The 124,021-nt window shown below is 37.1% G+C and overlaps 1 protein-coding gene and 1 long non-coding RNA gene across 2 annotated transcripts; both read right to left on the reverse strand.

The window, feature by feature from the left end:
- Positions 1–41,448: 41,448 nt before the first annotated feature.
- Positions 41,449–42,231, reverse strand: LOC127791643 (uncharacterized). Its single transcript, XR_008020975.1, has 2 exons — positions 41,927–42,231; positions 41,449–41,676 (listed from the first exon to the last, which is right to left on the reverse strand). It is a non-coding gene; the product is annotated as an uncharacterized LOC127791643 (long non-coding RNA).
- A 6,359-nt stretch (positions 42,232–48,590) lies between these two features.
- LOC127799898 (indole-3-acetaldehyde oxidase-like) lies at positions 48,591–107,337 on the reverse strand. Its single transcript, XM_052334163.1, has 10 exons — positions 107,092–107,337; positions 104,640–106,340; positions 103,826–104,085; positions 103,464–103,673; positions 66,844–67,062; positions 64,299–65,264; positions 55,038–55,133; positions 54,710–54,808; positions 54,265–54,454; positions 48,591–48,999 (listed from the first exon to the last, which is right to left on the reverse strand). The coding sequence occupies exons 1-10, from the start codon at positions 107,249–107,251 to the stop codon at positions 48,764–48,766; spliced, it is 4,137 nt and encodes a 1,378-aa protein (XP_052190123.1). The 5' UTR covers positions 107,252–107,337; the 3' UTR covers positions 48,591–48,763.
- Positions 107,338–124,021: the final 16,684 nt, after the last annotated feature.

Raw genomic sequence — 124,021 nt, forward strand, 5'->3', positions numbered from 1 at the left:
ATCTTATACGGAGGTATGGATATTGGGTGTATACCTGGTAATCCTGGTAATTCCTCGGGAAATACCTCAGGATACTCATTCACGACCCTCACTGACTCCAGCTCGAGACTTTTCTTTCCTGGTTCGGGTTTGGCTGACTACAACGTGTGCAAAGTCATGCCATTTTCTCTCTTAATCTTCCTATTTTGGCCTTGGAACACAATCTACTCTCCGTTAAGCTTGGGTAAGCTCACGGTCTTACTCTTACAATCTATTTTAGCCTCATGTAGCGATAGGAAATCCATACCGATAATTATGTCGAAATCTTGAATGTCTAACACCACTAAATCGATCTTGAAACTTTCTCCTCCCATATTAAAAATACACCCACGGCACCCTACCGCAGTTCTTAGAGTTGAACCCATAGGAGTGGCTATTGCCATCTGATAACCCAATTCCCTAGGTTCTAACTTTAAACCTTCTACTGATGTATGCGACACGAATGAATGCGTAGCACCTGGATCTATTAAAGCATGAGCTGGAATATTCGAAAAAAACAGTGTACCTTCAATAACTGCAGGATCGGCCTCAGTGTCCTCACAAGTTAGATTGTACACTCGGCCTGGACGAACATTTTGTGCACTTCCACTCGATGGTTCCATCTTCTGCCTTTTTGAGCAATCGCGCGAGATATGCCCTGGTTGGCCACAATTGTAACACACCACCTTTCCCTGATACCCAACCTGGGGCGTTGCTTTGATCTTTGGGAAGTTTCTCCCGATGTGACCTTCTTCATCGCATCCATAGCACCGCAAGACACATCTCTTCCCAGGGTGTTTTCTCTTACATCGAGGACACTTCCCGTCATCCCTTGGTTGAGTCGTCGGACTGCCTGGTTTACCGCTCTTACTTCCTTCCTCTGTTTTGATGATCTTGGCTCGTGTCAGATTTCTCTCAATGGTCAAAGCTCGGTGCAATGCTTCTTTGTAAGTTTCAATATCCCACCCACTTAAAACTTGCTGGAGATGTCCTTGTAATCCTGAAAGAAACTTTTGTGCCTTCTGACTCTCGTCAGTCTCGTACATGGGCACGTACTTAATCAGTTGAATGAACCGATTATCGTATTGACTCACATACATCTCTCCCGTCTGCTTGAGCCTCATAAACTCCCAAATTCTTTCTTCCTTCCAACTCTTGGAAAAATACTTGGCGTTAAACTCTTCCTTGAATCCCGCCCAAGTATACATTGGTGCATCCTCATTCTCATCTTCACGCTCCTGTTGAGACCTTATTAATGATCGCTCGGTAGACTGCCATCACCGGCCTGCTTCTTCTTCTAGCGTGTAGGTTGCACACCAGCCAATACTGCATTGGAGATGTTGAAGTAGTTTCTCGATCTGCTCCAGCCAATACTCGGCTGAGCTAGGATCATCGCCAGTCCTTCCTTTGAACACAGGGGTCTCAAATGTCGGTATCGCTCCAAAGCCGTGGTCATGTGCCGAGTAGGCTCCTCTCGACTCACGTATGTCAACATATTTTCTAAAAATCTCTCCATTCGCTCAAACCCGTCCTCACTGGAGCTCGATTCCCCGACGTATCTTCTGTTCCCTCCTGAGTGATTCCTGCGATCATCCTGATCTTCGAGATTATTTCCTTCTCTTCTTCCACTTTCGTCATGAGCTGCGTCCCGTAGCCTTCGTGTATTCACCATCTGAAGTGAATCACGAAAATAAATTATACTCAAGACAAGATTGTTTCTATACAAAGGGGACAGTTTTATTTCTTTATAATATCCCACAAAACAGAACAACTTAATACAACCGAAAAGGAGAATAAACATAACATCTTATTTTATTTTATATTTACATATCGCTTCGTCCTACAGCTATCTCTTCGGCCCTGCTCAATAGTTCTTCGGCCTCCAGATCCATGACTCCTTGTGGTCCCCGTCACTGTCGGATGCTACCGGGGGTCCTTCGTCATCATCTTGAACTTCCTGAGATTCCTCATCTGATTCCTCATCAGAGCTAATATCTATGACCTCATTCGCGAGATTTGCAGCAATCTCTGCTATTCCTCCTCATCCATAACGTCCCCGAGTAGATCCTGATGTTCGTTCCGCATTCTTGCGCAGAATTCACATAGAGAGTCGTCTTCCCAGTCCTGCCACAACCATTGCGCAAAAGTCTTCCATTCCCCCTCCAGCTGATCAATAAGAAAACCGATCTGAAACTCTGATAAATCTACCATCTGTCGGTAGCTAGGGGGCACATCATCAATAATTTCCTCCATTGTAAGCAGAAACACATTCATGTCCTCATTTTGCGGGTTTCCTAGAGCTTCGATCCTATTTGTCCAATGTGACAGCAGCACTTGGTCCACCATTGCTTACTAACAACACACATAGATTTTCTTAGAAATCTCGAACAAGTGTCTCCTAAAGTTCTCTTATAATACCTAGAATCGATAACCTTATTCTAAGTTTTCAAGTCTAGCCGTGCTAAATTCAATAACCTAGCCTAACCATCCTAGGGTTTTAACCTAGGGCTCTGATACCAATTGTAACACCCCGCCCTATACAGGCGTGTCACTATAAGGAAATTCCTGGGTTTTTTTTTTTTTTTCCAAGTCTGATACTCGCGACGCCTGTGAGCACAATCTTCACATGCAGATGAAACACTCGTCGTAAAACTACAGCCGGCACCCGCGGTGATCTTAAGAACAATCTCCACATGCAGATATATACCCCGAGAGTTCCAGTCTTACTCGTTTAGTTAACAATAACAAATCTTAACCGAACGAGACAATATAAACACAGCGAAATACTTAATTAATCAAAATGACGTGGTCTATCATGTGTTACACACAAAATGTTCCCATACCGTCATATGAATACAACATCAATACTAATTATTACAACATCGTCAAGCGATTTATAACATCAATGCTTCCAAAATAATACAACAACAACAACTATCAAACATACACCACTGGCTCATCGGTCGTGTCATCGACCTCGCTGCTGTCCCTGACTGGAACGTTGAATGTTCCGGCACACGTTCACCTGGTCCAACGTTAATCCCTCGAGTGCACCGTCGTGACACCCGTTCACCTGGTTTAACATTATTCCCTCGAGTGCCCTAGTGTGACACCCGTTCACCTGGATTAACATTGTTCCAATCTCAAGTAGACCCCATCCCGCCCCATACGGACCCAACGATGCAATTAAACTTGACCCCAAATGATATGAAAATTTACACGCCATGCACCAACATTTTAAAATAAAATAGTTAATGCAATGTAGCAAATATCGACACAATGATCATAAATAAAAGCCTTGTAAAACAATCTATGTCTAGGAGGGTATAACCGCTCACTAGAACCCACCACAAGCACCTAAAAACACTTCCAAGACAAGGAAAATCTGGAATCAAACCACTCACCTCAATTCGGAAAAGTCCGAATTTTACCTCGAAAAACGTGCCACACCTAAAAAATTGTGTAATTCTTCTTCCAATGACCCAATTGATTCCTATTTCACCATTTAAGACCTTTGGAATCAACATTTCTATTTTTTCACATTTTTCTCTATTTTTATTTAATTTTCAAACATTTCTACCTTCAGAAATTCATTAAAAATACCTAACATCAATTTTCACAAAATATTTTTCCATGATAATTCCTAGAATAATTTTACCTAAATTATGAAATTAAAAACACATAAAAATCATACCTCACGCGCCCTCACGCGCCACCCAGAGGTCCCGCGAGTGGGAGCCACGCGCTACCGCACAGTCTTCTTCTCCGGTCGTCTTCCCCGATTCCGGCGACGTCCAATGCCCTAAATTATTATAGGGGCTTGTAGAGCTCTTCAAGGTGACCTCAATAGTGCCCTTGTTCGTCGGAAAAAGTGGCCGGAGGTAGGTTTAAAAGCGAGTTGCAGGTCGCGGCGGCGGCGGTTCGTTTTTCCGGCCAAGCTTCTAAAACCCCTCAATTTCTACACCAAACGCCCCCAAAATTTCCAGAATCGATCCTTAGAACACTAAGAACAAAAGCCCCTTATCCTTGTGCCTCGATTCAAGCCCGAATGCCCTGAATTTCTCTCGATTTTGAAGAAAACCCTCGGCCTCTCGACGTCTATTTATACCCTCTCTCGACCCGATTTTCCACCATAGATCGGTTGCCCTTATCCCCTTAACCCCAGATCTAGCTTCTAAACCAATTAAGAAGCACCAAATCGCGAGCCTAAGCCCTCGAAAGATCCGGCCAAATCGAAAATCTTTTGGCCATGATTTCCGATCAAATCACACCATTTTCCGGCCAATGGAAGCTCCCAACGAGACCATCATCGTCTGGAGGCTAGCCTAGAGCCTTTGGGCGACCTGATCGATGCCCTAGAAGCGATCGCCGGCGGCCGGTCGGTTTCACACCAAGAACTTTGCAAAAATTGCATTTTAGCCCCCAGCCTTCTTTTAATTGAATTTCCTCCCTTTCTTAGATACCCCTGGACTTTCTAACACTTCCACAACGACCCTCAAGTTCTATATTTTCCATTTCCTTTTGGAATTTTTGAAAAATTCATCGATTCGACCTCCCTCTGATATTTTGCAAAATCTGTACTTTTGCCCGAACTCTCCTAATTGCGTGCTTTTGACTTCAAACCTTTGAAAATCCCTGATTTTTATCAAATATCGTCTAATTGTGCCATTTCTCGTCAATTAGCTCATCTTAACTTAGTCATTCCTCTTTCGTTTAAGTTTCGAATATTGTACTTAGGCCCGAAACTTTGCTAAATATCATTTTTGACCCATATCTTTAAAAATTCTCTTATTATTTAATACCGGGTATTACATGTGTTGACTAAAGCCACGCCAAGACCTGGTTTTGAGACCCTTATTAACAAGCTAGTAATGAGAGATATATATTCCTTAGCTTGAAGGGGGTGTTGGAGAGTCCTAGGATCCGAGGGGACCTCAAAGTAGAAAAGAGTCCAAAGTAAAGAAGAAGTCCGCAGGAGATATGGGCTTGGGTTGTGGGCTGGTGCATCAAGATAAAAGAGAAGAAATAAAAGAGAAAAACAAGATAAGACTCCTAATCGAGAAGGAGAAATTATAGGAATAGATTTGTAAATTATTCTGTAAATATTTTTCAATTATTATATTTATTATCTGCTAGAAGTTAGGAAGTGATAGCATAGAAAGCTGTATATAATTTATCTTTCATGAGAAATCAAGTATGAGTTGATTTCCACCAAATCAATCTCTCGTTTTCAGGTTCCATACCTTAGGAACCAAGTTTGTTCAGAGTCTATAACACCCGGTGTTACAGGTGTTAAAAGAATAAGAAAGAAAATGAGAAAATTCCAAAAATGCCCTTGAGAAGGTGTCGGATCCTTGAGATTGAGGGTGCCCTATGAGAGGGGCATTTTGGTAATTTTGATAGTGAAGTCCAATAAAGGGTAATTTCGTACATTGGAGATAATTCCAAGGTGGAATTAAGTATGGAAGTGAATTAGTTCCCATTTTTCATTATGCGGAGATAAATGGGATTAAAAATTCACGAAGGGTATTTTAGTAATTTTGGAGTAAATTTCATAAAGAAATTAAATTATGGAAAAAGGGGAAAATAGAGAATATTCAATTATGAGAGAAAATAATTGATTTTCCCTAAATTGGTAAATTATGTTTATAATTAATGGGTGGGTGAGATGGAAGACTTGGAAGCCAAGTTTGTGTCTTAGAGTGACACTTGGCATGGTCTTATTCAAGCAAAATTAAGGGATTTAAATAAATCAAAAGAATGGAAAAGATGAGCCATTTAGCCCATGTGAGTGTAATGATTATGTTGCATAAAAAAAAGAAATTGCAAATGAAAAGAAAATGGTCAAGCATTAATGGGGGAAAATGGGAGATTAAAATAAATGGGAAAGAAAAGCATTTATGTCTCTCTAAGTTGTCTTTCATTATTGATGTGGTGAAATTAGTCCCAATTAAATAAATGAGAAATGGGATATTTTATGGGATTTGAAAACTTGATCCAATGGTGGAGATTTAGTCTTGAAATTGGAATTTATCCAATGGTAGAGATTTAAGGCTTTATGTTGGCATGGATTGCCAAATGGGATGTAAGGATCCAATAGAAGAATGAAATGGATGGTGGAGATTGGATCTCCAAAGAAGTCCATGGCTAGGATTCATTCTTGGGAAACACATGGATTGTGTTAATTTGGATGGTGGGGATTTAGTCTTCCAAAATGCATCAAGGGTTGAGATTAAAGAAGACTAAGGGCTATGGATTGTGCTTCTTCCAATGGTCAAGATTTATTCTCAAAAAGTAAAGGAGAAATGAAAGGCTAGGATCAAGTCTTGCAATTGGGAATATCAAGGCAAGGAAAATAAATCAAAAAAGAAAAGAGAAATGGAAGTTTTATAAAAAGGGAAGTGGACCTTCAAGCTTAAGTTTTTCCATTTGAAGAGTCTTGAAGAAGAAAAGAAAGGAAGATGGAGGAAGTCTTCCCTTTGGCCATTTGAAGAAATAAAGAGGAATGAAAGAGCAAAGGATTGAAGGCAAAGAAAGTCTTGAAGCTTGTAGATTGTGGAAGCAAAGGGGATTTGAGGCTAGGAGGATTTCTTCAAGTCCAAAGAGCCCCAAAGGTAAGGAAGGTATTATTTTGCTAGCCATTGAAGGCTAGGTTTCCTTTCTTTTTCCTAATTTTATTTCTTCTAAATCCATGGGATTTATTTTTGTTCAAGGTTCTTTCAAGGAGAAGAGTGGGAATGAAGCTAGAATGGGTTCAAGCTTCAAGGAATGGAGTTGAGGTAAGGGGAAAGCCCCAAGTGGATGGTGGCTAGCAAGACTCTTGTATGCATTTTAACATTTTTGTGCTTGCTTTGCATATGCTTGTGTGTATGAGACTCATGGCCATGAAGTTGTGTGTTGGGGTGGGTATGTTGAAGCCTTTAACCTTGAGGGTTGAGGTATTGGAACCCTAGGCACTTGCATATGGCATTGGCATCTATATTGTTAATTTTCATACTTTATGTCATGGCACCCTTACTGAGCTCTTGGAGCTCATGAGGTTTATTTTGACCTCTTGTAGGTATTGAAGCATGTTATGGAAGGGTTTGGCAAGAGAAAGAGGCTTGAGCATGAAGAGATTTGAATATTTTTCCAAATGGTGTAATTTTTTGCCTAATTTGTATATGCCTTGTGTAAGGGTTTCTTTAAGCCCAAGGGGTACATTTTGATGTATATATATGGAAATAAAAAAATCTGGAGAATTTGGGCATTTTTGGGGTGTTGGAAAATTGGAAATTTCAAAAAAAAGGGTTACTGGATTTTTTTTTTTCTGGAGCAGCAGGCCAGGGCAGCAGCAGGGGGCGCGCGCGCGCGCGGCCGCCCGGCCGGCCCGTGTGGCCGCTGCTGGGGCCAGCCCGCGCGGCCGCGGGCTGCGGCCGCCCTAGGCAGCACGCGGCCGGGCCCAGGGAGGGCCTAGCCGGCCGTGGGGCCCGCGCGAAAAAAAAAATTAGGGGAATAAAAGGGGGATTAATAGGGCCCAATTTTGGGAGATTTTGGGTTATAGAAAAATTTATAAAATTCCCCGAAGGAGTCCCCGAGTGATGAAATGTTGGAAAATTGGAGGATTTTCCGAGTATGAGTTTCCCCTTAGTCTAGCCCGGTGTTAAGAAGCATCTTGAGGCCCTTAGGCGGTGTAGCGGGTTATTTCTTCGTTCATAAGAAAATCACGAGGTCCTAGGGTGTTTATGGATCCTGGGTAAGCGAAGGGCCAGACAAAGCCTAGTTCCCACCTAGGACGTTTCGTCATGAAACATAGTCTACCCTTCAAATCCGGGCTTTGGGGCAAGGAATCCAGGAGATTATCGTCGGTAACACCCGCGAGTGGGAACGGGGCGTTACAGAGTCAATCGAGTATTTGCTTATGAATCTTCAATATCTCTCCATGAATCTTCATTTGAGTTTTTAAATCCATGCTCGACTATCCTAATCATCAATCTAGTTAAAATATTCTTCCAATTGAGTAATAGATAAGTTGCATAGTGTTAGGTCTCAGTACATTGTTAGTAATCAACTGAAGTTTATGATCAATTGAATATCATTCTTCCTAGTTGAGTAGGCTTAATGTCATAGTTGAATACTTTGAAAAGAATGGAGAACAAGTCTCCGTGTCTTTCCTTTCAATCGATTATCAGGTATTTAATACTTGAGTAGTAGCATGAATCTATCAAGTACCAAAATTGCTCAATCAAATATTTTCTATGAAGCATATATGATAATCGATTATAAGTATTATTACACAATCTAGTATGTAGTGTGACTGAGTTGAATGAATTAACTTAAACATAGAGTGGGTCTCTGCAGTCTAAAAAACAATCAACTGAGTGTTTTGTGCAATTGAGTGAAGCTTATTCTCAATCGATTACTTATTAAGTCCACTCGAGTATGCTAGATTCAATCAAGTATCATCATTTTTCACTCAAGTATCTATGTGACAAAATTAAAAAATATAGCCATTAACTAGCCATTACACAGAGGAATTAGAGAGGACAATTTCAACCGTTTGAGCTTTTTTCATTATTTTATGTTGTTTGATTGCTTTCTCTTTTAATAGAAAGAAAAATATGCTTACATATGTTGTGCAAAATACCATATCCTTAATATATGGATATTCTATATAACTAATTTGACTGTTATCAATTAAAATCAAAGAAGCTGTTGAGATGTGAGGTAATAGATATTCAAAGAACTTCTATATAAGGCCATGAGTTACATGAGATCAGGTTGTTGATTCCTAGCCAACTTAAGCTGTTGTTACTTCTATGACCACTTGTGTACTATTCCAAAAGCCTACATTTTTGTTCCAACTCAAGTCTTTGTTTGGTTGTGACACATGTTAATTCTTTCAAAACTAGCAAACATCCAGAGAGTGGAGTGATCCAATTCCTATCCTTTACACTCTACTTTTACAAACCCTCGTGAGCCTCGTTTCTTATTTTTTAGGGATATTGTTTGTTGTGAGCTTTATTTCTTATTTCTTCTCAACAAGGGTTCTACCTCATCTCGTGAAAGGTATGTAGGGTTGTTGCTTTCTTTATAAAAGTATAGGTTATTATTGTTCCTTCCGGCCCAACAGGGTTGATCAGAATGGTTGCAATCCGGCGATCTGCACGGTGGGGTGGCCAACCTGCAAGCACTCCGATGCTTATGTCCGTAGGAATTCAGAATGTTAGAGTATAAGGCTTGGAAATAACATACCTTGGCTTATGATCAGGCTGGTTTATATGGAGATGAAGGTACCTTGTGTGTCGTTGGCCATCATGAGAGGATAGAGGGCTGAGATACACGGTAGTGATAGGAATCATCCTCCGGGATCTTGGATTTGATGAAGATTACGAGCTGATGAGGATTAGTGCGTGAGTTGTCCAGGGTTAATGGAATCCATTACTGGTGTAAGAATCTTGGATTAGATGGAAAGATTATCTGAGCTTCTTAGGCTAAGATCTAGACTGGGGGTCGACATAGGTGCCAAGCTATGGGCCCATGGCCTAATGGATTAGTACGGTCCATAGCCCCCTAGGTCGGATGTTCGCAGGGGCGAGCATCCGAGCTCAGAATGCAACCGAGGTGTTGACAACACTCTAGTTTGCCTTAACTTAGTACCGGGCTTGCTGAAATCGATCTTACTAGGGCTAAGCTTGAGAGCAAGACTTAGCAGTTTCTGGGACTGTTTTTCAAGGCACTAACAAGTCGCACATGCGGTCTCAAAATTTGAAGCTTTCGTTCTAGAAGATGTGACGTCGTGGGCAGACAGGGAGCTGTCTTGTCGTTTTAACCCAAGGTGTTTAATGTGCATTAAGAGGTGTGATAAATGGTGCAATTTCTACGGGTGATTAGCGATGCTTGATCTCTGTCCATTGGATGTATCGTGCGATATCTATATAAGGACACCTGTAGGTGGTTTTCTTGCTTATCCCTTTTGCATTTGCTTCCAATTTTTGAACCTTGGTTCTCTAAGAGCTTTTTGTTCTTCTTGCCTTTAATCGTTCACGTGCTTTGGCTTTGGCCAAATTCCCCTTTCACTCTTCTTCTACATATTTCGCTCGCTTCCATAGGTAACTTCACGAAATTGATTCTTTGATTCGCTTTTTTTTTTTTTCTTCCTATTTTCTATTGGTTCATCTAGTGTTAGGGCGAGTTTGGGGAGTGAATCTGGGGAAGGGAGTGATTTCATAATATTCATGGGAGAGTTCCTAGTGAGGAATCTAGAGCCTGGCCGTCGGGCTTTGCTGGTTAAACTTAGGGGAGTGATTTGATGTGTAGATCGGGATAGTTAAAACACATATCGGAGTAGGAACGGGGTACGACTTCTGACATCTATGTTTTCTCTAGTTCCCCTGGGCATAGTGTAGGTGCTTCATCCATGGCTGGGTCACATTCAATCCTATTTTTTGGCGCAAGCGGTGATTATAGCTGGGTAAGTGAAGACGTGTCCAAGGTCACCTCAGTATACAACTCCCTAGACAACATCACCGTGTTGAGGTCGCAGATATTTTTGTCAGCGGCTGTAGATAAGGATTTGTTTGAGGGTCGACCTTATAGAGAAGAGGAGCGGGTCGTCATAGCTGTGGACTTGGGGTTAATTTTTGTGTATAAGACGTTTTTACGTGTCTTTGTCTTCGACTCTTATTCACCGAGTTCTAATGCTCGGTGTTAGCGATGTTGAATGTCGCCTTGACTTAGCTGCACCTAAACAACTAGGCCTTCGCGAGGGGCCTTTGAAGTGTTATCAAGATTTTTAGGTAGGGAAATGAGCACGGGTGTCTTCTTTTCTTTCTTCAAGTCAAAGGACGTCAATAAGGGTAGCTAGGTCTCTTTGAATGGGTTGCCAAGAAGGAAGTTACTGAAGGCCTTTGACAGCTCTTATAAGAATTTCAAGGCCAACTACTTCAAAGTGGCCTCATAATAGGACGTGTTTTTGTTTTTAGGTAGCCAATAGCCAACGTAAAACCTAGTCGGATCCAAAACATAAACTCTAAACAAACTATGAAAAATCGTTGGGGCGTAACCCTTCATAGCGACACGCTACACTGCCCGCATGTAGTGTCAATTGAGCTAGGGTCACTGCATCAGTGCCCAAATGTAGTGACAAATGAGCAAGGGTCCCCACATTTGCTTGGACGGATGTGGGTAAAGAAGCTAGTCCAAAACCAAGGCCAAAACCAAAATCATAGATTAAGGATTGGGTCATGGAACATAGGAACATTCACAGGCAAAGCTATGAAAGTGGTAGATGTGATGATTAGGAGATAGATTAATATTATATGCCTTTAAGAGATGAGATGGGTAGGGAAAAAAATAAAAACTTTATTAGAAATTGGATATAAAATATGGTACACAGGAAATGATAGAGCGAAAAATGGAGTGTGAATTATTATGGATAAAAGCTTAATAGATGAGGTAGTGGATGTAAAGAGAATAGGGGATAGGATTATTATGGTGAAGGTTGGTCTAGGAAGAATGACTATGAATATCTTTAATACATATGCACCACAAGCGGGGTTATGTGGGGAGATAAAAGAAAAATTGGAGGACCTAGAGGGACTCATACAAATGATACCAAGAGGAGAGAAAGTGATTATAGGAGGTGACTTAAATGGTCACGTGGGTAGAGACGAAAACAACTATAGAGAAGTACATGGAGGGTATGGATTCAGGGAAATTAATAATGAGGGTAAGTCTATTCTAGATTTTTCTATGGCATATGGGCTTATCATAACCAATATTAGGTTCAAAAATGTGACGAACACTTAATCATATATAAAAATATCACATTAAGCACCCAAATAGATTACTTCCTCATGAGACAAGAGGATTGGTTATGTTATAAGGATTGTAAGGTGATACTGGGGGAGTGTTTAACTACTCAACATAGACTTTTGGTACATGACGTCCAAGTAAGAAATTGGAAGAGAAAAAAACACAAAACAAAATCCAAGAATTAGGTGGTGGGATTTAAACGGGGAGAAACAATTAAGTTTCAAAGAAAAATTAAGGGGTAGAAGGGAATGGAATGGAGAAGGACAGGAAAATCAAATATGAAAGGAAATGGTTACTGCCCTGAGAAGCACAGTAAAGGTAGTCCTTGGAGAGACAATTGGTAGAGCCCCAAACTTTAAGGAGTCTTGGTGGTCGAATGAAGAGGTATAATTGAAAATTAGAAATAAGAAAACTTGCTATAAGGCTGTATATCAGTGCAATAATGAAGAAAACCTAAAAAATTATAAAGAAGCAAAAAAGGTAGCAAAAAGAGCTGTTAGTAAAGCAAGATCAAAAGCATATGAGAATCTATATAAACTACTTGATACAAAAGATAGAGAAAGGGATATATATAAATTAGCTAAAGCAAGAGAAAGAAAAACAAGAGATCTAAACCAAGTGAAATGCATAAAAGAAGAAAACCAAAATGTATTAGTGAATGAGGGAGCGATTAAGGAGAGATGAAATGAGTATTTCACAAAATTATTCAATGATGGTGGGGACGCAAGAGTTAGGTTGGGACATCTTAGTAACTCTGAAGGGAACATGAGCAATACATTTTATCGACGCATAAGTTAAAATGAAATAAGGTAAGCATTAAAAAAGATGAAAAATCATAAGGCGGTAGGACCACATAATGTACCAATAGAAGCATGAAAATGCATGGGAGAAGAGGATATCTCCTGGCTAACAAAATTATTTAACGCGATCCTTAAATAAAAAAAGATGTTAGATGAGTGGAGGAAGAGTACTTTGGTTCCTATATACAAAAACAAAGGAGATGTTCAAAATTGTGAAAATTATAGAGGAATTAAGTTAGTGAGCCATACCATGAAACTCTGGGAGAGAGTAATAGAATAAATGCTCAGAAAAGAAACAAATATATCAAAAAATCAGTTTGGTTTCATGCATAATAGGTCAGCAATGGAAGTTATATACCTACAAAGACGCCCAATGGAAAGGTATCGGGATCAGCAGAAGAACCTACATATGGTGTTTATAGATTTAGAAAAGGCCTATGATAGGGTCCATAGAGAAGTATTATGGAGGGTTTTAGAGAAGAAAGGAGTCTGAATAGCCTATATACAAGTGCTTAAGGATATGTATCACGGTGTAGAGACAAGAGTCAAAACATACGGAAGAGATACTGAATCGTTTCAAATTACAATGGGACTGCATCAAGGTTCTGCACTAAGTCTATACTTATTTGCTTTAGTAATGGATGAACTCACTAAACACATTCAGACAGAAGTGCCATGGTGTATGCTATTTGCAAATGGCGCAGTGTTGGTGGATGAAACAAAAGAGGGAGTGAACACTAAGCTTGAGTTGTGGAGAAACAATTTAGAATCTAAGGGATTTAAATTAAGTAGAAGGAAAACAAAATGTAAGAGCCCACTCTCGAATATTCCCGCTAGCATAGGATATTCAAAAGGAGGTCATCACAAAGATGATATAGAACAAACCATAATAAAACAAATAACTCAATTCATTACTAGCAGCGGAAACTAAATTAAGGTTCAGTTACACTTCTAATATCTCATGAGTTTGGGGCTCGAAAGCCATACAAAATAATTAAGAGGCTTTATTGTTAACTAACAAAATAAAAAAAATCATTTCATCTCAAGCCTCACTAAAATGCTAAACAGGATCTTCAAGTTAGGACGCGTCCCCGTACACCACTATCCTTAGGCCTTAGTCCCACTGGACTTGCCCCTAATAATAGCCTTCCCTTTACTTGGAATGGAAAAGAAGATCAAGTGAGCCACAAGGCTCAGCAAGTTCTAGGACAATAAACAATGAACATGAACCAAGAATAAGGTGACACCAAAAGAGAGTAATCCAAAACTTGACAGTTATATATAAGTTTCACAATTTAAGACTTGATCAATTTCAAATTAAATGTATCATGCCACCATGCACTATTATGAAAATGTGCATATAAATTTAATATTAGTATCAAATCTCATAGCTAGGCTCACAAGCTATCAATCAACACATGCTAAAGTGTATCACATAAACAAAATCTCATGATAAATATGAAGCCAACCTGCCGGGCTATGGCCACCTCATCTCGCGCTAGGTGCTCTAGGGTACCCTTTCCCTCCGCACAAAATAATAGGTGTGCAATTTATATATATATATATACACATCATGTATTGGTATGCATCACGTACGCTATAATATACCATGTAATCATGCATCATGAATTTACTGATAATTATCCATATCAATTCCTTAATCTCATATCGATTTTCATAGCCACAACGAGTTTAAGTGATTTAATATGGAATTGTTAAAGCACATTCCATGGCTTTAAATTTAGGAAATCACATCTATTCGCCTTATGCCAGAATTAAGAGTTGAATAGGGTTCGAGGGAAAAATCGGCATTCATAATAATAAAATTTTATTTAGTATTTATTTGGGTTATTCAAAAGGGTTTAATCATTTTGTATTTAAATATCTGTTGATATTCGGTGCTGTTAAATCTGGCACGGGTATTTGGATATCATCTAAAAATTTCCAATGCTATTCCAATATATCATGAGGTATTCAGATCAATCAGCTGACATGTGAATGTGCAATTCGAATAAATCAGATGGCATTTGTATAGGCGATTTGAATCAACCAGATGGTATTTAGATAGCATAAGTAAAAGGTGAGTGATTCGAATAAAGGTAAGGGTGATTCGAATAGGATGTTTGTATGCACTTAGGGATGATTCGAATGGGATGTTTCAGTGTATGAGAGTGATTTGAATGGGTTAGGGAGCAAATAAGGGAGTGATTTGGATCATTTCATGGGCAATTCAGATGGGTTTTCATATATATATGAATAGGGTGATTCGAATAGCTAGTATGTGATTCGGATTGCTTGAATTTCCAATGTGTATATATTCCATTTAAGCCCAATTTTAACTATTATTTAGCCTGAATCTCACAAAACTCAAAACATTAAAGTTGTAGATATTTATCTTTTCATTCTATAGGACCTTGAATCACCTTAATCGGAGCTAAGACGAGAGAGTTATGCCTAGAATTCTAAAGACTATCAGTTATGTCCAGAATATGCGTTTTTCATTTGGGTTCTATATATATGTGATTTGAATCAGGCATATGGGATTCAAATGGCTTGAGTTTGTATGAAAATATATACGTGATTTGAATCAGTGAGGGGTGATTCGAATCAACCAAGCATTTATGTATATATGTATGTACGATTCGAATGAAACATGGGCAATTCAAATCATACAAATATGTGGAGGTTATTTGAATCTGTTAGGGGCTATTCAAAGCAGGGTATTATATTTGTGAGTAGTGTATATATATATATATGTACGTATATGATTGAAATATGACATGGATGGTTCGAATGGCCTGAGTGTTTAAAATGGTGTATGTATACACACAAGTGGGTGATTCGAATGAGTAAAAGGCATTCAAATACCCTTCTACAAGTTGACTTACTCAAATATAGAGCAAAACAAAACTTGTATCTTCCTCTACCTGAAAGCATGCCATTCACGAAATAAATTTGGGAATGGATAAACCCCCTTTCCAGAAAACAAAGAGATTCGTGGTTTATTGCTTAATGCATACAAAATATATATCTATATAGGCGTACTCAGACATAGAAGGACTTAATAGAGTAGAAAATGTTATATATGTATATATATATATGCACAAAGCAAGCACGAACTGAGGAAGAAGTGAAATCAAGAAACGAGAGGGGAACTTGCCTGGAATGCAGAAATGATCTCAAAAATTTGTTTACTAGCTAAAGAGCTCTCTCTTCACTTCAGTGGCAGAGAAGGCACACGACAAGAACACAAACAATAATAAGGAGAAGAAGAAAAGAACATGTAGGAGGCGAAGGAGAAGAGCAATGGAACAGTGAAGGGGAGACAAAAAGAGAAACACGACGTTGAAATGGGAGATACGTTCTGGCGAAAAGCAAAAAAAGAATTGCAGAAGAACAACTGCAGGTCTGCATTGGCCCCCCTGACAAAGACTGATTTATCCTTTCCTTTTTCTTCATAACAAACAAGCTTTTTAGGGCATTTTTTATATTTGACACATCCTTATTTCAATTTTCTTTTTCTTATTCACATAAAAATTTAAAATCCTTTACCATTGGGCCCAAGCCCAACCCAACACTTATATAGCCTACCTGATAAACCCATGGACTCATTAACTAATTAACTGAGGCCCATTTCATTATTTCCCAATTTATTAAAAATTATATCCATATACTTATTTTCATGATTACATGAACTAGAAAATAAAATTATACAAATCTAAAATTATTTCTATGCCATTAAAGAGATTTATCATCAAGTATTAAAATACTTAGACCCACATTTAAAATGTCATTAAACTGATATTAAGTATTAGAACATCTAAGCCTACTCTAGGGTTGTTACACAGAATATATGGAATGAAAATTTAGTATGAATGCAAGAGTGGAGGATGTTTTAATAAAATTGGAAGACTAAATCTTACAAAGAAAAAACTATTTTCAATATTTGGGATCAGTGATTCAAAAAGATGGAGAAATTCACGAGGATGTCACGCATAGAATTAAGGCAGGTTGACTAAAATGGAGAAATGCATCGGGGGTGTTATGTGATGGTAAAATCTTATTAAAACTGAAAGAAAAATTCTATAGGACAACTATAAGACTAGTCTTATTATATGGCTCAGAATGTTAGGCAGTTAAATACCAACATGAGTAAAAGACAAGCATAACAGAGATGATGATGGTAAGATAGATGTGCGGCCATACAAGAAAAGATAAAATTAGAAATGAGGTTATTCGTAATAAGGTAGGAGTAGTGCCAATCAAGAAAAGGATGGGAGAGATTAGATTAAGATGGTTTGGTCATGTGAAAAGGAGACCAAGAGACACTCCTATGAGATGAGTTGATGAAATGGAACAATTAGTCAAAAAAAGAGATAGATGTAGACCTAAGAAGACTTTGGGAGAGACATTAAAGTTGGATATGAAATGTATGGGCCTAAATCAAGATATGACAAAAGATAAGAATACATGGAAATCTAGAATTAATGTAGTTGACCCCACATAGTGGGATAAAGGCTGGATATGTTGTTGTTTAATGTGATCACCAAATTCCCTTTATGTTGGAGCAAGGATCCGAGCTCTATCATAAGGGTGGAATGCCGGAGGTTAAGCTCAGAGGACCAGTTGACGATGGATCTCCTCAAGGAATGCTTGGTATTAGAGAGCTCGGCCCTTGTCAAGTATGGGAATGACTGAGTGGGTCTGACCGTCTATATGGGTCGATCTTTGTTATGCCTTTCTTTTTCGACTTTTTTTGTTGTTGCTTACCCTGTTTATCTTCTGTTTCAGGCAAGATGGCCCCCAAGATGATTGCAAAGGAGGTGAGGATGAGTATTGAGAGGAAAAGACCCAAGGCGACAAAGACTGGTTCGGTTTCAGCTAGTAGGACTACTGAGGATGTAATGACCCTAAAGTGGGTCTAGGAGTTTTATTACTTAATGTTAGTTTGATAGCATTTTAAATGTGGGTCTAAGTATTTTAATATTTATGATAAACTGCTTTGATGGCATAGAAATAGTTTTGGTTTTTAAATTTGATTTTATGGTTCATGTGATTGTGAAAATAAGTGTATGGGTCTAATTTTTAAGAAATGGGGAAATAATGTAATGGGCCACAATTAATTAGTTAATGAGTCCATGGGTTTATCAGATGGGCTATATAATTGTTGGATTGGGCTTGGGCCCAATGATAAAAGAATTTAAATTTTTATGTGAATAAGGAAAAGAATAATGAAAATGAGAATAAGTGTCAAATGTCAGAAATGCCCTAGAAAGTTGTTTATTATCAGAAAAAGTAGGGGCAAACGAGTCTTTTGAAGGCTGACATACAGAACTGTTGTCGCAGCCCATTTTTCTTCTGTGCACTGTGGTTGTTTCCATTTTTGTGTCGATTTGCATATCTCCCTTTATTTTCCCCCCACTGTTCCATTACTTTCATTTTCTTCTCCATCCATTCCTCTTCATCATCTTCTTCTTCTTTTCTCCCACTGTTTATTCCCGACTGGAGCTTCAGCGGAGGAGTCTCATCAGCAAGTCATCAGGCAAGTTCCCTTCGTTCACTCTCTCTTCATTCCTACAAGTTCTCCTTGCACTTCTCTTTGATTTTCAACGCAAGTTCTCTTATACATCCTTTTGTATCCTTGTACGAGCTAGCCTGTATCTTCTTGCTTATGTTATAATTGTTGTGTTCATTTTAGCTCATTGTGTTCACTTTAGCTTGTTGTGTTCACTTTAGCTCATTGTGTTCAACCTATGTTTTTGTATCTCTTTGTGGGTCTTCTTGCGGTCTCAAAATGGGGTTTGTTTTCACCCCATGCTTTCTTCGTGAATAGCATTTTATATAGCTAGGTGAGGATGAGAACCTCTGCTTGTTCTCTATCCAAAGAAGCAGTGTTAAATGTATACATATATATATATATATTTGTGTGTATATCACATCTGAATGAGCTCGCTGTTCCAAATACCCCTTATAGTTGTATGTGCTATGTCAGAATGTAAAATGCTAAGTCATCTACCACTCATTCGAATGATTTCATTGAGGTATTCGAAGGTCTCACATCAACAACAAAAGCTCAAATGAGAATATATACTGTTCACCCATATATGAGACCCACTTATAAATACACATATACATACATGCGTAGCGAGCTATTACCTCTCACTGATTTGAAAAGCTTACCCTAGCCATGCCCTGCCTAGCCAATCCACCATATACTCATGCTTAAACAGTCGTTCGAATGTCCTTGTTCTATTCGGCAAACCAAATTATATATATATATATACACACATTCAGCTTCATTGATGTTCCAGCGAGCTCATCCCGAGCTCTTCCCGCTTGTCCTTTACGCGAGCTCATACCTATATGCTCTTTGACCACACAAGCTTAATTGCGAGCTCTTTCCCGCGAGCTCATTTCTCAAGCTCTTGGTCGCGACCTCTTGCCGCGTACCTGACCTCAAGCTCATGGTGTGAGCTCTCCCTGCGAGCTCTTGCCCAACCCCTTGACTGCAAGTTCGTTCAGAGAACTCTTATTCACCTTATGACCTCGAGCTTGTTCCAATCTCTTTCCGCTTGTCCTTTTCGCGAGCTCCCCCAAGCTCTCTCTGTAAGTCGCGAAGTCATGACCTCGAGCTATTCCCGAGCTTTTCCCATAAGTCTTTGAATGCGAGCTCTCTGTTCACACTCTATCCATTTACATTCCCTTAATTTAAGTAAATGTTTGCATTTTCTTTAATTTATATTTTACCTTTCATTTACTTTAATACATTAATGTAAATAAGAAAGTACCCCCCATTTGGATTCAATAAAAATATCAAAAAAATCAAAATCCATAACAATAAAAAGATAGAATTTTGGTTTTAGTACAAATTCACGAATTTGCGATTTTACAACCCTTGAAATACATAGTTTTCATTTCTTGAAAAATTCATTAAAAATCATTCTTACAATAATGAATGCTGGTTATCAAAATACCGAGAGCTAGTTCTTCAAAATGAAGTCATTTTCAAAAATGTGTTCTAATTGGTCCTTTGCCTTAGAAAAATTTCAGGATTATGTTTGACCAATAATTTCGCGTGGTGTACTCATTCTTATTGCATGGGGGCTAATCATGAATTTAAGCTATGAGCATGAATAGAAGTAAATGCATACTATCACTGGTTAAATGAAATCACAACAATCATATGATGGGAAAAATAGTTATTAAATTTATAATACTCCTCAGTTGGAGAATCGAGATTTAATATTAAATAACATCTCTAAAAAATTATTCTTGTGTTATAAATTACATTAAGCATTTCTGTGTCATAAATTACATCTTGAATGTGGTAAACATTATGAAGTAAGATATGTTGAATTTATCTGTTGATGGAAAAATACCCGGTAGGGGTAAGTGATGTTGAAAGTATGAATATCGCGGAAACAATAATTTAAATACATGTGGTTGGAAAATGCATACATGATGCATACATTTAAATATTACATATATATATGTTTTGGGCACCTATTATTTTGCGCGGAGGGAGAAAGGGTACCCTAGAGCACCTGGCACGAGACGAGGTGGCCATAGTTCGGCAGGTTGGCTCCATATTTATTTGTGAGGTTTTATTGAAATTATGCACTTTTGCATGCATCGATTTATGGCTTGAGAGCCGGGAATATTAATATTGATAATGAAATGATACACTTTTGCATGTGTTGAATGATGGCTTGCGAGCCTGTGAGAATTGATAATGAAATTGAAAGTTTGTGCACATTTGCATAGTGATACATGGTGACATGATATATTAAGCTGAATTAATAAATTCATGAATTATGAATCTTGTATATAATTCCTTGTGTCTCGAACTTGTTGAGCCTTGTGGTTCACTTGATCTTCTTTTCCATTCCAGGTAAAGGTAAGACTACTATTGAAGGTGAGTCTAGTAGGACTATAGCTAGGGATAGTGGTGTACGGAGACGCGTCCTAATTTCAAAGATCCTAGTTAGTGATTTGGTAAGGATTATAATGATGAGGATTTGTTATGTTATTAATATTTAAGCCTTTTATTATTTTGTATGGCCATCGAGCCTAGAGTCATGAGATATTGAAAATGTAATTAAATCTTTTTTAATTTTCATTGCTAGAAATGAAATGAGTTGTTATTTGAGTTCAGTTTTATTCTATATCATCTCTGTAACAAGCATCTTTCGAGTATCCTATTCTAAGCGGGAATATTCGAAAGCGAGCCTTATAGAGGAGGCCCTCATCTCTGGAGTTGCTGAGAAGGCTCCTACTATCGCTCCCATTGCCTTAGTAAAAGGCCTTATGCTTGATAGAGTTGTAACTTGGGAGTTAATCATAAGAGTTGTGAGTTGGCTGCATTTTTAATTAATCTTGGACATATTTTGATTAATATCAGTATTTCTCTTTTAATACGTGGTAATACGTTCATCTTTATATTTTACTATTTAGATGAATCCCAAAGAGTGTAGCAATGTCAATCAAGTTATGATGAGATCATACTAACGAGATTGAATGATTGATGCTTCATTCTTAAACTATTCCTGATCATAGGACTATAAAGTAGGGCTTCTATAGTACCGTCAAGACCAGTACACACTATGTATGCTCTTAAGGAGGTAGTCGATCTCATTGACTACTTGTGTGGTGAGACTAATGCAAGTGTGTAGGTGCTCATTGGTGAATGAGTTCACTGAATGACTTAAGTAGAGAACACCTAAATGGTAATTCTTACTAAATATCAATTGGGAGTTATATGTGACGACAAGTGCTAGTAATCTCTTTTCCTGAGGTACCACAGTTATCTTGTATGAGGAGTGTCATGCTTTGATGCCACTGTACGAGGTCCAATAAGATGGGTCCCTAATAGGGTGGTTATTGAGTATGATCTGAATCATACGAATGTAGGTGAGTATGCAAGATGGAATCTATCACCCTTAGTAAGATTTAAAAGGTATATACTTTATGTGAATGATGAAGTCACAACTCAAGGAGTCGTTGGCCAACGCAGATACTTGAGAATTAATAAGAGTTATTAATTCGACTATAGGAGTTGTGGACTTAACATTCGTACACATAGTGTTGGTTATTAGAAGTTTGTCATTTTACCATACTTCTAGACTATACCAGGGCATTATGATAAAGTGATTGAATAACATTGAAACTCGCAACGAAAAGGTTCATTAGAAGTGTCATTTGCATTTCATTATGATGTGGGGGCCATGATACGTTACTAGACGTCAATCTTGGTCTAAGGGTAAGATAATATTTTTTGTCATGAGATGAAATAAATTAAGGATCATAATCAAAGAGTTTTATTAGGAGTAGGATTCTATAAATTGCCCTTTTTCATCTTCATAGTGAACCTATAAGGTCACACACAAATAAAGAGAAGTTTCATGGAATTTTTAGTGGGACCGGAAAATAATTTTGGGGCCCATAAGAATTCATGGATTTTTGGGGCGAGCTAGCACTCATGGAAAAATTCATGGGATGTCGACAAAATGAGCAAAAAGTAAAATAAGGTGAAAAAACTAACAAATGGGTTGGGCCTTAGCCCAACATGTTTATAACATGCTTGGGCTTTCTATAAATCCCTAATTTGACTAGGGTTTGAGAATGGATTTCATTCTTTCCTCATAACCCTTTGGGCTTTCTAGAGAGAGAAAGTTGGTTTTTGAGAAAAACCAACCATATTTCCATGTGTTCGATTAGATCTTGCATAGTTAATGCAAGGATATTGAAAGGGCATGCTCATAGACATCGATTAACACTTCTCTTTGGTGTGGATCACTTATAGAGGGTGGGTAACACCTCATGGCACAACGATTCATCCATTCTTCATCAAACAACCAAAATGTTTGATTTTTCATTATATGTTTATATTCTTGAAGAGATTATATAGTTGCAAACTAGATCCGGTCATTTTGGGTTTCAAGATTAGCTAAAGAGTTTGGATGATCCAAAAATTTTTAATTTTTTCCGCTGCATTTGGATCTAAGAAACCCAACAGTGCTAACTTCCTGACATGCCTCCAAGGTTGCCAAGGCCAAGGCCCCCACCTCTTCTCTGGTTAAAGAGCCAACTAATGTCGAGGAGGGCTAGCTAGTATGGACGAAGAAAAGAGTTACCCGGGAGGAGGATGCTTCGGGTTCAGTTGATGAGCAACACCTGGGGAGCCTGTGGAACCAATAATTTCATCCCGAGGTGTTCATTGAAGAGCACCTATTTGACCCCACCGATCACTAAAAGATGTTGGACGTAGGGTAGCCCAAGCTTTACCGCTGGGCCAAGCTGTAGGCCCTTCGATTGGAGAGCGCGTGCCGATCTTTAGAGGTGGAGTGCCAGGCCCAACGATAGAGTGTTGAGCGGGCTCATAAAAAGGAGGTCGAGCAAATAAGGGGGAAACTGGGGCGGCCAAGAGCCGACTGCAAACGCAGGTTGAAGAGGTGGAGTTGGCGACTGTGAGGGTGAGCTGGGTCTGCAAGTAGCTCATGGCCCAGAAGGAAAACTTGGAGGAGGAGCAAGACTGGCAGAGGACCGAGCTAAAGCTGGTAGAAAGAGGGAAGGGAAGTTGAAGTTTGAGTTGGCAACCTTTCTCTTCAAGGCTGACCAAGTGAAAGTCGAGGTCGCCCATTTGAAGGTCGAGGTCGACAAGGCACGATAAGAGATTGAGGGCTTACTTGACGAGGTCGCCGACCAATTTGTGGTTGGGTATGAGAAAGCCTTGTCCCATGCCCGACTACTTCTTCCTGGGGTCAACTTCTCTTCCCTCGACCCCTTCAAGGAGATTATGGATGGCCGACTTGTGGACCCAATTGTTGTTGACCAACTTGGCCCACCCGAGCCTCTGGTGGGGGGTAGTAGAGGTTGCGGAGAATTGGGCTAAGGAGGTTGCTAGTTAGTCGATGGACCCTGCTGTTTTCGACCTTATCTCAGAGACGGCTATTGTGACTGGGTTTGCTCCCAGGCCTTCTGGGTCATAGTCTTCTTGAAATCATTTTTATACCTTTTGTAATGTGCACCTCAATTTATAATAAAATGAAGATTTTTGCTTACCTGTATTATTTGGTGTTAATTTGTCCAATGCTCTTGCTTTTGTTGGTATTGTTTTGTATGACTTGCTTTTTATTTCTAACAAGATGTCAGGCGCGCATTAGCTTTTGTATTGAGTCTTTGTATCGTGTGTAGCTAAGTTTGAGATTTTGAAGGATGAGGCCATGGACCAATTTCTGGTGGGTATTTGATCGACTCTTTTTTGGATATTGGTTTTGTGGAATGTTTTGCTTCTTGTTTCACTTCAAACACTAGGTCAGACGAGTGCTTTTGGTTTGAAGGGATTTAAGAAGGTCGAGATGACCCAAGTTCCGCCAGTCGGGGCTGACCCGGGCACAGATGGGCGGACTGACCAAGCTTGGCTTGGCGGGGCACGACTTAGTGAGTAAACCGGGGCGACCCATGGTTCGCCCGTCGGGATTGGCTCGGGCACAAGTGGGTGAACTGACCAAGCTTGGCTTGGCAGGGCACGACTTGGTGGTGTAACATGCAAAAGTACTGAGCATCTGAACTGAACATCTAATTTTATTGATAAGAGGACGTCTATGTTGAAACGGATAATATGTCATGTAATAGAACTAAAGAAACAACGGCATAATCAAAGAAAATAATAGATTGAATCTAAGTAAGAAACATAAAATCAGAATTTTAACTTCTGTCAGTAAATAAATTAACATGGGTACTCTTTGAACGATAAATGATTCTCCAGAATGACCATGAGATCGTTACTTAGCTGTAATACTTCTGTAGGCTAGTTGCGTTCCATGACCTTGGAATGGGTTGCCTTGAGAACTCGACAAGGTGGTAGGCTCTATTGCTGAGGCTACGAGTGACACGGTAGGGCCCTTCCCAGCTGGCACTAAGCTTTCCCTCCCTAGGTTGCTACCTTGCGATCTCTACCTTCCTCAAGACCAGGTCTCCTTCCTGAAAACTCCTGGGCGTGACCTCGGAATTATACCTTTGGGCCTCTCTTTGCTTAGCTACTTATTCTCGAATATGAACAAGGTCTCGCACTTCCTGGAGGAGATCCAAATCAACTCTTTGCTTACTTTCATTAGTATTCTCTTGAAAGTGTTGCATTCGGGGGCTCGGTTCCTAGACTTCTACCGGGATCATTGCTTTTAACCCATAGGTGAGCTTAAAAGGGGTCTCCATCATTAATGTCTATGTTGTGGTGTGGTATGACCATGGCACCATAGGGAGCTCTTTCGGCCATGCCCCATTTGAGTGATCCAGCCGTTTCTTGAGGCCAGTGAGGATGACCATGTTAGCGGCTTCGACTTGCTCGTTTGTCTAGGGGTGCTCAACCGAGGTAAAGGCCTGACGAATGCCAAGCTCTTTACAAAATCCTTAGAACTTTGTGTTGGTGAATTGAGTGTTGTTGTAAAAAATGATTAGCCTGGACAAGCTGTATCTACAAATAACATTTTTCAAGATGAACTTTTTAACTTTTTTTATCATAATTGTTGCCAAGGGCTCAGCTTCGATCCACTTAGTGAAGTAATCGATGGCCACCATAATGTATTTGACCTAGTCCAAGGCCAGGGGGAAAGGTCCAAGTAAGTCAATCCCCCACTTGTAGAAGGGGTAAGGAACGTAGCAGTAGTGCAGTTTTTCTGGTGGGGAGTGATGTGCATTTGCATATTTCTATTACTTATCGCATCTTTTCACGTATTCCAGGCACTTGTTGCGCATGGTCGACCAATAGTATCCAGCTAGTAGTATTTTTTGCTACTAAGGACCAGCCTCCGATGTGGGTTCTGTGGACCCCCTCATGAACTTCAAACTTCATGTAAGCAGCCTGTCTCTGGTCCATGCACTTGAGGAGCGGCATAGTAAAGCTTCTTTTATACAACTGATTCTCGATAATGGTATAAAGACTAACTATCCTCCTTAACTTCCTTGCTTCCTTCGAGTTGTCAGGTAGCACTTCTTCCTTTAAGAATCAGATGATAGGAAACCCCTAGAAGCTAGGGTCTGCCTCCACGGCGTGCACTTCTTCCAAGTCAACAGTTGGTGAACCCAAAGTTTCTTGTATAACCGACCGGTTGTTTCCTGGAGCCTTGGTGCCAGCGAGCTTCAAGAGGAAATCTACTCTTGAAGTTTTCTCTCTATGAACGTACTCAATGTTGAAGGACTCGAAGTCTTCGAATAAGGCTCTAACCTTGTCGAGATACTTGTTGAGCTGAGGATCTTTTGCTTGGAATTTGACTTTAACTTGGTTAGCCACCAGTTGGGAATCGCTCTTTGTAATCAACCTAGTGGCTCCAATTTCTTTGGCCAAGCCTGGCTCAGTAATGAGGGTTTTGTACTCGGATTGGTTGTTGCTTGCCCTGAAGTTAAAGCGGAGGGATTGTTCAATTAGAAGCCCGTTTGGTCCCTCCAAGATTATTCCTGCCTCACTTCCCTTGATGTTTAAAGCTCCATCCATCGATAGAATCCAAGGGTTACTATCAGAAACTTGAGTAGGCGAAGATAACTCAACACAGAAGTCGAACAATACCTGGGATTTAAAAAGTTTGTGGGGTTGGTACTGTATGCCGAATTCAAAAAGCTCAACTAACCATGCGATCATTCTACTAGAGAGCTCGGGCTTCTAGAGCACCTTCCTGATCAGTTGATCGGTCAGCACCATGATTTGATGACTTTGGAAATAAGGTTTGAGCTTCTGAGTTGCGGTAACCAAGCTTAGGGCTAACTTCTCTATCTTTTGGTATCGAATTTCGAGCTCTTGCAAAATTTTGCTGACAAAATAGATTGGTCGTTGTATTTTCCCATCTTCCCTTACTAACACTGAGCTGAGCACGCCTTCAGAGACGGAGAGGTAGAGCAGAAGCTCTTCGCTAGGCTTTAGCCTAGAGAGGATGGGAGGGGTTGTTAGGAAGTGCTTGAGTTCTTGGTAAACAGCTTCGCACTATTCCATCCACAGGAACTTTGTTGGCTTCTTCAAACATTAGAAGAACGGTTGAGCCCAGTCTGCTGATTTTGAGAGAAAAAGGGAAAGGGCAGTAATCCGACTTGTTAGCCGTTGGAACTCCTTCACATTCCTAAGGCTGCACATCTCGAGGATAGTTCGGCACTTGTCGAGGTTAGCTTTTATCCCTCAATTGGTGAGCCTAAATTCAAGGAACTTTCAGGCCTGTACATTAAAAATGCACTTTTCTAGGTTGAGTCTCATGTTGTGGGGTCAGATTTACTGAAGGATCTCGGCCATATCCGAATAATGATCTTCGTTTTCCAATGTCTTAGCCACCATATCATCCACGTATATCTCAATGTTCTAACCTATTTGTTTAGTGAACACCTTGTTCATCAGCTGTTGGTAAATAGCTCATGCGTTCTTTAATCCAAATAGCATGACTCTGTAGCAAAAGTTCACGTCTTCAGTGATGAAGGTTGGTTTTATCTCGTTATTAGGGTGCATCTGGATTTAGTTGTACCTTGAGTACGTGTCCATAAAGCTAAAATATTTGTACCCTGAGGCTCCATCCATAAGTCGGCCTATATTTGGTAAGGGGTAAAAATCTTTTAGGCATGCTTTGTTTAGATCGGTGAAGTCTACACACATCCTCCATTTACCTAAGGATGTTTTTACCATCACCACGTTTGACAGCCACGTGGTATAATGCACCCACCTTATGAATCTGGCTTGGAGGAGCTTTGACGTCTCCTCAACTACTACATACAACCTTTCCTCGCCCAATTTTCTTTTCCTTTGTGCGACCGGCCTCACGTTTGAATCTATGGCCAATTTGTGGCAGATAAATGACGGATCAATGCCTAGAGTGTCTGCAGGCGTCCAAGTGAAAAGGTCAGCGTTTTGCTACAGCAGCTTGGTCAACTGCTCCTTGAGGTCATGGGGAAGCGCAGTGCCGACCCTAGTTATCTACTCTGGTCGGGTCCCCAAACTCATAGGAAGTAGCTCATCCGTGGCTTGTGGTCGGCTGTCCGGGAACTCACCCTAAGGATCTAGCTCGACCATGTTTACGCTGTGATAGGCAGGTCGGCTACTAGTGTAGTGATTTCGTTGTTATGGCTCTCCCTACTAAGCAGGGAGCGCTGAACTCTCAAACTGTCATTATAGCATTGTCAGGCCTCCTTTTGGTTAGCGTGGACTACTCCGACGTCGATGGTCGAAATTAGAAACTTCATCGCCAAGTGTGGTGTAGAAATGATTGTGCCCAAGGAATTGAGGGATGGGCGACCTAGTAAGGTGTTTGAAAATCAACCACCAGGTTCTTAACGCTGTCTAGTTTGAGAAATGGAGCTGACTCAAACGTAGTTGGTAGCTCCATGTACACTTTCACATTCACTTGCTCCCCGAGAAGCAGACCAGATTTCTATTAAATGGCTTCAAATCTTCCTCTAGTATTCCTAGCTTTTTTAAAGTCAACAAGTATAACAAGTCGACCGAGTTCCCTTGGTTCACTTAGACCTTCTTAATGACAAAGTTGGTCGCGACCATTGATATCACCATGGGATCATCTGAGTTCTGGTCGATCCCTACATAGTCTTCATTGGTGAAGGAGATCACTAGGTGCCGAGCCATTCTCCTCGGTCGATGCTTAGTGCTTCTAACAGACATCACCGTCTTGAGGTGGTGTCTTCTTATCGAGCTAGAATCTCTTCCGCCCTCGAAGTCCCCAAAAATTGTGTCAATAACCCCCCATATTTGATTCAGGGGAGTTGCCTTGGTTTCCTAGCCCTCTTCAACCCTATGTCTTCTTCGCAGGCTACTACTTCTCCTTAGATGTTGGTCATCACGTGGCTCTTTGCTCTGACTTCGCCTATTACAAACGTATTGGTTGAGGTGGCCTTCTCTGACCAGCCCCTCGATCTGATCTTTGAGGGTGGTACATTCTTCAATCATGTGGTCAAACATGCAATCATAATCACAGTGTTTTCTAGTGTCCATATTAGGGCTGGGATTAGTCCGAGCTCTTACCTCAGGAAGTGGAATGATTCATGAGTTATAGACCTATTGGAAGAGCCGATCTTGCATTGTCATTAGCAGGGTGTAAGTGTCATAGCGTAACCAGGATGGCTCGAAAGCCCAGGCTTGCTGTCTTTGTCCCCTGGCACGATCTCTACTCTCTTATCTTCGATCAGAATCCCTCTCGGGGTGGCGTTGATGCTCAACAGGTGGCCCCATGCGCTGGTTCGGTTGCGATTGGGCTTGTGGCTGTAAGTTATTGTGCCTGACAATTAACACTTCTTCTACATTTATATAGCCGACTGCCCGTAGTCGAAGCTTATCAAGGTCGGCAAGAGGCTTTCGAGACAAAGAATCGACAAAGGGCCCAAGCTTAAGCCCGCTATGATGGCGTACAGGGAGACGACTGGGTTTAGGTCCTTGATTTGGATAACCTCTTGGTTAAATCGGTTCATGAATGCCCAGAGTGGCTCATTCTCCCCTTGCTTTAGATTGATTAGGTTGTCTGAGGTTTTATGGTGAGCTCGACTGGTGGAAATGTGTGTGAGGGGTGGCGAGCTCAAAAAAGTTATGAATGAAACCTAGCTCAAGAGTAGAGAACCACAACAAGGTGGACTTCTTCAGAGTGCTTTGGAAAGCATGGAACATGATTGGATTGGTTCCCCTACTTAACAACATCAAAGAATTGAACATCGTCAAGTGCTCTTGGGGGTCAGTGGTTCCATCATACAGCTCCAATGTTCCAAGAAGGCAGAATCCCTCTAGCAGGGGTATGAACATGATGAACTCCAAAAAAATGTGGCTTGAAGTGTACAAGGATGTTGATGGTGGAGGAGTAGGGGTGTGGGTGGCTGGGAGTTATTGATGATGCCTAACCTCTACGTCGTTGTCAATCCGCTCATTATGCTGGTTGCGCTATTAGTTGTGGGTTAACTCGGTAACTTGGTCCTGAAGCTGTCGGATGGTTTGGAGGAGGGCCTCCATGGTTGCTGAATTATCTGACTGATGGTTGTGTTTAGATTTTCTTGGTTTGGGGCCATATTGTTGTGGCTTCTGGTTTTAGCCATGGGTGGTTTGTAGAAGAGGCTATAAGGATTCGACATGTGGGGTAGGCATGTTTTACCAGGCCCCACGATGGGCGCCAAATGTTCCTTTCAGTCCAACAGGGTTGATTAGAATGGTTACAATGGCAGCGAAGAGTTGGGATCCGGCGATCTGTGTGGTGGTTTGGCTGGCACCTGTAAGCACTCTGACGCTTAAGTTAGTAGGGGTTCAGAATGTCAGAGTATGGGTAAGGCTTGGAAAGAACATACCTTGGCTTGTGATTAAGCTGATTTATATAGAGATGAAGGTATCTTGCATGTCTCCAACCGTTGTGATAGGATAAAGGGTCAAGATACATGGTAGTGATAGGGATCATCTGTAAGCACCCTCGCCCGGATATCCCAACCACCCAGACTACCCGAACGAGAGCGCCTATGGAAGGAGAAAGAATGAAACATAAGACATGAACTACCCTGGCATGCATACACAAGAATTAAAACAGCGGAAGCTAAGCTATACACATGCATGTACTGCGGGTACTCCGTTAGCACAGCGATCACATGATAAATAAATGCATACAGACTCCTGTGCCGACATACATGAGACACAAGGAATGACCTGGCATGGTAAAAAATAATAAAGTAAATCCCTCTCAAACGTCAGAGTCAACTAGAGCTGACAGGGGAATGACGGGGACTGACAGGACCGCCTGTACACCATACCGACTCTGCTGCTAGATGTTGTCTCCCTTGCCCTTGACCCACGCTGCCACTACCTAGAATGATGGAAAGAAAAGTGAGTTGAAAGACTCAGCAAGCATAAAGAAATGAAGGCTGTAGGCTAAACATATCTAGTAAATTCTCTCCCCAGAACACCAACCCTCAAACACACACAAGCCATGAGACGCCCAACACAGTATAAAAGTGTAAATAAAAGCACGTATCAGTCATTGAGGCCCACACAAGACACACAGCACCCAAGTCCCATACTAACCTGCCGCTGCCCTGAAAGATTACATATACCTCCAATAAACCTGTGCGCGCCGTCCCAGGTCAGTGCTCCCGTCACCCGAGTGCTCACGTTGGTCCTCTTGACACCCGAGCTGTAGAATAGCCGAGTTGTAAGCTCCCTCGGAACGGTCATCCCATCCGAAACCTGTGAATTGTCGGTAACCATGCAATGTACATAAAAATAAAATGGCGTAATGAGCATCAACGTGATACACTGGCGCCCATACATCCAGGCATCAGGCCATGCTCCGCCCACATAGTAAACCACACGTGATGCATATGCCCGTGCCAGATGCAATCTAACCATGATAGAATGTTCGTATCCAAGCATACTTAATAAATGAATACCCTAACATGCATCCCATACCCATGTGCATATCAAACCATGAACGGTAATACAACATATCGAATCATGCAGTAAATCACATGCTGGCAGAGCTAGTTAGTAGTGTCCAACACTGGTCAACGGTCAATAACTAGGAGTGTCCGCTCGACGGTTCACTTTAGGGTCGTACAATAGTCTACTCCAACATCACCAAACAGCCAACCCCTACCTCATTGCTCGATAGCCCTAGCCAACCCACACCCGAGAAATCCATAACTAAACCCGTATCTCTAAGAACTAGTCCCCAAGTTGGGTTCGACATCATTCCGAAAGGAATGGGGATGGTACACAATACCCCATAGGCACACAACAAATAAAACCCCAATGAATCTCATATTTAATTTAAATTAATTCGTGCTCATAAAATCCTAGATTCGTATAATTAATACATGAAACTGAAACAAATTAAGGAAGGGCGTGGGGTTTATAAAATGGAAGGAGCTCGCAAAGGTAGAAGGGAACTTGCCTCTATTTATCAGGTTTCAGTGTTTTTACGCTCGCACGCCACCAAATTGATACACGCTGCAAAATAGTATAACCTCCCAAAATTAACAAAATCGGACCCAAAATTAAATTCCAACCGTACAGAATGATTAATACATATTTCTCTACTCAAATGGCTAATTAAATCTCGATTAAACCTCATTTAATCTTGAATTTTCCCCAAATTTCCCATTTTTGTGCGCCATCTTCTTCTCCTTAATTTCTTCCCTTGGGCTGTTGTTTGAAATGCCCAATTGTTGCTGAAATCGGGCTTTAAAAAGCCAAAAATTGGGCGGCTTAGCACGCGCCATGTGGCAGCTGCTGGCTGCCCACCGTCTTGCCCAAAACGACGCCGTTTTGGGTAAGGAATGGCTCAAAAATTCCATCCAAAATCCTTCCTCGCGCGTGCACACCCACAGGCTTGATCTCGCGACCTCACCCAACACACGTGCACAAGCAATTGCCCGTACTAGCCACCTTCCTCAACCTATAAGCGCACTAAATTAACTTTAAAGTGACCCGCGATAATTCTTGAAAATTACATTAAGACCCTATAACTTCCGAAAATTCTCACTTACACACCAACTATTAATAACTCTAGGACCCCAAATTTTTAATAATCACTTACCATTTCTACAACACACATAATCATTAATATTTCTCTTAAACCCACAAATATTTGATAATCACCTTATACGCAATAATTAATAATTATCAACTATTCACTAAATTATTCAATTCCAATAAATGAAAAATCACTTCAAATGCAGGATTAAATAATTATTAACTACTCCCAAATTATCAGGATGTTACATCATCCTTCGGGATCTTGAATTTGATGAAGATTACGAGTTGATGAGGATTAGTGTGCGAGTTGTTCGGGGTAAATGGAATCCATTACTAGTGTATGAATCTTGGATTAGATGGAAAGATTATCTGAGCTTCTTGGGCTAAGATCTGGTTTGGGGGTTGAGCTAGGTGCCAAGTTGTGGGCCCACGGCCCAATGGATTAGTATGGTCCAATTGTTGCTCGTATAAAGCAAAGGTTCCAACTTAGCCTTCAAAAGTTGAGGTTTCAATTAATCCTGTAAAAATTGAGATTCTAGTTAATCTTGTAGAAGTTGTATATGGGTTGTAATTGATTCCTTGAAAAGTTGTTTATTTAGTGGAGTGTTTAAAATCCTTGATGAGGAATCAAGGTAGTGGATGTAGGCGTTTTTCGCTGAATGACTATAAATGTTGTGTCTTGTATTTGCTTTCTGTCTTTCTTTGCATTTGATTTTCACTTCCTATGTATTTTCATAACATATCTTATGCCCTTGTCTTTACATTTTAAGCATAATATTTTCTGATGAAATGTGAAATTTGAAATCACATATGTTGATAATTATTATCATTATTCTCAAAAACAGTTTCTGTTTAGATATAAAACTCACTCAAAATCAATGTTTTGCATTATATATTCATCTTACCCATTCCAATTCTAGAGTGTTATAGAGAACATCAGTACTGTTGCTTTCATTATAATTTCTTCCATTAAAATCCACAGAATCACAAATAACTAATAAATCATAAATAAAGTATCTTAAAAACAAAAATTAATTTCTCCCAAAATATCGAAATGTTACAATTTCCCTCTCTAACAGAATTTGGTCCCCCAAATTCTCACCTGACTAATCAAATAAATAAAGGTAGTCAGGTCTCATTTCTTCCTCTAATTCCAAGTAGTCTCATTTGAACTATGGCGTTGCCACTGGACATTCACATAGGGAATTAATCGGTTCCTCAATAATTTCTCATTTCGATCCAGAATATTAGTAGGAAACTTTTCATACGACGCGTCCTCTTTGATCTCAAGGGGTTGATGATCAATAACATGCTATGGGTCTGGCACATATTTCCATAACATGGACATATAAAAGACATTATGTACTTTGGTCAGTTATGGAGGCAAGGTTAACCGGTAGGCTAAGGATTCTTATAAAAACTTATGTCTGGCTATTAGACGCAACCTAACTCTATCCGATATTCCTATATGTACAAAGACATATCTCAACCTTGCTCTTATACTAAGCTGTGGGGACCTTATCTGTAATACCCCATATTTTCGTAAGGTTGTTACGTATTTTAAGTGAGTTTAAAATATCAAAAAATATGCTTGAAATGGCAACAAGTGACCGAATCGGTCGTAGGGAGTGCCCTAGAGCTTAGATACCTAAGGACAAAGGTATATTTTTGACAAGCATCTCGAGGTGATATTTATGGCGCTGAAAGAAATAAAATAAGAGACGGTATTCAGTTAAGCTAAGTTATAGCTTGAAAAGACCGAATGATGGTAAAAGCTTTCCGAAAATCGTACATATCAAGTAATTTTGAGTTATTAATTTTTGAGATTTTAAATATCTCGATAAATTTGATGTTTGAGGGTGTAATTGTAATTAGAGAATTATCCAAATAAAATAAGGATGAAATTTGGAGCTTATGTGGTAAAATATTAAAGTTTGAGAACTTGAAATAAGGGCCAAAATGTCATTTGAAAGAAGTTAGGGAATTAGCTTGGATTTCAAAAGTTAAATCCATTCTAGTTTTGGATTTCAAAAGCCATTCAAATATATCTTTGAGTCTTTGGAGTCCATGGCTTAGATTGTGACAAGTGGCATAATGTGATTGGTTGAAGAAATCTATAAAAAGGCACCATGGGTTGTTCTCAAACCATTCAAGAGAGCTTTTGAGGAGTGAAACACTCTAAGTGGAGAAGGTTTCTCTAGAGAGAGAGAGAAGGAAGTTCGGCAAGAAGGCGGAGAGAAAGTGGCAGAGAAACGGCGAAGAACAAGCCTCGTCGGAGTTACGGGTCTTCGTCAAAATCAATCAGAAAAAAAGTGAGGTAAGTCTGATTGTTTTTGGATAATCTTGTAGAGGAGGAAGAGAGGGTCGCGTAGGTTCAAACAAATGTCGAATCGGAGTTAAAATGAGGGAGATATGGACGAAATACGAAAATGAGGCATTGCTGTCCGAAATCTGGTGCCCGCACATGAGTTACACGCGCCGAAAAATGGCTGCGTGTGGCCCACCTTTCCAGGGCACGTAAGGGCGCGTGAGAGGCCTATTTTCCTTCAAAATTTTCAGTTATGCCCCTAATTTAATGCCTCTCGATCCTATGTAAAAATATTTGAGGTTAGGTTTACCAAAATGCGTGTTTTCTACAGAAATCTAGGCCGTTTGCTGTGAAATTATACCGTCCAAGAGATAAACCAATAAGGTGAGACTCCTATACTCCAAATCTTATTTTTTATTCTCTTATAAGAGACTTCTATTGCATGAGACGTGTTTCGTGAAGTTCTTATACATAAACACTTGTTATTCTGTTACGTGAAATCATGTTGCATATATGAAATGTATTTTTCTGAAAATTATATACTATTGGCTTTTTAACTGTTGCATTTATAAAATTCGTATGACCATATTGTTGTACCTATTTGTTGTTGGCCGAGGGCAAAAGTCGGATATCCCCCGAGAGGCATTATGTGTGCGCCATCGAGAAAGCTCTCGTGGGGAAGACTGTGAGCCTAAGGAACAACGGATGTGGTGCTTGCATGAGTGCTATGAGGTCGGGCCGAAGTGACATGGTTAGGGACCTCCTGAGAGGCGCTATGCATGAGCCATTGAGAAAGCTCTCGTTAGAGGAGGCTAACGTGTTCACTAGGCACTTCGGAATAGTTCTCCTTGTCTTCTCATACATTTTATACCTGATCATGCATCAATATAAACTATTTTTGGAGTTTCTCACTAGAAGATTCATCTTCTAATTGGATTATGTCCCTGGAATATTCAAGCGTTCCAGGTTCGACGAGCGGCTCTAAGGGAAAGGAGGTAGCTAAAGAATAAGCTTAAATTACTGCCTGTAGCATGTTTAGCATATTTTTGTTTATGTGCGAATCTATGTAATTTTGGATATGTTTAAGATGTTCAGTTATCATTTACTAGAAATGATGTCCATGTAATATATTGTGTAGATGTCTTGAACGATTTTATGTATGATAAATAAAGCGTTATGGTTGTGAACCATATCAGGTTTGATCTACCTTCCGCATTTGAAATTTTAACACTTGTTTTAGCTATTTAATATTGGGTTTGTTAAGCTGAGAATGTGAAAATTAGGGTTTTTTGGGAATTTGTGTGATGTATGGCAGCTATTGTGATATGAAAACTTTTTATATTCCCGAAATCCTAAGTTATAACACGCTCAAGAAAATTGGGGTGTTACATTATCTCAAAGATCTCGAAAACATTAGTACAGATAAAAATTCATGTAAATAAATTCTTAATTTTTTATTTTTTTTTACAGTGGAAGCAAAATAAATACTTAACCATAAGTTCACTCCATACAAACATTAGGGGCTTATTCATCCATAATTCTCAAAAGGGTTCAATACATCAAAATGTAACAATTTTTCCCCTACATCCAAAATACTTTCAAGACATTTTTGATCGGGACTACTTTATACACACAGCTACCCAAAAAGGTGAAGGGAAACACCAACTCTTGGTGTATCGATGCAAGGGTTTTATTGTTTTAAAACTTTTTCAAAAACATAAATAAGAATGCAGCAGAAATAAGTTCAAGACCACCTTACAAGAGTTGGTTTCCCATGACCATATGCAATACAAAATCAAACCATGCCATAGATGATTTAGCATATATACCTCGCGGTGTTTGTAGTTCGATGTAGTGGTTGGAATCTTCTCTAAGATAGACGTTGCACACCAACAACTTCTGAACAAATAACCGGTTAGACCAAACCATCCCTCGAAAGCATGAGGGGCCTAGTTAGTCCACGCTCCAAGTAAGGAATGAATCTTACAACTTAGCTTATGTGCTAGCTAAGCTAAGTGTAGGAGATGAAAGCTAAATAGATTCCAAAAATTAATAGACTCTCTATTATGTTAGACTTGCTACACTAGCAACAATGGAATCAAGAGCATAAATGAGAGTAACGGGAGAATTCCAACTAGAATGAGAAGGATAAGAGCTTATGGCCAAATAATTTCTCACACTTCCATTTCTCTCCATGATCACCTATTTATAAAAGGAGATGGCCATATTATTTTTAATATAATATAACACATATATTATATATAATGAAAGTGCATTTTTCTTTTTAATAATATATCATATATAATTTGAAGTGCTCTTTCTATTTTTATAAAATATATTATATATTATATAAAATGAAAATGCATTTTTCTTTTCAATAATATATCATATATATTATTTCAAGTGCTCTTTCCATTTTGATAAAATATATTATATATTATATATAATGGAAATACATTTCTCTTTTTAATAATATATCATATATATATTATTTGAAGTGCTCTTTCTATTTTAATAAAATATATTATATATTATATATAATGGAAGTGCCTATTTCTTTTTAAATAATATATCATATATATTATTTGAAGTGTTCTTTTCTTTTTTCATATAATATATCATATATATTATATATATAATAAAAATGTTATTTTCTTTTCCATATAATATTTCATATATATTACATAGAATGAAAATTCTCTTTTAATATCTATATAATATATCATATATATTATATAGATAATAGAAATTCTCTTTTAATTTCCATATATTAATTCTCTCAATATAATATAATATATGTAAAACTATTATACATAAAATATTATATAAGAATTAATTATCCAATGAGAATCATTCTCATTATTAATATTCTGGTAAAAATCATTAACTCTTAATGAAGATTATAACTTTCATCACTTAATTAACCATTACACTTGGATATGCGTGTGATCTTCTAGGTTCACCACTAAGTAGCAATCGAGACACGTCAAACTATGTAATGTCAATCAAACACTTTGGTCTACAATGAGGATCCTAAGTGACAACTAGCATTATGTCAGGATAATCCTACCAGTAATGAAGTCATACTTCTTGAGAACCTATTTGGACTTTCAATTCCCGTGTACTATAATCCTTCTATCGATTAACATCCCGATTGAGTGAGAGTCATGAATTGATCAAACTCACTGACTCAATAGCTATGCCAAGATCTAGTGTGGTGTGATTGAGATGACACATCGAAACACCTTCTGACATTAGAAACACTTTTTCAATCATGTGTACCCTGGCCAGGGATTTATACAACTGCAACCACCACTGATCGCATAGGATGTTCACCTCATGCCGAAGGTTGACGGATCCCATTAGCAATCACCTATCTCCATACATCACTGCACAGGAACCACATAGTGCATCTCCCACCCAGTAATCGAATGGTACTTAGCAATGACAAATTCCTAACACCGTCATACAAGACAAATACGTTGCTTCTAGTCTAAGGACTAGTAATACGATCGAAACCTGTGATAGATCATAGATCCTTCGAGCCATATGATCTATCACGTGCGTCACATTCAGCAAGCGTTCCACTAACACCTACCCACATGTATACTATATCCATCTCATAGATTATGACATGCGACTCGCTATCCTTTATCATTAGCATCTCATACTAATCAAATGTAGTATCCATGTGCTAGTCTGTACTCGACTAATCATAGTCCTCATCTGAGAAGTCTAAGGATTGAGAATAACCATTTAGACATCCTTATTACAAAGGTCAATTGTCACATATTCTTAATACTTAAAAATAAGACCTTCAACAGGAAATCTAATGACTCATTCATATTAATGATTGGAGAGCTATGAATGAAGATATGACCTTAAATATGAAAACATATTTTATTGCATATTGCAAGGATTACATCATTAGTCCCATAAATATAAATGCCAGATGTCATCTAAATCTAGCATTAGGGAACTAACACTAACAAAAGGATTAATCACCACTGGACCCACCATCAATCTTAGTGATATAAATGTATAGTAATGGCACCAAAACCCAAGAGAAGGGTGAATTGGGTTAAAAAAAAAATTATTAGCTTGAGTTTACAAAAGTTCTTGATTGTGAAATGATTTTTAATGTGAATATCAAAAATCAATGCTGGATAAAACAAAAAGAAGAAATAATAATAGGAGACAACAATTTATAATGGTTTGGCTTTCCAAGCCTAATCCACTACCTTAGCTTCTCACTAAGGATTTTGCAATCAAATCTCTATAAAACCCCATACTCAAATAAGCAAGTCCTCTAGTCCACGACTAGGAAGAAATACAATCCTCCTACACACGTAGGCCCTCTAGCTACTGCTAGGTAAAAACTCAATACAATGAAGTAAGAGATTCTAAGAGTGAAAACTCTTAGTTACAAGTTCTCTCAACAGAAGATAAGAGGCTTCAAATGAATATCACAAATTAATAATGAAGCCTTAGACAAAGAATAACAGAGAGAAAATAAAATTTTAAAGCGCGATGTAACTTGAATGCTTGGTAGGTAAAGAATTGAATGTGATTCAGCAGCCTTAAATGTTCATTCAACCACCTATTTATAGATGATGGAGCTTGAAGACAAAAATTGAGCCATTGACGGTAGTTGGGCTAGCATTTAATGCACCAGAAACTAGCCGTTATATGTTTTAGAGAAACAAATTATCGACAACAAAATGGTTAGTCGACAGATATATAACACAAATTTAAAATATAGTCGACAGATGAGAACCATTTGTTGACAGATTAAAAATAGGTAATCTATTTGTTGACAAAATAATAGGCTTAGTTGACAAAACAATGGGTTAGTCGACAAAGCAATGGGTTTAGTCGATAGTTACACAAGATAGTCAACAGAACTAATGCCTTAGTCGACAGAATAAAAGCATAGTCGACAAAATAAGAATAGTTTTAGACACCTACTTCCTGTTAGTTAACAGAATGAAAGTCTTGTCAACAAATACAAACTACACAATATTGATAATCGACAGAATGTATTATTTAATCGACAGATGCCATAAAAAAGTTTAGATCCTTTGACTACAGCTTTTAGAGAAAGCTTGTTTTCAAAATTTCTTTTAACTTGATTCTTTATGTTTCTTGAGAAAAAAAAAAAACTTTGAGACATTATTTCTCATGATTGGAGAATAATTTGAATGATAATGTTTTATTTTTCCAATCTCCTAAAACATGACTTAATGCATTCTTTAAAGGATATGATTGATGCTCCTTGAAAAACTCTTTTGAGAATTCAATAAATACATTGAAATTGATGTTTGAGACACTTAGGGTGCGTTTGATTGCAAGCATGGAACTTGCATGGAAAGAAAATAAGTTCTAAGCAATTCAATTACCTAGAAATTATTTACATAAAAATTATCAATTGAGGGTGTTTGGCTACATTTTATTTTCTATAGAATTAACTCCTCAAAAGCCACTGGTCTCCTCCCTCTTCATCTCATCTATCTCTATCTCTCTCTCCCTTTCCCAAACCCACTTCTCCTTCCTGCCTCCCTTTATCGCCATTGCAGCGACCATCGTCGTCGCCATCAAAGGTTACGACGGTCATCGCCCCCTCGCCGTGATTGCCCATCTCTCTCTCTCTCTCTCTTTCTCTCTCTCTCTCTCCCCCCTCCCTCTCAAACCCACTTCTCTTCCCTGCCTCCCCTCATCGCCGTTACAGTGACCATCACCATCGCCATCAAAGGTTACAGCGATCATCACCGCCGCCACAGGTTGCAACGGCCATCGCTCGCGGCTGCCCATTTCTCTCTCCCCCTTCCCTCCTAAACCCACTTCTCCTACATGCCTCCCTTCATCGCCGTTGTAGCGACCATTGCCGCCGCCATCGCAGGTTGCAGCGGCCATCGCCCCCTCGCCGCGACTACCCATCTCTCTCTCTCTCTCTCTCTCTCTCTCTCTCCCCCTTCCTCCCAAACTCACTTCTTCTCCCTGCCTCCCCCTATCGCCGCCACCGCCGCTCTCTCTCTCTCTCGCTCACTCGCCCTTTCTCTCACTCACTCACTCTGTCAATCCACCTCCATCCTCTCTTGTTTCTCGCCTGGAAAATAATTTCTCTAGCCCCCCCATGGGAATTGATTTTCCAGCAAAAGTGGGAAAAGACGGTTACATGACCCTAAGTGGGAAAATATTTTCTATGAAAAATTTGACTAATCAAACACTCCAAAAGCTGGAATTTGGGTAGAAAATGGCCATTTTCCATGAAAAAATGGCCAATCAAACAGACCCTTAGTAGTAAGTACTTTGAGTTTGAACTCTTTTGGCATATAATTTGTCATTATCAAAATACTTTTTACAAGAGTAAAATATCACTTAGCTCTTTCCTTACTGGGAATGATGTCAAAGCAAGTATATATTTTTTAGAACGTGAAGTAGTAGGAATCAAAGTAATATTGAACAACTAAAGATATCAAGCGTATACATGCATATATGCCCACATATCCACATCATATATAAGAATGTAAACACACGCATATGCGCACACATACGGCCCTTGGGGCTCATTCAAGATTTAGCTCAACCCAAGTCCTTAAAATGCATATAAAATACATATATCCACATCAACTATCAACACGTGGATTGAGTTCCACTTATCGAGCTTGTGAGTCGTAGCTCCTTCCAGTCAGGCGTTTTGAACACCTACCGAGCTTGTGAGTCAAATCTCCATCGCATCAAGCGCTCGTCTACCAAACTTTGGACACACCCCTACGAACATAGACGCCGCACAAAATAATAATTGTACAAAATAATTATCATCCATACTTAGACAATTCGTAAACATATATAAATTAATGCATGTTAGCCAAATCACCATACTCATAGACATATATAAGTTAATGCATGACCACATGTTACCCACATAATTGTGGTCATAGATGCACCTTTTCAACATGTATAGCTGTAACACCCCCTCCCCCAAGTTAACCCATTTCAAGGCAACCTGGAAGAATGAGTGCTAGAGAAAATAGACAAAACAACACTTAGCCACAAGCATGCATACACCTGCCATCATCAAACTCAAACCCAAGATAAATACTTCCAAGGATTACAGCATGACTTTTCTTTAAGTTACATTACACACAAAATAAAGTCTACACATCTACCATCACAACTTCCCAAGACCCTTTAAATCAAGAGGGGACCCGCACGCGCACATGTCTACCCATCCTTCTTGCTTGACTCCCCACCTGCTACCTCTTTACCTTTACCTGGAATGGAGGAGAGTACAACATGAGCTACAAAGCTCAGCAAGCATAAGAAATAAGAAGGAAGAGCATGGCAGATAATAATAGGATACAGGTGTGGTGAACATACATATTGACGAAAATGACAGGTGATAACTCAAGAGTTACACACACACCCGTAACGATAATGTCATGCATAACATGCATATAAGTCTGTCAACATATAAATGGCCAATGGCCTCATATAGCAAATAAAATGCAACATAATACGTACCAGTCTGTAGCTGAGTCCGGTGACCATAAGTCATATCTGATACACTTGGCTATAGCCATACGTACATATATATAAATACATATATAATCTCACCCATGGTCGTCACCACTGGGCGCGCCCCTCAGTCGTCACCGCAGGAGCGTAACCCCAGTCAGGCTAATGCCTACTGGTTTTGGGGGATATATCCCGGCGGTACACAACCGCAGCGCGCATAATCATCTCTGTCCATGCCTTTTCCAATGCACATGCAACACATAAAGTGGCCACATACAAATTGCACGTGCTATAAATAAAAGCTAATGTTCGTGCACACTCATGAGGTGTTATGCAGGAGGTCAAACCAAGACATGCTCATGATGCACAATTACCATTCTTTCAGAACATGCCATGACAGTACATATATAAGCAATCTAAAGTTATTCTCTGTTCATAACATGTTCAACATGGCTAGCCAATAACACTGAGTCACGGATTTCTTGTTTAAGCTCAAGTTCACAGTGAGATATATAAAGTAGGGCATGGAGAAGAAGCAAGTCTACCATGCAGATTTCCACTTAAAACTCCATTCCTTAGGATTTGTGGGGAGAAACAAGCCCCACATGGCTGCTAGAAACTTTCCCCCAACTTAAAAACCCTAACCCCAATCAAGCTCTTAAAACACGTAACCAGCCCATACCGCAATAAAATCCAAGAGAAAAGAGGATGGAAGAGAGAACTTGCCTTTTACTTCACCGATCAACCACTAAGAACTCTTTGGATGGCAAGATCTGACTTGCTGTGAAAAGAAAAATGAGGGTTTAGAGAAGAACAGAGAACTTACGAGAAAGAGGAAAATAGTGTTCTGCTCTGGTGAGATTTTTCTCACAATTTCTCTTTTTATACTATCTTTATAAATCATTTTTATCCATTTAATTATTTCCCAAATTCTCTTTATATTTATTATATTTTTTTGATATTTTAGTTCTAGAATTTTCTGTGTGTTTCCAGAATTAATGAGGTATCGGGCGATATATATATATATATATATATGAATCGCTGAGGGAGGCATTCGAATATAATTTAAGGCATTCGGATGATATTTACATATATATGAAGCTATTTGAAAGTCATTCGGATGATCTGGCGTGTATTCGAATGAGTTAGAGAAAGATTTCAAGTTATGTGAGTGACATTCGAATGAGGCAGGAGAACATTCGGATGAATTTTAAATAGTAACTTGAATTACTAAAGGAATTTGAGGCTCATTCGAATGCAACAGTGATTTGATTCGGATGAATTTTGCAATTTTCGCTGGGCTCATTCGAATGTAAAGGCAACTCATTCGAATATAAAGGCTCAACTGGATTCTGGACAGCTTTGATACCCTTTCGAATTTTGAGCATAACTATGTCATCCGAACTCCGATTGAGGTGATTCAAGGTTCTATAGAACGACAAGAGAAAGATCTACAACTTTCATGTTTTAAGTTTTCGAATATTCGGACTGGAACATAGTCTAAATTGGGTTACAATAAACAAATACCATCCAGCAAAATAGACCATTCGAATGGATCACTTCCCATTCAAATGACTCACACCCCATTCGAATGGGGTTACTCTCATTCGAATGATACTTCCATCATTTGAATATCTAGCCTCCCAAAGCCCCACACATTCGGATACCTCTTCATAAACCCTCCCAACTCTTAACCACTCATCCTAAACTTTCCAAAACACATACATACACACTCACACTGCACCAAAACCCAATTTCAACGAATAATTCTACCCACACATCATAAGATTATACCGTGATATTCATTGATATCAACACCCCATCTTCGGGTCGTTACAATAGCCCCAATGACGTTGAATTAAATAATCAACATAACATGTATTATGAAGTTAAACTTACTCTTAGGATAGAATCTTATGAAATAAATATGATTCAATAAGAACCGAACAGTTAGAAAATCATGGATCATCAAAAGAAGAATATAATTCCCTTAAAAATATAGGGTGGACTGAAAATCTAGAGTAGGCAAGAATCATAATATCAAACTTATCTATAAATAAGAATTTCAAGAATAAAAATTTAAAAATGAAAGGAATGAATTTTTTGTAATAAAAAAACATTTAAAAACTTACATCTGAAAGATGAACGATATAAAAATTTACATTCAAAAGAAAATATAAATATAAAATTTGCTTTCAAAAAGAATAAAGAGAAAAGAGAATTTACCTTAAAAATATTATTTCTTTTAATTCCTACTTGAATGATACTCAGATATTTGAAATAAACTTAAATAAGAAGAGGAAAGAGTATTGACATTATTTAGAGAAATTGGGGAAGGGAGAGACGCACACGCAGCTGAGAGAAAGAGACGGGAGAGTGAGAGTGGAGGAGGCGGCTCTGCCAAGTGTCAGCTGCCTCCTCCTTTATTTTATATATTAAATATATTATAATATACTGTTATATATTGTATACGGAGAGAGTGGAGCGGCGGCGCCACCCACCTTCTTCTCTTTTATCTTTTTATAATTATATATATATATATATAATCATGCCCCTCTCTCAATCAATCACCGTCCATAGCCGCCTTTCACTATTAATTTTTTTTTTTACTTTATTAATTTTTTAATATAATATATGTGTAATCAACTAGAACTCGTGACCTGTTACCTCTACGCGCACGCGCGTGACCAGTTGACTTGCAAATCCCTTTATTAATATATGTGCATCAATTATTTATATACTAATTCTAACTTCATTTATTACAAATAAATTTTAATATTTTTATTTTAAAATTCGAATTCGCAACCTTTCAAATTACTTACACACGCATAACCATCAAATTACAAAGCTCCAACATATACATATATGCAACAATTAAGGGTATACTAAACCAATTCTTAGGTTTCAAAATTATACTTAGATCCAAAAATTCTATAAACTTTCAATTGTTTTCATATTAAAAAATATATAATAATTTAATATCCTCCATTAAATTGCTCAAACCCAAAAAATCTTCAATAAAACACTAGTAATTATAATTTTTGTCATTAAAATTTTCAGACTCACAAATAATTAATAAATTATAAAAGAATTATCTTAAATAGAGAAATTAATTTCTCTCAAAATATCATGATGTTACATAAATTGTATGCACTTGTTTACAACAAGGTGTCCACTTAAAGAAGTATGAACAAAAAAAATAAATCTATTAAATCGACAAGTCTTTTGGATTATTTCAGGTTGTGTCAATAAGGGTTAATTTCTCTTATATTAGGATTCACGAATTAAATTTTGTGAGCTTATTCTTTTAATCTAGATTGAATAAGGGGATATGTGTCATCTTTCTATTGTTTGCCTATAAACACACGCGTGATATAATTGTATAACAATGGCATCACATCTCAAGATTGGGGTGAATTGGGTTAATTAAAAATTCAGTTGAATTTGAAATATTTTTGCTGAAAAATGAGGATTTAGAGCAAATGATGATGATTAGAGAAAATGTTCAACAAGATATATGGAATGAAAATAAAAGCAATGGAGAGACACACAAGATTTATAGTGGTCTAGTTAAATGGCCTAATCCATTACCTTACTTCATCACTGAGGATTTTAAATATTTAATTATAATATTCTACTTGATCACAAATTGGCCCTCTAGTCCCCAAGACTAGAAAATACAACTTCCTATAATTAATGTAGGGCCTGTAGCAATCTTGTTAGGAAAATACAATAGTAATTTCATAAAAGAGAATATGAGAAAAAAATCTCTCAATTACAAAATCTCTCAAAAAATACAAGACTTGAATGCAATTAATACAATGAAAGATCAAAACCTTTAAAAGAGAGAAAATTGAACACTTTGAGCACTTGAGAGTAGATAAACGATAAACACTTGTAATAAATTCTCTTAAGAGTTTTAAATGACCCACTAGCCCTCTATTTATAATGCTTGATGAGTGCTTCCAAAAATATAGGCATTGGTGGTAGTTGAGGCATTAAATGAGTCATCAAAACTAATCATTAGAGAAGTCTGAGAAAAAATGATTGACATATTCGTAGAATCGGTCGACACGCTTAAAAATGGTTGACCGATTCATATGTAATGGTTGTCGACTGCTCATGGCCAAGAGCCAAAAAATGATCAGTCGACGGCTATAAGAGCCGGTCGACAACAAGGAGCAACTGATCGAACATTCTTTAGAATTGGTCGACAGTTTGTCCTTTGCTTTTTAAAACATTTTGCTCTATTTTTTTCAACACTTTAAAATTGATTTTGAAACACATTTAACATATTCTTTTGAATTATAAAGCCTTGATTTTCCAATCTTCGTCAAGATATTTTGAGAAAGAAATAATTTGCATTTTGACAAAGTGTTAAAATTGATTTTCATTTAATCCCAAAATCATCTTATGAATTTGAATTAGGGGATAGATAAAAAACTATTATTTTTCATCATTAAAAGCAAAATCAATAGCAAAATAACAACGCAACAATATGGGACTTTTTGTCTTCTAGGGATAGGTTAGTAATTTCACCTTTTTTGGGCTACCCCCGTAGACTTGCCCCCCTAGTTAAGCAATCTCTTTAGTTTGAGGAATAACAGAGTTGATTATTTCTAAGTTTGTCATGACTAATAAACACTTGTGGGATTATATTTTGGTAGATCACACCCTTTCATGGTGTCTCTTGGTGTAATGGCACACTTAATAGCAAGCGATAGAGTAGTGGGATTGCCCTCTTTGTTCCATTATTTCCTCTCTTTTTTTTCTGTTGGTTTGAACTTTTCAAGAGAATCGCTTTGCCATTAATATTGCATCACTTGGAGAGAAGAGAAGGCATCACAGTCAAGAGTCTATTATTTTGACAGAATAGTCTTTGGGAAACTCTCCCAAAAGCCGCTCTCAAGTATCTTCAGGAGACCCTCATGGGGGCCTCTCTTAGATTCAAGAATATATCGACTCACCTTCAATGTCTCCACCTGAAAATTCATAAGATATAATCCCAAAAAATATGAATACTCTTTTATTTTTTAACTTCAATCTTTATAAATAAGGAGTGATTTTTCTGATTGAGGTATGAATAATACACTAGTCAAACTATACTTTTCTTGATCTTATGTACACTTATATGGAGATTGACTTAAGTATTGAAGGGCCAGCGCGAGAGACACTTTGCCCTTTGATCATCTTCTATTTTACAAGTCTCTCGAAGATTACAGGTTAGAAATGAATACTCTTCCACAATTACAAATTTATTATTATATCTTGACAACAATTGAACTAGACTTGAAAAACTACTCAAATGATTTTTTTTAATTTTATTTATTATTTTAAAGAATTAAAGATCTCAATAAATTTCCAAAAATAATCTTTATATCCTTTTCTAACATGAGTTAAAAAAAATAAATTAAAAAGCCTATCTTTTTTCTTAAATATATGTTCAAATTTTTTAAATTAAAATATCTCTAGTGCTTGGAATAATTCAAGGAGTAATTTGTCATTAACCTTAAAACAACTAGTGGGGGCATATATTGCTTTAAGAACAGTGTAGAATTTCTACGCGATTTGAAACAAATCATTATCTATCTTCTACAAATGAGTATCTATTTTTTTTTTATTCACCTAGGTGCCTTGGGTGCCTGAGTTTCGCTTAACTGATCTTTAAGGGCGGATGACTTTCTTCCTTGATGCACTTTTTAAGTAAATCCGAATGCGAACACAGTATATACACATTCAAAATTGGACATTCGACGTAGTCCATACGAGACTTATCTTCCAGTCTTATTATATTGTCTTCTAATTAAATCTTGTATTTCAGTAATAATTTTGTCTTTCAAGTCATCGTATTGATTCAAACCCTAATATTCTACATAAGAGTTTAAGTATTTTACCATTGCACCATATCCATAGAAGCAATCATTATCTATTTTCGCCCTACGTCTGAGGAGTGATGCAATAAATGCAAGCAAAGAGGAAAAGTTCAATTCTTACAAAATATATGATTTTTTTTAATGCTACAATTTAAAGACTTATTTAAAAAAAAAAAACTACATTTTTAGTACTACTCACCAAAATACCATACTTTCTACCAAATTAGTGAAATAATCTTGTAAATAATCACCACCAACACTAGTAGGTATCAAATTGCCATGGCTAATTGCAATAGCGCTTGTTTAGTTTTTAGCCTTTTGTTTTTTCGTTTTACAATGACTCACCCAATGAGATCCTTACAAACTCACTAGTCCTAGTAACAAGTTTCGAGTGTTCAACGTGGCTGAACGTGTAGCATTTTTCTAACACATAAGATCAAACTATTCTAGAGAAATAAACATTTATGAAAATTATTACTCAAATTTCAAAAACATTTATATCAAACCATCAAGAATAAATAAAATAATAGACGAAAGGTATCCGAATCCATAAAAATTATTCTCTCTAAAGCCGTGCAATTAGCCTTTCAAATCAATATGATTTCTGAAAGAATCCTTTAACTTTTTCTTTGCAACATGTCTCTGATAATGGGATACAGAAATAGTAAAATCATTCGTATGATTCGAGGACCATAACCGTTATTTATATATGGATAACTTCCCTATTATCTTTTGGTATTTTTATTTTGATCTATCTAAAAAATAGAAATTATCTTTTAGCTTTCTACACATTAAAGGCCCACAACTTATCAGATACATTAAAGTCCAAATAGTCCAAAACTTAATAAATCACTTTTAATTGGGCTTAATATTATTATTTGATAGTTCGTAATACATAATTATTCATATATAATCCCAACGTTGGATTAAAGATCCAACACAAACACAACACAAAAAATAAAAGCAATCATCAGGGGTTTTGTGAGGTAGGGAGCAAGTTCTTTAAGAAGCATTCCACGGTGTCCAGTCCACAGAATTCCTTCGCAACTGGCATGGTAGCTGGAACTTCCAACTGGAATATTGTCGAATGAAAGTGAGGGTCATCTAAGCCTTTCCAAGAAGCAAGCTGTTTTCTAGCTTCTTCAATGGCTGCCCTCGTTGCGCAATGAACCGAAGCTGCTAGAAGCAATGGTGGTTCCCCAGAGGCTGTAGATTACAAAGCAGATGTACTCAGATCATCAATTTAACTAACAACACACACACATAGATATTCAATCAGTGATGCTACACGGAAAAAGGGTTAAGTTCAACTTGTGATAGTTAAAGCAATGAATGATGTAATGACCCTTGTGCAAGGATAATGAATGCTTGCCAAGGGTGTGCTTAAGACCATTGAGTTGTGGAATGAAATGATGCCATGGGAGGAGGAGGGCTTGAACCTAATTAAGGGTACACCCGATGAATTTTGGAACCATAGGGGTTGCCTTGATGGAATGCATAAATGTGTGCAATGCATATGTAGTCATGCCATGCCTTAATGAGAATGTATTCATGCATCACATTTTAACATTCCAAACTACGCAAGGAATGGGGAAGACATTCAACTTAACGATAAATCAGGGAGGAAAGCATTCACCCTCAATGGGTTTTAAACTTTTATTTGTAATATTACCAAAATACTCTTGATGCGTTTTTAACCTCTATAAAATTACCTCCCTTAGCTATATTTCTTTCGAAATTATTAGCTCTTTGGAAAATTTTCAAAAAAAATTTCGAGTATGACATAGGCGTCATGAAGTATATTATTTAGTTTTATAAATCCAAATATCTCGTTCCACTAACATCTTTGAGTGAAAATCCAAGGTGTTATAAATGTTATTAGAGTCAACTAGGGTCGGCTCAAGGGGTTGGGGGGCCTAGGCCATTATTAATTTAGGGGCCGCCAACCCCTTAATAAAAAATAAAAAATTATTTTTTATTTTTAATTATTTATAATTGTTTCTCTCTCTTTTTTCAATTATTAATTAAAAGTAGAACAATTTTGGACAATAGCAGACATGGCTGACTTTTGAAATCTTTTTTGGCTCCCCTATTTTGGGGGTCCTAGACACATGCCTCAGTAGCCTTTCCCTTGAGCCAGCCCCAGAGTTAACCAAGCACCATCATTGAATGGGTGTTAACCTAGAAACTATTTTAAAACTAGTTTGGGTTTATTTAAGAGAGTTTATCATGGCCCAAATCGTCTATTACTGAGTTATTGAACGTGTAATTAACTTGGTCCCATCCCATAAACCTAATAATCACCTTTACCTAGCTCTTTTGTAGTCTACCTAGTAGAAAGACCTAAAGACCTAGTAGGCATTGTAGTTTCATCCCACATTGAATCTGATGCAAATGTCTTTCAGGAAGATTAGACATCTTAAGATGTAACCTTAAGATGATGAATTAGGTTCCATGCATGACAGGCAGCAAGACTTGAAAGTAAGTGATTACCCTCAAGTTTTGAACCAATATATTGTAAGGGAGTCATTTAAAGATGGAACAAATGATTAATTTAAGGGAAATTCTATATGCAGTCATGCTTTTTGCTCTCTACAACAACTTTCCATAATTGCCCTTTGCAACACCACTCAATTACTTTTTGCAGCTAATATTTTTTCAAATTACCCTATGACGTACTACCATTGCACAAAGTCATCCCACATCCATTTTTTCCCTCAAACCCTAAGAACACAATCGAATTGGCAGCTGGTGCTTTGTGACGAAGATGCGCTTTAGAGAGAGGTAGGCGTTCATCCTTTTTTATTACATATAGAACACCCAAACCCTTGGGTTCAGATTTTTCACAAAAGGAAAAATCAAACAAATATAAGGCAAAAAATCAGTGGCCATAGTGAACTCTAGGGTTCGGAAATTTTGATTTCACTTGAACATTAGGGTTCGGGAGATTTGATTTCTCCCAAACTCTAGGGTTCGGGAGTGAGATTCTATGTTTTTGCACAGTTGTTCTATTTTTGTTTCTATGTTATGTGTTCCTCTCCCTATTTCTCTTGGTAATTATTTTTATAAATATGTGAATGATCAACAAAATTTAGAGAATGAAACCCTTTTGCAAATTGAGAAGTCATTCGAGTTTGTGTTTTTTTTCTTGTTTGATATTGAATTCTTGAGTAATGTTATAAACATGAAGAAAAAGTAGCAACTAAATTATGAATTCTTGAGTAAGTCACTAAATTTTCCTGATCATTCTCGTATTTATAAAAATAATTACCAAGAGAAACAAACAGATGAACACAAAAGATAGAAATAAAAATAGAACAACCGTAATTTATAAATACACAACAATCAAATCTCCCGAACCCTAGAGTTCAGGAGAAATAAAAATTCCCAAACTTTAGAGTTAAGGGGAAATCAAATCTCCCGAACTCTAAGGTGTGGGAAGAAACAAACTTAGTGAACTCCGCAAACGAGAAAGCAAACCTTCCGAACTCTAGGAAGCGAAAAGAAGCAAACCTCACGAAGTATAGAGTTCAAAAGAAAGCAAAACTGAGTGAGTAAGGGAAAGAATATAGGGTAAAAATGGCTTTTCACTTCAAGGTTATTTTAATCATATGAGAATGTTGTCGTGGAGAGTAAAAGAAGTTGTTGTATTTAAAATTTCCCTTAATTTAAAGCAATATTTGGTGCCAAATTACTTTGAGGACTTATGCTCCCAATGCTGGTGCTAAGAGGTAGATATTAATTTGGCTGACATCTACGAGTACAATTGTTTTTGTTGATGAATTTATTAAACATGATCTCATCTAAAATTTATAAGTTATTTTAGTAACTTATTTTTAAGAACCTAAAAATTTTCAATCTAAAAGTTCAAGAAATGTTTACAATGTAATAAAAAATTATAAAGGGCTATGTTTTTTTTTTTTTCAAGAAGAGTATATTGCACGAAGACTCCTCTTTGCTTTTGGCGACAATTAACCCATCGTTAGTGAGAGGTGAGAAATGAACCATCAACTTTAGGCAATAGGTCGATGCAGTTTTCAGCAATGAGTGAGGAATGGTCGTTGGATAAATGATTATTGATATGTTCAGTTAGCTAGCTAGGGTTCTGATCCAGAGAGAGAGAAAAGGGTCATTGGAAGAAGAAGAAGAGAGTTAGGGTTTCAAGAAAAGTAACAATGGCGGATGTGGTCACTCAACAGATTGTCAAATTAAGTAATTAACCCATTTGGTTCATGCAGATGTGAAGTTGGTCAATTGATTGCAGCCCAAAATTACTTCTTCTTCTTCTTCTTTCATTACATTGGCTTCCAACGAGTGTTTTTCTTCTTCTTCTTCTTCCCCCCTCCCTTTACTGTCTCTAACTGAAATCCAACATTGGCGATGGGTTTTAATCTTTGGAACCTACCGATACGGGATCCTGTTTCGGGAACCCAAGGGGTTGGAGATGTAACCCTTGGAATGGCTTAAGGACGTCAACCAAATTGGAGAAATAGGACAGATCTGAGTCTTCTCAACGACGACAAGTTGTGGAACTGAGGTCGTCGATGAGTTGCAGTAGCTTCTTCTTCCTTAGTATTTAATCTTTGACGAATTGAGTGACAAGCATATATCTTTCTTCTCCTCTTCCTCTTCTTCTTCTTACTTTTTCTTTTGGGTAGAATCTAAATTGAATACAATTTGATTAGGATTAATTGTATTATCTTTACTTATTTAGAGTTTAAGTAACAGACTTAATATTGGAATGAGTGTTTGAGAAGAGGAAAAAAAAAAACATAGGGATCTCTAGAATAATTTTTAAATGATAGGGAATTTCCAGACAAATGACCTAAAGCACATAGATTTGAGTGCAATTTACCAAAAAGAAGCAAACATTTATCCATATCAAAATAATCAAACACTTTTCTAAGCATTGTTTCCTTTTTCCTTTTTTTTGTGTGGTGAAAAGATAAGTTTTATAGGATGACAATATTGCTAAATTTTGATTATGGCTTAGAATATTGAGAATAAGAGCCTAATCCCAACACGTGCACAATATTAAAGTAATAGAGATAAGGATATTACGATAGATGTGAACTTATATAAAAAAAGATAAAATTAGAAATGAGGTTATCCTTAATAGAATTGAAATAGTACCTGTTGAAGATAAGATACACAAAAACGCAACTAAGATGATTCGAAGATATGGAAGAAGACTAATAGATATGCATATAAGGAGAATGGATACAACTTTGTAGCAAAAGAGCTAGAGCAAACCCTTCTCCCTGACCAACTCACCCACCCAAAAAACATTGATGGCTACTCTTGGCATGATATTAGGATATGACCTTAAAAAATATATTGTTATGGATAGAATTACAATTTATATGGTTGGTCTCACCTATTGTATTTAATGCCTGTGTGATGATGATAATGCAAAAAATGAAAGAAAGAAAGAAATCAAGCATCGCATTACTTCTATGAGAAAGGATTAGGCTAAACCCCCCCATCTTTCATGGATGAAGTAGCAAAACCAACTTTACAAATAGAGTGATTGACTATGACCTAGTGATCATAAGACACAACTTGGAACCATTGCCTAGATCTTAGTGATCCATCTTATGGTGCATTCATGGAACAAATCATGACATAAACCGGCCCCAAAATAAGTTGAAAGTGATAAAAGAAATTTAACAAAATCTAAAAGAAAGATTCTAGAGTACTTAAATCAAAAGCAAGCTAAAGCTAGGGATCTAAAATTGACACTATAGAAAGATAGAAAACAAACTAATTTATTCCCAATTTAATCAACTATTGAAGATAAAATCAGCTAAAATTAATTAAGATAATTTGGAGATGGTGAAGAAGACCAATAAGATACGCTTATAATTTGAAAAAGTTTATAGGAAAAGAAATAAAGAACCAAAAAAAAAAAAAAGGAAACCTATTATGGTGCATTCGCACACCACATCAATACATAAACCAACCCCAAATTAAAGAAAATATGATTAAATAGATAAAAAGGGCATCACTTATTGATGAGGCTCCTCACAAAATGTCAAGAAAGGGTCATGCTTGTACGCAACTTTCCCCTTATGTATTTTGGCAAAGAAAAAATGATTAATGGAACTAAATAAAAAATCTAAAAGAAAAACTTGGGGGGGGGGGGGGGGGGGGGAGTCATGAGCAACTTAAAGCAAGGGATCTAAAATTGACTAGGGAAACATAAAAAACTCACCTCACGTATTACAATTATCTTTTAAAATTTATATATCATTATTTGCTTAAAATCAAAACGCAACTCTAAATAGCACTCCAACTAATCCTACCCTGTCGCAACTACATGTGAAACAAAATGTCATTTTGCATAACCAATACTAGTACCACATACCATAATGATATGACAACTAAGTACATATTGAACCAAAGCACATCATCTAAAGAGAAGTTACTAAAAATATTTGACAAGTAACAAAAGGAACTTCAAAAAGCTACCTTTAGAAGAGAGAACACGCTTTTGGTGATGTCCACTGTTTAGTACCTCAACGTTGAACCGTTTGGGTATGGTGTCAACAGTTGGTATTTTGTATGTCCATGTGCCATTTGCAATAACCAATCCATCAGAATTTGTGGCATATTCTTCGAGCAAAAAAAACCCAATCCCTTGTACAAATGCTCCTTCAATCTGTTAGAATCAAACACATAAAAATATGAAATTTTCCACTTCACTAACAAGACCGATACTGACGCAATAAAGGAAATCCTTAAAGGTTGATATCAGCCTACAATCACTGGCAAAAATACAGCACATTTATTTATCTTCATTTCGCAAAACTAGTAGTGAAACCTTTTGGCAACTAATCTATGATATCGTAAAAACCAAGTTAGACTAAAGTATAACATTGGTTTCGAGCTCAAAAGGCTATGCAGTCAGACCAACCTGTCCCAAATCCACAGCGGGGTTTAAGCTCTGTCCACAGTCATAAATTATATCTGATTGCAAAATTGTGGTTTCTCCGGTCAAGAGGTTTACTTCTACCTGCAAAACCATGGCATCGGTTACGATATTCACAAGGATATGGTGATATGGACGGAAATGCATTCTCTATGAGGATGGAACTTATAATAGAGAAATCCGTATGAGATAAGAGAAGGGGGACAGCTTCGATTGTGGATGGAAGGATGGCCGGGGGAAAGAAGAGAAAATGGAAGACAAATTTTATGAATAAAACTGTAAAATAAGAGAAATCCATATGAGATAAACTTACCTCACTCACTGCAGCACCATAATTCAGGTATTGCGTAGAAGTGAACTCAGGCGCATAATAAGAACTTGCTGACAAATTCACAGATTGCAAATATGCCTACATTTAGAAGACCATAAAAATATTAATATGGCTATTATTCTCAATCAGAAAATGAGAATCCAAGCAAGAAATTGGGTAGGTATCAAACTGAAGAATACGAGAAGCCTTTAGATCAACATGAAAAAAATATTATTATTCTTGACTGACAATTTCAAAGCTAATCCAATGAATAAAGTGTGATATCAAAGTGAAGAAGAATGTTTATTGACATCTGAGTAGAAATCTTGCAACCTTAGATATACAAAGCCAACTTAACAATACATGAAGTAAACCTGCCTGCTCCAGCAGTAGGTTAATATCATATCTTAAATTTTTACTTGTCCATGTCTCTTCAATTATGACTTTTGCAAGGATAAAATCTCCATCAGTCCTCAGACATACAAATATCAATATTTCATTTTTATTTTTTATTTTGGTAGGTAAACTCACATCCAAGAAGTGCCTTGGTGTATGCCATATATAGAAGATATTTCCTAGTGTATGATACAAAAGAAGGTGTGAATAATAAGCTTGAATTGTGTAAAAACACCTTAGAATCCTGTTGGACAATTGTAGGAAGAGTCCCGAATTAGTGGAATCCAAAATTAATGAGATTAATATCACAATATTTTAGGAAGTTATCTTCTGTTATTATCTTTCCTGTTGTATTCTCTTATAGCTTAGAAATTATTTCCATTTTATAGCATCTTAGATTAGAATAATGAGATTTGTGTGAGAGTTATTCACCCCCAAAACGTTGTGTCATTACATGGTATCAGAGCTCGGTTCAACCTAGTTAGCATAACTAGAAGAACCAATCACTATGGCCAACATCAACCCTAAAAATATAGCCAAACAATTGCAGATTCCTCTACCACCTCCAACCCACCATCTGTGAGTATCCTGTCAACCCCTCTATCCTTCGACAATCATTCCTTGTAGATTACTCAACGTAGATAGAACAAAAAAAAATTCTGAGAATGGTTTCAATATGTTATTCTTGTAATCAAAGGCAAAGGAAAGTTCAACTATCTCTCTCGAGTAATTTCGACTCCACTTGTGGATACAGTGGATTATCAAATGTGGGAGGCGGAAAATTCAATTGTCATGGCATCGCTTCTTAAGTCGATGAAGCCGAATATTGGACAACCCTACCTGTTTTACAAAACTGCTAAGGAAGTATGGGAGGCAGTAGATGAGATATATTCTGATTGTTGAAGGAAAAAAAATAAGATAAGAAAAAATACAAGATGATCCAATCACACTCAAACACAAGGGATTTTTACGTGGAAAACCCTAAAAGGGAAAAACTAAGACCGTCGGGACAACAGAGAAAAAATATCACTATGTAGTAAAGTTTACAACTACAAAGCCCAATATTCTCTCTCTAAATCCAAGTCCCAATTACACCCAATTCCTAGCTCTCACTGGTCTCTCATAAGTGATTTGCACTCCTTGACTAACAAGCCAACCATCCTAATTATAGACTAGTTTCCTTGTTTAACAAGGTTAAGGTTTTCTTGTCCACCAAGACTAAGGTTTCCTTACCTAACAACAATTTCCAACTGACTATAAAATAGGATTACAAACTAAACAAGAAACCAATTAAGAATAGAAAATAATCTTCAAGACTAATTAGGATTTTTCGCTGAAAATCCTAACACCGATCTTGAAAACACATCCCAATGTTTTTAGATTCAGTCTGCTATTCACACCACTTGACAAGATAATCTTAGTGTCACTGAGTACTACAATGCCTTGATGGAGTTACAGTAGGAGATGGATCTTTTTTATGATCCTAGTTGAGAGTATCCTACTGATAGTCTAAAATACAATAAAATATTGGAGAGGGAAAGGATATTCGATTTTCTTCAGGGACTCAATGTTGATTTAGATGAAGTATATGGGCGACTACTAGGCATCAAACCACTTCCATCCCTTTGGAAAGTGTTTGCTGAAGTCAAAAGAGAAGAAAGTAGAAAACGTGTAATGCTCAACTTCTTTGCGAATTCAAGTTTAAGCTCTGTGCTTGCTACATTTAAGCTTGAAGAAAATTCTTCCCTTTCCTAAGACAAATAGTGGTGTGACCACTTTAATAAACCCTATCACGCAAAGGAAACTTGCTAGAAAATACATGGAAAGCCAACAAATTGGAAGCCAAAAAATAAAAAGGAGAAGGAGCATGTAGCATATGCTACTGCAGTTGCTCCTGAAACCAAGAAAGGCACTAACTTGAACCTAACCATCGAACAACTAGAGCTACTTCACAAGCTGTTGAGCCACACAACTGACTAAGGGACCATACACCTCAGCCACTAATCCAATAGTCTCCATGGCACAAAAAGGTAGTATGAGATATCCCTTATTATCTAGAAAAATGAATGGGAATTGTTGTGAACACAATCGGTTCCTAAACCAGGAACCTAATATTTGGATCGAGCAATGAGATGAAAAATCTTGATACTTTCATTCAAGGTAGGAACTCTACTTATACAAGTTTCTATGCTATCTAGTCCTACTAATTAGGAGATAAAATACAACAGATTTAGAGTACAAATTAATCAAGATAATTACTACTTTTTACTCCTATCTTTTCCTATTATCTATCTTGATTTTTAGGAGTTTTATCTTCATTGCTTTTGATCCTTTATTCTTCATCGGATTAGTCTCCTCTTGCTGCTAGGATTCTCCAACACTAGGACTCTCCAACACCCCCCCTCAAGTCTAGGAATAAATATCTCTCATTCCTAGCTTGTTAATAAGAGTCTCGAAGCCTGGTCTTGCCATGGATTTTGTGAGAACATCTGCTACTTGATCTGCTGTGGGAATATATATCAGCCTTATATCTCCCTCTTCAATCTCTTGTTGGATGAAACTTCGATCAATCCGAACATGCTTCATTCTATCATGTTGCACTGGGTTGTTGACAATGCTTATGGTCGATTTGCTATCACAATATAGCCTCGTTGGTTTGGTTAGAGGCATTTGTAGATCCTCCATTAGTCTCACTACCCAAATTAGTTCACAAATCCCTTGGGCAATTGCCCTAAATTCTGCTTCTGCACTACTTCTTGCCACAACGGTTTGCTTCTTACTTCTCCATGTGACTAAGTTTCCCCATAACTTTGTACAGAAGCCTGATGTAGACTGACTGTCAGTTACTGAGCCTACCCAATCTGCATCGGAAAAACCTTCAGCACCTCTTTCATTAGTCTTTCGGAACATCAATCCTTTCCCTGGTGTGCCTTTTAGGTATCTTAAAATGTGATAAACAGTTGTCAAATGTTGTTGAGTTGGAGCATGCATAAACTGACTTATGATGCTCACCGAATAAACTATGTCTGGCCGTGTTCAGGAGAGATAAATTAATCTTCCAACTAGCCGTTGATACTTTCCCTTGTTGACTGTTGGATCATCATCTCTTTTTTCATACTTCCAATTTCTTTTTAGTGGAGTATATCTTGGTTTGCACCCAAGCATTCCTGTTTCTTTTAGAAGATCAAGAGTATACTTTCTCTGGGATATTATCATGCCTTCTTTGCTCCTTGCTACTTCCATCCCTATAAAGTATTTCATTTTTTCCAAGTCTTTTACCTCAAACTCTTCTTTTAGTCTCTGTTTTAGGGCTGCCATTTCATCAATATCATCCCCTGTAATGATAATGTCGTCCACATATACTATTAAGATGCATCTTTTTCCATCTCCAATTTTAATGAATAGAGTATGGTCGGCCTCACCTTGCTTATAGCCAAATTGTTTCAAAGTTGAGCTGAACTTCTTAAACCATGCTCTAGGGGATTGTTTCAAACCATAAAGAGATTTATGTAATTTGCATACCTTGCCAATTGCTTCTTAATCCTCAAAACCGGGTGGAATCTTCATAAATACTTCCTCTTCCAACTCATCATTTAGGAATGCATTCTTGATGTCGAATTGGAACAACTCCCAGTCTAAATTTACAGCAATAGATAGAAGCACCCTAATTGAATTTAGTTTTGCTACCGGAGCAAAAAATTTCTCATAATCTATCCCATGGGTTTGAGAGTACCCTTGGGCAACTAGCCTTGCTTTATAGCGGTTTATACTTCCATCTGATTTGTACTTGATGGTGAAAACCCATTTGCAACCTATAATCTTCTTTGTTTTTGGTATATCAACCAGTTCCCATGTTTGATTGCTCTCCAATGCCTTCATTTCTTCCATCACTGCCTTTTTCCAGTTTGGATCTCTCAAAGCTTCTTGTATACTGCCTGGGATAGACACTCCATCTATGGTTGTAGTGAAAGCTTTAAACTGAAGAGATAACTTGGAATAGGTTAGGTAATTTGATATTGGATGTTTTGCACAGGACCTTACCCCTTTCCTGATGGCAATTGGCAGATTCAAGTCGCTATTTTCTTCACTTGGTGGACCTGTCCTTGGTTCTAATGATTGGCTGATTTGAGGATCCAGTTGTTTTTGTCTCCTTGAATATACCTTAATAGGTTTTTCAGGACTCAAGTCTCCTTCTATATCAGTCTCCACTAGTTCTGATGATGGATGAATAGGTTTAGGGCTTGAGGCAGGTAGCAATTCGAGGTTATTTGGGTTGCAGGTGCCTGGTTGAGAACAATCAGCAGTATCTGGTTGAACTGGATCTTGTCTTGGAATAAAAGAGGAAATAGGTAGGATGATTGGTATTAAAACAGTAGGATCCCAATGGTTTTCCCCGGTTTGTGATTGATTACTAGCATTGTTGTTAAAATCCCGATTTTACGCGTACGATTTTACAATTTTACGCTTCAAAGATCCGTAAACGATTTTACGATTCAAAGACCTTCATTGATTTAAGTTGCAATTTAGAGGATGCTTCCAACGTCTCAATGTCACATAGCATCTGACATTGGAACTTATGCAATAAATTGTTATATTTTGCCTCTAAATTGGAACTTGATTTAACATTCATTGCATAAGTTCCAATGTCACATAGCATCTAACATTAATTGCATAAGTTCTAATTTACTTGATTTAAATTATAATTTTTACTTGATTTAACATTGATTGCATAAGTAAATCAAGACAAACAAGTAATTAGTTAATGGACCACCAAACCCCAAATCGGGATTTTACTTGATTTAATCAATGTTAAATCAAGAAAAAAATGCAACATAAATCTAATGGAAGACGTTGAAAGAATCCTCTAAAGAATTTTAAGCTATATTTTACCTCTAAATTACCTACATTTTGCCTCTAAATTGCCTATACCAACCTGCTAGTTTTTGAGCTATATTTTGGAAGCATCATCTTTTGAACTATAATAAGGAATAATCAGGTTATTAAAAGATATTAATTCATTTTCTATAAAATTATGTTATTATAAACATATATTTACAAAAATTGAAGGGTATTTTTAATCATCTCTAAAATCTTACGATTTTACGATCCGATTTTATGGACACTTTTTCGATCTCACTTAAAATCCCGATTTTAACAACCTTGATTACTAGAGTGGTAGAATTTAGTTTTATCAAATGTTACATCACAAGAGACAAAGAATTTTTGTGATGTAAGACAATAACACTTGTAACCCTTTTGTGTAGGTGAGTACCCAATAAATATACACTTGAATGCCTTGGGTTCTAGCTTATGGCAATTAGGGTTTGTTTGGTAGACATACACCACACATCCGAAGACTTTTTGGGGAAGAGTGTTGAATATCCTAACATGAGGAAAGATAGACATGAGGTTGTGCAATGGAGTTTGACATTTTAGAACTTTGGTTGGCAGCGTATTGATCAAGTAAGAGGCTCTTCACCCCAATATTTGTTTGGAGTTGAACTAGTAAACATTAGGGCTCTAGCCACTTCAAGCAAATGACAATTCTTTCTTTCAGCCACTCCGTTTTGTTGGGGTGTATAGGGACGTGTGCTTTGATATAAGATTCCATTTGTGGTGAGGTATTGAGTGAAAGGGTATGAAAAATATTCCCAGCCATTATCAGTCCTAAGAATGCAAATAGAGGACTGAAATAAGTTTAGAATCAACTTGTGGAAGTTCTAAAAAATAGCACAAACCTCAGATTTTTCTTTCATTAGGTATACCCAACATACTCTTGTGTGGTCATCTATGAAGGTCACAAACCATCTAGCACCACTCAAGTTTGGAACCCTAGTTGGTCCCCAAATATCACTATGGATCAAGTAAAATGGTTTGGAAGGAGTATACGGTTTTGGTTGATGAGAACCATGAGTTTGTTTGGCAAGAATACAATGATCACAATTGAGTACCAAATTGTTTTTATTGATGAATAAATCAGGGTATAGGTGTTTCAAATATTGAGAACTATGGTGATCAATGCGTCTATGCCATAACAAAATTTCAAAATTCAAGCTAACTGAAAGAGAAAAACTAGGAGCTAACTGACTAGGAAGAGGCTTGTTGTCCACTATCCAATAAAGACCATCTTTTTTCTCAGCACTACCAATCATCTTCCCCGTGGACCGGTCTTGAAAAATACAATATGAAGAGAAGAAAGTTACAATGCAATCAAAATCCTTAGTGAGTTTACTCACTGATAGCAAGCTAAATTTTAAATTTGGCACATACAAAACTGAATCAAGATTTAAACCAACCACACACACACTTCCTCTTCCCTTAACCGAGGATACGGTTCCATCTGCCATTAAAACCATTAGTTCCTTCTCTTTCACCAGAAAATTTTCAAGTATGGTAGTAGATCTAGTCATATGATTGGATGCTCCGGTATCTACAATCCAATAACACTCACTCATATTCTTTTAGTAGTTAAGGAGACCACTGAATTACCTCTTTGTGCTACAGGCATTGATGTGTTGGCTATAATTCCATCTGATTCCTTTGAAATATGGGTGCCATTCAACAATTGTTGTAAAAACTCCACCTGATCAATTGTAAGATTTAACCCCATACCCTTTTCTGTTGTTTGAGCACTTGTTGTTGCTGTATTCTGAATACTTGCAGCCACATATGCTGGTCTTTCCTTCTCCTTCTTGCCCCTTGGTTGCCAGTTTGGTGGCTTTCCATGAAGCTTCCAACATGTTTGCTTTGTATGATAGGGTTTGTTATAGTGTTCACACCACTATTTGGCCTTAGAGCCTTCTTCCCTCTTAGATGAAGCAAGTGCATAACCGGTATTTGGTTCTGGTTGAGTCAGCATAACTCGTCTCCTACTTTCCTTTCTTCTGACTTCCGCAAACACTTCTCTGATAGTTGGCAATGGTTTGATCCCTAGAAGTCAACCTCTTACTTCATCCAAGTCTGAATTCAGGCCTTGGAGGAAGTCAAACACCCGCTCTTTCTCCAACATTCGGTTGTACTTTTGATTGTCACCTGAGCACTCCCACTTTGGATCATAGAACAAGTCCATCTCTTGCCACAGCTCTACTAGGTTGTTGTAGTATTCTGTGACCCCTAGACCACCTTGTTTTGTAGTCCTAATAGCTGCTCTGATCTCAAAACACTGGGCTGTGTTTTCAAGATCAGAGTATAATTCTTGGACTGCATCCCATACCTCTTTTGCAGTCTTGTAGAATAGATAGGTTCGGCCTATCTTTGATTCCATTGAGTTGATCAGCCATGCCATGAGAATAGAGTTTTCCACTTCCCATCACTGGTATTCGGTTGACTCTTCTGGAGGAGTTGGGATCGCCCCAATGAGGTAACCGAACTTTCCTTTGCCTTTGATCACCAGGGTCACGGACTGAAACTATTCCCTAAAGTTTCTTCCGTTTAACTTGTGTTGTGTAATTTGCAACATCTGGCTATCCATGGTGAGAATGTTGGCAGGAGTCATGGTTGCTTGTGTAATCGGTGGTTGAGGGACTGAGCTACGAGAGGATTCTTCTATCGTAGGAGTTGGGGTTGCTGGATTGACACTAGCCATGTTGATCGAGAGCCTTGGATATTATAAATTGAGCTCTAATACCATAAACACAATCGGTTCCTAAACCAGGAACCTAATATTTGGATCGAGCAATGAGATGAAAAATCTCGATACTTTCATTCAAGGATAGGAACTCTACTTATATAAGTTTCTATGCTATCTAGTCCTACTAATTAGGAGATAAAATACAATAGATTTAGAGTACAAATTAATCAAGATAATTACTACTTTTTACTCCTATCTTTTCCTATTATCTATCTTGATTTTTAGGAGTTTTATCTTCACTGCTTTTGATCCTTTATTCTTCATCGGATTAGTCTCCTCTTGCTGCTAGGATTCTCCAACACTAGGACTCTCCAATATGTTGGATAGTAAATACTGGAGCCTCTGATCATATGATAGGTTCTATGGTTACAACAAATAAGTTCCAGCTCAGTGATAAGAACTTGAAAGTTCTAATGGTAGATGGTGCTATGTCTTTGGTTATGGGACAAAGGGCAGTTTATGTGTCTGGTTTGCAATTGAAATCTATATTACATGTGCCTAATTAAGTTAAAATGCAATCTTCTCTCTGTTACCAAGATAACTCAATCGCAGTACGAGTATATAACCCTACTGTAATCTTTCATTATAATCTTTCTTCAGTTGGATGAAGTATATAATCTTTCCTCATTCAAATACTACCATTTCTCCAATATTTTTCTCTTCCTGCAGCCCTTTCTCTATTATTTTCCCTACTTTTTTTCTCTTTTCCAATTCTATGATCATTATTAGTAATTTGTGATCCACATAATTGGGCAGCCCTTAATTATTTATTTGTCTATGTCTCTGACACAAATAACATTTCAGCAACCATAGGCATCACTCATTTTAAAATTCAACAAAATATTACAACCCGCCCTTGTCAATGACAAAGAGCAATGTTAAACCTGTGCCCTTTTTGCATTAAGTTGAACTAATAAAGTGCCATCAGCCTAAAAAGATGCAAACTCAATTTGGACAAAAGCACACCAACCACATCAAAAACATTGAAATTTTTCACAATGGTTTCTGATGTTTGAAGAAGGTTTAGCTGGTTAATTAGCACGCGTGCGCATGCACACACACACACACACAGCTAAAAATGATTCTCTTGTACTCTAGTCTAACATGTGAACAAGAACAAAAACTCAGAAAGGAATTGCCCTTTACCTAACCAGAAAATTTTCTTTTCTACTCTAGTAACTCTAATGTAAAGAAGAGAACAAACAGTCAAAAAAGAACTTCAAAGTGTAGATATATACCTGGTCAATCAGGGTCTCCCATTTTACAACACCCATTTGCTCCTGCAACTTGTTTTTGAGGGGCATCAATCTTTCAACCAATGTATTGCAACAAAGTCGAACTGCTTCACAGCTTGATTCTGAGGTAGTGCTTCCAGCCGTCAAACCCCCTTGTATCAAGCTCAAGGAATCAGATTGTATAACCCTTATTTTATACAAGAGGTCTTCAGTTCCATCACATTTTACTGAACTGAGAGCAAACGCTGTCATCTGTTTGACCTTTGTCCAGAGACCCTGGCCCAACTCAATCCCTCCAACTTCTACAACAATAGACCCATCTAAAAGAACACCTACTTTCCCTGGGGTTGGTCTCAGTGACACTCCGAACACGATAGGAACTTGAGAAATACCTCTTTTGCTCCATTTATTGAACTTGTTGAATTGTTGTATTGTTTCAATTCTTTTGGCAAGGCATGATGACCTTGCTAGTTTATCCCAGATAGAAGGCAAAGTGTACTCTAATGGTTCGCCTTCACTACCCTTATAGAATAGTTTCAAGCTGTCAAATGTGTGGAGATTTTTCTTTCTTACAGAATCCACTTTCATTGAAAGCATAGATGCCACATGCTCTATTACAGCTTCAGCAATAAAAGAACCCTGTAACTCACCAGGGGCCCGCATTGCTGTTTTAGACGAATGGTTTGTTTTGCATAACTTTATGTCAAATGACAAAGCTCCCCAGTCATACTTTTTTAGTGCACTTAATATGTTATGTGGCATCACTGCGCTATAATCTTCAGATATTCCAGCATTGATTAATATTTCAAGGCGCAAAGCCGTGATCTTCCCATTGGATTTGAACCCAACACTGTATGTTATTTTCATTGGGTGCCTTCCTCCTGCAATTACCATATCTGTCTTTCGATTAAGATATATTCGAACAGGGCGGGATAACTTGTGTGCTGCAAGTGCACATGCTGTAGCAACCTGAAATATAAAATGTCAAAATACTTGTACCAAGAAGTCCCTAAATGAAAGATAGAAACAAATATTATTCCAAAGTTGTTGGAGAAAGCAGATTCAGATGAAGAGAGGTAAGGTACCTTGTGTGTGTGTGTGGTTGGGGGTGGGAGGGATAAACCACTTCAGATCAATATCCAAAACATTTTTATTCCAACCAAATATGTTGGACTACAGAGAAACATGCATCACAAATCAGTGTTTCTTTTCAATAGTCTATTTGTCTTCCTTCACCAGCTCAATATAGTAAATCCTGTTGTATTTATAAACTTATTGCAATTTTTAAGGAAAAATGATGGATAAAACTGTGAAAACTACCTAGATCAAGAAAACAATAGTAGCATTTATTTTATCTTCATACGCTAATTGTAAGCAGTGTACGTAATGTGAAGCAAGTGTGGAGTAGATGTAGACCTTGTACAATTACTCAATCAAATAAAAACAAATCAAGTTTGTTGGAGAATCCTGAATTAGTGGACCCAAATTAGTGGGATTAACAGCAGTATTTTTAGTGTTTATCTTCTGGTTATCTTTCCCTATTGTATTCAATTTATAGCTTAGGAATTATTTCCAATTTTCTTTACAGTCAACATTCTAGATTAGGAAATGTATCCTGTAAACATTACAGCATCCTAGAATAGGAAACCAATTCTATATATTCTATAGCATCTTAGATTAGGCAATGTCTCATGTGTATATCCTTAGAGAATAATGAAATCGTGTGAAAGTTATTCACCTCCAAACCCTATCTTGTTCAAAGTTTATAAAATAAGTTTGACATAATATATGGGCTCTTCACCCTTCAGACAATACATAGGATATAATGACCTTACAGAGGATATGGCCATGGATTGAGATGGAGGCCTAGAATTCATATAGCCTACTCCACCTAGAGGGATTAAAGCTTGTGGTTGTTGTATAATGTAACAGGCCCTTCAATCTTTTCTTGGAAACAGTATATACAGAAAGTTGGCCGTCAAGATGATGAGAAAAATAGAAGACAATATAAACCGTATCTCTGAAAAAAGAAGTTGCAAGATCCTAGCATTTGTTTTTGTATGGGAAAAACTTGTGACTAGATCTAATTCTAGTTTCCCCATTTGTATTTCCCACTTCCATGTAAAGAAATCATGAAAGGGAAATAAAACAGAAAAGGAAGAGAAATAAAACATTCAGTTAGTCTTTCTTTTTCTTTTTCATTAAGATACCTTCTTCAACTTGCAGCTCAAACAATTACTAGATGGTAGGATTCATATTCAGAAACAATTTCCAAGAGAAAGGAATTAAGGACCTGGACCTCTTGTCATTTTTTGTACTGAAAGGCAGATAAGAATGACGATGATGATGGTGATAAAAAAAATATATATAATGTGTAATTAAAAAATCATGGAGGAATTTTATCATCTTAAATGGTAAGTGTGCCAAGTTCAAAGGATCAAAGAAAAAACACAAAAACTTTGGAAACCTGGACAAATAATTCTTTGAGATGAAAAGTTTCTTTTCCTTTATTTGTAAATTTCAAATTCTCATTCAATTGCATTCTTACATGCATAGATCTTACAGCCTTTCCACCAAAGCCTCCACCAACTCTTCTTGTAATCACACGGACGTTATGTTCAGGAACACTGAGGCACCTTGCAATTGTAGAGTGCATGGACTCAGGGCATTGAGTAGAACTGTAAACCAGCATGCAGTTGTCTTCATCTGGGATAGCAAGTGCAGATTGTGTTTCCATATAGAAATGGTATTGAGACCCAAGTTTAATCTGTGTACAACAATCAATAAATAAGAGAAATTTTATGTAAGCATAAAAAAGTGTCTGCAACGGTTGAGCTGTGCAACTTCTGCTGCTATATTTCTGCTGGAAAAGATACAGAAAATATCTTTAATAGCTAGCTAATCTCTTTTGAATTTTAGTTGTTTAGTTTGAATAATTCAATTCAGTTTGAGTTCAAGTCAAATTAGTTGCTATTTTTAGGAGAAAATCATGTTTTTTCTGTTGATGTATTGCTATAAATTAAGTCAGTTTAATGAGAATTAATCATCAGTTTTTCAATCATCTGTTACAGCCCTTGTTCTCTGATCTCTTTGTTAATTCCTACAAATTGGTATCAAAGCCTTGTTGATCTTAAGGGTTTGTGTTTGAGAGTGAGTGAATCCAGTGAGGAACCATGTCTTTCTCAAAAAACCCAAACACTTAGCCTTCAAGCCAGATAACAACCATGTCAGGAAACAATTTCATGTTAGCACCACCTATGTTTACAGGTGAAAAATATCAGATTTGAGCAGTGAAGATGGAGTCATACTTGCAAGCAAGTGATTTGTGGGATGTGGTAACATCTGAAATACCACCATTACCTGAGGGTCCAACCTTTGCCCAAATCACAGAGAATAGGATAGCAACAAGAAAGGGGCATAAGGCCAAGACCTGCATTCACTCAGCAGTTTCAGATGATGTTTTCACAAGGATTATGGCTTGTACTACAGCAAAGAAAGCCTGGGATAAGCTCAAGGAGACATTTCAAGGAAGTGAAAGAACTAGGAGGATGCAAATATTAAATCTCAAAAGGGATTTTGAGATTCTAAAGATGGAAGAGCATGAAAGTATAAAACAGTACTCAGAGAAGTTAATGTCTGTAGTAAACAAAATCAGATTGATGGGAGATGAGCTAACTGACAAAAAGATTGTAGAGAAGGTGTTGGTGAGTCTACCCAAAAGATTCGAGGCAAAAATCTCATTCCTTGAGGATTCAAGAGACGTTAATCAAATGACTAATAGAGTTAGTGCATTACAAGCTCAAGAACAAAGAAGAGCTATCTGGAAAAATGGGGAGACTGAAGGTGCATTTTAAGCAATGGAAAAGGCTCAAACTCAGTCAAGTGGCAAAGGCAAGAAACAGTTCTGGAATAAGAAGAACAAAAAGGAGGACGAAAACAATAATGATGGTGGCAAAAAATGGAAAATTTCCCCATGTCCACATTGTAAGAAAACATCACAATTACATAAATATTGTTGGTTTAGACCTAATGTTAAATGCAGGTCTTGTAATCAGATGGGCCACATGGGGAAAGTCTGCAAAAATAAACAGCAAGGCACACAACTGACACAAGTTGCTGATCAACAACAAGAGGAGCAGTTGTTTGTGGCAACCTGTTTTGCAAGCTGCAAAACTAGTGAAGCTTGGCTTATTAATAGTGGCTGCACTCATCATATGACTTATGATGGGACCATATTCAAAGAACTTGACAGATCATATGCTTCCAAAGTCAGAATTGGGAATGGGAGACCATGTTGATGTCAAAGGCAAAGGGAATGTAGCCATTGAAACTAGTTCAGGTATAAAACTCATTTCTAACGTTTTATTTGTACCTGATATTGATCAAAATCTGTTGAGTGTGGGACAGCTAGTCGAAAATAACTGTTCTTTGTCTTTCAAAGATAAAGTATGTGTGCCTTTTGATTCTGCTGGAAATGAGATGTTCTCAATTGAGATGAAGGGGAAAAGCTTTATGTTAGATTGTATGCAAGCAGATTCCTGTGCATATCCTAGTTCTCTTGATCAATATCAGCTTTGGCATAAAAGATTGGGACATTTTCATTATTTTTCCCTCACCTCTATGCATAAGAAACAGCTTATACAAGATTTACCTGGTGTTGAAGAAGAAATTGGCGTTTGTGAAGTCTGTCAACTTAGGAAGCAATCTAGATTGCCATTTCACAAAACAAGACTTGGAGAGCAATGGAGAAACTTCAACTTGTTCATATAGATGTGTGTGGTCCAATGAGAACTCAATCCTTGAATGGCAGCAGGTATTATGTTGCATTCATTGACGATTTTAGTAGGATGTGCTGGGTTTATTTTCTAAAACAAAAATCTGAAGTTGCTAATGTGTTTTGGAAGTTTAAAAATTGGATTGAGAATCAAAGCGGCCATAGAATGAAGGTGATTAGGTTAGATAATGGAACTGAGTATACTTCTGATAAATTCAAGAAGTTCTGTGAAAATGCAGGTATTGAACATCAATTAATAGCAATTTACACTCTACAACAAAATAGTGTGTGTGAAAGGAAAAACAGAACAATAATGGAGATGGCTAGGTACTTGCTGATTGAGAAGAAACTACCTAAGCAATTTTGGGCTGAGACTGTCAATACTGCAGTTTATTTGCTCAATAGACTGCCAACAAAAACACTAAAGAACAAAACATCATTTGAAGTTTGGAATGGTTAGAGACCTTCTGTACAAAATTTGAAGGTGTTTGGTTGCATCTGTTATACACGTTCCTGATGTAAAAAGAGATAAGTTGGATCAAAAGGCTGAGATTGGGATACTTGTAATACCCCATATTGGCATAAGGTTGCCACGTAATTTAAATGAGTTCGAAATACCGAAAAATTGGTTTGATAGTAAAAATAAGTCGCCAAATCGACTACAGGGTGTACCCTAGAGCTTAGATGTCTAAAGAAAAGAGTATGTCAGTGACGAGCATCTCGAGGCAAGATTTATGACGCTGAAAGAAATCGGACCGAAGAAGGTTTTCGGTACAACTATGATTCAGGTTGAGAAATCGAATGATCGTAAAGGACTTCCGGGAAGTCGACGGAACCCTGAGTAGGTTCATAATTAAAATAAGAAGCAACTCTTAAGTGGTTTCGGAAAGAAACAAAAGGATTTGCGATCAAAACACGATCTTATGTATATTCAGGCCTAAGTGTAATTTATTAATTTTGGTCGAGAGAGGTCAAAACGGTGGTTTTTCTAAATCTTTGGGGGTAAGATGAAGGGTTTAAAACTTATAGAGCTTAGTGGAATTATTGGATAACTCAAGGGCTTCAATTAAGGGCCAAAATGGAATTTGGAAAGAAGCAGGGGTCAAAGTGCAAAATTCGAAGAAGATAGCCATGGCCCCCGCCGGCCACCATTGCCATCGTCGGAGAGGGTTGCCTCAAGGTCCACCAAGGGCTCCAGGGCATGGGGAATCGATTTGGGCAGGGTATGGGCCAAGAATGGTCGTGGGTTGTCGAAAAATCGGGAAGAGGTGGTTGAGGTAATCTCGTCCGATTTCAGGCTAAATCAAACCTCCAGAGGCCATTAATGCTCGAGATGCGACAAGATTTGATTGAGTCATGGCTCAAATGTGCCTATAAATAGCGTAAAACGGATCGAGGGTTTCTTCACAATTCGAGCTTCAAATTTAAGGTTTTAGAGGGAGAATCGAGTGTGGTGGATGGAGGGCTTTTGTTCCTCATGTTTAGGAGAGAAGTTCTGGAAAAATTGGTGCGATTTTGTGCAGATTTGAAGGTGTTTCGAGGGTTGCCAAAAAAAGTAAATGAACGTCGGGACCGAAGCTTTAATCGGTCGATGGGATGCCTTCCAGTGGTGGTTTCAGGCCAAGAAACATGCCATCAGGATCGACTTGAAGAAGTTTACAAGGTGGTATGATCGGGGGAAAATTTCGATCACTGGTGGCGAGGGGCTCGCCTGAGAAGACAACCGGCGTGTGTAGTGCACACGTGGGTCTTTATGCGCAGGCGCGTGGGTGGCACGTGAGGGCCTCTGTGTGAGGTATTTTCCGAAATTGTTTTTTAATATTTTGAGAAAAATTTGGAAAAATGTTTGAGGAGATATTTATTTTGGAATTATCAAGGGAAAAATAGGGAGAAAATAAGAGAAAATTATGAAAAAATTGGGAAAAATGGAATTTGATATTCCTTTAAATAAATACGATGTCTAGGGATTGTTGAGGCTCAAGGTTGAGTAAAAGTATGGTTGTTTGAGTTTTGGCACAAAAATCGAGGTTGATACAAGAATCGAAATGGTCTGAGATACGTTCAAGGTAAGAGTTCTTACCCCAAACTTGGTTTATTGTGAGTGGTCTTACTATCAAGGCTTGGCTTGTTTCATACAAATGGTTTTGACTTGTAAGTAGTTCTACCAAAAACTTGGTTTACTATGGGTGGTTCGACCCTATACTTGATTTATTTATACAAACAATTTAACCTATGATAGGTTGTTTTTGTTAGTGTAGGTGCTCTAGACCCAATCAGATTGGGCATGTTGTACACTGACAATTGTAATCATGTTATTATTTGAATAAGGAGTTATTCAAATTCACAAGAAGTCATTCTATTAGTTTCTTGTTATTATTGTAATAACCGAATGAAACTAGATAGAAGTCCATATGATGTATACTGTGAATAATCTATAAAGATGTGAGATGATGCATCACAGTTTATAGACATCATTAAACGTCCCAAGTCGTAGCAATGTCAAGAATGGACATTGACAATTGCGGTAAGACTTGTATGTGCTATGTTTTTGCTATGTGATAGCAATGGGGGTCTCACACCCATAGGCATGGGGATGCCTAGACAAGTACATAGGTGACCAATGTTGGAGAACGTGTCACTGGACATGACTCGCCATGAGAATCTATTTTGGTTAAATGTTGATGGAATTCTCATACGAGATGGGTGTAACTAATCCTTGGACCTGAGGTTGTCACGGTCATCTCATAAGAAGACCGGTATGCTTTGACATCGTTTCGATGGGCCTAGACAAAGGCTGCACGTGGGCGATCGTTGGGTATATTATAAGGCTTATGGAGATGGGTGCATAGTCAAGATGGGACTCGTCTATCCCTTGATAGAGGATGATGTATCTAAGGCGCATTCGGTGGATATTCACTTTAAATCCATGGCCATGGTGAAAGAGATCAATAAGGAGTTATTGATTCACTTTCTATTAAGTGAAGATATCCGAAAGACCGAAGAAAACTCATGTGATCATTATCAAGCAACACATCGTCATACTTGAGATCACATAAGATGCATTGACGAGAGGATCGTATTACACGGTAACCATGCTCGTGAAAGGTTATTTGCGGATTATGAATCCTTCTGAATAATTGGGTAGGCATGACGCCTTGCTAGAGGCCAATCTTGTCTTATGTGTTCGTACCGACACATTGCCAACATATTCGGAAGCCTAATGAGTCATACGCAATAGGCACGGTCCCTGGCTTAAACCAGGAGAGTGGACGTATGGTTAAGTGGGACACTTCGGCAAGAAGTTGTGCCGTCGTAGGTTCTCACGGAAAAAGAACAAATAGACGTAATGACGTCGATATGACGAGGAGTCGTCATAATGGAAAGAGTTTCCTAAAAATGGCATTTGATTAAATTAGGAAGGAGTTTCTAATTTAATGATTTTCTATTTGTTGGAGTGGCAAATAGGAAATAAAATATTTTTGGGCTTAAGTTAATATTTGGACTAAATTAGATTTGGGCCAAATATTAAATTAAATATTATATTTGGACAAAATTGGATTTGGGCCAAATATTAAAATAAATATTATATTTGGACTAAATTAGATTTGGGCCAAATATTAAATATTATATTTGGACCAAATTAGATTTGGGCCAAATATTAAATAAAATATATTTGGGCTTGAATTAGATTTGGGCCATAATATTTTATTTAACCTATAAAAGGATTGGGCCATTTAATTATATTTCTAGTTGGACTAGAATAAGCCCACTTATGATTCTAATTAAATTAGAATTAATGGGCTAGCCCAATCCATTAGGGTTTTAGAAACCCTAGGATATTTCATTATAAATATCCTTTTATAGGTTGCCCATTATTGAGGTGATTTTTGGTGTCGGTTTTCAAGAGTTGAAAAACGCATTGCCGTTCACTCTACCTGTTTCTTTTGGCATCGATTTGAAACGTGGGTGTTCTTTTACCGTCCATACACAAGCCGCGCAAAGGAGAAGGAGCTAGCACTCCTATTCCGCTCTCCTTGCCAACGGACGCGTGCCGCGTATCACGAGTTAGAGGCCGGACGCTTGGACGGCTCGAATCCGCGAACGACTAGATAATCTAAAGGTTAGATTTATTTATTTGTTTGTGAATGATTTGATTTCGAAATTGATCCAATCGCCGGGATCGGGGTAAGGTTCAAAATTTTTGAACTACGCTGCTTGCCCCGTAGCGATCTTGCTTAACTTTCAGTGGTATCAGAGCCATCGTCGAAATATTTCAATTCCTTACGTGCAGATTCGGTTATGTTGTTATTTGTGAAATAATTAAATGATTGTTGCGTTTGTATATTTTGGATTGCAAAACGTTTTTAGGTGAAGGGCAAAAGATCGTGTATGACACGAAAAAGGGCAAAACGGGGTTCGGGGTGCATACGGATGCACCGGGGCGTCGAAAGACGCGGCCGAGCGGGGCCCGCGTGCTCTGGGCATGGCCTGGGGCGGCCTGGGCGCGCGCAGGGCCCTCATGGGCGTCCGCGCGCTCGCGCAAGGCGCGGCCGGGCGCGGGCGCGACCCGCGACCTGCGCGCGGTCCGCGGGTTCGACCCGCGAGCAGCGCGCGGCCCGCAGGTGCGACCCGCGACTCGCGCGCGGCCTTGCGCGGCCCGCGCGGCCCCCAGCTGCCCGCGCACGGCCTTTGCGCGCCCCGCGCGGCCCCAGTGGGCCGCGCTCGCCCCCAGCGGCCCCTGCCGCGCGGCCGGGCGCCGCCCAAGCGCGCCCAGCGCGCCTAGGCCTGGCAGCATGTTTGACATGCTACCCAACCGCCTCCCGGCCCCTCCCGCTCCCTCGGGCTTCGGTTTGACCCTTCCCGGGGGTCCCCGTGAAGCATCCGGGCCGTAGTTATCCATACCATACACCGGTTTGAGTCGTTTATTATGCATTATTAATTTGATTAATTGCATGTGATGAGACCTAAATAAATAAATAATAAATCCCTCATTAATATTAAGCCAACTTGCCTTCCATCATTATGAAGCATTAGGTTTCTAGCTGGCACTTGATTTGTTGAGTCACTCAAGGTCATGTGTCACCTATGATTCCTATGCTTCATGGGCCATGAGATGTCCCTGAATGATGGGTTTGACTTAACTAGAAAGGTGGGGTTTGTTGAGTCACTCAAGGCCTTACTGAGTATAGAGGCAAAGATTGGGAGTCACATAAGATGTGCTTGGCAAGGAGTTGTCAACCCAATGAATCTAGGAGTTGCATGGAGATGCAATTGGTAGCAAGTACCTACCTAATCGATCCTAACACAATTTGTTGAGTCACTCAAGGTTGTGCGAGGGGAGATGGGATCCTAGCTCACTAGGAAATCTTCCAACGGGATTTCCCGAGTTATGTCTAGAGGGTGGCAAACTCGTAGAAAATAGTGGGAGCAATCATAAAATGTTACTTCTTGCAATTTATGATTTCGTAATTCAATATGATTATAATAATATCTCTATTCAGTTGTTGATCCAGAATGTCTGGAAACATGTCGATAAGATCGATACTCGAGGGCAATAATACCTTCAACGGACTAATTTCTATGACTGGGAGATCATCTTGAGGATAGTCCTCATGTATGATAAGATTCTTTATGCGATAAAGAGCTATCTTCTTACGAAGCCACCAGTTAAAGAAATAATAGCACATTAGGCCTGGACGATGCACATGGGTGATATGATCATCGCTTGATATATCGTCTTGGCTGCCATGACCCCGAAACATAGGTCGCCACATAAGAGTTATGATGCCTATGAGATCATGGCTAGGCTCAAGGATCATCTGTTGAGAAGCATGCCATGGAGATGATATGTTTTATCAATAGGTTGCTAGAGCTGAACTTGGGTATGGATGCTGAAACTTACCTTAGATTTGCTGCTATAGTCTCTCCCTAAAAGTTATGGAAAAGACTCTTGGAGAATGGTTGTCCATACTAAGGGAGACTGAACCTAAAATTGATTATAGGTTAAGGGAAGTGTTCTCTTAGTTGAAGGGCCCAAGGCGCACAGGGGTAAGCCCAAGAGTAAGAAAGCCAAAAGGAAGAAGAGTTCTTCCATAGCGCAATCTGGAAGAGTCCAGAAGACTAAAACCCAGAAGGCAAAAAGGATGCAATCTATCTCCACTGTGATAAACCGAGAAGTGTAGAGTAAGAAGAGTTCTACTCAAGGCACTTCAGGTATTTATGTTATTGGAATTAATCTATCTACTTCTGATCAGTCCACATGGGTATTAGATACTGGATCTAGTGCTCATATTTACACTTTTGTGTATGGGCTTAGGAGTACGAGGAGATTAATAATAGGAGAAGTGTACCTACACGTGGTAAATTGATCAAAAGTTGGTTCATTAATTGTAGGGACCTATTTATTAACATTGCCCATAGGGCTTGTATTGGAGTTACATAACTGTTACTACAATCCTAGTTTGACTAAGAGTATAATTTCTAATTCTTGTTTGACAAGGATGGATTTTCATTTTTATTTAAGGACAACAGTTGTTTGTTTTATAAAAATGAGTTGTTTTATGGTAAAACAACAGTACGTAACGTTTTGTATGTCCTTGATGTTGATACTTCTATCAATAACATAAATATTAAGCGACTTAAATCAGATGATTTAAATAGCACTTATTTATGGCATTGTTGCCTTGGCCATATAAATGAGACTAGCACATCCAACTTGTATAGAGATGGATATCTTAGCACATTTGATTATGAATCATATGGTGCTTGCGAATTTTGTTTACTTGGCAAAATAACTAAGTCTCTTTTTAAAGTAAAGGGAGGCTACATAAGTGCTAGGGCTTGTGCACATTGATGTGTGTGGGCCCATATCCATCCAGGCTCGAGGTGGGTATATCTACTTCATAACCTTTACTGATGATAGATCATGTTTTGGTTATGTGTATCTTTTAAGACACAAATCTGAGACTTTTGAAAAGTTCAAAGAATTCAGATTTGAAGTAGAGAAACAAACTGAGAAAAGTATCAAAGTACTTCGATCAGATCGAGGTGGTGAATACTTGAACAGTGAGTTTCTAGATCATCTGAAGTAGAATGTGATTCTCTCACAATGGACTCCACCTAGAACATCAGAGATGAATGGTGTGTCTAAAGGAGGAATAGGACCTTGTTGGACATGGTCTGGTCCATGATGAGTCGCGCTGAACTCCCTATTTCATTTTGGGGATACGCACTCCTCACCGCGATCTTTGTTTTGAACAGGGTTCTAAGTAAATCAGTTACTCAGACTCCATATAAGATATGGAAAGGAAAGAAGCCAAATTTGTCTTTCCTTAAGATTTGGGGTTGTCAAATTTATGTTAAACGTGTTGACAGTAGTAAGCTACAACCCAAATCGACGAGATATCTGTTTGTGGGATATCCAAGTGGATATTACTTTTACCACCCATGTGAACAAAAAGTGTTTTGTTGCCAAGCATGTGGTATTCCTTGAGAAGGAATTCTTAGATGCTGTGGCTAGTGGGAGGAATGTTAAGCTCGAATAAGATTCGAGGGGAACCACAAACAAATACTCCCCTCCAGGAACCCGAGAAAGATCACACACAAGAAGTTGTGTCAACTCCCCAACCTTCTACACAAGAACCTCATAGGTCGATGAGAGTTCGTCGCGAGCAAGAGAGATATGGATTTCTCATCTCAGCACATGGAGATGTGCTTCTAGCTGAGAACGATGAGCCTACTACCTATGATGAGGCAATGTCTGACATTGACTCTGGGTTATGGAAGATGGATGGCAAAACAGCTTTCCTTAAAGGAAACCTGGTCGAGAATGTGTATATGACACAGCCTGACAGTTTTGTTACTCATAAACATGCAAATAAGATTTGCAACTTGCAAAGGTCCATTTATGGACTAAGGCAAACATCCCGAAGTTAGAATCAATGTTTTGATGAAAAGATCAAAAGGTTTGATTTTTCACAAAAGGGAAGTTGATCCGTGTGTTTACAAGAAGGTTAGTGGGAGCGTGGTGGTCCTTTTAGTCCTATATGTGGACAATTTATTGCTCATAGGGAATGGTGTTCCCATGATGCAATTAGTTAAAATATGGCTTTCAAAGTATTTTCTCCATGAAGGATTTGGGAGAAGCAGCCTATATTCTGGGAATAAAGATCTATAAAGATAGATCCAGGAGGTTGCTAGCACTCTCCCATAGCACGTACATTGACAGGGTGCTAAAGAGGTTTAGCATGGAAGATTCTAGGAGGAGAATTCTTCCCATGTCACATGGAATACATCTCTCCAAGGCTATGTGTTTGAAGACACAAGATGAGAGAGATAGGATGAGTCGAGCACAATATGCCTTGGCTATTGGCTCGATCATGTATGCCATGTTATGTACGAGGCCTGATATCGCATATACTTTGAGCATATGTAGTAGATATCAAGCTGATCCAGGTTAGAAACACTGGATTATTGTGAAAACCATTCTTAAGTACTTGTGAAGTACTAAAGAGATGTTTTTACCATATGGAGAATGAGAGCATACCACGAAGGGGTTCATGGATGCCAGTTTCCAATTCGACCATGATGATTTTAAATCACGTATAGTCGAAATTCATATTCTGCCTATATGGCTGGGCCATGAGTTGGAAGAGTTCCAACAAGAGATAGTGGCAGATTCAACAATTGAAGTCGAATACATAACAACCTTCGAAGCAGCTAAGGAGGTTGTATGGATCCGTAAGTTCTCTGATGAACTTAAAGTGGTGTCCAGCATTGTTGATCCAATAACAGTTATTGGGACAACAATGGAGCCATCGCGTAAGCGAAGGAACCACGGTCTCATCAACGGACCAAATTTGTATTGCGACATCACCATATGATAATGGAGATTATCAGCTGAGATGACATATATAGAGAAAGTGTCGACGGATGACAACGTCGTAGATCCCTTGACTAAAGCTCTATCCCAGGAGAAACGTGAAAGTCATGTTCGATCATCAGGTATAAGATACATGAATGATTGGCTCTAGTGCAAGTGGGAGATTGTTAGTGTAGGTGCTCTAGACCCAATCAGATTGGGCATGTTGTACACTGACAATTGTAATCATGTTATTATTTGAATAAGGAGTTATTCAAATTCACAAGAAGTCATTCTATTAGTTTCTTGTTATTATTGTAATAACCGAATGAAACTAGATAGAAGTCCATATGATGTATACTGTGAATAATCTATAAAGATGTGAGATGATGCATAACAGTTTATAGACATCATTAAACGTCCCAAGTCGTAGCAATGTCAAGAATGGACATTGACAATTGCGGTAAGACTTGTATGTGCTATGTTTTTGCTATGTGATAGCAATGGGGGTCTCACACCCATAGGCATGGGGATGCCTAGACAAGTACATAGGTGACCAATGTTGGAGAACGTGTCACTGGACATGACTCGCCATGAGAATCTATTTTGGTTAAATGTTGATGGAATTCTCATACGAGATGGGTGTAACTAATCCTTGGACCTGAGGTTGTCACGGTCATCTCATAAGAAGACCGGTATGCTTTGACATCGTTTCGATGGGCCTAGACAAAGGCTGCACGTGGGCGATCGTTGGGTATATCATGAGGCTTATGGAGATGGGTGCATAGCCAAGATGGGACTCGTCTATCCCTTGATAGAGGATGATGTATCTAAGGTGCATTCGGTGGATATTCACTTTAAATCCATGGTCATGGTGAAAGAGATCAATAAGGAGTTATTGATTCACTTTCTATTAAGTGAAGATATCCGAAAGACCGAAGAAAACTCATGTGATCATTATCAAGCAACACATCGCCATACTTGAGATCACATAAGATGCATTGACGAGAGGATCGTATTACACGGTAACCATGCTCGTGAAAGGTTATTTGCGGATTATGAATTCTTCTGAATAATTGGGTAGGCATGACGCCTTGCTAGAGGCAAATCTTGTCTTATGTGTTCGTACCGACACATTGCCAACATATTCGGAAGCCTAATGAGTCATACGCAATAGGCACGGTCCCTGGCTTAAACCAGGAGAGTGGACGTATGGTTAAGTGGGACACTTCGGCAAAAAGTTGTGCCGTCGTAGGTTCTCACGGAAAAAGAACAAATAGACGTAATGACGTCGATATTACGAGGAGTCGTCATAATGGAAAGAGTTTCCTAAAAATGGCATTTGATTAAATTAGGAAGGAGTTTCTAATTTAATGATTTTCTATTTGTTGGAGTGGCAAATAGGAAATAAAATATTTTTGGGCTTAAGTTAATATTTGGACTAAATTAGATTTGGGCCAAATATTAAATTAAATATTATATTTGGACTAAATTGGATTTGGGCCAAATATTAAAATAAATATTATATTTGGACTAAATTAGATTTGGGCCAAATATTAAATATTATATTTGGACCAAATTAGATTTGGGCCAAATATTAAATAAAATAATTTGGGCTTGAATTAGATTTGGGCCATAATATTTTATTTAACCTATAAAAGGATTGGGCCATTTAATTATATTTCTAGTTGGACTAGAATAAGCCCACTTATGATTCTAATTAAATTAGAATTAATGGGCTAGCCCAATCCATTAGGGTTTTAGAAACCCTAGGATATTTCATTATAAATATCCTTTTATAGGTTGCCCATTATTGAGGTGATTTTTGGTGTTGGTTTTCAAGAGTTGAAAAACGCATTGCCGTTCACTCTTCCTGTTTCTTTTGGCATCGATTTGAAACGTGGGTGTTCTTTTACCGTCCATACACAAGCCGCGCAAAGGAGAAGGAGCTAGCACTCCTATTCCGCTCTCCTTGCCAACGGACGTGTGCCGCGTATCATGAGTTAGAGGCCGGACGCTTGGACGGCTCGAATCCGCGAACGACTCGATAATCTAAAGGTTAGATTTATTTCTTTGTTTGTGAATGATTTGATTTCGACGTTGATCCAATCGCCGGGATCGGGGTAAGGTTCAAAATTTTTGAACTACGCTGCTTGCCCCGTAGCGATCTTGCTTTACTTTCAGTTTTCATATGGATGGTTCATCCAAAGTGGTTATTTACATGTGTATTGAATTTTGTGCTTTAAATTATGTGCATGGAAATGTTGGTTTTAAATGATGCATGGTATGTGATATTGGCATTGGCATGTTAGTGTGTTGTCCATATAGGATGTGGGTTGTCAACCTGTGTTGTGGCACTTGAGTGATAGCACTCAGGATGCGTGCTAAGGATTAATGTTATGTGAACCACTTGTGATGGGGTTGAGATGGACATCACCCTATGGTACTCAAGTGGCGGGACTGAGAGTGGACACCACCTCGGATATTGGCTCAAGTGGTTGGGCTGAGAGTGGACACCACCCCAGGTTCCTTTGAGAAATAGCATTATTGCCGAGGTGAACGTTGATTCCAAGGATAATGCTGATCCTCTTGTGGCTAGAGTTGTGTTGAAATCCGGAATGCTTTTGAGGGGGAGCATAAAGCCTTCAGATTCAAATCAGAGGTTATAGAAGTTTTTTGGAGATTCAAAGCTTGGATTGAAAATCAAAGGGGCTGTAAAATTCAGATTTTGAGATCTGATAATGGGAAGGAGTATACATTAGCTCAGTTTAATCAGTTTTGTGAAAAAGTTGGAATTGAACATCAACTCACTACCCCTTACACTCCACAGCAAAATGGGGTGAGTTAAAGGAAGAACAGAACAATAATGGAGATGGTTCGATGTTTGCTACATGAGAAAGGACTTCCAAAAAACTTATGGGCAGAAGCTACTAATACAATAGTGTTTCTGCTAAATAGGCTTCCTACAAAAGCTATCAAAGGGAAAACTCCATTTGAAGCATGGTATGGTTATAAACCTTCACTACAAAATTTAAAATTTTTTGGTTGTATCTACTTTACTTGTGCCTCAGGTGGAGAGATAAACTTGGTAGAAGAGCTGGCATTTTTATTGGTTACAACATCTCTAAAGCTTATAGAATTTATCAACCTCAAATTGGTAAGATTCTAGTCAACAAAGATGTTCATTTTGTGGAAGAGCAACAATGGTGTTGGGAAGGACAAGAAGAAAAACAAATTTCTGAGCAAATTATTGACTTTCCTTTGGAGCAAAGTGAACAAGTTGATGAACCACCTGTTAGAGGAACCAAGCTGCTCGCTGATGTTTACCAGAGATGCAATGTCGCAATGTTTGAACCAAAGGTATTTTGTGAAGAAAAAGAAGATCCAAAATGGGTAGCTGCAATGCAAGAGGAGCTGAAAATGATTGAAAAAAATCAGACCTGGAAGCTAGTTGAGAGGCCTCAACACAAAAATGTTATTGGAGTCAAATGGGTATTTAGAACCAAATTGAATGCAAATGGTTCTATCAACAAGCACAAGGCCAAACTTGTAGTGAAGGGGTTTGCTCAAGTGTTTGACTTCTCAGAAACATTTGCTCTTGTTGCACGACTTGTCACCATCAGATTGCTCTCAGAATTGGCAGCTCTAAAAAGGTGAAAAGTGTTTCAACTTGATGTAAAATCCGTCTTTCTTAATGGTTATTTACAAGAGGAGATATATGATAAGCAACCTGAGGGATTTACAATGTAAGGGGAGGAAGACAAGGTTTATTTACTCAAGAAGGCCTTGTATGGATTAAAACAGGCTCCAAGAGCCTGGTATAGCAGAATTGATGAGCATTTGTTGAGTCTTGGTTTTGCAAAAAGTTTGAGTGAGTCAACTCTTTATGTTAAGCACTCTAATGCTGATACATTGATTGTTTCTTTGTATGTGGATGATCTCTTAGTGACAGGAAGTAATGTCATGCTCATTGAGCAGTTCAAGCAGGAAATGATGAAAGTCTTTGAAATGACAGGCCTGGGAGTAATGGCATATTTTCTTGGAATGGAGATCAGGCAAGATCAGCAAGGAATCTTCATTTGTCAAAGAAAATATGCTAAGGAGATTTTGAGGAAATTTCAAATGGAGGATTGCAAATCAATGAGTACTCCTATGAATCAAAAGGAGAAACTTCACAAGGAAGATGGTGTAGACAAGGTTGATGAAGTTGTTTATAGGAGTCTCATAGGCTGCTTGATGTATCTCACTACAACCAGAGCAGACATACAACAAGCAGTGAGTGTATTGTTAAGATTTCTACATTGTGCCAGCGAGGAGCATTACAAGGCAGACAAACATGTGCTGAGATATGTCAAAGGGACTCTAGATTATGGACTTTTGTTTAATCATGGTCAGGATTGTCATTTCCATGGATTTCCCGATAGTGATTGGGGTGGATCCATAGATGACATGAGAAGTACTTCAGGGTACTATTTTACTCTTGGATCTGGTGTGTTCTCATGGAACTCAAAGAAGCAAGAGAAAGTTTCTCAATCTACTACTAAAGCTGAATTCATAGCTGCAACTGCAGCTGTAAATCAAGCACTATGGTTAAGGAAAGTATTAGCTGATTTGTACATGGAGCAAAAGGAAAACACTGAAGTGTTTGTGGATAATCTGGCAGCAATTTCAATCTCCAAGAATCCAGTTTTTCATGGGAAGACCAAGCATTTCAACATCAAGCTCTATTTTCTCAGAGAAGTTCAGCAAAGTGGAGAAGTATGATAGCTTTATTGCAAGACTTGTGATCAATTAGCTGACATTTTTACTAAAGCTCTTCCTAGAAACAGATTTGAATTTCTGAGACAAAAATTGGGAGTATGCATGCAGCTACTGATGCAAGGAGTGTTGATACAGTATGCCTCAGTACCTGCTGCTGAGGTGGAAAGAAAAGTGTGCACATGTTGTTTTTGGAGTTTCTAACCAAGTCTTATGATTTTTGTTATGGTTTTTGTTGTATTTTGTCAGTTGCTATTTTCTAGCATTTCAGTTTCTTAGTTCATGGGATCATGGTAGTTTTTATAGCTTTTGGTTGATACGTTTGAATGTATTTAAGCACATGTTGATTCAATAAAAGTTAGATAGATTTGCAGAGATTTTCTAGTCTTCTTTCTCAACTTTTATCCGCTTCAAACTTAAAGTTTAAGTTGTTTCTATTTTGTGTTGAAGGCTTATGCCAACAGTTACAATACTAATTGGCTACAGTAGCATCACCAAAGGCTCTAGAGTTTATCATCCTGTGATAGGAAAGGTGATTGTCAGCTGAGACATCAAATTTGATGAATCTGCAATCTGGAATTGGGACAAGTCCAAAGTAGAGCATAACAGAACAAAATTTTAAAGCAGTTTAGGAGGAGATAATTGATGATATTCCAATTAGAGGTACTAAACTGCCTTCTGACATTTATCAGAAATGTAATGTTGTTGTGCTTGAGCCTACAGGTTTTGAAGAATCTGCTAAGGATTTAGAATGGATTTCAACAATGGAGGAAGAGCTGAAAATGATAGAAAAGAACCAGACATGGACTTTGGTAGACATGCCAATTCATAAAAATCCAATTGGTGTCAAATGGGTGTTTAGAACCAAGTTAAATGCTGATGGTTCTATCTACAAACACAAAGCAAGGCTGGTAGTCAAAGGGTATGCACAACAGTTTGGGGTGGATTTCTCAGAAACATTTGCACTTGTAGCAAGGCTTGACACAATCAAAATGCTTCTAGCACTTGCAGCTCAGGAGGAATGGAAAATTTATCAGCTAGATGTCAAGTTTGCATTCCTAAATGGCTATTTGGAGGAGGAGATTTTTTATGAGCAACCTGAAGGCTTTGCAGTGAAAGGTAAAGATGATAAGGTGTACTTGCTTAAGAAGACCTTGTATGGCTTGAAACAAGCACCAAGAGCCTAGTATAGCAGGGTTGATGATCACCTACTAAAAATAGGCTTCAAAAAGAGTTTGAGTGAATCTCTATATGCGAAGTTTGCTAACAATGATATTGTTGTTATTTCTTTATACGTTGATGATTTGCTTGTGACAGGAAGCAATCCAACTTTGGTGGAACAATTCAAACATAAAATAATGGAGGCCTTTGCAATGGTAGACTTAGGAGAGATGTCATACTTTATTGGCATGGAAATTCAACAATAAAATGGGGAGATTTTCATTGGGCAACAAAAGTATGGAAACGAAGTGTTAAAGAAGTTCAAAATGGAAAATTGCAAACTTGTAAGCACTCCTTTAATGGAAAATGAGAAGTTGTGTAAAGATGACGGGGCTAAGAAAGTTGATGAAGGTCTTTATAGGAGTCTTTGTTGTAACATATTTTTTTATTAATGAGAAAATGTGTTTGATGAAAAACCAATCTTAGAATGAAAAATCTATTATGTTAATCTCATATTTTGAAATAAGCTTCCTATGTTGCATGAAAGGTTTTTGCTCGAAAATTCCAAAAGTTTGAAAATCCTAAAGTTTATGCATCATGTTTCAAAACCTGTAATCTATGTTTCAAAACCTTGCTAAACCATGTTTCTATACATGTTTCGAAACTCCTTTGATTAGTCTTCAAATGTTTTTCTAAGTGTGTATGCTATTTTGAAATATCTATCAGGGTTTGGTCTATGTTTCAAAACCTGCATCACATGTTTTGAAACCTCTAACATTTCTGTCAGCAAGAGCAATAAAAAAATTGAATTACATCTTCTTAATATTATCTCCATCTAAAAGATTCTCAAGATCATTTTTTAATTAAATCTCCATCTTCTGTGTATTCAAATTCAAATTTGAATTGGAGATCATTATAAAAATCTTAGTGGGCACAAGATTCTATCTCCCATTTAATGTTGTCTCAAGTGCAAGTCCAGCTGTAAAGGTTGGATGTTTCAAAACATGGGGTATATGTTTCAAAATCTCTATGTAATTTAGAATGTTTTGAAACCCATTAAGCTATGTTTTGAAACATGGATTTGAATCTTGTCTCTAACGGCTAAAAACAGTCAAATTTCTATACCTTGATATAAATAGCAGGTGTTTGAACAAGAAGAAAAAACACACAACATACAGAAGCACAAGTGGTGAACAAAAGCATCTTATTGAGCTCTCAACGAAGATTCACATGCATTTTTGTTGTGCAAAGGAGAAGCAAGTGGAAACAAGAAGTTTTACCTCATTTAGCTCTCCTTATCACAAGCTGATATAAAAGGTTTGTACAGACACTGGTAAGGTATTCATTGCTACCAATTCATTGGGCTGTAAAGATAAACTTTATTTATCTTGTCACTTGGTGTAATATTTGAGTTGAGCCTCAAAACTCATTATGTACGTTGTAAAACCCTTGTGGTTGTTTCACTAGTGAAAGTGATTGGGATTGAAAAATCCTTCAAGTGGAAAGATTTGAAGGTAGTGGACTAAGCGGGGTGTCGAATCACTATAAGTCTCGTGTGCACTCAATTTATTATTCAATTTGCTTATTACTCATTGCTTAAACTTTCAAAAGAATCGTTATCAAAAATTAAAACAAATTTTCTTTGAGCATAAGCACACATATATATGTATATACATATCTCTGATCTCAAACATCCTTGGTATACTCTTTCTTAAGGAAATTACCTTTGTCAAAATTGTTTTTTCAAAATACAAGTTAAAAGATTTCGATACAAGTAAAACATAAAGGTATATTTCGAAACATATATCCTATATTTCGAAACTTACAAAAATAGTGAAATATATTTCGAAACGTATACTGTATATTTTGAAACCTTCCAAAACAGAAACATTTATTTCGAAACATAGATCCTATATTTCGAAACCTAGTTATCTGTCATTAATCAGCGTTAAACGAAGAAAAATTTATACCAACCCCAATTCACCCCCCCTTCTTGGGATATATTTGTCATTATTAGAACTAACAGTCTTATAGGTTGTTTGATGTACTTAACTGCTACAAGGCTTGATATAATGTATTATGTGAGTCTATTGTCCAGGTTTATGCATTGTGCAAGTGAATTACACTTCAAAGCTGCAAAAAGAGTGCTAAGATACATTAAAGGCACTATTGAGTTTGGAGTGTGGTTTGAAAATCTAAGAAGTTGAGGTTAAATGGTTTTTCTGACAATGATTGGGCAGGGTCATGTGATGACATAAAAAGTACTTTTAGACATTTATTCAGTTTTGGTGTAGGTTGTTTATCTTGGAGTTCAAAGAAGCAAGAGATCATTGCTCAATCAACAGCAGAAGCACAATATGTTGCAATTGCTGCTGCTGTGAATCAAGCCATACGGTTGAGGAAGTTACTATCAAATTTGAAGCATGATCAAAGGGAAGCAACTAAGATTATTGTTGACAATCAGGCTGCTATAGCTATTTCAAATAATCCTATATTTCATGGCAGGACAAAACATTTTAAAATTAAATATCACTTTATTAGAGAAGTTTAGAAGAATAAGGAAGTTATTCTAGTGCATTTCAAAACTAATGATCAGCTAGTTGATATTTTGACAAAGGCTTTGCCTAAAATGAGATTCGAAGAACTAAGGAAGAAGTTGGGAGTTTGCAGCAAAAGTGGCAAGGAGGAGTGTTAAGTTGTGCAACTTCTGCTGCTATATTTGTGCTGGAAAAGATACACAAAATATCTTTAACAGCTAGCTAATCTCTTTTGAATTTTAGTTGTTTAGTTTGAATAATTCAATTCAGTTTGAGTTCAAGTCAAATTAGTTGCTATTTTTAGGAGAAAATCATGTTTTTACTGTTGATGTATTTGTTGAGATTTGTGATATTTTTCTTTAATTAAAGTTGGTTTAATTTTCTATTTTTTCATTTATGTCTCCACTATTATATTCTCCATTTGCAACTGAAGTTTGGCATTCAAATTTGGAATGCATAACATCCTGCATTTAAAGTATTATTTATAGCTTTTCAATTTTATTTGGTGGATGTTATGTATTTAAGTCCTGTATAAATAGGACTTCATTTCTGTCTTTTGGAGTTGTGTGAGCTTTTAACGCAAGCTTTCAATTCAATAAGAAGAAGTTATCTTTCTTCAAGTTCTGGTTTTTCTTCTTCTCACATTTTCTTTTTTTTATCTCTTTGTTTAACATAACGTTGAAGCTTTACTATTGCTTCTGCAATACCTTCTTTTATTATTTTTTTTTCAACAATGGTTTTAGAGCCTAAAGGGTTGTGATTTTGTTTGAGAGAAGAGAATTCCAGTTTTATACTTTACAACATGTCTTCTAATTTCAGTGTTTCCACTCTCCCACAATTTAATGGTGACAACTCCCAATTTTGGGTTGTTAAAATGCAATCCTATCTCAAAGCACTTGGCCTTTGGGAATCCGTTTTGAATGATGTTGATCCTCCACCATTGGGAGCAAATCCAACCTTGAATCAAATAAGACAACATGAGAAGGAGAAGTCAAAGAAGCCCAAGGCTTTATCTTGTATTCATGCTGCTTTATCAGATCCTATTTTTGCTAGGATTATTGATTGTGACACGGCCAAGAAAGCTTGGGATAAGTTGAAAGAGGAGTTTGAAGGAAGCACAAGGGTGAAGGCTGTTAATTAATAACTCTCAAAAGAGAGTTTGAGATGCTGAAGATGAAGGATTTAAACACTGTGAAGGAGTACACTACCAAAGTGATGACTATTGTGAACCAAATCAGATTAGTTGGTGAAGATTTTTCAGATCAAAGGGTTGTGGAAAAAATAGTGGTAAGTGTTCCTGACATATTTGAGTTGAAGATCTCAGCCATAGAGGAGTCCTATGACTTGACTACTCTCTATAGCTGAGTTAATCAACAAATTACAAACCCAAGAGCAAAGGGATGCAATTCGTAATGAGGAGCATGTTGAAGGTGCCTTTAGTGCAAAATTCAAAGGCAAGAAACCTGTTGCAAGGGATGATAGAAAGGCAACCAAAGATCAAGGGAGCAAGGGAAAAGGAGCATCAAGGAGGGGAAAATTTCCTCCTTGCCGTTTCTACAAAAAGACCAATCATGCTGAGAAAAATTGCTGGTCCAAAAACAAGCAAGTCTACCATTGTGATAAGAATTGTTATACTGAAAAGTTTTGTCGTGCCAAGCAAAACCAATCATCCCAACAGCCCCCACAGCAAGAAAATCGTGCAGATGATCAAAAGCAAGAAACAACTTTCTTGTTTATGGCTTCTCATGTTGTTGAAACAGATATAAACTCATGGCTTATTGATAGCGGCTACACCACCCACATGGCTAAAGATATCAATCTTTTTAGCCAGATTGAAAAATCTATAAGGACAAAGGTGGCCCTTGGACATGGAGAGACGATACTAGCTAAAGGTAAAGGTAATGTCATCATGAATACTAAGCAAGGTGAAAAGAAAATCTCTAATGTTTTATTTGTTCCGAGATTATTTCAAAACTTACTTAGTATTGCTCAGTTGATGCATAACAAATTTTTTGTGTTTTTCAAAGATCATGTTTGTACTATTTATGACCCACAAGGAGTGGAGATTGCAAGGGTCAATATAGTTGACAACACATTCTTTTTGAATGGCGACTCTCTATGTCATCATGCTCTAAATGCCAAAGTTGAAGAAAGCAAAAAGTGGCATCAACGCTTTGGCCACTACAACGACAAAGCTTTGAAAATTTTGCGTTCTTCTAACTGATAGAGATGAAAGCACTTACAGACACACGCTATACAGAAGAAAGGTGGGCAATCACACACAATTTCAACAGATAGCGAAAGACTAGAAACCACAGCAAAACAGAGGTAACTCATGAACTGTATTTTTCTGCTTTGCAAAAATACCACCCACACAACAAATTCCTCGCACACATTGAATAAATAGGATTATCACCGGATCTGTCTCCTATTTTCTTGGTTCCTATTCCACACTTCGTTGATCACTTCGTTCCTAAATAATAGGGCTAAATCCACTATGTAACAGAAAAAATACTACTAACAATTGACTAAATCAATAGAAATTAGTAACACAATTAATTCAAATTTAGCTTCTAACATCTCCCCCCCCCCCCCCCCCTTCCCCTATGTTTGAATTCTCTATGTAGCTTTCATGCCCAGCAACTCCTTGAATTTATTGAAACTCTCATCCACAAGTGGTTTGGTGAATATATCCGCCACTTGATTCTTCGTCTTTACGTGGATGAGTTCAACAACTTTTTCCTTAATATGCTCTCGTATGAAATGATACCTAATATCAATGTGCTTGCTCCGTTGATGATTTGTTGTCAATATGTATCTTCGTCGCTTCTTGTTAAGGCAAACGTAGATTTTCTAGCAACTTCCTTAGCCAGATAGCATGACATACGCATAAGCTTACTGCAACATATTCGGCTTCGCAACTTGAAAGAGCTACGATAGTCTGCTTCTTGGAAAACCAAGTAAAAGATGTAGGTCTCATATAGAACACGAACCCAAAAGTACTCTTTCGATCATCAACATCTCCACTCCAATCGCTGTCTGAGAATCCTTCTATCTAGAAGCTATTAGTTGAAAAATATAATAAACCATGATTAGTTGTACCTCAAACATATTGTAGGATCCTCTTGGCTGCCTTATAGTGACTCTCCTTTGGTTCTTCCATAAGCCGACTGATTAACCCAACTCCATATAGGATGTTAGGTCTTGTGCATGTTAAATATCTCAGACTTCCAACTAAACTTTTGTAGAGTGTCAGATCCACTGGATTGCCTTCATCATACTTCAAGAGCTTCATACCACAATCTATGGGGGTGCTTATCGGCTTGCAGTCCTCCATTCTGAACTTCTGTAAAAGTGCCTTTGGATAAGCTTCTTGCGAGACACTGATTCCTTCACTGCTTTGCTTTACTTCCAGGCCTAGGAAATATGACATCAAACCCAAATTTGTCATGTCAAATTCACGCACCATTGCCTTCTTGAAGTCTTCATATAGTCTTGGTTTGTTCTCTGTAAATATCAAATCATCAACATATAATGCAACCAGCAAAATTTCATTCTCATTCATTTTCACATAAAGTATGGGTATTGCATAAATCCATTTGCCTTGAAATATGCATCAATTCGATTGTTCCATGTGCAGGGACTTGCTTTAGCCCATAAAAGGCCTTCTTTAACTTCAATACTTTCTGCTTTTGGCCTTCTTTTACATAGCCTTAAGGTTGGTTGACAAAGACTTCTTCTTCAAGAACCCCGTTGAAGAATGTCGATTTGACATCCATTTGATGTATCTCCCACATGTTTTGTGCAGCAATCGATATCAACATTCTAATAGTCTCCATTCGAGCAACTGGAGCAAAGACTTATTCATGGTCAATTCTAGCTTTTTGCTTGTATCCTTTCACGACCAATCTCGCCTTGTTCTTCTCGATTTCTCCTTTAGCATTCTTCTTCTTTTTACAAACCCATTTTACACCAATGGATTGATGGCCTGCTGGGAGAGTTGCAAGCTCCCAAGTGTCATTCTTTTCGATGGCTCTTATCTCTTCATTCATGGCTGCTCTCCACCTCTCATCTTGGACTACTTCTTTAAAACAGATTTCATCACTATTAGCCAACAAACAAAACAAATTAATTTCATTAGTTACCTCATACAGCTCTTGTATGCTCCCTGTCCTCTCATTCCTCCTTGGAGACTCTTCACTATAAGTTATTGAGGAAGATGGAGATATTGGTGGTGAAGATGTTAGTGGCAGAGGAGTGCCAACCAAACCAATGTGTTGACTTTCTTCTTGTTCTTCTTCAAGTTGTACCAGCTTGTCTTTGTTGACTTCCCAATTCCATGAAGCTGCTTCATCAATCTCCATGTCACGGCTAACAAGAGTTTTCTTCCTCTTTGGATCATAGAGCTTGTAAGCCTTGGAATGTGAATCACAGCCAATGAAAATATATTTTCCACTCCTGTCGTCAAGCTTCTGCCGGTTGCAATTGGGAAATGTGCATAAGCAATGCTCCCAAAGACTATAAGATGAGTAATGGTAGGTTGATATCCGCTCCAAGCTTCAAGACGCGTCTTGTTATCCAAGCTTTTGGTCTAACAACAGTTTTGCAAATACACTGCACAATTAGCCACTTCCGCTCAAAATTCTTTTGGCAGGTTTTTTGTCTTCAGCATACTTTGAACCATGTCAAGAATAGTCTGATTCTTTCGTTCGATGACTCCATTTTGTTGGGGTGAATATGGAGCCGTCAACAATCGCTTGATGCCTTGTTCTTCACAGAATCAATTAAACATTTTTGAAGTGAATTCCCCACCACGGTCTGATCGTAGGGCCTTAATACAATGCCTGCTTTCCTTTTCAACTCTTGCTTTGAATATGCTAAAGGCATTGAAGGCTTCTGATTTCTCCTTCAAAAATAAATCCATATCTTCTTGCTAAAATCATCAATAAACGTTATAAAATAACTATTCTCACCGAGGGATATGGGCGTTATTGGTCCGCATAAGTCGGTGTAGATCAACTCAAGTGGCTCCTGTGCTCGGTAAGCTGCTTCCTTTGGAAAACTCGTTCTTGGTTGCTTAGAGAGAATACACCCTTCACAAAATTGATCCGAATAGTCGAATGTCGATAGACCTTGCACCATCTTCTTGCTGGATAATAGATTAGTGCACTAAAGTTGAGATGACCAAATTGTAAATGCCATAGCCAAGGGGTCTCCTTCACACATGCCTTCAAGCATTGCTGTGTAACGCTGTTGATGTTTAATGAAAACATCCTATCCTTTGACATCTCCACCCTTGCAACTAACTTGTTGTTTTGATCTCTCAAATTGAGTTTTTTATCCTTCGTGAGGATTTCATAACCTTTCTCCAACAGTTGGCCCATGCTCAAAATATTGGTCTTCATCTCTGGCACATAATAAACGTTTGAACTGAAATTCTACCTACCATCCTTTAAGTAAATTAAAATATTACCTCTACCCTTCATTGGGATCTTGGATGAATCTCCGAAAGATACACTACCTTTCACATTTTCCTCCAACTCCACAAACATATGCTTGTGGCCACACATATGGTTGGTGGCGCTAGTGTCGAGAAACCATGTTGATTCATCTTTGTTATCACCTTCTCTTCTTGTGAGCAGCACAGTGCCATCTACTTCCTCTTTTTGCTTGTCGGCATAATTCGCCTTCCCTTGGACGTGATTGTTTTCATTATCCCAACATTCATAGGAGTAGTGACCAAACTTGTTACAAGTATAACAATGAACTTGAGATCTGTCACTCCTACTGCCACAGCCTCTTGTATTACCTCCTCGACAACGTCCTCTTCGTGAATACTATTGATTGTTGTCTTCATTGTTGCTGCTGCCACAACCTTACCCGTGGCCTCAACCACCACCACGACTTCCTCCTCATCTGTGTCCACGGCCTTTTCCTCGTTGCCTTTATTCTTCTCAATCTGGGCCTTCTCTTTCTCTTCTTGCAAAGACAACTTAGATTGGATCACTTGATCCAACTTCTCTTGTCTTTTCTTGTTTAGGCATTGTTCATGGGCTTGCAGCGAGCCCATGAGTTCGTCAACGTGCATGTTGTCCAAATCTTTGGACACTTCAATGGCAACGACGATATGCTCAAATTTGTCATCAAGAGAGCGCATCACTTTCTTCACTACACGATTATCTTTCACTGTCTCCCCATTCGTTTTCAGTTGATTGACTATGGCGAGGACTCTTGTAAAATAATCCAAGATGCATTCGGACTCTTTTTGGCACAATTCTTCAAATTCGCATCTCAACATCTGGAGGCGCACCTTTACCTTCTCGATTCCCTTGTTGGATTTTTGCAATGTCTCCCATGCCTCCTTCGCATTCGTAGCCTACGCGATCTTTGGGAACCCTGACTCATCTACCGACTGGTAGATGTAATATAGAGCTTTCTTGTCTTTCTTTCGTAAGTCCTTCACAACATCCATTACAACTACGCCTTCGCTTGGTTCGGTGTAACCGTTGTTAACGATGTCCCACAAATCTTGGGACCCGAGTAATGCCTTCATCTGAATACTCCAATGCTCATAGTTGGAGTTAGTGAGGTGCGGGAACACAAATCCGTTTACCAAATTTGCCATTCCACATTGACGTTGTTGTCTTCAACCTCAAGCTCTGATACCATGTTGATAGAGATGAAAGCACTTATAGACACACACTATATGGAAGAATGGTGGGAAATGACACACACAATTTCTACAGAGAGTGGAAGACTAGAAACTACAGCAAAACAGAGGTAACTCAAGAACTGTATTTTTCTGCTTTGCAAAAATACCACCTAGAGTAGATTCCTCGCACACATTGAATAAATAGGATTATCACCGGATTTGTCTTCTATTTTCTTGGTTCCTATTCACACTTCGTTGATCACTTCGTTCCTAAATAATAGGGCTAGATCCGCTATGTAACAGAAAAACTACTACTAACAATTGACCAAATCAACAGAAATTAGTAACACAATTAATTCAAATTTAGCTTCTAACACTAACATGGTTAAAGATTTTCTTGGTTTTGATTCCTTTGGCTAGATTTGTGAAAGTTGCCCAAAAGGGAAGATGCACAAGCTGCCTTTTCCAAAAGGTGGCAGTTTGAGAGCCAAGGAGAAGCTTGAATTAGTGCACACTAATGTCTGTGGTCCTATGCATACCACTTCTTTTGGCAACAGTAAATATTTCATTCTTTTTATTGATGATTTGACAAGGATGACTTGGATTTATTTTTAGAGCAAGAAAGCTTAAGTTTTTTACGTCTTCAAGAAGTTTGTGAATTTGGTTAAAACTCAAAGTGGATGCAAGATCAAAACTTTGAGATCTGATAATGGGAGGAATATACTTCCAAGCAATTTGAAAAGTTTTGTGAAGATTTCAGAATTCAGCACCAACTTTCCATTGTCTACACACCACAACAAAATGGTGTATCTGAAAGGAAAAACATAATTGTGATGGAGATGGCAAGGTGTTTACTCTTTGGAAAGAAATTGCCAAAGAATTTCTAGGCAGAAACTGTTTGTACTGCTGTTTACTTGCTCAACAGACTACCCACAAGGGTAGTAGAGGGCAAGACTCCTTGTTGATTTATGTGATTCAAAATGTTTTCTCATCTTATGTTGATTCATTAAATTTGTTTATATGCTGATTATATGAAATTGTTGAGCTGCTGCATTTGTTATTCGTTTCATATTGAATTTAAAATGCTGATTGACATTCTGTTAATATGGTTTCTTGGGCTATTGATATTTGTGGGCTGCTAAGTCTTATGGGCTGAGCCCATATTCATTTCATGTGGCATTCTCATTGCTGGCCGAGCCCATTTGTTGGTCCATGTTGGCGTTGCTATAAAAGGGCAATCTGATGCCCTAATCTCCAGAATGTTCTGATATTTCGCTTTTGCTCTCTCTTTCTGAAACCCTAAGTCGACGATTCTTGAAGCGAGACACATCCTGTGAATCTTTAGTTCTGATCTCTGTTTCGATCAGTTGAATGGTTGTTTCCATGGTAAGATCAGTCGGTAAGTAAGTGTATTGCTTAATCTCTATGTTGTTTTAAACGCTTGAGGCGTGAGAGGTTGGTTAGCTGAAAGAACAGATTAGCCTTGATCGTGAGATCGGTATAGAACAGATCTATCTTGATCTTGTTGTTTTGATTTCTGTTTTTCAGTTGTATTTTGCAATACTATTTTTACTTTTTCGTTTGATGATTTTGTAATTGATTGTAAACTTGAGATCTAGTGGATTGACTAGAGGCGGAGCATCTGCCGTGAGTAGGATCTATTGATTCGATATCTTTATGTGTGAATGAGTTGTGGTTTAAAGTTTTCGGTTTTTCTGTTTATTGCGCTTGATCTGTGTTTGGCCGAGATAATAGGTTGGTTAAAACCTACAAGTGGTATCAGAGCCACGAGGATCCAAGATCCCGGTCAAGCTGTCTCAGATCCGAAAGGTAAATCACAGATCTGGTAAGATCTTCGAAGACCTAAGGGTTTCTGGACTCACACTCTACTTTTCCCTAATTTATTGTGTTATCATATTTGTCTTCTTTAGTCTGTTAAATATATGCTGCATGCCCTAATTTTTTTGTATATTCTTGATCTTGAATAAGTAATCTGTTGTTTACTTTATTCTGTGACATATTTTGTCGTGTGTTCTTGTTTGTATTTGAAAAACCTATTTTTTGTTTAATTAATTTTTTTGGAAAATTAATATTCTTAAAATTCATTTTGATCTCATATCCAAAACCTAAATAAGATAGAAATCTTATTTGATTCTTCATATCTGTTGTTCCTATTTCTGCTTTAATCATGTCTGATTAGTCTTAGTTAATCTCAAATATCACCTGTAATCATCATTCTGTATTATTGCTTAAATAAATGGCCCCATCTAAGTATGAATTAGATAAGTTTGATGGTAATGGTCTCTCTGTGGCAAAAGAAAATGACTGCTATATTGGTTCAAAACCAGTGCTCTGAAGCACTGAACGAACCTTCTATAATTGAGAAAGATAAAGTAGAACCCCCTCCTACCCCTGAAATGCGTAAAATGGATAGATTAGCATACAGTCTAATTATTTTAAATCTTTCTAATAAAGTCCTTAGGCAAGTTAACAAAGAAAACACTGTCTTAAAGGTTTGGAATAAGCTGGAGTCTTTGTATATGACTAAATCTTTAACCAGTAAGATTTACTTAAAAAGAAAATTATTTGGTTTTAAAATGAATACCTCTAAATCTCTAGAAGAAAACCTAGATGACTTTAATGTCATTGTAATAGGTCTAGAAAACATAGATGAGAGTATTTCTGAAGAGAACCAAGCTGTAATCCTTTTAAATGCTTTGCCTGAGTCATATAGAGATTTAAGAACTGCAATGCAGTATGGCAGAACATCTTTATCCTTAGAGGATGTAGTGTCTGCCCTAAGATCTAGAGATCTTGAAGATGATAAGAAAAATAAGAAAATAAATAGTGTTGAAGGCTTAAATGTAAAGAGTAACTGGGAACAAAAACCTAAGAATAAAGGCAAAGGGAATTCAAGGGGTAGAAGTAAAACAAGATCAAATTCAAAGTCTAGAGGAACTAGTAGGGGATCCTCAAAAACAAGAACATGCAGGTATTGTAAAAAGAAGGGTCATGTAAGAAAGAATTGTTACGAAAGAAAGAAAGATCTAGAAAATGAAAGCTCTAGTAATCAAGATGCAACAAATATTTTTGATGGATATGATAGTGCAGAAGGCCTAATTATGACAGAACATACCATAGGTGATGAGTGGATTTTAGATTCAGATTGTACTTTTCACATGACGCCTAGGAGAGACTGGTTGCTTAACTTCCAGCAAATAGAAGGTGGGAAAGTCCTAATGGGTAATAATCAATCCTGCAAGGTAACTGGTTTAGGGTCAGTTAGGTTTAAAATGTGAGATGGAGCATATAGGACTTTAGATAATGTGATATTTGTGCCAAACCTTAGAAGAAATCTTATTGCCCGAAGTATGTTAGATTCCAATGGAGGGTCTTATAAGTCAAAAAATGGTGTCCTTAAGGTGTTCAAAGGATCCATGGTAGTTCTTAAGGGAATTCATAAGCAAGGTCTGTATGTCCTTCAAGGAGAGTCTATCTCTAGCAGCGTCTCATCTTCTGAAAATGATGACACTGTCTTGTGGCATAGGAGACTAGGTCATATAGGAATGAAAGGTTTACTAGAATTAAGTAAACAAGGAATCTTAGATCCTAGGAGGATTGGTAATCTAGACTTTTGTGAGACATGTGCCTTGGGCAAGTCTCACAGGTTGCAGTTTGCTTCTACAACTCATAAGTCCCAAGATGTCCTAGAGTATGTTCATTCCGACCTTTGGGGATCTCCCCAAGTCCCTAGCTCTCTTTCTGGCGCCCAATATTTCCTTTCCTTTATAGATGACTATTCTAGGAAGGTTTGGGTCTATTTCCTTAGGCATAAGAGTGAAGCGTTTGCTAAATTTAAGGAGTGGAAGACCTATGTAGAGCTGCAATCAGGCAAGAAAATAAAGACCCTTAGAACAGATAATGGCCTGGAATTTTGTAATCAAGAATTCTCAAATTTCTGCAAACAAGTAGGCATTGCAAGGCATAGAACTTGCAGCGAAACACCCCAGCAAAATGGAGTTGCTGAACACATGAATAAAACCATCCTAAATAAAGTTAGATGTTTTTTGAAAGACTCTAACTTGCCCAAGAAATTTTGGGCTGAAGCAGTTTCAACTGTTTGTTACCTTATAAATAGATCTCCTTCCTCTACCATAGAATTTAGAACTCCTGAGCAGTTGTGGAGTGGGAAAATCTCATCTCTAAACCACCTTAGACCTTTTGGATGTATTGCTTATGTCCATAAGAAAGAAGGGAAGTTAGACCCTAGAGCCAAGAAGGCTGTATTCTTAGGATACCCTCAAGGGGTAAAAGGATACAAATTATGGCTGATTGAGGAAAAGAAAACCGTTATCAGCAGGGATGTAGTATTCAAAGAATCAGAATACTATACCCCAAATAAGGTGGAAAATCCCAAGGTAGACCAAACTGATAAATTTTAGTTTGAGGAGGAAAGGGATAGCATTAATGATAAGGTAGAAGAGTCTAGCCAAGAGAGACCTCAAGAGTCTAGCTCCCAAGATCTTGCTAAAACTGAAATGGAGAGTGAGGATAATGGAAATTCAGCTGAAATCATTCCAGAATTGGATGATTATGTCCTATCTAGGGATAGGGTGAGGAGGGAGATTAAACCTCCTTCTAGGTATGCCCATGTTGATGTGATTGCCTATGCTCTTAATATTGGGGATTCAATAGAGCATGAAGAACCTCTTAGTTATCAAGAAGCCAGCTCCAGTAAATATAGAACTAATTGGTTAAAGGAAATGAAGGAAGAGATGGAATCTCTTCAAAAGAATAAAACCTAGATTCTTGTAAATAAACCTAAAGACCAGAAAGTTATAGGCTGTAAATGGATATTCAAAAGAAAGTCAGGTATCCCAGGTGTAGAACCAGCCAGATTTAAGGCTAGGGTAGTTGCCAAGGGTTTTTCCCAAAGAGAAGGCATAGACTACCATGAGGTGTTCTCCCTTGTAGTAAAGCATACCTCTATAAGGTTAGTTTTAGCCTTAGTAGCCTTAAATGATCTAGAGCTTGAGCAATTAGATGTGAAGACTGTTTTTCTCCATGGAAACCTAGAAGAGAAAATATATATGGATCAGCCTATAGGTTTCATAGAAAAAGGTCAGGAGAATAAGGTTTGCTTGTTGCAAAGGTCTCTTTATGGTCTAAAGCAATCTCCTAAACAGTGGTATAGGAGATTTGATGAGTTTATGCTCAAAGAAAATTACTCTAGGTGTAACTTTGACCATTGTGTTTATTTTAAACTGCTTAAATAAAAGTTGTTCATATATCTCCTTATATATGTAGATGATATGCTTATTGCATGTAAAGAAAAGGGAGAAATAGATAGATTTACTCAAGCCCTAAAATTAGAATTTGAAATGAAAATCCTAGGTGTAATACCCCGGGAGCCCAAAAGAGAATAGTATATATCGAGGATAAGTAAGGAAGGAAATAACACCAGCTGGATACCTTTTGGGCTGAATGTTGGCAAAGAACTCCCAAGTTAAGCGTGCTTGACCTGGGGTAATCTAAGGATGGGTGACCCCCCTGGAAAGTTCGTGTAGGCCCATCAGGGTAAGTTGTTCCAGTCCTTCCTATCGCTCGATACGGGATGTTACAGGTGGGATGTTACAGGTGAGATCACAGCTAACCCTTGGTGAAGGCGGTCTGATGAGGGCGGGAAGTGGCGCCGGGGCTCGAGGGCCTGTTCAAGGAGCGACTTCTGGCAGACGCGTGCTTGACCTGGGGTAATCCAAGGATGGGTGACCCCCCGGAAAGTTCGCGTAGGCCCATCAGGGTAAGTTGTCCCTGTCCTTCCTATCGCTCGATGCGGGATGTTACAGGAATGTAATACCTTGGGAGCCTAGAGGAGAATAGTATATATCGAGGATAAGTAAGAAAGAAAACAACACCAGCTGGATACATTTTGGGCTGAATGTAGGCAAAGAACTCCGAGGTTAAGCGTGCTTGAGCTGGGGCAGCTCAGGGATGGGTGACCCCCTGGGAAGTTCGCGTAGGCCTATCAGGGTAAGTTGTTCCAGTCTTTCCTATCGCTCGATGCGAAATGTTACACTAGGAGCAGCCAGACGTATTTTAGGGATAGATATCACTAGAGATAGGAAAATAGGTACTTTGATCTTATCCCAATCTGGTTATTTAAGTGATAAGTCTCTTTGATATGGAAGGTTGTAAACCTGTTTCAACCCCTATTCCTCCCCACTTTAAGCTTCAAGCTATAAAAGGAAATTTACCTAAGGAAGAAGCTGACTATATGAAGAAGGTTCCTTACTCTAATGCAGTGGGAAGTCTCATGTATGCCATGATAAGTACTAGGCCTGATATAGCCCATGGGGTTAGCCTAGTAAGTAGATTCATGTGCAATCCTTCTAAGGAACATTGGTCAACTGTTAAGTGGGTTCTTAGGTATTTAAAGGGGTCAATTAATAAGGGTTTAGTGTTTAAATCAAATGCTGGAAATTCTAACAGCATTAAGGGTTTATGTGACTCTAATTTTGCATCTGATTTGGATAAAGAAGATCCTTATCAGGTTATGTTTTCACTTTAGGTGGAAATGTGATAAGTTGGAAAGCAAATCTCTAACACATAGTGGCTTATCAACCACTGAGGCTGAATATGTTGCATTAACAAAAGCTATGAAAGAAGCTATTTGGTTGCAGAGAATAGTTAGAGAATTAGGTCTAGATGACCAAATTTCTAAAATATATTGTGATTCCCAAAGTGCAATTCATCTCTCAAAGAATAGTGCTTTTCATGAGAGAACCAAGCACATAGATATACGTCTTCATTTTGTTAGAGATATTATAGCTAAAGGTCAGGTCAAGATAGAAAAGATTTCTACTCTAATAAATCCTGCAGATATCCTAACTAAATTAGTTCTTGTAGTTAAGTTTGAGCAAGCTCTAGATTTGCTCAATATTCTTCCAACGTAGCTGTGGAAGATTAGCAGGGGTCTCTAGTCATTATCCACTATTTAATCCATTCTTGAATCAAGGTGGAATTTGTTAATTTATGTGATTCAAAATGTTTTCTCATCTTATGTTGATTCATTAAATCTGTTTATATGCTGATTATATGAAATTATTGAGCTGATGCATTTGTTATTCGTTTCATATTGAATTTAAAATGCTGATTGACATTCTGTTAATATGGTTTCTTGGGCTATTGATATTTGTGGGCTGCTAAGTCTTATGGGCTGAGCCCATATTCATTTCATGTGGCATTCTCGTTGCTGGCCGAGCCCATTTGTTGGTCCATGTTGGCGTTGCTATAAAAGGGCAATCTGATGCCCTAATCTCCAGAATGTTCTGATATTTTGCTTTTGCTCTCTCTTTCTAAAACCCTAAGTCGGCGATTCTTGAAGCGAGACACATCCTGTGAATCCTTCGTTCTGATCTCTGTTTTGATCGGTTGAATGGTTGTTTCCATGGTAAGATCAGTCAATAAGTGTATTGCTTAATCTCTATGCTGTTTTAAACGCCTGAGGTGTGAGAGGTTGGTTGGTTGAAAGAACAGATTAGTCTTGATTGTGAGATCGGTATAGAACAAATCTATCTTGATCTTGTTGTTTTGACTTCTGTTTTTCAGTTGTATTTTGCAATATTGTTTTTACTTTTTCGTTTGATGATCTTGTAATTGATTGTAAACTTGAGATCTAGTGGATTGACTAGAGGCGAAGCCTTTGCCGTGAGTAGGATCTATTGATCCGAACACGTATATCGCTGTGTCTTTGTGTGTGAATGAGTTGTGGTTTAAAGTTTTCGGTTTTTCTGTTTATTGTGCTTGATCTGTGTTTGGCCAAGATAATAGGTTGGTTAAAACCTACACTCTTTATGAAGCTTGGTCAGGTATAAAACCTTTTATTAAAAACTTGAAGATTTTTGGATCTATTTGTTATTCTTTTGTTCCTTCTGTGAAGAGGTCCAAACTTGATGAGAAGGCGATCAAAGGAATCTTTATTGGTTATGCTCCTAATTCCAAGGGGTATAGAATTTTTAATATGAAAACTGAAGAAGTTATCTTGCGTCGTGATGTCATCATCAACGAAGACTCTTATTGGGATTTTGAGCAGCAAAAAGTTGTGAGAGACTCCCCCACCAACATTGAAGGTTTGGAATTAGGTGAGTCTTCTTTTGACTTAATTGATTCTAGTGGTTCTAGTATCCAAGATCCTCCCTTGGATGACGATGCCTTAGTTGAAGCCACTGGAGACAATCCAAATTATAAGGTAAAATCACTTGCTAATGTATATGAAAGATGCAATCTTGTTGTAGTTGAACCTAACAGCTATTATGAAGCTTCACAATCTGCTGACTGGATTGCTGCTATGGAAGCTGAAATAGAGATGATCAATAAAAATGATACATGGGAGCTTGTAGAGCAACCTCAAGGCAAGAACATCATTGGTGTGAAATGGGTGTTTAGGGTGAAGTATAATTCTGATGGCTCTATCAATAAATACAAAGCAAGATTGGTGGTAAAAGGGTATGCACAACAGCCTGGAATTGATTATGGAGACACATTTGCACCGTGTAAGGTTGATTATTGCTTTGGCTGCACAGTTGGGGTGGAAAATATTCCACTTGGATATCAAATCAGCTTTTTTGAATGGTGATCTTGAGGAGGAGATCTATGTAAGCCAACTTGAAGGATTCATAGAAGAAGGCAAAGAAGACAAAGTGTATCGTTTGCAAAAAGCTCTCTATGGACTGAAGCAAGCACCGCGAGCTTGATACAGTAAAATTGATGCTTACTTGATTCATCAAGGATTCAAGAGGAGTATGAGTGAAACTACTCTCTATGTGAAGGTTGGTGATAATTCTAAGCAACTCATTCTTTCTCTTTATGTTGATGATATGCTTGTAACTGGGAATGATCATCAAATGCTACAAAAATTTAAAGTTGAGATGGAAAAGATGTTTGAGATGTCAGATCTAGGTAACATGCATTATTTTCTTGGCATGGAGATTCATCAAGAAGAAAAGGGTATTTTCATTTCTCAAAAGAAGTATGCCCAAGACATTTTGAAGAAATTCAAGATGGACACATGCAAAGCAATTTCCACTCCTCTAGCTTTGAATTTAAAAGTCTAAGAATGATGGTGAGAAACTCTCCAATCCTACAATTTTTAGAAGTTTGGTAGGAAGTTTGTTTTATTTGACGGCATCCAGGCCGAATTTAATGTTTGTTGCAAGTATGCTCTCAAGATATATGAATTCTCCTAGTGAAGTTCATTTTGCTAATGCTAAAAGGGTGCTTAGATACTTAAAGGGTACTCTTGATTTTGGAATTTGGTTTGAGTCCATTGGTGACTTGAAATTGATTGGATATGCTGATAGTGATTGGGCTGGTTGTGTTGATGACTCTAAAAGCACTTCTAGTTATATTTTTTCTCTTGGCACTAGGGTTTTCTCTTGGAACTCAAAGAAGCAAGAAGTTGTGGCTCAATCCACCGCTGAAGCTGAATATATTTCAGCAGCAGGTGCTGCAAATCAAGCAATATGGCTTCGCAAATTGCTTGGTGATTTAGGATATGAACAAAAGGAGCCTACATAATTGTTTTGTGATAACAAGTCTGCTATTGCTATCACCTCCAATCCAGTACAGCATGGTAAAACAAAACACATTAAAGTCAAGTTTCATTTGTTGAGGGAAGCAGAGAAAGGCGGCGAGATCAAGCTCACTCATTGTAATTCAGAATTTCAGCTTGCTGACATCCTCACAAAAGCTTTACCGTGTGGTCAATTTGAATTTTTACGCAACAAGTTGGGTTTGACAAAGAAAAATCTCAAGGAGGAGTGTTGAGATTTGTGATATTTTTCTTTAATTAAAGTGGATTTAATTTTCTGTTTTTTCATTTATGTCTCCACTATTATATTCTCCATTTGCAACTAAAGTTTGGCATTCAAATTTGGAATGCAAAACATCCCGCATTTAAAGTATTATTTATAGCTTTTCAGTTTTATTTGGTGGATGTTATGTATTTAAGTACTGTATAAATAGGACTTCATTTATGTCTTTTGGTGTTGTGTGAGCTTTAATGCAACCTTTCAATTCAATAAGAAGAAGTCATCTTTCTTCAAGTTCTGGTTTTTCTTCTTCTCACATTTTTTTTTTTTTGTCTCTTTGTTTAACACAACATTGAAACTTTACTATTGCTTCCGCAATACCTTCTTTTATTATTTTTTTTAACAGTATTGCTATAAATTAAGTCAGTTTAATGAGAACTCATCATCAGTTTTTCAATCATCTGTTACAACCTTTGTTCTCTGATCTCCTTGTTAATTCCTACATAAACATATTAACAACATCAAGTGGAAGGATGGCTCAAAAAATCTATCCTGTTAGAAGGAAAAAAGATTCAGCAAAAAGAATTACAAAACAAATAATAGACAGTTATCAGTACCTCAGCAGATTGAATCTTTTGATCAGCTTCATTCATTCCTTTTGAGAAGTCACCAACTTGTTCTGGAGAAATGAAAGGAGGGACATCAAAGAAGCTTGACCTCTCAACAGCCTCTTCAACAGTTAAAATAGGGGGCTCCAAATTTTCAGTATCATAATCAACCCAGGCACTCTCTGCTGCCATATCTGCAAGCTTCTGTGTTTCTGCAACCTATTGAAACCATCATTCTATTTACTACATAAAAGAGAAAAAACAGATAATAGAATGACTATATTTTATTATATACCTCTAATTAATATAGAAACTTATAGAAATAGACCAAATAAATTCTCACGTAGAAAACAATTGAACTGTATAATTACCACAAATGCAAGGGCCTGGCCAGCACACCTAGTAATATTATCGGCAAATAAAGGTTCAGTACCAAACATGGTCTTAGAACCTATATTTTCCCCACCTTTTGGGATATCTCTGAAAGAAATAACCCCAGTTACCCCATCTTGTAGGTATTTAGGTTTAATTTTGACTCTCTTTACCCATGCCAAAGGCTTTGTGCTATAAATGAATGCACCGTGAAGGCAATTTGTTGGTGAAGGAATATCATCCACATAGACAGCTTCACCTATAATCAATAGAGTATGATGAAATGTTGTTTCATTCAAGGGTTAAGAACAGATCAACTATTGATAACAGCCAACAAAAATAGCAAATCTAACAAAACAAAGCGCGCGCACACAAAGAAGAAAATAGAAGATAAAAAGATAAAAAAAGACTATAAATCATGTGCCAACTAACATCTCTTAGTAAAGGCTAAGATTCTATATGTCTTATAATCAGGAAAAACAAAAAACAATGAAAAGTGGAGGGGAAAAAGGAGGAAAACATAATGCTCTTCATTATGATAGATTCATCAAACCACACCTGTTGTATGCCAAACCAACAAAGAAGAGCAAATTGATGAGGAGAAGTTAATTCAAACACACATTCCAACTAAACGGAGCTAACAGTTAACATCATCAGATAAGTCACCTGCTCGCCTATAAAGAACCAGATAAATGTCTCCAATTGCAAGTGCTAATTGGAATGTACTAAGTGTGGTAATAGAATTTTCATCAGCAAGAAAAATTTGTCAGCCACGCCTACACTGAAATGAAATGCCAAAACAGCATAACTAACCAGATGCTTGAATAGCAGAACTATCTTTTGCAATCGGTTCACCCACCGGAGAGTAGTTTTGGTTCAATTCCACCACCTGTTTTGAAGACAGAGGCAACACTGGATTTTTCATATGATGAAACTGCTTTTGATTATTTCTTATTTTGGAGCCCCTTTGTAAGAAAGCATCATTACGGCCATCCAAGAGGCCATCAGAAAATTCATCACAAGCATCAACAAACGGACAAAGGAACTCAAAGAGAAAACTAACAGCCAGGCTTGACCTGTAAGCAGCATTTGAAGTACCAACTTCAGGCACAACTGTGGCTCCAAGCAATTTAATAGCTTCATAAAGAACACCAACATTCAGTAGTTTTCCAGCTAAGAATTCCTCAACCTCTTTTGCCCTTATTGCATGTTTACTCCCATAAGCACCAAAAGCCAATTGAATATTGTCTATAATGACTCCACTAGAAGTTCTACAAGGAGTAACTTCAGCCAAGAAAGCAGCATTTAAATAGGGCAATGCATTCCCCAGGGGTCGTGGTGCAGCACGATAGGTTTCAAATACTAAATTGGCATCATTTTTTGAGGTAGCATTTCTAGTTGGTTCCCAACAAGGAATATGTACGCTCGTAAGCACACTAGTGGAGTCTAAAGGAGGTCTTGCCAGAAACTCTTCCAGTGTGACCTTTTCATGTTTGAGATCTGTCATTATATTCACTTCTGACCCCACAGCAAGAAGTATTGTAGCAATATCTGATGGAAAATGATTTCGTTGTGCCATCACCAAATTTCCCCCAACACTAGCTGAGTTACGAATGAACCTGGACGCAATCCTCTCCATATGATCAGCAATTTTTTGGAACACCACCTCTCCATGTGAAGGAAACTCACTTTTGTTTTCTTCCTTCAAAGCCAATATAGCCTTAGAGATTGTCACAGTTGTTCCAATTTCAATCCCTGTCTGATCCCTTCTAATCATTGAGAGATCAGGGATATGCCTCAAGTTAATGTATTTGTCATAGTGATCTATTTCCTTGTAATAACCAGAGCCTGTGTTACCGACAACTAGCTTGACCTGTGCACCACTTTCAGCTAGATTAGATTTCAACATACTTGTAAGTTCCTTAACACTTGTAGGATTATACCAAGAATCTTTTCTAGAAGTAAAGGGCATCAAAGACTTAATTTCATCTTTCAAGAACTCAGGAAATGTACATATCTGATCGCTAGGGTTATAAAATGGTAACTTGGCTGCTTTGACTTCTTTACTATCTCCTTTCTTCCAAAATGCATTGAATCCCAAATCTTCCATGTCAACATCAGCTGCAAAGCTTTTGCAGGCATCGGCAATTGGTCGATACCCAGTACATCGACAAAGATTTCCTGCAATGGCTTTTTCAGCCTCTGAAACTGTCAGCTTGGAGAATCCTGGGGGAGGCTCTGCCCGTCGTGTTTTCTCGGCATTTGTAAGAGCCGAGAAGAGTGAAATACACATTCCGGGTGTACAAAAGCCACATTGAGAAGCATGGAACCCAGCAAACCTTTGATGGATCGGGTGAAACCCATTCTTAGTATTGCCAAGACCTTCCGAGGTAGTAATTGAACACCTATCTATGCTGCAGATAAGTGTAAGACACGAACTTAATGTAAAACTTTCAACTTCATCACTCACAGGGTCATACTTTGACAGTAGAACAACACAAGCACCACAACCACCTGCGACAATCAAAGTTTGAAGAAACAGTATCAGCAAAACGGATACACGAGAAGCTTCTCGTGTTAAAGTCAAACTTACGATCCTTTATAAACAATGAACAACTGAGAGAAAATAGAATAACCAGAAGAATTACTTTCACCTGCTCTTGGTTAGTTGGTTTATTGCCAAATTGAGAAGAGGGTAAGAGTAAATTTTTAAACATCCAAACAAATACACCCTGACGTTTTTGATTGTCCAAAGTAGCAAATCCTTTTGATTGTCCAAAGTAGCAAATCCAGCTAAACTCTGTACTAAATTATTACGTTTTTGACGTTTTTTGTAAATGAATTATTACGTTTAGAACGAACTTACACAAACAGAGGTAAGTTTTCCATTTCTTTTTCCGGAAATCAAAAGCAAAAGAGAACTAAGAAAATAAGGAAAGCATCACGTATGCTTCTATGCACAGTTACATTCCAAAGCAAGAAAGAAAAAGCAAAATCAATCCTTATATATAACCCTCCAAAGTCCCCCTTAATGCAAACTGCAAAGAGCTAAAGGAGAAGAAAGAAAACCAGGCTCCATTTTCCAACTCACATAATAGAAAGAAAACAAAACCCACCAATCCATTCGACCAAAAAGCAATGAAAAGAGAAAAACCCAAATTTCAATCCATCAATAATCCCCAGCAATACACACACACGCACGTACGCACGCACATATATATATATATATAGAGAGAGAGAGAGAGAGAGAGAGAGAGAGAGAGACCTTCTCCACAGCCGAGCTTGACACTCTTGAAGCGAGTTTGGGAACGCAAGAATTGAAGCAAAGTAGTAGAAGGGTCGATGGTGGAGAGCTCGAATCTCTCTCCATTTACTGCAAATATCAGATTGGCTGTCCCAGCTGGCACTGCTCCGCCATCCTCCATTTCCAAAACAAGCAGTCAGCTGATCAACTTCAGAAACTGCTGATAAGGCACACTTGGCAAAGCAAAAAGCCAAAACAGCTAGTAGCAGTGGTTGCAAAAAGCCAAAACAGGTAGTGGCAGTGGTTAAGCAAGAAGATGCTGACAGTTGCATTGCGTTTGCGTGTGCGCATGCGTGCGTGAGCGGACGGCCGCCTAATTTATTTATTCCAAAACGCAGATGTTACTTAGGAATTGATATTTTTATTAATATTTATATATTAATGTATTATATTATAAATTATATTCATATAAATATATAACACCTATAATGCATAAATTTATTAAAATTATCATATTTGAGTGTTGAAATAATATTTTTGTATTTAAAATTTTTAAAAAATAATTTATTTAATTTTTGGTGAGTCTTGGTTATTGTTAAGATTTAAAATATGTTAATTGTGCTTAAAATTTTTTAAAAAAATAATGATAAGAATCATAATTGTTGACAGTATCACCAGTAGTTATGTGACGCTTCCTTATTAGAGTTAGTTAAGGAAATCATGACATATCATATGCCATTGTCTTTTTTATCAAACATTTCCTCTAATGAAAATACAATACATGACTGATAACACTTAATTTTAATTAGTTATGATTCTTAATATTACTCTTTTAAAATATTTATTATTAATTTTTTTTTAGATTAACACACCATTACAAGTGACCTCGCTGTTTGGCCTCACGATATCAGTAAGAAATGTAAATTAGAGTACTCAGCTGTCAATTCGATCCTTAGTCCCGCAGCAAACATGAAGGCGACAAGCAGTTTTTAACTTTCAGGATTGCTCTGACTGCTGAGCTTCCCCCTTGATCAGAGATCAAACACTAAATTTAAGGATTCAAAGAGTATCATGTCAGGGTGTATTTTCTTTGCCAATGAAACTATGTTCTGTTTTTTTTTTTTTTTTTTTTTTAGTTTTGAAAAGTAAAAGTCGATGCAGAAGTGCAAGCCAAATTGAACATCAAGTCATTGTCTGATGTATTATTACATATTTACAATCGATGCGTGAAAGTGACTGAAAAGGATGTGTATACGGAAAAGATTTGAAAGATACCAAACTACATTTTTGAAACATATAACAATAATTAATACAAAAAAAATTAAATTGACTCTTTAATTTTTTAATTTTGATTTTAGGTCGTGAATATTTTTTTCTTAAATTCCCTTTTAAACTTTTCAAAATAGCTCACTTTACCCCCTAAAATATTAAGTTTTGTTCTTTTACTATTTTTAAGTCATTTTTAATTTTTAATTTTTTAAAATAATGAAAATTAGTTCTCTTTGTTGTTTTAAAAATTAAATTTCTAAAAATAAAAAAAATAGTAAAGAAAATTCAAAACAACAAAAAGTTATTTTGAGTGTTTTTATCCAAAACAAAATCTAAACTCAAAATACATTTATTTATTTATATTTTATTATTACAATAAAAAATATTACAAAATTCATTAACTTTAAAATGTATATATATTTTTAATAATATATTAACATTAAATATTTCTAATTTATTAAATAATCAAATTTATTGAATAAAATATCATTAAAAAATTATTTTCAAAATTTTAAAGAGAATGCGTTTTCTAATTTTCTGTTTTGAGAAATAGTTTTTCAAAATGACAAAGAGAACGAGTTTTCAATTTTCTAAAAATAGACTACTAAAATAGAAAACTAAAAATGAATTCAAAACTTAAAACTGAAATTTGAAAAGCAAAGAGAGCGCAGTTTTAATTTTTGCGTAGAAAGACTTTAAACAATTTGACAATCTTGTCACTTAGGAATATTATTCTAAAAGATTAAACATAATATTCTTGAGATTTAACAAAAAAATTAGAGACATACTTAATATTTAAGAAATGATAGTGTCTTTTTATGACTTTGTAACTTTACTTGTAATGTTAAGAAACACCTAAAAAATATTTTGGGATTGTTTTGTAATTTTAGAAATGTTTAGAGTCATTTTCATAATTTTAAAAATATTTCCATGTCGTTTCATAATATTAAAAATATATTTTTTAATTTGGAAACACTTTTCTATTCCACAACAATATTAGAAATGAAAGTAATTTTTTCTCTGTTGTTCCACAACAACATTAGAGACATAACCAACTTATATTTATACTTCTTTGAATGGATGATAGAATATATGTTTATGTATGATTAATTTTTTTTATAATTTTATATATTCAAAATTATATTTACAAAAATGCCCTTATATTTTTTTATTTACGAATTTTCATTTTCTACTTTTTTAAAAAAATGTTATTTTTTATTTCCATTTTCGTATCGTATCCGTTCCTATGCAACCTACCCTGTACTTTCCCTTTTACCATTGTTAAAATTGTTAGTATTACGAATATATGATCGTGTTTTCTCTTTCCTTCCTTTTATCCTTCTCATTTATTTAACGAACTAGTTAAAATTTTGATAATTTATTAATCTTTTCTCTAGTAGAGTGATATCTAAATTATTACCAAATCAAAGAAAGAGAATGAAATAACTGAATTCTAGTTAATTCGTCATAAGAGAAAAAAAGAAGGCAGAAAGATAAAACATGAAAATATTTTTATTGAATTAAAATTATTAACATCTATAAAATAACAATAGAAGAAAAGTGTAACTAGAATTGCAAATTCAAGAAAAATCTCTATCATTTCTTAAATATAATAAATAAATGATAAAATCTTTATCTTTTTTTCTTACATATAATTTACCCACAAAAAAATCACAAAGACAAACATTATTAATTAAATGACAAGAAATCTCTTTGAAAAAATGCAAAAGACAAAGAAATTAAGAGCAATTTACCCCATTTGGATTGATTGACTAAAACTATAAGTTTATGTAACAAGAATGAACTTTTGCCATACTTTTGTTTAACTGTCTATTAGATTTTAATTTTTATGAAAACTCAATATTGCCCAAATAATATTATAAAATGAAAAGCAACCAAAGCCAAATCATGTGATAAAATTCTACCTAAAACTTCCTCTTATTTGTTAAATTTTGTTCTTAGTAATAAATTAGTTATTATATTTTAATTTTTGTCATCATAATTATTAAATTTTAATTTTGATTAAAATTTAAATTTTCTTTTGATTAAAATTTAATTTCTTAATTTCTCTTTTAATTTTTCATCAAATTATATTTAATTTTTATTTTAATTTTTAACTCCCAAATCACTCAATGTTAAAATTAACCTAGACTAAACCCCACAATTGAGTAATTTTGAAATTTATGTTAATATATGTCATGTAGTTTTTGCAGACATAATTTGACCCAAAAAAAATCAAAGGATTTATTAAATTTTAATAAAAATCAAAATTAAATTGTAGTGAAAAAATTAAAGTATAATAACCAATTTATTATGAAATGCAAACTTCATAATTTACCCATGAGCTATACATATATATATATATATCAAGAAAATATAATTTATTATTTAATATTTCTTGTGGTATATATTAATAATTAAAGACTTTTGTGATATTAATTGCGAAGACCTTCTCTTAGATATCCCGTTATTAAAGGTTTATAAGAGAAAATTTTAAAAATATCGATACAGATAAAAACTCAAGTATAAAAATTCTTTATTTTTTTTAACAGCAGAAGCAACATAAATATTAAAACTACAAGTTTATTTAATATAAAAATTACGGGCTTATTTTTATTTACAATTCTCAAAAGATTCAATTACAATAAACATAACAAATTGTAACAATTTTTTCTCTAAACTCGAAATACTTTTAAAGACTTTTTTGGTCAGGATTACTTCATACACAAGTCTACCTAATGAGAATCAAGCACCATTGGGCTTACCCTCAACCTTTATGTTCATTTACTTTCCCCTTACCTAGAATGATATTAAAGTATAATTTAAGTATGGGATCCAATACTCAAACAAGTATAATTTAAAAGGAACATAAAGCAATAGGAATCAAAGTATTATAAAATAACTTAATACATTATGTGCCCTCATGCCATATTTTACCTAATCACATAACCTTATGCATATGCACATATACATACATGTACATACGGTCTTCGGGGTCTACATAAGACATTCTGGCACCCAAGACCCTAAAATATAAGTAAAAATATATATCTGTAAACAAATTATTAAATTGTGGACCGAAATCATTCCTTGCGTTAGGCTTACACCTATCAAGCTTATAGCATAAAAACCATCAACTGTGAGTTGAACCTCCCTTATGTCAGGCTTTTGCCTATCGAGTTTAAGGGTACATGGTAAACATATGTCGTCGTGCAAAATAATAGATGTACAAAGCAATTATCATACACACAAATCAACTCGTAAACATATATAAATTTGTGCATGATCATGTCCCTAAATATTTCACGCATATGACCATAAACGACCAAATGATACACACATCACCACACCTATACTTGTACATTAACAACACACATGTAGCCCCAATAAAGGTCAACCATAATATTAAATTAACAAATACATGCACGATTAACTGATACATATACAAAATACAACCACACTTACTTTAAATGTAAGATCTGACATGAAAGAGGCATCATTCATTTGAAAATATAAGATGAACCAAACCTTATTTAGACTTTTAGATGAGATTTATCAAGTATTTAAGAAAGAACAAAAATTTGAAAATAATAATTAAAATTTTAAAATAAAAAAAATTAAGAACTTGTCTTAAATGTTTTTCTTGTAATTACTTGAATGGAGCTGCTAACTTGTTTTTTTAAAATGAATTGAAAATTATGAAGATAAGAAGAGGAAGAGCCATGCCTTATACAGACAAGTGTAGAGGATGAGGGGTTGCCAGCTCTTTCTTCTTTTTATTTTTTAATATTTATATTATATAATATACTATATTATAATATATAATATTATATATATATACGACACACACAGCACTTCCCGTGACTCCCCATCCATCCCACTTTGTCTCTATTTTTTTCTTTATATATATATATATATTAAATTATTATTATAATAACAATATAATATATTATATATGTACTATTCACTATTCACGAAACTTCCTTCATATAATTGTCGGCGGCTTCTTTAATTTTTTTATATTTATTAAATATTTTTTTAATTAATCCTTTTAATATAACATAATACACATATAACTATTATACATAATATATTATATAAGAATTAATTATACAAAAAATAATTTTTTTAATTCATAGCTTACTATAATATCATTAATTCTTTAATAATATTTTTATCATCTATTAACACTTAAGGTTAATTTTAATCTTCGATGATTCTTAATAGAAGAAATATAGTCGTTTTGTCAAAAAATAGTCAAATAGTTATTTTAGCAACCGAAACACTATAAAATGTCGACAACTCTAATTATACATCGAAAATATGTCATTAGGGCTTCATGAACATAAATTTTTAAATTTTTCATTATTTACACTTTAATCTCTAAACTTTCACAAAATTATAAAATGTGCTCAAAAACTAATTTTTATGAAATTTCACACTCATAATTGATCATAATTATACATATTCCATCTTTAAATATTAAATATAATGGCTCAAATTCATTGATCAATAAAAATGTGCAACACTGCGAAAATATTGACAAAATGACTCAAACTCCATTAACGGGTCATTACATTAGTAGTTGAAGACTTTTGTTTTTTTTTTTCCTTTTTATTAGAAAAGTAATAATTGGAGTGATCAATAACATAATAACACAATGTGCTGTGAGAAATTAACACATTATCTACCAAAATAGACCATAAAAACCTCAAATCTCAAATTAAAGAGATTGATGGGTATTATTGTGCAGTGTTTTGTTATGACAGTTGTATTGTGCTTTATTATGTTGTGTTATTAAAACAATAATGATAAAATTAAAGTAATGTTTGGCAACAGTATTGTATTAACAATGTTTGTTAATGTTAAAAATAAATAATAATATATATTTAGTTAAAATTTTATTACTCTGTATGTATAAAATGGCTACAAAAAGGGAATAATATATTACATAACCATTTTAAACAAATATCTTACACTAGGGATTCATTTGTTTTCACATAAAATATTTAGTTAATGATTGTTGCTTATATTAGATATAATAATAAATTTATAATTATAGATGAGTGTTCAGCTCAAGTCTTGAGTTTCTGGGAGACTTGCGAAAGAAGAAATGGTTAGGGGTGCGAGGTGTCCCTTTTATGAACCCTCTGATATTTAAATCAACCTCTCTCTAAATGAGAATGTAGTAATAGCAAAAGTATAGTTGAATTAGAGTCCTGAGTACACCTCAAGTGGAGAAATTTTTTCCCTATTTATAGAGGATGAATTTGATAGGCAGAGGAATACATACATCTCTTGGGATTACCTTTTTTGGAATTTTAGGTGAGCAAATCAAAAATAAGTTTGATTCGTTCTTTGTAGTCTCGTGGTGTGAATAGTCTTCTGAAGACTATACCTGAGAGGCGTGAGAGTCTCTCAAAAAGGTCTCTCGCTATCAAAAGAGAGGCTTTTGGGGCCAGGTGACCTATGAGAAGATCATGGAGATATCAGGAAAGGTCACTCAATTTTTTAAAAAGATTTCTTTAAGGTGAGCTTGATAGTTTTTCAAAAATAACTTTGCTGAGGAAACCTACGAGTGTTCTCTTAAGGGTTACTCGAAGTCACTCGAGTGAATTATTTACTTGAGAGACTCTCAGAGAGTATTCCGAAGATCTTTTTTTCTTAATAAAATCTTCCAATTAGCTCTGGGCCTCTTCTTTTTGGGCTTTTCTTTTTTGGGTCTTTTTTCTTAGGTTTGAGCTCGTTCTAAGGTACAACAATATTCAATTAATTAAAATATTCAGTTAATATATTAAAAAAATGATTAATACTTTATTGTTGTGATGTAGATAAGTAAAATAATTAAAAAGGACACTAATATATTAAATACACATTTCAAACTAAGGCTTCATTTTTTTTTTTGGCATAAATTTTTTTAAATCAATATATAAAAAATTATACCTGAAATAACTCAACATACAAAACTTATTTTATGTTGAATTAAATAGAACTTAAATTATTTATAATATTTTTTTCATTATATAGGAAAAAAAGGGTACACTACAATCACTACAAGAAATAAGATTTTTAGTGGAGGCCAAGACCGTCACTAAAAGTATAAAAACTCGTCACTAAAAGTTTTAGTGGCCACAAAATTGGCCGTCACAAGCTGTCACTAAAAAGTCTGTCACAAACAGTATTAGTAGCGATTATTGGCTGGCCGTCACTAAAAATACCGTTTAGTGGCGGCCGGATGTGACGATCATAAAATTTTTTTTAGTGACAACCACAGTCCTCCGCCACTAATGTCATTTTTTGTGACAGTTATGGCAGTCACAAATAATGACTTTTCAGTGACGACTACCGTTGTCACAAGTAATGAATTTTTTGTGACAGCTTTGCTGGTTGTCACAAATGATAAGATTTTAGTGATAGTGCTGAGTGCCACAAAATGAACGCTTTTTAGTGACCACATTATATTGGTTGCCACAAAAAGTGTTTGACAGATACTTTTAGTGAGAGTCATGGCTGCCACAAAAAAAGACATTTTTAGTGACCACTTTTTGTTGGCCTCCACAAAAAAATGATTTTTATAAAATTTTCCCACAACCCACTGCTTGTTTTTCTATATTTTAAACCCTATTAATTTAATACATTGTATCCAAAATAAACACCATTCTAATCATCAAGAAACTTCAGAAATTGTAATATCTCAAAATTTGAAAATAATTAATAATTATTCAAACAGGTGGTTGAGGACATTATTGAATATTTGTGAATTTAAGAAAAAATATTTATTTATGTGATTTTGAGGAAAATAAGGAATTAAAGGTAATTAATTAAATTATTTGGGGATGTATGAGAATGCGATAATTTATTTGTGGGTTTAAGAGAAATAGTAATTATTAATTATTGTATTTGTGGTGATTATTGAATATTTGTGGATTAAAAGAAAATATTAATTTATTTAGGAATTTGGAGATTTAAGAAAAACGTTTATTTATATAATTTTGAGGAAATAGGAAATTTAGGTATTTAATTAAGTTAATTGGGAGTAATTATGAAAATAGTGAAATAAATTAATTTAGTGAATTTTTTGAAAATTTGGAGTATAAGTGTAATAAGAGGAATTGGAGTGGGGGTGTATGTGACATTTTGGAAGTCAGGGGGTTTAAAGTGTGATTTGCAGATGTGGGTTGGGATTTCCTTAAATTTAATGCGCGATGTATAAATGTTGAAGGTGAGCGCAAGCGCGATCGCGCGCCAGGGCGGCCAGGCAGCGAACGCGGGTTCGATTCCGCGGGAGGGCATGCGCGCTAGAAGAAAATTACTGATTTTAATCAGCAAGGCCAGCCCGAAACGACGTCATTTCAGGTTGGGGCGGTGGTAGCCATGTGCGACTGTTGGCGTGCCACGTGGCGCGCGCTGAGAGCTCCTCCTACCTTAGCCGCTAAGTCTTCTTCGTTTTTGCTATTTAAGGCTAATCTTGGCCGAATTTTGGCCATTCTGAAACTATGAAGTTGGAGAAAAATCAAAGGGAGAAGATGGTGCGCAGCCAGAAGTTGGGAAGGAAGAAAATTAAGAGATTTTGGGGATTTATCAGTGTTTAAATTACTCAGGTACGTGGGTAAAAATTAGTATAAGAATGATTTGTTTAAATTATAAATTTTACACGATTAGAATTAATTAATTTAAGTCTCGATTGTGTTATCTGCTAGGAAATGTTTTAATTCATATTAGGAGCACAAGAGAGGCTGAAAACAGCTGGTTTCAGTCAAGCTCCTAACCATCTCCTTATGTTCTTCATTTCCTGCAAGAGTCTTCGTTATTTTTCATATTTTAAACCCTCCCTCACCGCGACTCGGTTCTACGCATAAATAATAATAAATCCGCGTAGTAACCACTTTATGACTTATATTTTATTAATGGGTTTATTGTTAATGGATTGAGTTAAACAGTGATGTTGTGGTGTCATTCATTTCGACCGTCACGGAGTCTCGTATCGCTTCACTTCCCATGGGAATGATGCCAAACCCGTTGGGGCTAGGTTCTTAGAAAATGAATGTGGTCAAGATCATGGGATTATGTTAATAGTTTGTTATGATGTGAAAATGGTTTCCTGTGTTGAGAGGAGAAGAGAACGTGAATGACATAATGGTGTCTATGTTGTTATGGATAAAGTGAGAGAAATGTTGAGCTTAAGAGACTGAGTTTAATGTTGTCTATGTATGTCTTAAGGGTATAGGGTACAAACCCACTGACTGTCGATCGTTGGTAGTGGCAGTAGATGGCTGGATGTATGGACGCCAGTCATCGACTGTCACGATAAGCGCTAGACGGGCCAGAAGAGCTGGTACTACCAAATTCCCGCATTGGCTTGTGCATATCATGATGTGTGTGTTGCACAGGGATTGGGTTGCATTCACTTGGGGACATGCTTTTGTGTGTGATGGGATGTGCGAGCATCTGCATGACCCGGTTGGTCTAAGAGCTAACATGGGTTCTCTAGGTGAGCCAGTGCATTTAGAGGCATTTCACATGTGTGAATTCTTATGTGTGGGCATAGCATGGTCTGATGCTTGGTTTATGAGGGCCTTGCCATCACGTTTATGTTACAAAAGCCGTTGCATTTCTTATTTGTTGCACTACATGGTGAGAATGTGCGTTTTAGGTGATAAGTATGAGTGGTAGGTGATTAGTGGTTAATTTTATAAAAATTTTGTTATAATTATACCCTTCTTTTGATCTTAAAAATAGTTTAAATTAGATATTAATATATATTTTATGGTTATATGCAAGTTTAAATTGAAAAATGAATGAAATGAAATTTTAAAGTAAAATTTAATAATAATAATAATAATATATAAAATTATATATAATACATATACATCATTATATGCATTCATGTAATATATATATAATATAATATAATATAATATAATATATATATATATGTGCCATGTGTAATACATATATATAATATATAATTTATTAATAACATTAAATTATTTTTATTTTTTTTTTATCCATGAAGAATTCAAGCCCATGGAGAAATCAAGCCCATGAAGAATTCAAGTCCATGAAGAAATCAAGCCCATGAAAAATTAAAGTCCATGAAGAATTCAAGCCCATGAAGAATTAAGACCCAATTTGAGCAACCCATGGAAGATATTATTTGGAGAAGGCCCAAGGATTATTTTTAATCCTAATGAAGATTAAAAACCAATTTATAGAAATCTATTTTTATTTTTTTCATGTGAGAGCTTTATTAGGTGTGTTTTTTAGCTAAAATCCATTTAACTATTAGGTGGATATTATAGCTAAAATCCATTTAACTTTATGAATGCTTTATTAGGTATGTATTTTAGCTAAAATCCATTTAATATTAGGTGTGTATTATAGCTAAAATCCATTTAACTTTAAGTGTGTGAGTGCCCATTAGATATAATTATGTCTAGTTGAATAATTGAAATTGTGTGGTTTGTATTGCATCTTGTGGCCTATAAATAGATCACTTGATTGTATTTGTAAGTGTGATTATTATTCTTGAATCAAAGTTTAGTTGTTTCCTTATAATTCTCTCTTTGAGAATTGTTCTTGTTCTTTCCTCTTTTCTTTAGTATTCTCTCTTGTGATCTTACTTCATTCCTTTCTTCTTTTAAATTCTTATGTCATTTATTATTACTTTATTATTCACCGCCTAAATGACCGGTTAATTTGTGCATTTAAATTTCTGCAATTTTAATTCTTGTTATTTAATTATTCACCGCCTAAATGGACTGTTAGTTTATGCATTTAAATTACTGTAATTTTAATTCTTGTTATTTAATTATCCACTGCCTAAATGGCCGGTTAGTTTATGCCTTTAAAATTTCTTGTCATTCTGTTATTTAAATTACGTCGTTTAAATTCATGTCAATTAACTTTTAAATGAAAATGAGTAGCTAAATCTAATCTTGGGTTAAGGTAAGGACAGTGTCCAACGCCAATGATTCCCAAAGAAAGCTGCGCTTTAAATAAGTAACATTAATTTAAATTTCAGTATGAGTGTATCTTAATTATTGAGAAATCACTATGTTTGGATTAGAGCGTAAGCCTAACTTAGAGCTTTCATGCCATGTATGAGAGTTACTAGAACTGGAAACGCTATCATACCCAAACCCGGATGATTAATTTAGTTATTTTGTGTATTAATTGCAATTGAATTTATGGTGGTTGCTTAAATTAGAATCCCGCATATCATGTATGGGGATTGCTTAACCTAGAACTATCATCATCTCTAATTGCATTTAATAACAAACCCTCATATCTGAAATTAAATTAATGTTGCTAATCTTTTATGCTAAAATTTGGGAATCAACGGGTTGGCACTGAAATTGTCTTAACTCAAGTACTATCCAATTTTATATTCTCACTTAAAGTATTTATTTCAATTACTGCCTTAATTTATTTCCTAGTATCTGTTGTTTAAAAAAACCATAAAAAACCTTGTTGCCAATTTATCCAAATGCGTGTGTGCTTGTGTGACATTCTTTTTATTTTGCCATAAATAAATCTCTCAGTGGACGACCTGGACTCATTCAGAAAATATAAATTTAAATTTGGACTACAACTGCACTCGTACACTGACGAGTATAAACCTCTAACCTAAACAAAGAAAAAAATATAAAATTTTTATTGTGTTTTGTTTTGTGTTTTAATTGTAGGGTGGGAGTGACCACGGTGACCCTGATCCCATTGATCAGGAGATGATCAGACCCCTTAGGGAGTATCTTCATCCTCCTAGGCAGACAACCCCCTCATGCATTATTCTTCCCATCAATCATCATAGGTTTAACTTCAAACCTGGCACAATCCAATTGTTGCCAACTTTTCATGGCATGGATTCTGAAAATCCATATACTCATATGAAAGAATTTGAGGAAGTATGTAGCACTTGCATGGACCATACAGCAAATGAGGATGTCATAAGATTAAAACTCTTTCCATTCTCACTGAAAGATAAGGCAAAAATATGGTTAAGCACTCTCCCACCTAGATCTATAGGAACTTGGAGAGAAATGCAAACAATTTTCTTAAAAAAATACTTCCCTGCCAACAGAACTGCTACTCTTCAAAGACAAATCATGAACTTTGCCTGTAAACCAAATGAGAATTTTGCGCAAGCGTGGGAAAGGTTTAAAGACCTTCTTCACACTTGTCCGCACCATGCTTTTGAGCAATGGAGAGTGGTCAGTTTCTTTCATGATTCACTCACTCCCTAATTGAAAATGCTAGTTTCTACAATGTGCAATGGAGAATTCTATGAGAAGACTCCAGAAGAAGCTTTCCACTTCTTTGACACATTGACTGAGAATACAAGGAACTGGGAAGTTGGTCCAACATCTGCTCTTGATTCAAGAGAAAATCCACAACCTAGAGGGAGATACCAACTGAGTGAGAGTGACGATTTAAATGCAAGACTAACTGCTTTAACAAAGAAAGTTGAAAACATGCAACCCAAAAAGGTGCAATCTGTTAATCAAGTGGAAGTAAAGTGTGCTGTGTGTGATGCAACAGATCATTCAACTGAAGAATGTCCTACCCTACCTGCTTTCAAGGAGGTATTGTATGGGCAGACTAATAACAATCATTCACACAACTTTGATGGGAGACAAAATCAAAATCAGAGTGGAGCCTATTATGGGAATAATCAGAACTACAATTCATACCATCCCAATAATAGAAATCACCCCAATTTTTCTTGAAGAAATGATTCTGGAAATCATTCTCAACCTCCCTTCCCTACACAACAACATACCTTCCAACAAAATCAAGGTTCTTCATCCAATACTTACCAACCTCCTCATAGGAGATCTTTGGAAGATACCTTGCACCAGTTCATCCAAAGTCAAACAGGTATCAATAATCAGGTTGCTCAGCTTGTCAAAAATCAAGACCAAACAAACAGAGCCATAGAAGACATTAGGAGCCAGTTGACCAAGATAACACAAACATTGAGTGTGAGAGAACCCGGGAGGTTTCCATCCCAAACTAATCCTAACCCAATTAGGCAAACCAACCAGGTAGAAGCTTCAAATAGTGAAACCAACACTCATGAACAAGTGCAAGCAGTGACTGCCCTAAGAAGTGGAAGAATAATTGAGAAACCAACTGATCCTAGGATAAACCAACATGTTGATGAAGAAAACGAACCAAAAGATCATGAATCCACCATGGAAAAAAATGAGAAAAATGAGAAAAATGAGAAAAATGAAAAAAATGAGAAAAATGAAAAACAAAAAGAAGATGAGAAAGAAATTCAATACAGGCCCAAACCACCTTTTCCACAAAGGTTGAATCATTTGAAAAAAGAGCAACAAAATGCAGATATTTATGAAGTGTTTAAGCAAGTGAGAATCAACATCCCGCTGTTGGATGCAATCAAACAAACACCTTCATATGCAAAGTTTTTGAAAGATCTGTGCACTGTCAAAAGGAAAACAAATGTGCATGAAAAGGCATTCTTGACTGAACAAGTCAGCGCCATTCTCCAATTGAAAACTCCTCCCAAATACAAAGATCCAGGCTGTCCAACCATTACATGCATCATAGGAAGTCAAAAGGTTGATCGGGCACTCTTGGATTTAGGAGCTAGTGTCAATTTGTTGCCATACAGTGTGTATTAACAGTTGGGATTAGGTGAGCTTAAACCCACTAGAGTGACCCTTCAGCTGGCTGATCGATCAGTCAAAGTTCCACGAGGAATTGTGGAGGATGTTCTGGTACAAATCGATAAGTTCTACTTTCCAGTGGACTTCATCGTTTTGGACACCCAGCCGCATCAGGGGCCTCAACCTCCTGTGCCAGTCATCTTAGGTCGACCATTCCTTGCCACATCAAATGCCATCATCAACTGTAAGAATGGTGTGTTAAAGCTATCTTTTGGGAACATGACTGTAGAAATGAATATCTTCAGGATAGCCAAACATCAGGACACTGAGAGTGAAGTGGAGGAGGTAGACTTGATCCAAACACTGACCAATGACTGTTTTGAAGAGTTCATGAGAAGACCCAAAGAAGGAAATCAAGATCTTGAAGAAATAAAAGAAGTGGAAGTCATAAGCAAAGAAAGTGAGAAGTCTACATGGATGCCTGGTTTAGAGCCATTAAGGAACTTGGACAGTAAGCTCATGGCTCCTGATAGCCATCAGTCCACGCTTGAGAGAAAGCCATTGCCCAGTGATTTGAAGTATGTCTTTCTAGGAGAAGGGGAAGCATTCCCAGTGGTGATCTCTTCAAGTTTGACACTTCAGCAAGAGCAACAACTGATAGCAGTTCTAAAAGCACACAGGAAGTCATTAGGATGGACCATTTCAGATTTGCAAGGTATTAGCCCTTTGATCTGTACTCATAAGATATTCTTGGAAGAAGGAGCAAAACCAGTTAGGCAAATGCAAAGGAGATTAAATCCCAACATGAAAGAAGTTGTCAGAAAAGAAGTGCTTAAGCTATTGGATGCTGAAATAATTTACCCAATCTTTGATTCTAAGTGGGTAAGTCCAACACAGGTAGTACCCAGAAAGTCTGGAGTCACTGTTGTAAAAAATGAGAACAATGAACTGATTCCCACGCGCATCCAGACAGGATGGCGTATGTGCATTGATTATAGAAAGCTCAATTCTGTGACAAGGAAAGATCATTTTCCTTTGCCTTTCTTGGATCAAGTTCTGGAGAGAATAGCAGGCCAAGCCTACTATTGTTTCTTAGATGGCTACTCAGGGTACAATCAGATAGAAATTGCACTAGAAGATCAAGAGAAGATAACTTTCACATGTCCATTTGGGACATTTGCATACAGGCGCATGCCATTTGAGTTATGCAATGCTCCAGTCACCTTTCAAAGGTGTATGATGAGCATTTTCAGTGAAATGGTTGAGTAGATTGTTGAAGTATTTATGGATGACTTTTCTGTTTATGGAAGTAACTTTGAGGCCTGTTTGGAGAATCTGAAAAAGGTTTTAGCAAGATGTGAGGAAACAAATCTGATACTCAATTGGGAAAAATGTCACTTCATGGTGAAACAGGGCATAGTCTTGGGGCACATCGTTTCATCTAGGGGGATGGAGGTAGACAGGTCAAAAATTGAAACAATTCAAAAACTCCCCATCCCTAAGAATGTGAAAGACATCAGAAGTTTTTTGGGATATGCAGGGTTTTATAGGAGATTCATTGCTTCCTTTAGCACCATAACAAGACCCTTGTGCCATTTGTTGTCTCAAGATGTTCCGTTTGAATGGAGTCCTGCCTGTCAAAATGCTTTTGATAAATTGAAAGATGCACTCATTTCAGCACCTATCATTCAGTCCCCTGATTGGTCCCTCCTATTTGAACTTATGTGCGATGCTAGTGATTACGCGGTAGGAGCTGTGTTAGGGCAGAGGAAGGATAAGAAACCTCATGTGATATATTATGCTAGCAAAACTCTTAATGAGGCACAAAAGAATTACACCACTACAGAGAAAGAGTTACTAGCAGTTGTCTTTGCCCTGGACAAGTTTCGATCTTACCTCGTAGGGTCACTAGTGATCATTTTAACTGATCACGCTGCTCTGAAGTATTTGTTCACAAAGCAAGATGCAAAACCCCGTCTGCTCCGATGGATCTTACTCCTGCAAGAGTTCAACATTGAAATCAGAGACAAGAAGGGAGTAGAAAATGTGGTGGCTGACCATTTGTCAAGGATTCCAAGTCAAGATCTCACACAATTTGATGAACCAATTCATGACAATTTCCCTGATGAGCAACTGTTTAAAGTAAATGTTATTCGTGCATCATCTGTTGTCCCTTGGTATGCCGACATTGCGAACTACCTGGCAACTGGTCTGATCCCAGACCATTGGAGTAAGCAAGATAGGCATAAATTCTTCAGAAAAGTCAGAACCTTCTTTTGGGATGAGCCCTACCTCTTCAAGTATTGTCCTGACCAAATCATCCGTAGATGCATACCCGATCATGAGCAACAAAGTGTCATCAATTTCAGTCATACTATTGCATGTGGAGGCCATTTTTCTGTCAAGAAAACAGTTGCAAAAATTTTTCAGAGTGGATTTTATTGGCCGACACTGTTCAAGGATATGTACAAGTTCTGTTCAAATTGTGATCGATGTCAAAGGTTAGGAAGTCTGTCAAGGAGAAACATGATGCCATTACATCCGATCCAAGTGTTAGAAGTTTTTGACTGTTGGGGTATGGATTTTATGGGCCCATTTGTCAATTCATTTGGTCATGAATATATCTTACTTGCTGTTGACTATGTGTCCAAATGGGTAGAAGCAATCCCGGCCAGAACAAATGACCATAGGACTGTCGTGAAATTTTTGAAAGAAAACATATTCAGTCGATTTGGGATGCCACGAGCAATCATCAGTGATGGGGGTTCCCATTTTTGTAATAAAGTTGTGGCAGGATTAATGAAGAAATATGGTGTACTGCATAAGGTTGCAACACCATACCATCCCCAAACCAATGGTCAAGCCGAGCTAGCCAATAGGGAGATTAAGCGCATATTGGAAAAGACTGTTGCTGCTAATCGTAAGGATTGGTCCTTAAGACTAGTAGACGCTCTTTGGGCGTACAGGACAGCTTACAAAACAATTTTGGGAATGTCTCCCTATAGGCTAGTATACGGTAAATCTTGTCATCTGCCGGTGGAAATTGA

This window comes from Diospyros lotus, chromosome 1 (genome assembly GCF_014633365.1).
Source record: "Diospyros lotus cultivar Yz01 chromosome 1, ASM1463336v1, whole genome shotgun sequence".
Lineage (NCBI taxonomy): Eukaryota > Viridiplantae > Streptophyta > Magnoliopsida > Ericales > Ebenaceae > Diospyros > Diospyros lotus.

Coding starts and splice junctions, on each gene's coding strand:
- LOC127799898 (XM_052334163.1), bottom strand. CDS start 107,251: ATGGAGGATGGCGGAGCAGTGCCAGCTGGGACAGCCAATCTGATATTT. Junction 106,341..107,091: donor CAAGCTCGGCTGTGGAGAAG/GTCTCTCTCTCT, acceptor TGATTGTCGCAG/GTGGTTGTGGTGCTTGTGTT. Junction 54,455..54,709: donor CCGCTGTGGATTTGGGACAG/GTTGGTCTGACT, acceptor TGATTCTAACAG/ATTGAAGGAGCATTTGTACA.